The sequence below is a fragment of the Mustela putorius genome, unplaced genomic scaffold (genome assembly GCF_011764305.1).
Source record: "Mustela putorius furo isolate JIRA1106 unplaced genomic scaffold, ASM1176430v1.1 tig00003850_pilon_pilon_pilon, whole genome shotgun sequence".
NCBI lineage: Eukaryota > Metazoa > Chordata > Mammalia > Carnivora > Mustelidae > Mustela > Mustela putorius.
The window spans coordinates 2,527,448-2,671,626 of record NW_025422002.1 but is presented as its reverse complement, the minus strand read 5'-3'; positions in this window follow the sequence as shown (position 1 = coordinate 2,671,626).

The following is a 144,179-nucleotide window of genomic DNA, read 5'->3' as shown; positions in this document are numbered from 1 at the left end:
ACATTAAATAGATTTGAGGAGGCAAAGAGTGGCAGGAGGGATTTTGGCCTGTTTTGTTCACTGTTGGGATTCATAATACCTAAAATTTTGCCTGACACTGATGATGCCTCAATAAATACTATTGAAAGAATTAATGTATACAAGAGGTAGTTTCATGACAAAGATGTTTGTGAACAATGTGGAATACTGCCTAGAAGGGAAAGAAAATGAGGTCTTTTGTGTTTAGGAGGTCAACACTGATCTCTGAAAGACCAGATTCAGAAGAAATGAGAAAAGGCAGAAATCACACCCTTTGGTAAATCAACCTTTTGGTTCCACTCTCATATTCTGAGCAAAAGATATTCTGTCTTTTCAAACCAGAAGTTTTCTGTCTACAGCATCCAGGATCTGAGATATGCATGACAGTATTATTATTATTATTATTATTATTATTATTTTTAGGAGGCTATTACCCTTGGAGCTTTACACTTTACTGAAAAACAAACACAGACACACACACACACACACACACACACACACACACAAAACCCAACTGTGAATTAATTAAATCCTAGAAACACAATGTCAGTTCAATGTACAAGTCAAAACACCAATTCAGTCCTTGGATAAAGTGGGCTTTGTCCTAAATGCTTAAACATTGATTTTGCCAAGAACAATAAATGAATGGCCACTACGAGTGATATAGAGTTAATTATTTTCAGTTAGTTTCCCAAGCATTAAATTGTGAGTCTCTCGTGTGTGTACGTGTGTGTGTGTGTGTGTGTGTGTGTCTGGAAGGTGATGTTTGTATATGTCACAGCTTTTTGTCTATGTGCCAGATGACTGAGGAATTTCAGACAGCAGTGCAACTAATCTCTTTGAATAGAAGAGAAATTCATGTGGGAAATGTTCAGATCTAGGGGGAGGGTAATTGCATTCTGTTTGAGAGATTTTATGTGTACCACTTAGGAGTGTGCTTTGCTTTTGTTGTTTACTCACACATTTTGGTTAGCATCATTGCATTAAAGTGCAACCTTTGAGGTTCACCAGCGAAAAGTAACAAAAGCTTAGCATTAAGAAAAACATCAATTTACTCTGCAGGTACCAGCAATATATTTACTTCATACCCTAAAATGAATGGTTATGTGATACTTATTTTAAAGCATATTTTATTATAAGACCATAGGATAGATTTTGTTAGATTGGACGCTTCGGCAGTACAAAAGAAATGAAAAATATGTGTAAATTTCACAGATATTCACTTACAGTTAGAAGATGTGTTCGGTAGATGACTTACTGCAATTATGCAACTTTGAAAAGTAGCAGGAAACTGCAGCAGAGGAAAAAAAAGCTCTATATTCAGACCTGTGATTACTTCACTTCTCTCATAACCCACTATGTGTCCACAGGCAAGCCATGTAACCTCTCTCAGTTCAGTTTGTTCATCTGTATCAAAAGCCAATATGGCAGAATCATAGCAATAAGAGTCCTATCAAGTGCGGGTGTTCAGAAAGATAATGGAAATAAAAACTTAGGAAGAAGTTTAGCTTATAGGAAAAAGCTGCTAAATTCAATATAGATTTGTTGAGTCACACAGGTGTTGACTACAGTGGCATCATATTGGGAATGGAGACTATGGAGACTCTAAGGTTTAATATAACACTACAATAATTTATTACTGAGCACACACCACAGTATACACAAGTATTACATTAGTATTTTCATTTACTTTACAATTACTGTGTAAGAAAAGAATGATTATAATCCCAATTTCACTTGTGAGATAACTGACTTTCAGAAATCCTGACTTACTCAAGGTCATGCAGAGAAACTGAATTAGGGTTCAAACCAGGGTTGACTGAGGCAAAGCTACTTACCATTTCCCAAAAGTAAGAGTACATGTGAGAGTGGTCTTTAAGGTAAAAGTACTACCAACATATAAAGTGATATACCTAATCAGAAGATACTGCATATGAAGAGTTAGTACAACATTAATAAGCTCTAAAATTTTACTGCACATTTCCTATGTGCCATGATTGCTCTATAGGCTTCCAATTATTCACTCATTGAATCCTCACAGGAACTTGATTAAATGCAATTTGGCTTTAGATTCAGAACTTCCAAACAGTCACCATGCTGCCTCACCTGTGTGTGAAGATGATGCAAAAGACAGTGAGGGTTTTTGTAATGTCTGAGATTAACTTTAATTTCCAGAATAGGTTTGCATCTTATAAAAGGAAGGACTGGGGCGTGTAGTCACTTTTTCATGGAAGAGAATGTTCTCGTCATAACAAGTTAAGTTCTTTACGTGATTTGTTTTGATCTTACTTTGATTTGACTAACTCTGACTATCAACTGGCATGGGTTTTGTGAAGGGAAAGTGTTGCACATCTCAGAGGAAATGAGCAGAAGCCCTACCTATCATGTAGCCACTTTTCTGGACATGGAAACTGAGGAGCTTAAACTCAAACTGGTAGTGTCCTAATGTCTTAATGCCCACCTTCATGATCTCACTGTGCTTCTCATTCCTTTCCTCAACCCCTCTTCTTTTCTTAATGAATAAAACACAGACCTTCAACTACAAATACCACAATCCTCGGTTTATGAACTGCAGAAAACTTCAGGAACAACCGCATACATTAAAAAAATTATAGGGGCACCTGGGTGGCTCAGTCACTTGAACATCAGACTACTGGTTTCAGCTCAGGTCATGATCTCAGGGTTGTGAGATCAAGCCCTGCATCTGGCTCTGTGCTGAACATACAGCTTGCTTGGGATTCACTCTCCCACCTCCCTCTACCCTTCCCCCAGTTGTGTGCATGTGTCCATCTCTTAAAAAAAAAATTAAAATCAGGTATTTCTTTTATGACCCTAAGGCACAGAACTCACTAAGATTTATTTATTTTTAATCTTCTTTTAAAAGATTTATTTATTTGAGAGAGAGAGACAGCATGAGTAGGATGGGCAGAGGGAGAAGGGGAGAGAATTTCAAGTAGACTCAACATGATGTAGGGCTGGGTATCACAATACTGAGGTCACAACCTGAGTTGAAATCAAGGGCCCAGTGTTTAAAACTGATTGTGTCACCCAGGCTCCCCTTCAATCTGTTTGGTTTTGTTTTGTTTTTAAATAAACTCTGTGTTCAACATGGGGCTTGAACTCATGACCCCAAGATCAAGAGTTGCATGTTCTACCAACTGAGCCAGTTAGACACCCCTAACTTGCAAAGACTCTAAAGTATCTCTTTTGTTTGCATCCCATTCATTCATTTATTCAATTATTCATTAATTCATGTAGTAACATGTCATGCACTAAGCTAGTCACTGGGAATATTAAAATGAACGAATCTCTTCTTTTATAGTTTTCTTTTAGTTCTTATTTCAACATGGTTAGTTTTGATTCTGCTTTCGATTTATTACTTCATTTAAATGCCATTAGCATTTAGTGATTGGCAATTAAATATATTATATTATCACAACATACATATCATTACATATATATGTATATATGTTACCTATATATTCTCTTTTACATCCTTTAGCCACTCTTTGCACTAAGTAGAAAGTGCCACTGGATTCTGTTTTGTTTTTAAGAGAAATTTAGGTCTTTCCTTTATAAATTTCAGCTGTTCTTAAACTGCTCCTACTTTATCTCACTCCTATTTCTTTTTAATTGTCTTCTTAATAGATTAAAATCCAATCGGTTTTTTAACTGGCCATTCCCTCCCCTCTGAGCACAAAGAAGAATTGTGCATTACCCACAGGCTTAATCCTCCTCAGTGGTAAGAGACAATGAGCACATAACATTTATTACACAGAAAAGAAATCAAACATCTCAAAGTATTTTACAACTCCCCAAACTGGAATCTACCCTAAGCTGCCCTGATAAGGTTATAAGATTTTTGTTTGTTTTATTAAACTCATTAGCACCGGAATTTTGAGCAGGTTGAATCAACAGTGGACCCATAATGGGATTTGAGAATTCCTTGTTCTTATTTTATGGGTAGGGAGGGTATTCGGGTCTCTGACAAATCATGTGCCAGCATAGGAGGCACTCAGTAGTGAGCTTTGAGAACCGTTTCCACTTGAATGCCAAGATATTGTAAAATCTGTAACTTCCATGACGATTTTGACGTGGCAGAACTGAGGAGCATGTGCAAAATTTACCATGATTTACAGAGCTTTTAAACCTAATCTTTCGCACACTAATCACTTCACAATCACATTTTCCTTTCCCGAACACAAACTAATCATGGAAGATTTTGCATTTCTGTACTTCTTGCTCTCTTCTCCTTATCCAGCATGTGAAAGAAAAATTGCCTATGATGCACTAATGTACCTGGTGACCCAATTCTGTTCTTCAGGTAGAGATATTGGTGCTTCCTTTAGACAGTCTTTAGATACAATGTTTGCCAAACTAATTTAGAAGTCAACTTGACCTTTAAGACAACTGTCTCCAATAACAATGGGAAAAAAAAATGAAGAGAAAGCTATAAGACTCCTTTAATGTTGGTTTACATGCAATATTAAGAAAAGCAAATGGAACAATTAGAAGAGGTATAGGGCATGATTGTTTTCTTTTCTTTTCTTTTTTAAAGACTTTATTTACTTATTTGACAGAGAGAGAAGAATCACAAGTAGGCAGAGAGGCAGGCAGAGAGAGAAGGAGAAGCAGGCTCCCTGCTGAGCAGAGAGCCCAATGCGGGGCTCGGGGCTTGATCTCAGGCCCCTGAGATCATGACCTGAGCCAAGAGTAGAGGCTTTAACCCACTGAGCCAGCCAGGTGCCCCACATGATTGTTTTCTGAAAAAAGGCTGAATTAAAGAATGTGTTAGCAAAGGCTTAGGAGGTACAGAAATAGCCTATAGACTTAAAAAGTTATTATACATCAATACGTGTGATCTTTTCACAAATCTCAATTGCCTTAGAGATGGAGAGAGCTTAGGGATGAATGAAAAATGGGAATGCAGCCTAAGTGTTGAAGTGTTGAAGGACTTGCTCTTCTCAGAAACCAACCAGGAAGAACCCATGTCTCTGGATTATTGAGTTGGCTGTCTCTTTACCACCTAGATGTTTACAGTTTCATGGTTAAGAATCATATAACTGAATTCTAGTATGTCAAAATTAGCCACTTTGGGTTATTTATAAAGTGATAATAATAATAATGTTTATCTCTTAGATAAACAAATGCCTTTAAAGGGAAAGATACAAGCATTGTTAACCTTAAAATTAATAATAATGGACTTTCTAGTCACACGGGTGTCCATTACATAGGCACTGGAGCTACAGGTATATTAAGACAGCCTAGAAGTAGATGAGAGAAGGGCTCCAAAACCTAGTGGCAACCTAGCACTTGCTGCTAATAAAGGCAGACTTCCTGCTTCATCACATATTGCTTCCTTTCTTGGGACTTATCTGGAGTTCACAGAATGGGTAAAGTGCCCCAGACGGCATTAAATTATTTTCAGTGTTGCTGTTAACATGGGGAAAGTTAGCCACAATTAAGTTAACCCAACTCAGCCCAAGGTGGGGCAGAAATAGTGAACTCTCTGAATTATCTAGAATTGCTAAATTCAGTAGCATGAGCTCTACATTCAAGAGAAAATGTATTTTCCCCCTGGACATGAAGAAATGAATATTTCACTAATGAAAACCAGGGAAATTCTGGCCCTGATTTCAAATACAAATCACAATGTTGGGTTATTATGAAGTTTTGTGTGTAAGTTTTAACTTGTGAAATTCGAGAAAGGTGTACCACCATAATTTGTTCTATTTGCCACAGTATATGAATAAAACACCCATTTTATGAAATAAGCAGGGTGAAAAATAAACCATCCGAAATGTCAAATTATCAAAATGAGTATACAATTTATGAGTTGACTTAGAAATGATTATGATAAATGGGCCATATAAATAAAACATAAGGAGGAAGTAAGGCTTAAGGCATAATAAGAGGAAGGTATCCAATACAGCCTATAACAACAACAGCAAAAAAACCAACCATGCAAGTCAATCTAGCTTATGCAAAATTAATGTGGAAACCATAAAATTAGTCCACTTGACTTACTTTCTGCAAACCTAAAGTCTATTCAAAGCCTTCTCAGTGTTGCTTATTCTTCGCCAATCTAAATGACTACACTGTGTTCTAATCTAGGCAGATTAAGCAAGTTCAAATAAATATAATTTGAGTAAAATATATATTAACTCTAGAGAACTGCAAATTCATGACCATCTATTTTTAAATTCTTTATATTATAAATGATATTCTTTTTTTAAATTTTTTATTTTTTACAAACATATATTTTTATCCCCAGGGGTACAAGTCTGTATTCGTTTGGCTTTTTGTCCTCTATGAGAATATACATTTCCAGATGGATAAAGCTTTAAAAAAACCTTATCTATAAAATTTGCTAACATTAAAATTAGGCTGTATTGGTCAAAATATCTCTTAAAGCATGTTTATTCTTTTGGAACTTCATGTGTAATCAAGACATAAAGACATTATTCAAAATTTCAAGCTTTGATATTTTTCTGACAAATCTTTTAATTAATATTGCTATGTGAATATTTAAACTCCTCTAAAGTAGGGACTCCTTAAGACAAATAAAATTATAAAAAAAAACTTAGATCTAAGTACCATAAGATACTTCTAAGTACCACAGTATGTCACACCACAGACATCTTCTATGGTATAAATTACGATCTTACCATGTTTCTCTGGTACATTTGAATTTTTCACAAAAAATTTGTATGTGCCCACTGTATGTAGAAACTGTATTCCTATGAGAGGGAATAAAAATAGAGCTTATAAATTCTTAATGAGTCATTAAATGTATAAAAATAAAATTTATTAACTTTTAATGAAAAGACTGAGAACGAACTATGCTCTAGTTAGTGTGTTGGATCCTGATAATGGGACAGCATACGGAAGCAGACATTGTCCAGGCCACTACCAAATTTATAGTGGTATAGATGAACATGTATAATATACGTATAAAAGTAAATCACAGCTGTGAAAAGCAGTATGACAGAAAAGTGCAAGGTTCTTTGAAAGCACATAATGGGAAGAAATTGACCTACTTAGATTATAGAAGCCTTCCCTAAGGAAATGATAATTGAACAGAGATGTGAATTAAGAGTTCAAGTGAATTAGGTGAAGGGGGCTGGTGAGTGGTATTTTAAGAGCAGGAACTGAATGTGGAAATGTTCATAGAAGAAGGAAGCAAGGTTAATTAGAATATATGAAAGATTTTCGTGACTGTGTCACAGAGAGGGGGAAAGAGTTCTCTGTGAAGGAAGGTGGGCACCAGGCCATGCAAAGTCAAGAAGGTTATGTTCACTTTGTCCTATGACCACTAAGAATCCCTTTAAAAGTTTTGATAGGGGGTAGCCAGATTTGCTTCTTGATCTGGAACCAGACTGATGATAAACTGAGGTAAACACAAGAGAGGAAGGAGGGAGACAAAAACATGGCTACTATAAGAAAGATTAAAAAAATAATGATATCTTGGCAAAGTAAATGGAAACCACCTAGATTTGTTGGTGGATTAGATATAGGGGTGGGGCAGAAGGAGGTGTCACACATGGCTTCCCATTTTCTAGCTTTCTAATTAATCTAGTTTTCTAATTCCCTCTTTGAGTGAAAACATGTATTCAGTTGATTCAAAAATGCCTGTCAAAGGGAATTAAAATCTTGTTCCTATATCCAGACCTTTATCTTCACTGAAGATTAATCTGCTTTGGGGGCACCTGGTGGCTTAGTAAGTTAAGTATCCAACTCCTGATTTTGGCTCAGGTCCTAATTTCAGGGTTGGGGATCAAGCCCCTTGTCTGGCTCCATGCTCAGCATGGAGTCTGCTTGAGAGTCTCTCTTTCTCTCTCCCTCCTTCCCTCTCCCTACTTGCACTCTCTATTGTTCTCTAAAATAATAAATAAAATCTTTGGGGGAAAAAAAAGATTAATCTGCTTTTTGGACATCCACATCCAAGAGAATAAAACAGAACGACTTTCTTACACCCTACACAAAAATAAACTCAAAATGCATTAAAGATGTAAATGTGAGACCTTAAACCATAAAATTCTTAAAAGAAAAGATAAGCAGTAATATCTACGAGGTAGCTATAGAAACATTTTTCTAGATATGTGTCCTCTGGCAGGGAAATCAAAAGCAAAATTAAACTGTTGGGACTATACCGAAATAAAAAGCTTTTATACAGCAAAGGAAACCAACAAAACAAAAAGACAACCCACCAAATGAGAGACGGTATTTGCAGATGATATATCCAATAAGGGGTTAATATCTAAAATATATAAAGAACTTACACAACTCAACACCAAAAAAACCCCAAATAATTCAATTTAAAAAATAAGCAGAAGGCATGAATAGACATATTTCCAGAGAAGACATGCAGATGATCAACAGACATGTGAAAAGTTGTTCAACATCAATAATCACCAGGGAAATGCAAATCAAAAAGGTATCACCTTACACCTGTCAGAAGGGCTAAAATCATAAACAGGAAATAGCAAGTGTTGGTGGTGATGTGGAGAAAAAGGAACCCTCCTGCACTGCTGGTAGGAATGCAAGCTGATGCAGCCATTGGGGAAAACAATATGGAGGTTCTTCGAAAAAATTAAAAATAGAATTACACACAGAATAAAAAAACAGTAACTTGAAAAGATACACATAACACTATGTTTACTGCAGCATCATTTACAATAGCCAAGAGATGGAAACAACCTAAGTATTCATCTATAGAGGAATGGATAAAGATGATATAGTATGTATGTAGGTATGATGTGTGTGTGTGTGTGTGTGTGTGTGTGTGTGCATGCATATACAGAGATATATACACATACATATACAATGAAATATTACTCTTAAAAAAAAAGAGAATGAAATATTGCCATTTGTAACAAAATGGATGGATCCAGAGGGTATAATGCTAAGAGAAATAAGTCAGTCAGAGAAACACAAACACCATATGATTTTACTCATGTTTGGAATTTAAGAAACAAAATAAATGAACAAAGAAAAAAAAGACACAAATAAAAAAAGAGACGCTTAAATGCAGAGAACAAACATGGGAGGTGGATGGGTGGGAACAGTGAAGTGCGTGAAGGTTATTAGGAGTATACTTAGAGTGATGAACCTTGGGTAATGCACAGAATTGTTGAATCATTATACTGTACACTTGAAACTAACACTGTATATTAATTATACTTCAATTAAAAGAAATGTTTTAAAAAGATTAATCTGCTTTTAACATCTTTCTAATCTTGTATTAAGCTCCAGTTTATAAACTCATTTCCTTTTTTTTTTTTTGGAAACGTGTTCAAAGTTGATCCAAGTTCTCCATTTTGTTCATAAAATTTAAAAAGGAAAACAAGTGATTTTCAAATGTGGTTAGTCTCTTTCCTTAAATTATCAAAGAAAAATAAATGTTCTAGTTAAAAATAATGAAGGTCTCCTCCTTCACATAAAGCAGCACAACCGTTCCTGCCCACATATAGGCAGTAGCCCTCCAATGTTGAATTTCATATAGTTAGGTGGCCCCTGTTGGCAAGGTCCTGTCAAAAATAAATACAATATACAAACTGGGCAGGAAATCTCTTCCTTACTCAGAATGTGGTGTTTCCATAGCTGTCGGGGCCAAACTAACTCTTTTTACAGTACATTCCATGAACATCTTTAGAAAAAATGAAAACTGCCAAAACTTATCAAATCATTGGCAAGTGGCTGGTCATCCAAAACAGCATTTAAATTATAAAACTGTTTATATATTGGTTTTGAATAAATTAATACAAACATATCAGAATGCTGGAAGTAAATTAGCGCTCATTTATAGCAATTGGTAGGATTGCATACATCTCATTGCATTTTGATTTGCTCTCTTGCTCTGTCTTCAACTTTTATTTTCCTGTCTTGATTCTCCTACGAAAATTTAATGTTTATTAATCATGTATATTGTGGGAATTTAAAAAAATCACTGTATAATTTTTAGTTAGAATACTCTGAAGTCCTTAGAGTGAGGCCCTGTAATGTCACTGTGGCACCCCAGTTGGCTACACTATTTGAAATCTAGTTTATCAGAGCAGCATAGAAGCATTTGGGTATAAAACTGAGTTGGTAAACTACACAGGGCCAAATAAAAGCTATCAGATAGAAAATGTGTATTTGAATGTATGCTTCAAAATATAGGAATAGAAGAATAAGTGTTAGAAGATGAGAAACAGACACAAGGGGTTCCATAAAGGAATGGCTCTTGGATTTGTAGCTTCCAGTCAATAACTAGAGGTCAAGTCCTCTACTCCTATATTCCCATTTATAGAATGTATAAAAGAACACGTAGTCTTTTACTCTTAGCCTGCAGCAGAGTTCAAAATAATACAATTTGCATAGGATTAGACAAAAACATAATAAATATACATTTCATTAGTATTGATCCTTCTCTGTAGAGCTGCTATAAGAAAATACCACAAACTATGGAGCTTAAATGACAGAAATTTATTTCTCAGTTCTGGAGACTGGAAGTCCAAGATCAGGATATTGGCAGGGTTGGTTTCTCCTGAGGCCTCTCTCCTTGGCTCACAGATGGGAAATTTCTGTGTGCTCACATGACCTTTCCTTTGTGCATGCCTTCCTGGTGTCTCTTCCTCTTATTATGTAGACACCGGAGATGCTGGGTTTATGGCCCCGTACTTAGGATCTCATTTAAACCTACTGCCTATTTAATAGCTCCATCTCTGAAACAGTCACACTGAGGAAGACCTTCGACATATGAATGGGAGGGGGGCCAAATTCAGTCCATAAATAACACCCTCTTTGCTGTTTATATTCTTCAGCATATACTTTATATTCAGGCAGGCAACCATCACGTAATTTCCCTCACAAACAGAATACAAGAAAATCTCAACACCTATGCATTGCTGAATGATAACAGGAGCACAGCAGAGTCTATTTCTCTTCCTTTGTCTATCTGAAGGAAGAACCAGAGAACTATCCATGGCAGACTTGCAATGGAGATACAGCTGCTCATTTAGTCCTGTTCAGAGCCAGACACACTAGGACACACTATTTCTTTGTATCTTTGAAAAATAAGGCAGGTGTGTTACAATTAAGTGTCTAAAAAAAATGTACCCAGGAAGAATAACACAGTAAGAACTCTGCTGAAACCATGCCAATAAACTGCTCTCCTTTTCCCCATGTTTCAACAGTTGTATATTTGGAGTAGACCAATATGAGATTCTATATTTAGCAACGGTACGCAGAGTACAATGTAATAAACCTAAAATTATTCTTTTTGATGTAGGGTAATTTCAGTAAAGTGGCACATTATAATTATAGACAACCTATAGTGTTGTTGTAGCTTAGAAAATGTTCTTTTTTCCAAAACCATATAATTGTTTAGTTTTTATTTTGGAGAAGGAAAATTACTTTTCCTCTACTTCAACTGAAGAACAGATGAAGGTATTACAAACTAATGAGGGCTTCTTCCAGGTGGTCCCTGTATTTTCACATTTTTATTCAACTTTGGGATCTCCACGTGACTGCACACAGTCTTGGAAACCCTGAAGTCATAAACATCTAGGGCACAAACAGAATGATCTGATAAGAGGGAACCTGGATGCCGATTTTTGTAACTGGTGCTGAGTAGCAAAACCAAATCTGAACAGCCACAGGGGAGGAAGTGATCTTTTGAGTGACTGATTGATTAAACTGCTAACTTTATTCCAGAAGAAGATTCAAGGTGGTTTACAAGGATATGTAAAGCATAACAAAATATAATAAAGACAAAGATGGAAGGGAAAGAGAAAGGGAAAACAAATAAAAGAACAGAAAATGAAATGAGACTAAGGAAATGGGCCTAACATGCTGATCTTTGCACCTGGGAAAGCAAGCGCACTAGGGCTAAGCTTTCTAGCAGCCTAACTTGAAGAAGGAGACACAGTCACACAGTTCGTAGTCTCAGAAAGATAAACCAAACCAATTAATTGCCCATGAGAAGTACAATTATTATTGGTACTAAAATTAAATATTTCTACTGTGGATACTCATAAAGGAGGCAAGGTATGACTTGGCAACATCCTGTTAATAGCTTATGAAACATCTTCATTTTCAGCTAGAATATGTGAAAGGAAGAGCCATTGAAGAGAGAACTGCTTGCTTCTTCAGGGAGCCTTAGATACTATTTTTTAGATGTCTGACCTGGTTTATACCTATTGTCTCACTGTAATTATTAATAGCAGCAAATACACTCTCAAAAATGTCCTGGTTAGGATAACAGATTATAGACTCACTCTCTGTATAAAAATTAAGTGTTTTCTTTTTTAATAAAACATTTATGTGACATCCAAGTTGCATAACCTTTAAAAATTTTTTTTCATAAACATATAATGTATTATTAGCCCTAGGCGTACAGGTCTGTGAATCGCCAGCTTTACACACTTCACAGCACTCACCATAGCACATATCCTCCCTAATTCCACCACCATAATTCCACCACCCTCTCCATCCCCCCCGCAGTTTGTTTTGTGATATTAAGAGCCTCTTATGGTTAGTCTCCCTCCCAATCCCATCTTGTTCCATTTATTCTTTTTCTACCCCTCAAACCCCACATGCTGCATCTCCACTTCCTCATGTCAGAGAGATCATATGATAGTTGTTTTTCTTCAATTGACTTATTTCGCTCAGCATAATACCCTCTAGTTCCATCCATGTCATTCTAAATGACAAGATTTCATTTCTTTTGATGGCTTCATAGTATTCGGGGGGGGGGTGCGTGCACGCATGTGTGCGCGCACGCACATATATATCGCACCTTCTTTATCCATTCATCTGCTGATGGACATCTAGGTTCTTTCCATAGTTTAGCTATTGTGGACATTGCTGCTATAAACATTCGGGTACATGTGCCCCTTTGGATCACTATGTTTGTATCTTTAGGGTAAATACCCAGTAGTGCAATTGCTGGGTCGTAAGGTAGCTCTATTTTCAACATTTTGAGGAACCTCCGTGCTGTTTTCCAGAGTGTTTGCACCAGCTTGCATTCCACCAACAGTGCAGGAGGGTTCCCCTTTCTCTGCATCCTCGCCAGCATCTGTCATTTCCTGACTTACTAATTTCAGCCATTCTGACTGGTGTGAGGTGGTATCTTATTGTGGTTTTGATTTGTATTTCCCTGATGCCGAGTGATGTGGAGCACTTTTTCATGTGTCTGTTGGCCATCTGGATGTCTTCTTTGCAGAAATGTCTGTGCATGTCTTCTGCCCATTTCTTGATTTGATTACTTGTTCTTTGGGTGTTGAGTTTGCTAAACTCTTTACAGATTTTGGATACTAGGCCTTGATCTGATATGTTGTTTGTTGCATAACTTTTTGATACTCCAAACTCCTCATATCTAATATGAATGATGCAGGGGGTAACCATCATTAATTATTTTTTTTTTCCTCTGGGTGCCTGGGTCAGTTAGGCATACGACTCTTGGTTTCAGTTCAGGTCATGATCTCAATGTCATGGGATCAAGCCCTACATCAGGCTCTACACTCATCAGGGAGACTGCTTGGGATTCTCCTTTACCCTCTGGCCTTCCTCCTGCTCTTTCTCCCTCTAAATAAATAATTGAAGCTTAAAATTTTTTTTTTCTATGTATTACCTTGCTAGAACTGTCCCAATAATGTGACATAGACTAGGGGGCTTATATTACTGAACTTTATTTCCTTTCAATTCTAGAGATTAGAAATCTGACATCAAGGTGTCAGCAGGGTTGGTTTCTTCTGAGGCCCCTCTCCTTGGCTTGAGGCTGACCATCTTCCCCCTGTGCATACACATGGTTTGTGTGTGTGTGTGTGTGTGTGTGTGTCTGTGGTCTACTCTCCTCTTCTCATACAGATACCATTCACATTACCCGTAAAACCTTATAGTATCTTAATCCCCTCTTTAAAGACCCTATCTCAAAACAGAGTCACTTTCTGAGGTACTGGGAATTAGGATTTTAATTTAGGAATTTGGGAGAGAAAACAATTCAGCCAATAATGCTTAACATATATATTTATTTGCTTACTGTTGCTGAAGAATATTTTACATCAGAGTTGAAATGGAAGAAAGCTATCTGCATTGCTTTCCCCATTGTTGTGGGGATAGAACAATTTCTACTAAGAAAGTTTCTACTAAGGTTCTGATTGAAATTAGACAGATGGTAGAATGTGCTCCATCTTTGAAACACTTGGTTCTAGTGTAGTGGGGACAGGTGTGTAGGTTCCCGGTTTAACACCCTTAACTTTTATGTCCTACATATTTCTCCATATATTTTCTGATTTACAATGCACTACTCCACTTCCCAAACACACTTTGCTCATTCATGTCTCTGGGTATTTGTTTCCCTTTGATTTAAAAGTTTTTTCCACTGCTGCAAAAATCCTACATATGCTTTAAATGCACGATTAATAAGCTTCCCTGATTCAATCCTTCGTAATTAGTTGACCTTTCTTCTGCCTTATGCTACAGTTAGCTATGCTTTTATAAAATCCTTACTAGACTGTAATTCCACGGAGATAAAGGTTATGTCTTTTTTATTTGCACACTTCTCTTCTCTGATCCACCACTGTTTCCTAATTTTTCTCCTTAACCCTGGGTATGTATTATAGCATTTAAGGCCTGGCCTCATGACCAATCTATGGTTACTGAATAAATCAAGTGATGAACAACAGATTATTTGCTATCTACACACTACGTTTAGCACTGCTTTACTCCAAGATAAACATTATATTCTCCATGGGCCATAGTGGCTTTTTTCTGTCACTGAAAATTCATGACATTTGCATTTGTGATTTCCTCAACATGAATGCTTTCCTCCTACAATTTCCTAATTTTAATTCAGGTCTCAGTTCAATTGTCACATTTTCAGTAGCCTTTCCCTGATCACTCCAGTTAAAACAGCTTTCCAGTTAAGTCATTAGTTTCCTCTATTTTTTCACAGGATTCATGACTATCTGAATTTATTTATTTATTCAGATTTATTCACTAGAATGTAGACTCAATGAGGACAGGGCATTATCTTTTCATTAATCTCTCTCCATTATCTAAAACAGCATATTGTAGGTGCCTGAAAAATGATGAATGAATGAGAAAAGTTTATATTTCATGTTACGTACCTCAGAGAAGATAATATATATCCTCTATCTTTATTTCATTTGATGAAAAACATGTTATCAAAGTAACAATGGTAAATATTTTGTTTAATTAATGAAGACAAGGTTCATTCAAGCAAAATAAAAACTGATAATACTCTCATGAATATGCAACCAATACTCTGAAAAAATACTCTACAGATATGGAATAACTGTCTACTAATAATAAGTCTATATACTAATACTCATAATAATTAGTATATATACTGATTTAGTATATATACTAATACTAACAATAACTGTCTACTACTAATACTGTGTAAGGGTATGTGTATGTGATTAAAAAATACTTATGCACCAAAAGCACAAGCAACAAAAGGAAAAATAAAATGGACTTCATCAAAATTTGAAACTTTCATGCATCAAAGGACATTATCAATAAAGTAAAACAAAACCTGTGGAATGGAAAAAAATATTTGCAACTATATATCTGATAAGGGTCTAATTTCTAGAATATATCACAAACTGTTACAACTCAACAACAAAAAGACAACTCTATTAAAAAATAGGCAAAAGACTTGAACAGACATTTTTCAAAAAAGATAAACAAGTGGCCGGCAAGCACATGAAAAGATGGTCAATATTTTTAGTCCTCAAGGAAATGCAAATCAAAACCACAATGATGTACCATTCCACATTTACTAGGGTGGTAATAATAATAGATAATAGATAATAACAAGTATTGGCAAGATGTTAACAAACTGTAAGGGAAGGTGGGAAGGTAAAATGTTTCAGTCACTGTGGAAAACAGTTCGGTATTTCCTCAAAAAGTTAAATATTAAATTATCATATGACCTTAAAATTCTATTCTTAAGCATATGCTCAAAATAACTGAAAAATCTATTCAAACAAATACATGTACATGATGCTTTTAATAGCATTTTTCCTAATTATAAAAAAGCCATGGAAACTGCCCAAATGCCATTTATGGATGAGCCTCAAAAACATTATGGTAAGTGACAGAAACCAGACACTATAGGTCATATATCATATGATGCCATTTCTATGAGATATCCAGAATAGACCAATCAAAAAAGATATGGGGCAACTGGGTGGCTCAGTCACTTAAGCATTCGACTTTTGATTTTTATACAGGTCATGGTCACAGTGTTGCAAGACTGAGCCCCACGTCGGGCTCCATGCTGTCTGTGAAACCTGCTTGAGAGTCTTTCTTTCTCTCTCTCTCCTGCCCCCTACCCTTGCTTACATGCTTGCTCTCAAAGGAGGGAAGGAAGGAAGGAACGAATGAACCAATGAATGAACGAATGGTGGGAAAGGGAAAGAAAGGATGGACGAACACAGTTTGGTGGTTGCTCAGGGCTGGAGGAAGAAGGGATGGGGAGAATCTCTGCAATGAATAAAGGGTTTTACTTTGGAGTGATAAAAATGTTTTACAGCTAGACAGAGGTGTCACTTGCACAACAGATATACTCAATGGTACTGAATTGTTAACTTTAGTCTATATGTTATGTGAATTTCACCTCAATAAATTATTTTTAAAACTTATGGCTCTGATTCTTTTGGAGAGCAATATTTAATTTCCTTGACACAGACATCAGGTATGTTTTCTGTGTAGGATACAAACTTTGTAATATATAAATAATCATGTAAAAATACAGTTTACTTATACCTATAACACCACTAGTACAAGCTTAGTTGTATTTAGAGAATGAGAATGTTCTTTTCTTTTTAGGCTGAAAGATTTCTTATATTACAAAGAGATTTGTCTATTTAATTTCTTATCTCAACCTCCAGTAACCACAGCATTCCCTTTTGGACAATATTCAAAACTCATAATAGGCACATTAGGATATTCAATATGATTTTCTTGATCAGTAAGTATTCAAATGAGGCATTTACAATTAATTATTGAATCCTTCTTACTAGGTATTCTTTGGATCATTAAAGAAGCAATCCCATTAGCTGTACCAAGGTGTCCCCATGGAGACCCCAAAGGAACTAGTACATACTGAGACTGGATGTCACACTAAGCTAAAATAGCCCTGGAGGCCAATTCAGCTTTGAATTGATGGGCTTTGACCACATCAGCCCTTTGACCCAAATTGCCCCTGAATGTGAAAATAGGTGAAGATGGTGAACGGCTGAGTCATTTCTCAGTCTGTAATCTCCATAAGGAGACAGCTACAATAAACCCCACATATTCTACATAAAATATTCCTATTATGGGTTGAAGGGTTCAACTGTCTCCTCCTCAAATTCATACACTGAAGTCCTAACTCCCAGTACTTCATAATGTGACCTGGTTTAGATATATTCTTTGCAGAGGTAACAATTAAGAGGTCATTAGGGTGCATCCCAGTCTAATATGACTGACGTCTTCATTAAAGGGAAAATTCGGACAGAGATAGAGGAAAGATGATGTGAAAAGACACTGATAAAAGATGGCCACATATGAGTCAGGGAAAGAGGCCTGGAGCAGATCCTTCCCTCAATACTGAGAAGGAATCAACCTTGACGGCACATTGATTTTGGACTTCGAGGCTCAATTTTTGTTGTTTAAACTACCCAGTCATTCGTACTTTGTTACAGCAGCCCTAGCAAACTAGTACAATTCATAACCCCTTTTTCCCCTTTCTCACTTGCCCATTTTCTTAGGACTAGGAAAAAAAAAAAACAAAAAAACAAAACAACTTAAAAAACTTTTAAAGTTTTTTTTTTTCCAGGAACTTTATTTTCCATCAACTTTACTTCTATTTTCTATTTAAGAGTCTGTGGAAATACAGTTTAAGACCATTCAGCAGTTGTTCCTACCCATTCAGTGGTCTGAGCAGCGGGAGCTGCAGACCAGTCCTCGGTAGGGAACTGCCGAATGGGAGGCATCAATGGTACCTGCACATCTTCAGACAGATTGAGTAGCAATAAACTCAGAAGCTAGCATGGTTCATTCAGCTTGCAATCTTTAGTCATGGCTTTTCAGCCGTAGCCTGCTGTTCCTTTTCAATCTCCTCAGAAACTCTATAAAAGCAAAGATCAGGCATGACCACCCACGGGTATTCACCACAGATGGTGCCACACATGCGCAGAATGTCAACACCCTCCACATTAGACTTGCTAACTGAGAGCTCTTGTTGTGGTACCAGATGGCAATGTCCACATGGCACACAGCAATGGTAGGCAGGTTAATATAAGTTGTCTCTATTAAAGGCTGTAGTTAGCCCATGGATCAGCACCTGGGAGTTGGGGTTCCCAGAAGGCTGCCTGGGTTTGGTTACTGAAGTTTCCAGGAGTGAAGTAGCCAACAATAGGAGGGTCTTTAGTGGAAGCAACAAACTTTAGCTTTGGTCACTGACCAGTATTCCTGGGTGATATTATACTGACATCAGCCAAGTTTTTTATGGCTTAATAGCATGAGTTGCTAGCAGACGCTTCTCCCAGGTTCTCTTAAGATTTATGAGGTAGATGCCTCACCTTTCCTTTTGTAGATCTACTGTTCCATCAATACTGTTCCACCAAGTCAATATTGGTGCCAAGGTTCCTGCTATAAGGAATTTGAGGACATCCCCCTCCATCATTTGCCTGATATCAAAGGCTCTGAACACTGTGGAATTTCCCTTTAAGTTATGATGGGAACGCAGAACAACGCCATATGGACCCCTCTCTGGGTAGAGTTCCAAGTTTTTTTTTTCCCTAAAAGTGGCATATATTACTTTTAAAAATCAAAATAAAATAAATAATGTTATATAAAAAACTAGTGCAATGTTTAATTCTAGGAATGGGGGACAAAATAACAATTACTGATTTAAATATATTAGTTTTTATATCAGATAATGATATTTGCTTAATACTCATTTATCACTAAAATATTTTCTACCGTGTTAAGAGTGTATAGTCTGTTAAATATTACATCGTTCCGCACTAACATTTTGATGTGATTTTTTAAATGAGTATCCAGTTACCATGGCAATAAATGACATAGGAATGCATAGATTAAATTGGAATGGAATCAAACACCAGATAAATTCAGAATGCATGCAACACCTTCATTTCAGACAAGTATTTTTTCTATCCCCACCATCTTCGTAAATGGTAGTCAATCCAAACAATCTGTCTTTTAAAAATATGATCCTAAAATACGCATTTCTGGTGATTGGAGTCCAACACAGTCACTGCAAAAAGTTATGGTCAGATTTTACATTTATCACTTAATCATAGTTTTTCTGACAAGAGTTACCAGAATTCTGTGGCCAAGGACAATTAATCCTTTGTCTTTTCTGATAAAAAACAAGTGATATCTGAGTAATTATATTCTGAATTAATGAATATTTAATGTAATTAGAAGTCATATTTTCTCAATAATTGAATATATAATATTTATATATATACATATATATGCATACACATAAATTTTTCTTGGGAAGAAAGAAATAAGACAGCTTTGAGCTAAAACAGAAAAATTTCCTTTTTTATTCTTGCAACATGAAGCATTTTTGTTACCCATGTAGGTAGCAAAAGGCTTGGGAAAGCTGATGAACTTACGAGTTTCCTTAAACATATGGATAAGAATTGATCTCTATTTTATTTGTAACTATTTTGTAACAATTACACATTTTTCATTTATCAAGTGCTGTTGAAAATCTTTTGAAGGGACTCTGGACTTAAAGGTTGACTACTCTATAGGTTTTTTCCCACTCTACTAACAAAAGGTTGCAAGATACTGTTGAAAGTTCATGATGGTTTCCTCCTCAAGCAAATAATGTCTCCAGAGAATAGTTGAGATACTCCAGTGTTTTGACTGGGTCATCTCCTAGTCATCTTTTAGCCACAAGCCATAGGGATACTGGCAAACATTTTTTTAGTATATAAAAAAAGTAATAATCTTTACAGGAATGTCTATACATGACTAAACCTATAGGGTCTTAAGCACAAAGAGATTGTGAACATAGGTCCCCTGGTTTAATAGCAGGGAATCAAATGCATTAGGAAGTCCAGCAGGAAGGGGCAGATAAGAAAAATTCTTTGTTCCTTTAGATATATAGTAATACTTTAGATAAAACCCAAGTACATTTTAGAGTGTGTCCACATCTAACTTAGATGAAAATAAAATATAGAGTTAATATTGAAAAGAAAAAGCAGGAAAGCATTTAAAAATTTCGTTCTCACTAAGCCTAATATTTGTAGTTCAAAAATAATTTTCAAGTCATTTTAAGGACTCTCGAGTTTTGAAATCCCATTCACATAGAAGAAAAACTGTCAGAAGTCTCCTAAAATAGTCACATGAAGCACCCAATGTTTCTAAAGACAGAAAAACATAACATTTATTATGACCATCAGAATTTATGAGCTATATGAAATAAGCTATGTGGATAAATGGGTGGGTTCATGTGTCATGGTATCTTTTTTTTCAGTCATTTGAATTATAAAACTAATACATGCTATCCCATACCCTTGATGTAATCACTTGCTGTGATTACGCTTGATGTAATTATGTCTAATTACTACACATGTAATCATGTGTAGCCTTTTATATTATTATTTACTTAAACATACACAATTATTTATTTTTACAAACAATATTATACTTCATATATGTGGGAATAAATGAAAACCAACCAAATGAGAAAAAGAAAACAATATTTATTTAGAATTTGCTATAAAATATGTTTAGTATTTGACTGCTAATGTTATCGGTAAGGCTTCCAGTCAACAATAGGCCATTTAAAAAAATGAAACAAAAATCAAAAGGCTATTAGCAGTTATGTTTCTGGGGAGTCAAAAGTTATATGGGAATTTTCAACTACATACGAGGCAGTGCCACAATCCCTGCTCAACTGTATATATATGTAGTCTATCCATTGTCTGTCTGTTCACTGTCTTTCATAGACTACTCTACAACTTGATAGTTTCAGGTAAAGGTACATCACTGTCAGATCTGAGAGTCAACACATGTATTTTTTCCTCTTTTTTTTTTTTTGGAAGAGATGCGTAATATACCATAGTAAAATAGACCAAAATTTGTAGTCAACTGTTCTGAAGGACATCCAGATGGCTTTCAGTGTTTTGCTATTCCAAAAAATGCTGTAATAAATGTCCTTAACTAAGCATCTTAACTTAATGGTATCATTAACAATATTGGTCAAATTCCCAGAATTTAAATTACTGAGTTAAAGGTTATGTTTATTTGAAATTTTAATACATACAAATGCATCATTTTAAGAGCTTTTAACAAAGTCCCTAAAACGGTCATGACTGTTAAAAGCTGAGACCCCTGATCCCCTAGCTCTTGATCTCTAGACATTAATAGATGTAAAATGATAGATTTTCATTTCCGGGTTGCAAAGTAAGCACACCTGGCAAGTCCACAGCACCCTATTCCTGAAAGTCACACTCATAAAAAAATAAATGGAACAAGAGAATTATGAACAATCACAGACAGGTAGAAATTGAAGAGGGAAATTGCAGCCCAAAAGATCAAGAGATATCGCCTATTTCTGAAGGAATTTTATGGTTGTAGGGTTATATGAAAAAATAGAAGGAAGCCCAGGGACAATGTCCTAGGTCACTGGAGCAACCTGACAGTTGAACCTCTGTCAAATGCTTCTTAGGACAGGCAGTGAAGATTCAAGTATCTGTTTTCAAGATGAAGCAATGAGTGAGTTTACATCAGAGACTCGGGGCAGTATCTTCTTAGCTGGCAGGGGATGCCAGAGAGGAATGAGGAGCACTACAGATTACTAGCTGTTCAGTCAGTGTCTAGTTCTGTATTTTGTCCATTATCACTGATAAGTGGCAAAAGTAAATACCATGGTTGGAATTGGTGAGTTGTGTGAAGAATAAGTAATATAGTCTAATAGGAAAACTCAGCTTCTAAGATGAATACACAATTTCTTCTCAAGGCTTGTGGGAAGTCAACGCCATTAAAGAGAAAGAACAAACACTGGGACAAACTTACACATATGGAAACAAAATAAGAGAACAAGGCTTTGAAAAATTAAAAGTAATGTTTTTAAAGGAGATTGCATTTTATTGAGTAATAAGATTAGATGAATACAAGGGAGAACCAATAAGAGCTATAAAATTAAAAACTAACTAGGGACACCTGGGTGGTTCAGTCAGTTGAGTTTACAATTCTTATTAAATTTCAGCTCAGGTAATGATGTCGGGTTATGAGATCAAGCCCTGTGTCAGCTCTGTGCTAGGTGTGGAGACCACTTAAAATTGTCTCTCCCTCTCTCTCTATCCCTATCCACTCCCGATTTAAAAGAAGAAATAAACAAAAAGAAACTTCTGGAACAGGCTAATGCATAAAGTGGACACGGCTGTAAATGAGAAACGTGAAAAATAGAGAAAATAGAAAAAAACTTAGAAATCATGAAAGAAAATTTCAGAGATTTGGACAATAGGTCTAGAAGTTCCAGAAAAAAGATCATCTAAATGGAACTTTAGAAAAATGACTTGAAAGGAAAGTAGGCAGTATTTAAAGAGATAAAAAGGAAATTCTTCTATAAGGAAAGAAAGATATGAGAGACAAAAGAGCACACTCAGTAACGAGGCGGGCTTACAAAACCAAAGCAAAGAAAAACAAACAAAAAAACCCCAAATCCAAACCAACTGGTCCCAAATATATATGTATACATCTGAAATTTCAGAACATTGAGGTTAGAAGGAAAATCCTAATAATCTCTAGAGAAGGTAGATGGTAAAAACAAGGACTACAGCTTACCATAAATTTATACAGCGTGTTCGTTGGGAGACTGGCCCCATAATGTGCTATTTAGGATGACATATTTATAAGTCACCCTGAAAGGTCTCTGGTCTGCATCTTTATCTCATGGTCTCTCTGTTCTAAACCATTAGGTTCCATCTCTCTGGCAACCTTCACTTTCACTTATTCTTTTTTAAAATTACTTTTATTAACATATAATGTGTTACTTGCCCCAGGAGTACAGGTATTTTCACTTATTCTTAAGCTTCAGTTGGTCTGTTCTGTCCTTTGACTCAGTACCCTATTTTCTACCTTATCTCCTTTCAAAAAATTTCTTCATGCAAAGGCTTACTGTTCACTACTATTACTTTTCGGTGTAGGCCTTAGAGGAACGATGCCCATGGCAGCCCCTATAGCCATCACTTAATTCATAAACATTTAGATTGTTTCCAAAAAAAAATTTTTTTTTTTACAAACAATTCTACAGTGTGCATCAGTGAACACTGAGTGTTATTTTAGAGTAGATGAGCAGTAGCAATGTTGGATCACAGGACCTGCAGGTTTGAGGTTTGAGATTGAGATTCTCCTATAGGATTAGTGTACAGATTGACTTTCTCATTCACAATTAAACAGAGTACCTTCTTAAACACTGGTTATCAACAGTTTAAATACATGTCAATTGATTGGATGAAAAATGAAATCTCTTTGTCAATCTCCATTCACCGTTTTATCAAAGTTTCTTGTGTCCTTATGATTTTTCACAAGATTAAACCTAAAATCACTGAAGCATGCAGTCTTACATCTGTAAGTACCTTGAAACCTGAAAGCCACAAATTATTTTCATAGGTATATATGGAAGTAAATTAAGTTTTCTTAATGAAGTTTTCCATCAAGAATCTCTCAGCCATGGCTAAATGAGGGAGTGTTCTTCCCAAATTGAGTAACATCTTGGATAGTTACCCAGAAAAAAACAAAAACAAAAACCCATTTAAATCACAGAGCCAATTTTAAACACAATTGAGGCCAATTCAAATGTCTGGTCCATGAGTTTCAGAAGTAGTGGGCCACATTCAAGTTCTGTTCCAAAATCAACCATTCCAGATTATATTTGTATTATGTTTGCATTGCTGACATTTTATTTGTTTCTTCTTTCGTTCCTGTTTCTCATTTCTTTCTTTTTAAAAAAAAAATTCATTTATTTGACAGAGAGAGATCACAAATAGGCAGAGAGGCAGGCAGAGAGAGAGAGGAGGAAGCAGGCTCCCGACTGAGCAGAGAGCCCAATGCAGGACTCGATCCAGGACCCAGAGATCATGACCCGAGCCGAAGACAGTGGCTTAACCCACTGAGCCACCCAGGTGCCCCTGTTTCTCATTTCTTTCAAGTGTGTTTTTTGAACAATTTTTAGGATTCTATCTTGATTGATTTATAGCAATTTTCAGCATATTGCTTTGTGGAATTTATTTTTTACTGGTTGTTCTGGATATTAAAATATGGTCTGTTGGTATCTTCATTTAGCCACTTTAAGTTGACTATTAAAAATTCCTTTTAGGACAGTTTACTCTCCCAATATTATATGTAATATTATAATATACATATATGATTATATACAAGTGATTTTTTCCAACTATTTCTTCAGTATATTGAATGACATAACAGATATTTTTGTTTCTACTGTGAAATAAAACTCAAGAGATTCATGAGGATAGTGTATTAAATGTACTCTATTTTATCATTTCATTGTTCTTTTCTTTCTGAACTTCTATGCCTTCTGTTATCATTTCTTTTATGTTGGAGAACTTTCTTTAGACATTCTTTAAAGGTAGGTCTGCTTCCAACAAATTTTCTATTTCCCTTCATCTGAGAATGTCTTTATTATTCATTCATTCCTGATAGACAGTTGCTTCTAGATACAGAATTTACATCTGACAGTTCTTTTCTTTCTGCTCATGAAAAATGTTATGCTCATTTCTCCTATCCTCCATAGTTCCAGATGAAAAATTGACTGTCATTTGATTTGATATCCCTTTTGGCTTCTTTAAAATTTTCATTGTCTTTACTTTTCAGAAGTTTAATTATGATGTGTCTTGGAATGGATTCTTTTGTGTCTAACCTATTCAGATGTGCTAACCTTTTGAATCTGTAAGCTTAGGTATTCCATGGAATTTGGGAAGTTTTTAGTCATATTTTTCCAAATACCTTTACAGCCCCAAGATCGTTCACTCTTTGTTTAGGGAGGGAGGGGCATTCATCTGCTCTATTATTTAGGCTGAGTAAATTCCTCTACTCTGATCTCAAGTTGCTTGGTTTCATCCTCCTTTAACTTCACATTACTATAGTGTCTATACAGTGAGCTTTCTATTTCACTCATATTTTTCAGTTCTATAATTCCCATTTTGTTGTTTTTAATCATGTCTAGAGACACTCCTAAAATTTTCTATTTTTCTTCACTTGTGTTGGGAATTTTTAATAAGTTGTTAAAAACATGGATCTTTAAAGTTTATGTCAGATGGTTTCAACATCTGAGTCATCTCAGCACTGGCATCAGGTGAGAGTCTCTTCCCACTCAAGCTATGCTTTTCCTGGTTCCTGGTATAATAAGTGATTTTTGGTTGTGTTTTGGACATTCTTGATACTATGTTAAAAAACCCTGGATCCTATTTACATCAGGAAGTCTCTGTTTAGGTTCAACATGCAGGTTATTGACTACTTTACTGAGCTGTATCCCAAAGAGAATTCAGTCTTCTGATCTCTTGCTTCCTTCCTCTGTTTGAATTCCCACTGAATTCTGTTGTAGTCACCTTGGGAATGGAAGGTGTTTCCATGGGCCACAGGGTGAGGAAGGCTGGACTCAAAATAGAGAGAGCACTTTGCCTGGCCTATTCTTTTAGCTATCTAGTTCCAGTGGGTTCCCTTTTCTGTAACTGCTGGTGCCTCTGTGGCAGGGAAGTGAGGCATCCCCTTTCCCAATCCTCTCTGCCCAGAGAAAGGATTTCTTCTTTCTTTTTCTTCCTCCTTCTTTCTTCTTCTTCTTCTTTTTTTTTTTTTTTTTTTGTTTTATTTTCTATGCCCATTAGCAGTTTCAGTTCAGCCCTCTCCAATGCCCACTCTAAGATATATGATATATGAGAAGCAAATCTAGGAAATTATCTGTGGTGTTTCTTCTAGTCTTGAGGTTCCTTGCCAGGGCAACTTTTTTTTCCATGCTTTCAGTCCTTTTATGACTGTCTATAAAATTATTTCTAGAGTACTTAGCTGTATTTTAGAGAGGAGGAACAGGAAAAATTCAATCTTTTTTTAAAAGATTTTAATTTTTTATTTGACAGAGAGACACTGTGAGAGAAGGAACACAAGCAGGAGGAGTGGGAGAGGGAGAAGCAGGCTTCTTTTGCTGAGCAGAGAGCACAATGTGGGGCTGGATTCCAGGACTCTTGTGATCATGATCTGAGCTAAAGGCAAATGCTTAACCGACTGAGTCACCCAGGTGTCCCAATCTATGACATCTTAATTTCTGAAATACTTCTTACAATTTGTAATACATTCTCCTATCTTCTTAGCTGTTTTTAACCAAAGCTCTATGGGGTTTGCTCTTGGGAAGGTGTAACTCTCTTCATGAAGTAAAATTCAAAAGGGCCAGATCTACTGTAAATATACCTGACTTCTAGGGAGCAAACTGTTAAGGAATAAGTTTTTACTATAAAATGAAACAACCCCAAACTTAAGAGCTTAAAAAAAAAAAATCTAGCTAGCTCATGAGTATGTGGGTGAATTGGGCCATTCTGAAGTACGGCACCTTGGCTGTCTTCTACTGCACCTGCTAATGTGTCTCTGGTCATTCTTTATGTTTAGAATGGCTCCCCTCACGTATCTTATAGGTGTTGGTTGTTTGCTGGAATGATGGAAATTATAAGGTCACATACCTTCTTTCGCCAGGCTAGCTCTTCTTTCTTTCATGGAAGTGGAAGGATTCCAAGCAGAACAGGAAAAGGTAGGCATCAGGGAAAAGTACTTTTTAAGTCTCTGTTTGCTTCATGCTTGATACTGCCCCACTGGTCAAAGCAAGTCACGAGACCAAGCTCAAAGTCGGTGTAGAAGCTTATTCCTAAATGGTGCAGATGTAGGGAAAGGAAGAATGTATGGCTACCAAATAATCTACCACAACCAAGATCTGACCTGTATCCAGCCACAAGTTAGTTCCTATTTGCATTACTTTTACAATTTATAATGCCTATCATGTCTATTATCTGTTTCTCATAAATATCTCATGCTTGCTATGTGGAAGGCATAACTGTTCTCCTTGATATAAAATTCAATGTTTACAGCTAGCCCAAATATAACTAACATGTTGACAGCTGAACAAACAAAAGAACAAAGATTTGATATACACTATATTAGGGCATCTTCCAGGTTCTACAAAATGTTAAGTATAATGTAAGACCTGATGTTTTTATTCTTTTTTTTTAAATGGATTTTATTTATTTATTTGACAGACAGAGATCACAAGTAGGCAGAGAGGCAGGCGGGGTGGGGGGAAGCAGGCTCCCTGCCGAGCAGAGAACCCAACGTGGTGCTCAATGCAGGGCTCGATCCCAGGACCATGACCTGAGCAGAAAGCAGAGGCTTTAACCCACTGAGCCACCCAGGTGCCCTTGATGTTTTTCTTCTTTCTTATCTCTTTCAAGCTATAATGGGATCTGCTTAGTTCTTTTATTGTAGGGTTTGTTGAAAAATTCCATGTCTATCTTAATCACATTTTCCATGAGTTTATAAATGAGAAATATATCCTCTGTGCAGATGGAAATAATTCTTACCTGCAGTCTATTCTTATATGTGGCTCTTAAATTTACTGATCCTATTTATTGTGAGATGCAAAACCACTGAAACTATCATTATGTCCTCTTTGAGGGGAAGTTATCACTATACGCTTAAATGTTTTGACTTATTATAGTTTATGTGGAAGTTTGGAGAACACTGTCTTTTGCTTTGGTATTGCTATTATTATCTGTATTTTATTCTATTAAAAATACTCTTTTTAATGTTTTCTGTCTTTGGAATCATTGATCCAATAATCTCAATTCAAATAGGTTACTTCTAGCTCTTCTCCAGAGTTAAAACTAATTACTCAACATCCACTGTTTCACAAAAATTATTTAGATTCCTTCTTAAATATAAGAAGTATGTGCAGTAATGGAGGCATATAGCCTGTTTCTGAGCTCTCTGCAATATGATTGTGAGTTCTTTTTACAGCTTATCTGCATCAGCTTGTAACGACTTCAGAAGAGCTGAGTATCATCTGCAAACTTGCATATTCCATTTTGCACATACTCTTTTAGATCAATTATTATGTGAAAAGCTGAACTACTTTATTAAAATATGAAACAAGTCTAGACACAGCATATAGTCCCAGGGCAAACAATTCTCTACCCACAAAATTAATAAACTATCCCTTTTCTCTGTTTGTTTTTGTTTTTGTTTTTCCTATTGCATAGGTGTGTATCCATGAAAATGCCTCCCTTCTAACATTTAGTGTCAGGGTGGAGGGAAAGAGTGTTTTGCAAAGGTGTAAGAGAGTTTAATACATTACCAAGGGCTTACAAAACTCGGTCTTTGACAGCTATCTCTTTCCTTGGTCTATACATTTATTTCTCCTATTGGAGAACCCAAGTGAGGAAGGATTTATACTATTTATCCTTAGAGTAACAATTTGACATGTTTTCTCCCCACCCCCTTCCTATGTAGGTTATGCTTCTTTAAGTGTGCAATGAACCACTCTATCTTATATATTGCACCAATCAGTTAGGCATGCAAGTGAGTTACCGGTCTGAAATTCTAAATCTTTCCACGGTGCTTCTTTATAGGAGGTGTCAAAACAAAAGCAAATTCAAAATAAATAAAACCACCACTCTCATTTATAATGTTAGTGCTTAGGACAAGAAACAATAGGCACAAATACACCAGTACATTCTAATATACTCTTTCTCAGACATTAGTGATAGTGACACCACCACTGTCAAACTAGCCATACCTCATTGGCTAAATGAAACATAAGAGGAAAGAAACTTCCTCTTGCAATGATTACCTCCTTTCTCAGGAATCTTTGTTTATGCCAGTGGTCTTCACCTGGAAGAGAATGTGCCACAGCTGGGACATTCTGGCAGAAGTAGGAGACATTTTTGGTTTTCACAACTTTCATGTGGTGGTTGCTACTGTTACCTAACTGATCAGAGTCAGAGTCTCTAGACATCCCACACTGCACAGTCAGCCCCTTACAAAGTATCTGGCCCAAAATGTCAATATTGCCAGGAATGAGAAACACTGGTTTTATACTATCTTCTTTCACATATGTTCACTCCTTTGATTGGTAACCTCTATCTAGTGTTGCTAAATGTTCACCATGATCACAAAGCCTGATGTTTCGATAAGCATTCTGTTGTGCATATGATTTCACAACATATACAGAACACATTTTTATAACATATCCATATGAAATATAGGATTTGATTTTATCTTAATTTTGATCTGATTATTGTACCTAAACAAGCACTGTCTTATAGTATACTATCTTTGGACAACTCCCACTGACTCCTGGTTTCCCCTAAAGCTAAAACATTGCTCATCACACCTAATCGAATTGCAACACTTTTTAGTAGTCTACAGTCAGGATAAATCTGATTCTGAAATTGTCCCTCTGAACATTTAGTGTTTCCTGGTGTGCATCACACTTGGAATCCACATTCCCTTCTTGAGCTACATAATACAGTAGAGAGACAAATCCAACCAGAATAGCACAGTTTCAAAGCAAATAATTATTTCCAAGAAAATCTGACTAAAGGTAAAATAATTGAGACACAGAAATGATCAGATGTCCCTAGGTCCACTGTTTTAATTCATTTAGACTAAATTTAATTTCTTTCAAGCTAAAGGATATGAGGAAATGCTAATTTGCATGGGTGCTTTAGCAGTAATATTCATTAAGACTATTATAGTTCATTGCAATGTCAAAAGATACTTTTTTTTTTCTTTTACAAGCTGATACGTATTAATGAGAAACTTACTGACCCTCCTTTATCCTGTGTGTGACCCATGGAAGAAAAAAATCATTAGGATAAAATCAGCAATTTCACAGTTCTTGTTCTCTGTCAAACAACTATACACTGACAGATTCTTCAAGTTTGATTCATTAGGCGAATTTTTCGTATGTAAGGCTAATATGCTATGACTTTTAGCTCTTAGTAAATTTAATCACAGTACCATTATGTGTGCTTTAATTTCACTTTACAAGAGGCATATGTGCTTCAAAATATAGTGCCACATGAGCATAGAATCAGAAAATTTTAGTGATTGAGATCATTTAGTATCAACCTCGTCATTTTACAGAGTAGAAACTGAGGCATATAATGAATGCCAGATGGCAAATTAATGAATCAGACTGTGAATTGTCAGTTTTTAGCTTACTGTTAAATTCTCTTTGTGCTTCCATTTTGCTCCTGTTGTATGATTTCAATATTAAATTCAAGCTTGATTTTATAACACGATTATTCTTTTCTTACCAAGAACTTTCAAATAACCATTTCACATTACAAATTATAGACGGTAACTAAATATTCTCACTAGTAATAATTTAAGTGAAAGATTTTATTTAAATGATGGACTATTTTATACAATTCATTTTTCGTAGTATCAAAATACTACGAATCAAGAATAATTGTAGTCTTTTACTTTTAGAACAGGTCTTTTATCTACTATCTTGTTAAGTAAAGGAGTAATGAACATATCATAGATTTTCTTTAAAAATTTCTAATACCTATTTTCACAACTTTGGGCAAGTCACTAAACCTCATTTTTCTTAATATGAAATAATAAAAACATTTGGTTGGTCATGAACTTCACAGGTAGTATTAATAAAATAAGGTAAAGTAAATGAGACCACCTTTATAAACTACAAACATCAGATTTATAGAAGTTAATATCATCATATTACTAAAAATTTTTTTTCTCAGATCCAAAACTCAATGTGGTCATGGCTCTATTATTCTATTTCTTTTTCCATTTCTTAGTTTTGTTATTTGGACAACTATAACTAATATACCCTGACAGATATGAATACATGAAAAAGTTGATTGCAGTTGATTAAAGCTTACACATGGTTAAAAAAATAGACTATTTTTAGAGTATTTTTAGGTTCACAGAAAAGTTGAGGATGTACCAGGAGTTTTCATATCCCCTCATCCCCACACAGGCACAGGGTGTCCTACTGTCAACATTCCACAACAGAATGGTACATTTATTATAATTAATGAACCTTTGTTGATATGTCAATATCATTCAAAGTCCATAATTAACATTAGGGTTCACTCTTGATGTGCAATCTATGGATTTTGATAAATATGTATCAACATGTACCCATCATTAAAGTATTGTATAAAAATAGTTTCACTGTCCAAAAATCCTCTGTGCTTCCTTGTTCCTAACCCCTGACAACCACTGATCTCAACCCATCTCCAACATTTTGGCTCTATTATATAGTTGGAATGCTACATTATGTAGCCCTTTTATACTGCCTTCTTTCACTTAGTAATTTGCATTTAAGGTTCCTCTTTGTCTTTTAATGTCTTGATGGTTCATCTCTTTTTTATCATTGACTAATATTTTATTGTCTGAATGTACACATATCATAGTTTATTTATCCATTCCCTCACTGAAGGACACATTGGTTGCATACAATTTTTGGCAATTATGAATAAAGCTGCAATAAACATACATATGTATAGTTTTTGTGTACCTAAGTTTTCAGTAGTTTTAAATAAATAATCAAGCAGTAGGACTGCCAGATTGTATAGTAAGAATACACCTAGTTTTATTAAAAAAAAAAAAAAGATGCCAAACTGTTTTCCAAAGTAGCTACACCATTTTGCATGGTATGATTTCCTAGAAGCAGTGATTTCGTGTTACTGCACATCGTCATGCGCATCCATGTTGTCAGTATCTGGATTTTGAACATTCTATAGATGTGTAGTGATATTGTGGTTTAATTTGCAATTCCCTGATGACATATGATATGGAGTATCACACGCTTATTTGTCATGTGCATATCCACTTTGGTAAAGTATCTGTTAAGGTCCCTGTGCCATGTTTTAATCGGATTGTTTGTCTTATTGTTGAGGTTTAAGAATCCTTGTATTTTGATTAGCAGTACTTTACCAGATTGTCTTTTGCAAATATTTTCTCTCAATGTACAGCTTATCTTTTTATTCTGTTGTCATTGTCTTCCACAGAGCAGCTTTTAGTTTTAATGAAGTCTAGCTTATTAGTTTAGTGATGAGAGAGACAGCCTTGCCTTGTAGCTGAAATTACTGGGAAAATATGAGTTTCTCATCATTTAGTATTATGTTAGCTGTAGGTATTTTTGTAAATATTCCTTACCAAGTTGAAGAAGTTTCCCTCAATTCCTACTTCACTGAGCATTTTTATGATGAACGAGTGTTGGATTTTATCAAACGCTTTTCTGCATCTATTTGAGATGATTATGTGATTATTCTCCTTTAGTCTATTACTATGATGAATTACATTTATTATCAAAGGCTCATCTATATAATTTCAAAGGTTGAACCAAACTTACAAACCTGGGATAAATCTCAATTGCCTGTAGTGAATGATTGCCTTTCTACTTTGTTGGACTTGCTTTTCTAATATTTTCTTGAAGATTTCTGCATATATGTTCAATACTGGTCTGTAGTTAGTGTTTCTTGTAATGTCGTTGTCCACTTTGGGTATCAGAGTAATACTGGACTCAAAGAATGATTAAGAAGTATTCTCTCTGCTTCCATCTTCTGGAAAAGATTCTAGAAAAATAGTATATTTCTTAAATATTTGGTTGAATTTACCAATGAACTCATCTGGGCCTGGCACTTTGTTTTAGATGTCATTAATTACTGATTCAACTTGTTTAACAGTTACAGGCCTATTCATGTTGTCTATTTCTTCTTGTGTAAGTTTTAGCAGTTTGTATGTTGCAAGGAATTGGTCCACCTCATCCAAATTATCAGATCTGTGGACACAGAGATGTTCATAGTATTCCTCTATTATATATTTTCCATCAAATCTTTAGGAAGGTCATCTCTTTCATTTCTGATACTAGTAATTTGTTTTTTCTCCATTTTGCTTAGTTACCCTGGTTAGAGAGTTACCGATTTTGCTGATCTTTCCAAAGACCCAGCTTTTGGTTTTATTAATTTTCTCTGTTGATTTCCTATTTTCAATTTCATTGATTTCTGCTTTAATTTTTATTTCTTTTCTTCTGCTCACTTCAGATTTCACTTGCTATTCTTTTTCTAATTCCTTAAAACAGAAGCTTAGATTATTGATTTTAGAGTTTTCTTTTTCTCTAATACATGCATTTGGTGCTTGAAATTTGTGTATCCCACAGATTTTATAATTTATATTTTCATTTTTATTTAGTTCAAAATATTTTAAAAATTTTCTCTAGAGATTATTTCTTTGATGCAATATTTAACTTCCAAAGACTTTGGAATTTTTGAAATTTTGGTTTATAGTTTAATTCCATTGTGATCGAAGAGTGCATATTGCATGATTTTCATTCTTTTAAATTTGTTGGTTTTTTTTCTGGGCCAGAATGTTGTTTATCTTGACATATGTTCTCTGTGAGGTTGAGGAAAATGTGTACTCTGCTGGTGTTGGATGAAGTCATTTATAGACAGATGTCCATTTTAACCAGTTGATTGATGGTATTGTTAAATTCAACTATGTCTTTACTGATTTTCTGCCTACTAGATCTATTAATTTCTGACAGGGAGCTGTTGAAGTTTCCAACTATAATAGTGGATGCATCTATTTCTCCTTGCAGTTCTGTAAGTTTTTACTTCACATAATTTGGTACTCTGTTGTTAGGTGCATAGGCATTAACAATTCTTATGCTTTCTTTAAGAAATGATCCATTTATCACCATGTAATGTTCGTTCTTTCTTTCCTTTTTTCTTTATTATATTTAAAAGTCCTTTTATTATTCTTTTTTATCAAATGGTCCCAGGGATAGTGAACGAGGGAGGAGAGGGAAAGTAAGTATTTAGCCCCACCCCACCCACCCACCATTTTCCCTCTTATATACTTATAAAATATACAAAAGCCTGGGTGGCCTGGGGGAGAAGGGAAACTCACTCAGCAGGGTTGGGGGGACCAAGGGTTCTTGTCCCCTCAGGAACTAGGCTCCTCTACCTGTCAGGGAAGACCCCTTTCAAGATGCTTGCTCTGTCTACTCCAAAGGCTTCAGCATCCAGCACAGGGCATCTTGTGTGGAGGAGTGTTGGTAGAGGCTGATGTGCTGGGTACAGAAGACTCCACTTAAGGAGAAGGTAGGGCCTTGAGACAAGAATTGAGGTAAGACAAAGACCTTCCAGCTGGGGGAGTATGTGATGACCCAGGTCCTCCTGCTCAGTTTATGATAATCCTGGAATGGCTTTAGTCCCACTGGGTGCAGGTATGCTTGCCTCCAGCTAGGAGGAAGGGTCTAGCAGGTCAAAGTAGCACCCAAGTAGCAGGAGCAGGTGAAGGCCACACAGCCAGGCTGGGGACTACAGAGCTGGGCCCGCAGGTAACAAAGAAAGGGGTGGTGGGACAGGAGGTATTGCTGGTAGCAGGAAGCCAAAGTTTACCACAGGCAGCTGTGAATCCACCATCAGTAGAAGCACCTGCTATATATAATGCCTTTTATTATCCTTGGCAATTTTCCTTGCTCTGAAGTTTTCTCTGTCTAAAATTAATATAGGCACTCAAAGTTTCTTTTGGCTAATAAATGTTAGCATAGTATAGTTTTCTCCATTCCCATATATTTTTATATTTAAAGTGGGTTTCTTATAGACAATGCATTTTGAGTCCTTTTGTTTAATCCACTCCAAAAATCTCAGTCTTTGAGTTGGTGTATTTAGACTTGAATTAAGTCTAAATCCACCACTTGGATTAATCCAAGATAAACTTGGATTAATATCTCATATTGTTTTCTGTTTTCTTTTTGTTGTCTGTTGTATTTTTGTCTTTACTCTTTTCCTGCTTTTTGTGATTTTAACTGATCATTTTATATGATTTCATTTTCTCACCTTTCTCTCAATTTTACTTCTTTTTAGATTTTTTTTTAAATTTATGTGTCAGAGAGAGAGAGAGGACAAGCAGGGGGAGTGGCAGGCAGAGGATGAAGCAGGCTCCCCATTACTGCTGTTATCATGAACAAACTCTGATCTGTTAGCTCAATTAAGAATAATGAAAAGAGAGGGAGGGGAAGATGGCAACAGAGTAGAGTGATCCTAGCCTAACCTCATTCCATGAATACAACTAGATAACTATCAAATCATTCTAAATATCCCAGAAATCAATTGAGAATTGGCAGAAAAAAACTCCACACATCATGGTACAGAAGAGGCTACAATGAAGAAGGTAGGATATTCAGAGACACAGCTTGGGAGAGAAACAAATCATTGCTGCTGTGGTGGGAAAGGAGCTAGGGTTATGGAGAAGGAAAAGACACAGGCTAGCACACAGGGGAGTACACGGGGAAAAGAAATCTTCATAGCAATTGACTTGGAAAGTGTGACAGCCTGAATTTGTGAGTTCTTATAACCAGCAAAGCTTAAAAAAACAGGAGTTTTAAAGGTCAGCGTACTTGGCTCTGAGAGGACTTGGAGGACATTAGGGCCACTCCTGGAGAAAAGTCAGGGCAAAGAGCCTACAGACATACAGTAGAGAAACAGCAATATGAAGAGTACGTGAGGCACATAGTGGGGAGATTATTTGCTCATCTCAGAGTGTATCCCAGAGACGTGTCATTCACAAAGAGATGTCTCCAGAAACAAAGGAACTGGCTGGCACCATTTCCCTTCCCTGTCTCTCAGCATAAGAGCAGGGCCACCTGCAGGAACCAGCACAGCACAGACATTTACAAACCAACCTGCTTACCCAAGCCCTGTCCCTGCCATGCCCCATCCCTTCTACCCGTGTGCTTCAGAAAAGCTGCATTTTCCAGTCAAGTCTGCTTTAGTCCCAGTGCAATACGTCCTCTCCACCAAAAGACTGGCTCCAACCCCTGCCAACTTCATGTCTCCTGACCTGGGAGTTTTGTGAGGTTTTGGTTCTGGTGGCAGCAATGAAAAGGTCTCATTTCACAAGCAGAAGAGAATATATTTAGTTAAAATGAGCCACATTCAGGCCAGGGACTAAACACTGCCCATAACAGGCTAAGAGAGTCTCTGCAGATGACTGGCCTGAAGGATAAAGTGGCCAGGACACAAGATGCACGTGCAACACACATTGAAGACATTCCTGGAAGCATCAGACCATGAAGAACAGGGGATGTCATACTGCATAGCACTACAGGACCTCTTATTCATCAAGCCACTACCCACAAGAACAGGAGACATAGCTGACTTTTCTAACACAGAGAAAAAAGGCATAGAGACCTAGACAAAATGAGAAGAGAGAGGAATATTTCCAAATGGAAGAACAGGACGAGGCCATAGCTGGAGATCTAAGAAAAACAGATATAAGTAAAATGCCTGATGGAGAATTGAAAGTGATGATTGTAATACTCCCCGCTGGACTTGAGAAAAGAGTGGAGGACATCAGTGAAACCATTAACATAGAGAAAAGGAATAACATAGCAGAGATAAAGGGCGTAATTAATGAAATGAGAAATAAACTTGATGGGATGAACAGCAGGCTGGAAGAAGTAGAGGAATGTATTTATGACCTAGAAGACAGAGTAATGGAAAGTAATCAAGTTGAACAAAAAAGAAAAAAGAATTATGCAAAATGAGAACAGATTTAGGTAACTCAGTTACTCTATCAAATGTAGCAACATCTGTATTATATGAGTCCCAGAAGAAGAAAGAGAAGAGGGGGCAGAGAATTTAGTTGAAGAAATAATAGCCAAAGACTTCTCTAATCTGGGTAAGCAAGCAGACATCCAGATGCAGGAGACACAGAAAAACCCCAACCAAATCAACAAAAGAAGATAGACAGCAAGATGTACTATAATTAAATTTACAAAATATAGTGATAAAAATATTAAAAGCAGCAAGACAAAGATAGTTACATACAAAGGAAATCCCATAAGGCTATCAGTGGACTTTTCAGCAGAAACTTTCTAAGCCAGATAGGAGTGACATGATATATTCAAAGTGCCGAATGTGAAAAATCTCAACCAAGAATATGCTACTCAGCAAGGTGATCATTCAGAACAGAAAGAGAGAAAAAGTGTCTCTCAGACAAATAAAAACTCAAGGAGTTCGTAACAACTGATCAGCCCTGTAAGAAATATTAAAGTAGATGCTTTTGAGTAGAAAAGAAAGACCAAAGTAACTGTAAAAGGTAGGAAAAACAAAAGCAGTAAAAATGAATATTCCTGTAAAAAATAAGTCAAAGAATTCACAAAATAAAAGCATGCAAAATTTGACCATATATTCTTAAAACATGGAAAGGAGAGGAGTAAAGAATGGGTTCAAACTTAAACAACCATCAACTTAATATAGACTGCTACATGCAGAAAACATATACAAACCTAATGGTAATCACAAATCAAAAACCACTAATAAATATGCAAAAAAAGAGAAATCCAAATATATCAATAAGGAAAATGATGAAAGTAAGAAAGACAACAAAGGATCAGAGAAAACCTTCAGAAACAATCACAAAACAAGTAAAAAAAAGACAATAAATACATAACTATCAATAATTACTTTAAAGAGAATAAAAACAAGAAACAGACCCTTAACTGCAGAGAAGAAAGTCTTCATTACCAGAGGAGAGGTGGGTGGAGAGAGAAGTGAAATAGGTAATGGGATTAAGAAGTGCACTCGTCATGATAAGCACCGAGTGATTAAAATAAAACCTTGAAATAAAGAAATAAATACATAAATAAAGGAAGAAAAAGAGTTTTTATTTTATATGTGCTCATTTTTTCTCTAGTGCTCTTTATATAGATCCAAATTTTTTACCTATATCATTTTCCTTCCCTCTGAAGCACTTCTTTTAACATTTCTTTTTCTTTTGTTTTAAAGATGTTATTTATTTATTTGATATACATTTGACAGACAGAGATCACAAGTAGGCAGAGAGGCAGGCAGAAAAAGAGTGAGAGGAAGGGAAGCAGGCTCTCTACTGAGCAGAGAGCCCAATGTGGGGCTCGATCCCAGGACCCTGGGATCATGACCTGAGCCAAAGGCAGAGGCTTTAACCCACTGAACCACCCAGGCGCTCCTCTTTTAACATTTCTTGCAAGGCAGGTCTACCTGCAGTAAATTCCCTCAATTTTTGCTTATCTGAGAAATCTACTTCTCTTTGACTTTTGAAGGATAATTTTAGATACACAGTTCTAGATTGGTCATTTCTTTTAACATCTCAATGCTAAATGCTTTACATCACTTTCTTTCTTGCATGGTTTCTAAGAAGTTACATTTTATTTTTTTTTTAAGAGTTTATTTATTTATTTGACAGAAATCACAAGTAGGCAGAGAGACAGGCAGAGAGGGGGAAGCAGGCTCCCTGCCAAGCAGAGAGCCCAATCCGGGGCTCATTCCCAGGACCCTGGGACCACGACCTGAGCCAAAGGCAGAGGCTTTAACCCACTGAGCCACCCAGGTGCCGATTTTTATTTTCGCTCCTTCATAGGCAATCAAATTTCTCTGACTTCTCCTAAGATTTTTTTTCTCAATCTTCAATCTCTGCAGGTTTACGATTGATGAATTTGAATAATTTCAGCAAGCTCTGGTACACAGAGGCTGTCACTATTTAGAAGCTGACCCTGGGATGGTTAGAGCAGATGACAGTGGCCCAGATTGTGAGAACCAATAAAGAAGGAGGTTGGGATATGGCCTCTAAATTGGTTGGTTTCCATGTGAAAAGCAGTGTTTACAGATGAATTATTTACTATTTCTAGGAGTTAGTTAATCCTGAGAGAGGCAATCCCTCCAGAGGTTGCAAGGCCAGAGATGTCAAAGCATCAGAAATACAGAAAATATGTACCACATCTTCTTTATCCATTCATCTGTTGAAGAGTATCTCGGCTCCTTACACAATGGACTATTACTTGGCCATCAGAAACAATGACTACCCACCATTTGCATTGGCATGGGTGGAACTGGAGGGGATTATGTTAAGTGAAGTAAGTCAAACAGAGAAAGACAAATATCATACAGTTTCACTTATATGTGGGACATAAGCAACAGCATGGAGGACCATAGGGGAAGGGAGGGAAATTCAAAGGGAGAGAAATCAGAGAGGGAGATGAACTATGAGAAACTATGGACCCCAAGAAAAAATCTGGGGGGTTCAGAGAGGAGAAGGACAGGGGGAGGGTGTAACAGGGTGATGGGTATTGAGGAGGGCACGTGCTGTGATGAGCACTGGGTATCATACTTAACTAATGAATCACTGAACACTGCATCAAGGACTAATTATGTACTGAACAGTGGTTAACTGAACATAAAAAGAATATAATTTTTTTTGTTTTTTTTAAAGAAAAAGAAATACAGAAAATAGACATGGTTACTATACCTCTTTTGGTCTTCATTTTTTTCTAATTAAATAATTGTAAGGGTTTTTTTTTTTTATTATTATTGTTCCATTTACTCCTCCCCCTCAATGATTTAGAAACTACACGTTCTATGTCTACTCCTTGGTGGTTACCTTGACCACATTCATCATACTTCTTAATAAAAATCTAAACCAAACACCTTAATTACCTCCTGAACTTACACAGGATTCTGAGTTTTACCTTTGTGTTGATGCTTGTCTAACTTTTGTTCTCCTGATAGCTTGCACTGTTAATTTGTTATATACCTTTGCTGAATGTCAACCTTGCTGTTTGCTTGCTAATTGACTAATCTCCATTTCTAGTTTCAGCTTTGCCTAAGATACAGTGAGCCCTGATATAAATTAGAGACTCTTTATAAAGGATTCAACTTTTTTGCAGGAGGAAGATCTTCCTCAGTAACTAAGACACTTTACTGTTGATGTCCAACCTGTTATAACTTACAAATCTCTCCTGGCTAAAAAAAGCAAGCATCACTACAGTGAGTTATTTCTTAATCCAGAAAATCAACAATTTCTGACAAACGGCTCTGTCAAGAGCATAGAAGTGGCAGTGATGAGACTCTACGGCATACTTCCAGTAGCACAGTCAAGAAGGAGCTCAAGACTTCAAATATTGACCATTTTCCCACTTTCCCCTACCTCTTTCCCCCTCACTTTCTGCTTTGGGATAATCACGACTTTCTGCCATTCTTCTCAACTATGTCAGTCACAGATAGAAGCCTTAGCACTCCCACATTTTTCTTATCTCTTTTCCCATAATCTCAATGCTGCTTTGTGCATCCCACTTTCTGACCACATCTTCCACCCATTCCTCACTTCTGGAACCTTAAGATCAATCATGAGCAAAATCTCCTGTATCTCCAATGCCTTTCAGAACATTTGCTTTTTTCCTCCCTTCTTCAAAGTGAGCCTGGCTACCTATGCCCCCAGGGTCCTGCTTCTCATGAGCCTGATCAAGTAGTGTCTTCTTTTTTTCTTTCTATACTCTTTATTCTTGAGCCTAAAAGTAGAATGGATGTGCTTCTTTTCTCACTGATTTTCCTTCTTTCCTCCCTAAACTCTCCAAATTTGAATATAAACCATGAATTTTCCATAAGGACCTCCAGCACCCACCCACACAACGGCATCTGTACTTGCTGTTCTTTCTGCCCACTTATTCACATGACTTGGTCCCTCATTTCCTTCAGGTCTTTGATCAAATGCCATCTTTCCAGGAAGGCCTTTCTAGGTTAAACTTGACAGTCCCTTTCCCTTTCTCCTGAGTTTACTTTCCTTATTAACATTTACTACCATCCAATATATTATAAAATAGATTTTATATATTTATTTATTTTCTCTGTCAACTGACTAGAATATACCCTTCGAAAGGGTAGAAATGTTTGATGTTTCAAGAAAATCCCCTGAATTCCCAGTAGCTAGCATAGTGACTGGAGCATAGAAGGTACTCAATACAGATATTCAAATGTATGACTGAATGAAAAGCAGAGTGTTGTTTATCTAGATGTCACTAGGGGCAAAGACTTGAATTTTAGGGAGTCATTTACTTCTTTTCCTTGAATTATGTCATTACTAGCTTAAATTCAAGTCTTTTTATGTTGTTGGGTTTCTATATCAGAGATCTATTTGTTTCTTTTTATTTTTAATGTCTAGATCCAAATCACCCTGTTAATACTACCTCTTTACTGCCTCAATTTAATTTTCCCAGCAAACCTCAAAGAAAAAAAAATAATTCCCACAATTCTCTTCCTTCTAAAGAAAGAAAGACCACAAGGCAAACCTCCCTCCTAATTTCCAGGTTTGTGACAGTCTAAGAACCTATACTCAAGACGTAACAGTGATAAGAATAGAACATAAGTGTTTTATTTTTGCTCTTGAGAAACTGAGCAGAACTAGTCAGGATGAATTGCTTCTAAGTGCAAATGAGTTTTGACAAAAATTAATTGTACTATTAACATTTTAAAATCCAATATTTATATTAAATTTGACTCTTCAATAAGGTTCTGCAGTCTGGTACATGTTAAACAAATCCCACATTTTAAAAGATATAATGAAAATAATTTGCACAAGATTGTTGTTAGAAAGATAATTATATTTCAACATACTCAAAGCAAATGCAGAACCTGTTTTTAGATACATTTCCTTTTCTCTTTGCCCATTCTGTGAACAACCCCAGTAGTACAGGAGATCTGAACATTATTTCTTCTAGCACAAATATTTTGGGTCAGACGAAGTATACATTTATGTATTTCTATTGTTCAACACTGAATGGTTTGGAAACCTATTAGTGGAACAAAATAGTTTCATATATTGGAGAGAAAATATCTGAGACATGACATTCAATGCTGGGAACCATAATTTAAGAGAAACACTGTCAAAATAGGATATGTCCTTTAGTATAGCATATGGTTAGATGAACAGCTTCTACTATATTCAGAATGACCTGACTCAAGCTGTACTTCCAATTTTTGCTCTATTTGCAATTTGGGGTTTAGTGATACAAACCCTCTCAGTCTCAGAAAACTTAAATTCATAAAATGTAGACAAAAAAGAGAACCTAATTTATCTGGTTGTTGTAATAATTAAATGACAAAATATATGTAAATGAGTAAATGTAAACACAACCTGGCACATTGCTTGGTAAATGTTACTCATTATTATTATTTTCTGGACAGGAAGTACATGAAAAACTACACTATAAAGTGATTAAAATAATTATATGCTTGAAGAATCAGGGGAAGCACGATAGTGGTCTTCACACATTCCAAAGGCTGTCTTGTAAGAGATGAATTATACTTATTCTGTGTGGTTCCACAGGGTACAATAAACAGTACTGCATAAAATTTAATTGGAAGAAATTTGGAACCTAACATCTGGAACTGCCTTAAGTAGAAAAATGACTAGGTGTCCATGCCCAATCCCTGTCACCTGTGAATACATCGCGTTATATGGGTAGAAATTTAGGTTGTGTATTCAATTAAGATTGCTAATCAGTTGACCCTGCAATGGGGCAGATATCCTGGATTTTCCAGAGGGTCTGGATGTAATGGTCACATTCTCTAAGTGTGGAAGAGGATGGTAGAAGGATCAGTGTGAGAATTATGTCATGTGACACAGACCTGACCACTACTTCTGAGCTGGAAGGGATCACAAGCCAAGCAATACAGGTGGCTTCCAAAGTTCAACCAACACTTTGATATAAACCCAGTGATAACCAACACAGAGTATCAGACTTCCAGAACTATAGGATAATAAACCTGTGTTATTTTAAGCCATCAAGTTTGTGTTAATTTGTTAAAGCAGCTACAGAGAACTAACAAAAAGAGAACATACTAAAAACATGAACTATACAAAATAGAAGATAATGATTCCCCTAAAACTGGATGTTCAGAGACTGGATATTATTTTGGGAAAGAAGTGCTCTAAAAAAGGATCTACACGTGGTATAGAGAGTTTGAATTTGGGAAGCTGAATTTTGTTTAACATCAGTACTGTAAGAAAACCATAGTAATTTTTTTTTAAAGATTTTATTTATTTATTTGACAGAGAGAGTTCACAAGTAGACAGAGAGGCAGGCAGAGAGAGAGAGAGGGAAGCAGGCTCTCTGCTGAGCAGAGAGCCCGATGCGGACTTCGATCCCAGGACCTGAGATCATGACCTGAGCCGAAGGCAGCGGCTTAACCCACTGAGCCACCCAGGCGCCCCCATAGTGATTTTTGATATATGGATTCAGCTGTTATGTTTTCTTAGTAAATCAAATGAAGCAATTACTATTGATATGCAATGTGTCCTAGACAAAAAAGTATTCACTCGGAATGTCTTCCAAACTGGTATCTGTCCTCAACCTTCTAAATGGGGTTAAATGCATCACTGTCAAGATGGAGAACTTATTTTTCAGTGACAGGTTAAAATGCCCCTACCCTCTTATTTTCTTCTACTACCTTGAATTTTCAGTCTGTCTCTTATGCAACAATATAAATCATAAAAGTGCTTGTCTATTTGACTCTACCCCCATGTGTTCCCTGAATAGTTTTATCTCACCTTTCTCCTGACCACTACTTAATTGTACTATTAACATTTTAAAATCTAATATTTATATTAAATTTGACTCTTCAATAAGTTTTATCTCATCTTTCTCCTTTACCAAGCTCTTTTCTCCAAGTGATAGATGTCATACCTATTTCTTCAAAGGGGAAGCAGATAAGTTGTGACTTGGTGTGGAAGTATCTAACCTAGTTAACAGCAACACTTTCTATATTCATTGTCATGAGACAGATATATCAAGTTAAAACTAAGTACATTTGGGTGCCTGGGTGGCTCAGTTGGTTGAGTGACTGCCTTCGGCTCAGGTCATGATCCCAGAGTCCCGGGATTGAGTCCCACATCGAGCTCCCAGTTCAAGGAGTCAGAGAGAGTCAGCTTCTTGCTTCTCCCTCTGACCTTCTCCCCTTTCATGCTCTCTCTCACTGTCTCTCTCTCAAATAAATAAAATCTTAAAAAAACAAAACAAAACAAAACAAAGTACATTTTGCTGATGAGCAGATTTTTGGTTCACTGAAGAAATGAAAAAAAAATACTATACTCAATATGGCAAAGGTAATCAAAACTGGTATGTACATTTGCTAAAGAAAAAGATGAAAGATTGTGAAGTTTGAAAAAAAAAAAGTCAGCAAAATCAATTCCTCTGTTTGTTGTTAGTTAAAAAGAGAGTAATGACATTTGAAAACCAACCAGGAGATTATAAACAGTCTAGCATTTTTATTTATTTTGTTGGATGACAGATAAAAGTATTAAATTAGCATCTTTAATTTTCATATATTATGTGTGCTTGTGGTCCAATCTGTCATGAAAATTATACTCCTTATCCTACTATTTACAACATGGTGGTGGCAGAGGAACAGGCTTCTGGTACCCAGTGAGGTGGTTTGCCTTTGGCTGAACACACTGGCTGCTCTGTGACAGTCTTTCATGTGGCTCTCCTTTCCCTGAAACTAGGCAGTTTGGCAGCATTCAGCCCAACCTCATAATCTGTCATCTCCCCATGTATTTTTAGTTAGATTATTCCATCAAGTGGCTCTGAGTGGCTAGAAAATCTATGATTAATACTGGAGCCTAAAATGGCAACACTGAAGAACTCTACAATGTCCTGCAAAAAACACCCCTACTTCTTTCTCCTCCTCCTTCAACTACTGTTACTACTGGCAGGTACTACCACCACCACCACCACTACTACTACGACTACAACTGGCAGCTACCACTGATCAAGAATTTAAGAAGCACAAGCACTTTATGAAGTGCTTTAAATATCCCATTTAGGTTCTGCAAAACATGATAGATTCCCCATTTTACAGATGAGGAAGTGGAGATGCAGAGAATTTTGATAACTTGCCTCCAACCATATACATACCTAGCTATATGGACCAGCTGACTCCAAAGCACAGTAACTAAAAGTTTTATCTGTTTCTCTGTACCTTTAACTATGTGTCCACTGTTAACACCTACTTTTTTTCAATAAATTATTTCTCCAGAACAAAATGAGGTATTTCTGAGAAAGGTTTAGAAGACGGTAATATAATCAATAATATGATGGATTAATTCTATTCTTTATTGAATGTACTCTCATACTTCCTCTTCCTACATTTTTCTCCTTTCTTAGGAGAAATGTATGCACATACACAAAGACTTCCATAACTGATAACCAAGAGAAGCATCTGTTTTAGACCAGATTTTACACTCAAAGGTCTAGAGCAATAGATACAGGATAATGATATAGTTAAGAAAAAAAAAAAAGCAATTCAAGACTCAAGAAAAGAGGAAAATATCACTGGAGGGTTTTATTTCCAACTCTTTCTATTCTTTTCTATCACATCACCACTAAACAATTTTCCCTAAAATGGAGAGAGTGTCAGCCAGTCCACACTCTCAACCTAGTCATACCTCCCATCTTTCTTGTTCTACTTAACATTCACTACCAAACCCATGTCTCAGGACCCTAATATAAGTGCAATCTCTGGTAAATTGCTCCCAGTAACTTTCTTTTATACTTTTCAACATGAGGTAGAACAGAGAGGTCTCTTCTCTTTAACTTCAGCATCTTTTATTTGATCACTTCCAAGTGGATCTTTTTTCTTTCTCAGATAGATAGAGCATATCAGCAGACCTCAGCTTCATAGAATTATTAAAACATTAACATTGGAATATGGTCGCATTAACAGTCCTCTAGTAGTTCACTAGGATAAACTGACTTCTGAGTTGCATTATCCCATTATTTATAGAGGCATTACTGAAAGCCTAAACCACTTGGCAAAGAGAATTATAATTTCAAGGAGAGCAGAGGTGACTGGGTTACTGACTAGATGGATGTTCTTACATACCTCTTAACATATTCTAGAGCATATTGTGCATAGACTATCACTTCTGTTTTCCCATATAATCTTGCTCCCTGCTTCAATGGTCCTCAAGTCAAAGACATTTACACCACAAATTTGTCATTTTTATTCCAGAATTTGGCTACATCTCTCTTTTTGTATTTTGATCTTGTTCCCATTTCTTTTGCTCCCTTGTTATCATTTAGAACAGCTTATATTCTGTCTTGCAGAATTGAACACAAAGAGGATATGCTTGTCAATATGACTGGCTAGAAAATCTATGATTAAAAGTATGTTACTCACTGCCATGGAAAATCAAAGTGAGAACAATGCTTACTGACCACTTTTGAAAACAATTTCTTGCTCATTGCTTTCTGTGATCTTTCTTAAAAACAAAGCTGTAAAATGCCACATTTCATAGAGATGGCAACACACAATGCAATTCGTACTTATGCTAAAGGATCCCATTACTTATTTTTCTTTCAAATTAGTTTCTAAGAGTTTCAACCTGAAGGAGTGCTAACACTGGTAATTATTTTAGGATGTGTTGGTATTTTACAGATCAAAACCTCCATATTCTTGGGTATCAATGCTGTTCATTTTCCCAAAGATAATGGTTGGAACACATAAGCCACAAAATCAATAACATGAATGATTATTTGCCAGTGAAATCAATAAATATAACTCCTAATAAATGTGTCCATCATGAAGAAAAAACAATGGATTTGAATGAATATTAGATTCATGCTGACATAGCAGAGTGACCTCTAAAAGCCCCTCAGCTTGTTTACCAGAAGACAGATTTGGTTCTAGACATATGGTGTCTCAAACTAATACAACAAACTTAGGCACACAGAAACAAAATAGGTTCAAACATAAATAGGTCTCTTAGGGGTCCAAGGTTTGTCACAGAGCCTATGAAAAGCCTGTAACTCTTACTTCCTACCTACCCCAACAAAACATTGACATACTGACATTAGAGTGTATTATTCATCTTAAAGTGATGAGAGATACTAAATGTCACTGGGTTTAATCCTCTGATTCTTTGTTTTTCCTATTGTGATTTTTGCCAAGTATTGTAAAATACTTCCAGAGTTGGGAACTTAGTATCTTTCCAGGCACTCCAAAACAGAAAAAGACAGCAGAACTGGATTAAACAGTATAGGAGTTCAAAGGTAGAGTGGTTCTGTAAGTGCCCCCAAGAATTACTTCACAAAGAAATCATCACAGTTTAAGATAGAAGGGAATTATTTGTGAGCTACAGTTTAAAATGGTATCTATAAAAATTGTTGACATTTATGATCATATTTTAGGGAACAAAGCATTAGTGTTCTAGGAGATTTTGCCATTTCTATCAGCTCCTCACTTGTTGATGGAATAAAAATGAAGCCTAATAATGTACTTTAAAAATCCAAACCAGGGCTCATCATTGCAAAGCATCTGCTTGGTTAAGTAAGGTGAATGAAAGAGACATTATGTTTATGAATGAGCAAAATGGCATTAGACCTTTCAGATTGGGATCAAGAGGGTAAGAAAAAACAAGGTAAAAAATGTTCTTTTTAAGTGTACTGTCATGATCTAGGTTGAACTATCAACATTTTAGCCCTGATGCTGTTGGCATCAAAAGCTACTTGACGCATAATGAGGACAGTTGGATTGACCTACTGAGGAGGCAATGCAATATAAACCAGAGGCAAATCAGAACCTCAGCTCAACTTGGCGAGTAGCCTACTTCTCCAACTACTCATATCGTTTCCCAAGAAGTGCTCCGAGGACACTGATGATAGGGGTTAGATTTAGGAATCTCAGCAGCCTGAAGATGAGTGCTTCTTAGGCCAGGTCACCAGAATTATATCTGTATGAATCCAAAGGGCAGATAGCCAATCTACCTTTAGAGAAGTAAATTTCAGTTTAATACTTATATAATATAAGTACTATCTTTCTAATTAATGAAGCCATCAAAAGAATGAGTGGGCTTAGATATGAATCTGTGGTTTCTGGGTATGTTAAAAAATAATTGCATGACCACTGTTACTGAAGAGTTAGCATGATTTTTAGGTGCTCTCTGATGGGCCTTTCCATCTCTGTAACTCTAGTCACTCACTCACTCATTCATTCATTCATTCTTTTTTTAAGATTTTTAAAAATTTATTTATTTGACAGAGATCAATCACAAAGAGAGAGATGAGGAAGCAGGCTCCCTGCTGAGCAGAAAGCCCGATGTGGGGCTCAATCCCAGGACCCTGGGATCATGACCTGAGCCAAAGGCAGAGGTTTAACCCACTGAGCCACCTAGACGCCCCTCATTCATTCATTCTTGTAACAAAACCTGATTCCCTGATGTTGCCCCCAAATGACCTCCTTTCTGTTTTTATTGTATCATTAATGCGAAGTAAGTAGATATTGTGAAAATCTGAAAGAATTAAGAAAGTAGAATGTAAGTAAGCATCCAATTTCATTTTTCAATGTACAGAATCTTAGAACAACCTATCTATTCACTGATTAGCAAAAAAAATAATTTTTTTTACTAATTCTTAGTTTTCATATAGATAATACATTATGCTGATTAGCAATGTTTCACAAAATTTATTCATAGGTTTGTCACAGCTTGTTCCCTCACTTCATACAAGGCCCTTTTCAAATGTTATCATATTGGAAAGCTTTCTTTTGCTTCCCTATGAAAAATGGCATTCTCACTCAATCACTCTCTCTACTCTAATCCTGCTTTATTTTTATTGACAAAATATATCACCTCATGATACTGTTGTTTATTTTCTGTCTCTATCCACTAGATTGTAAATTCCCTGAGAATAAGGATCCAGACTGTTTTGTTCACTCTTATCTTTCTATTGCTTTGACAATATCTGGCACATAGTTGATGCTAAAAAAACATATGTTAAATGATTGAGCAAATAAATGGATGAATGAAAAAGTGAAAGTAACTGCCTGAATTAATAAATTACTTTGCATGAGTGAGTTTTGACTGTAAACAGGTACTACTTACATATCATAAAGTAGTCAATATAAAATGAAGCTATTTTTAGTTTACATTTGAATGCTAATTTACACTAACAGAAGTAAACCAAAAATGACTAAGGGAATAAAAATATGTATTTTTAAGAATTTTAAGCCCCCATCATTAGAATCTCATTTTTTTCATGTCTTAGAAGTGTAAATGAAACTAACTTGGAAGACAAACGTTAAAAAAAACTGTCTAAATTTCCAGGCACTCCAGTGAAATTGAAAGTTCCAGCTCAAGTCACATAAGACCCAGATTAAATTTAATGAGAGAGAGAGAGAGACTTTTGTAAGTAATTTCTACAATGCTTAATTCTCAAAGGCATTCCATTTCTCTATATGAATTCATGCTACATGACCGCTGCAGAGGATAGAGATGCTGAGGAAAAGACATTGTTCTGATGCATTGCTATGCATTGGGGATTTTGTAATATATCAAAATATGTGTGCCCATTGACATTTTTAAATAACTGTGATCTATATTATATTTTCCTGATGCTTGGCCCATCATGGTTTATAGTTCCATATGAGTATTTAATGTTGAATACTAATTTTCAAAAAAAATTATTGTTCTCTATATAGATGACAAATATTTTTGCTAGTTATGATCTATCCAGCTATTTATTTTAGGTACTGCACTATGAAAACCAAATGTGGCCAATGGAGTTTTCTGATTATTGTCTTTATCAATTCAACAATGCAGCTTACTTAGAAAGTAGCTAATATGCATTATTGTGAATACAGAAAAATAAACTTGCCTATGCACCTCAGCAAATTGCATGCATACAGGAATAGGTTCCCAAACAATTTTAGAAGGGATTTGGTGGTAATTTGCTAGAAAATTAAATATACATCTGTAAGTCCCAAAACATTTCATTTTTTGAAGTGGCAATATAGCCCAACCTTTGGTACTATACAAGAAAAATATTATTTTTCTAATTAAATTCAAGTTTGAAAAATAGTATTTGCAAGTAGAAATAATATTTAGGTAGTTCTTGTTTTCTTATTATGAACGAAGGGCAGCATGGTATAGTAGAAATAGCACTGGGTGACAGGAGTTTTGGATTGAAAGAATATTTCAGCCAGTATTTATCTGTATAACCCTGAGCCAGTTGTTAATGGGAACTATACATGGTTCTACCTAGGTCTGAAATGCTACATAAATATCAATTCTTAGTATCAATTATTGTGCTTAGAAAAATATAATGTAGAATTTTTGTCCCTGAAGCCTCTAAGTACTCACTATAATGATGCAAGAAATTAGAAGAGTCAACTTTACCAAAATTGCAGGAAGTTGAGCCAATACATTAAGTTAATGTTAGAGCTTCAAGGATCCTGGAGATCATCATAACTGACCTCTTTATTTTAGATACTAGGAAACTGTTCTGAAGAGGTGAAGTGGCAGAAATTCATACAGCTAAGCAGTAAGACATCACTAACAGATAAAAAACCTAGAATATGTCAAACAACAAAATTCTCAATCCTTTTTTTACCTTCCCCCTCCTTTTCCCTCAATCTTTCTCTTTTTTTTTTTAGACATTTCCATTCTCTTGCTGATCATTAGATGACTTTGTTTCTCTGCTTTTACTAAGTAAAGACACATGCACAGTGGTAAATTTAGAAATCCAGAGAATCAACAGAAAGTTCTCCAAAACATTATCATTCAGAAAGATTTGATCATTTTCTATAAGGTGCCTCTTTCATTATAGATAATTAGGACTGTCCTTTTTCAGTCATAAAATTGACATTTCAAAATGTAAAAGCAAAAATGCAAAGAACTGTTATCATGGCAAAAATATTCAAGCCTTGCTTTTCTGACTATAGAAAAACTTTCAACAGTATAGCACTGTGAGACTCCTTAGATAAAGACCAAACCTGCCTTTCCATTGTTATTCCATTAATTGAAAACTGGACGGTAGCATTACTACAGCATTTATTTTTGGGTTTGTCCAGTTCATATCAGTTGGCTTGAGCAACTAGACACAGGAAAGAACTAAAAGCTGTCTGCTCATTTTAGTTTCCCTAAAATTGCTATATGAAATACGCTAGTGTCTATGAACTTGGAAAAGGTTGAAGTAGAATATGTGAGGCATCTTATTGGTCACTGAATCAACAAAAGTGCTTTAATTTTTTCTTTCTTTTTAAATTCCTTTTGGGGTAGGGAGAGATCATATTAGGGAAAAAACTGTTCTTCACTTGTTTGGTACCACATGGATACCAGCTGTATGGTATTGTTCAAATATCCTATCCAATTCCAAGTAAACTCTTGTGTCAAATGCAAACATGAAGAAATCTGAATATTAATAAGGATCTATTTCTTCCATAAATAACAATAGATAGGAAATGAGCAATTGGATAGGGCTGTGTGCATTCAGATAAGCTCCTCATTAAAACCAAATTTACCAATGGTAGTGTTGTCAGTTAAGATACCATGACACATACACAATGAAATGATATATAATTTAAACTGTTCTCACTTTACAAAATAGACAATTGAACAACTGTAATTGATTCATGTATTGCAATTTTCATTCCATTAGTCAGAATATATATCCAAAATTGGGACTGTCAATCAGAGAAAATGAAGCCATGTTTTGTATTTTATATTAATTGGAGAAGGAAAAATCATTCTTTGTATTTAGATTCAATGGGGTTATACACATTTTAGGTAATACAACAGTAAATATACATGTTCCTTCTAGTCATAGAATTAGTTTCAGCACCTTGGTAAATATACGAAAATAGGTTAATATATAGCCTGTGAAATAATCATACTGGTTTTCACTTCATTTGAATTCACTTTGTTGATTATATTTTTTTCAATACTATCATTTTTTTGACTCCTGTATTTACTTTTGTATTTTTGAGGACTTCCTTTTTATTCAGAGTCTATAAAACTATTCTGAATTACTAACCCAAGAAGGTCATCTCATATTTCTGGGGATCAATGGACTGAAGGGTTTTGATAATGAAATCTGGGACAAAACACACATACACAGATGTAAATATTTATGTTACTGAATTCAAAGATAGGAGTTCACCATATTAACCTTCTCCAAAAAATACTCCTTTCTGGGTATTTTTAATTCTTGAACTTGCTTATGACATTTTACATGTTTTCTATGTATTTAATTTCAGATTATTCCAATAGTCAGCTTCACATATACCCTAAATATGCCAGATGGTAAGTAATATACTTACATTTCAAATATTAGTGTGCATAGGTCCAGATAGTTTAAAAAAAAACAATGAAAAAGCATAAGTTTCAGGGAGGTATCAAGGTTAACTGATGATATGATGAGTCTTAATTATCATAAAATACATCTCATTTCCTAACCTTCATATTTTTGTTTTCCCTGTTATTTTTTAACTTAAATAAAAATGTGGAATTTTTCCACATTATTATCTATGAATCTGAGAAGTATACTTGACTTACTCAAGGTCCAGTTTTTATTAGCTGAACCATATTTAATTGCCCAAGTTTGGCCATTTTTGACCCATAAAAATGGTAATTTTATATAGTTCAACCAATTAACATCATAAAACAAGATAGAGGGCAACAGGGTGGGTGAGACATGTAATAATACTTGAAGAGCACACAGATTGAGAGCCTTGTATATAAACTGAAGTTCCAGATTTAGCATATACTTGTTCTGCCCACTAACTCTCTGAGCTTTAGAATTCTCAAAAGAAAAATGAGAAGATCCATTTTCTTCATGGTTCTTCACAATCAAACATGATAAAAAAATTCAAAGCATTGTGAACTTAATGACTTCAATCACACATTGTTAATCACACTATGGACAGACACAAGACTTTAACACACCTGATTGTTTCACATTTCACTCCATATTAGTAGTACCTGCAGTCCTTCCTCGTGTAGCTGTGGTTACTTTTTGTCCCACAGAATCTTAGAGATGAAGAGATCACTCTGTTTTTCAGAATTAAAGAAAGAAGAGAAACTATTATTATTATGCCTAGCGCAATGGAAGACATATCAGAAATGCAGTATGCAAACTCACCTCAGTAAAAAAATTTACTCAGATTATCTCAGCTACATAATCTCCTATGGCCTTCCCAATCTCTTGACCTGTCCAGTTACAACTGAAACCACTGGTCAAGAAAGGCAAAGGACAATCTTCCTATCCCTCTTCCCTAGTCCTTGACTCTGCTGAGAACTTATTTCTTCCAGCAAACCAATCATCTTGTCACCAGTTCTCAGTTCACCCATTCATTCTATTGATTCATTCCTTAAATGTTTCTTGAATTTATAGTATGTGGGATGCAATCTGCTGAATACTGGGGATACAACGACAAGCTAAGGGACAAAGTCTTTTCCCTGAAACATAATGATCCAGACATGAATCAAATAATCATAAAAATATTTAATTACAGTTTAGCTAAACTGATTCAATGGAAAAGTATAAGGTATTGATAATATTGATGACAGGGTCCTCAAACTGGGTATGTGTTTGAAAGAAAGGTGGGGAGGTGGTGGAACCATCAGATTATGGTAAGTATATAAAAATTTAGCCAAGTACAGTTTACCCAAAAAAGCTACATCCATGTCCTAATTTCTAGTACTTATAAATATGACCTTACTTAGGTGCAGGGTCTTTATAGATGTAATTACATTAAACATCTTCAGATGAGGGGCAACTGGGTGGCTCAGTTAGTTCAGCCTCAACTCCTGATTTTGTCTCAGGTCATGATCTCATGGTCATGGGATGGAGCCCCATGTTGGGCTCTGTGCTCAGCATGGAGTCTGCTTATCCCTCTCCCTCTGCTCCTTCCCCCAAGTCCCTCTTTCTCTCTCTCTCAAATAAGTAAATAAAATATTTTATAAAAAGTCTTGAGATGAGGAGATCATCTGGATTACCTGGGTGGACCCTAAATCCAAGGACAAGTGTCCTCATAAGAGAAATACAGAGGGAGATCTGAGACAGAAGAAGAGAGGACACAGACCGAAGATGTAGAAACAAAGTCACCATAGAGGCAGAGATTGGAGTGAGATTGAATGCCAGGCCATTGACAGGAAGCTTTAAGAGACAAAGAATAAATTCTCTCCAAATGGTCACAGAGGAAACATGGTTCTGCTTTCACTGGCAGCTTAACACTTCCAGTACCCTGATTCATGAGGCAATGTATTTCTATTGTTATAAGCCACCAATTTTATGATTGTTTGTTGTGGCAGCCCAGGAAACTAATACAACCTCCTCTCCTAATATCATAGTTTTAAATTCTTACATCCATAAGGGATAATATTTCCTCCCAAGTCAGAATTTCTAATCACAGAATTCCAACTTATACTCAAAATAGTCATGAAAACGTCAGAAATGAGTGTGTGTGTGTGTGTGTGTGTGTGTGTGTAATCTAGTGAAAGGTAAATGTATATAGGTATTCTAAATACAGTATATATACAGATAATACCCTTGAGGGAATGAGAGATAACCAACCAACTGCTATGGGACTGAGGGACTGAGGGAATGCCTCCTCTGCAGGCACCAAGTCTGGAGGGAACATTAAGACACTTTTTGTGACAAGAACTACAGTGTGCACGAGGCTGCCTTGAATGTGATTTGTAGATGGTTGCTGTATCATGGGGGGGGAAAAAAACTAGGAAAACATGTCATTGTTTGTATAAGCCACAGACCTATACAAAAATGATTGTAGAGTGATTAGCAGAATAAAACACAATACATGTCTTTGATGTTCTCTGTAATCTAAGAACCTTGATTCTATGTCATTTAAGATTTAAGTTAGGAAAATATGCATAGCATCTGAGAAAACAAGAGTGAATATTTGGGGGCACAATGTAGATCAGTGGTTTGCAAACTATATTACATAAAGAAAAGCCTGGAGATTTCATTTGTGCGGGAGAGGGGAGGGTGGCAGAGGTTGGGTGATGGACAAGAGTGAATAAGCAGAGCAGCCTACAGACTCTATCTCCTCCTGCTTTATTCACAGCACTTCTACGGTTTTCTCTTTTACATATATTGGCTTCTGTCTTATATTTCTTTTGTGCCATAGGACTCCATCTTCATACTACATCTGAAGGAAAAAAAAAAAAAAACCACAACCCTAGTCTGGATATATTTGCTTGGCTCTAAGTGTTCATCTGCTAAAGCAAAAACTGAATGGCATGGAGCTGAGCCATCTTTCCAATTCTGAGTTTTAAATCATTGTGAAATGAGGAGAGTTCAAACCATATGTTTTCTTTTATGAAATAAGTAGTAGAGGGAAACGTTTTTTTCACTTGGTTAGTTTATTTCTCTACTTCCTGTCAAGATTGAGAACGATTGGTAGATACAGTACACTATAATTTCTGGTTAAAGATGCTCTTGACTTTGAGACAATGTTGTTTAGCTTTCTTGCATCTTACAAAAAGGTTTTCATCAAATTTTGAAATCAGGGTGATATTAACTTTTGACCACAAAAATGGAGGCTAGCCCTAGCAGAAACAAAGGCATGTTTTGTTTACTGTCATTGGTATGTCACTGTGGACATCTTGAGAGCTCTCTTTCCCCCCAAATAAAAGCTCCATTCTTCCTCTTCTAAACAAATTCTCCCTCCTCCAGTATTTCAGGATTATAAGAGAGCCAAAATTAGATTCCCAAAGTGGACATTTAGTTTTTAACATCCTAATTGTTTGAAGGTACATCGGACAATGACCTAATTTTATGTGAGTCTGAAGAGACATTTCCTGCCCAGGCCATGCCTTATGAAATTTCCTACAGATGGCTATATTTCTTGATCAAATAAAAATTTTTGTGAGCTATATCATTCCTTTTGTTGCATATTAAGTAAAACGTGCTAGTTCAAGGGAGATGCCCCTCCACCTTCATTGCTTTCACACTCCTATGGGTCCGGATTAAAAAAAAAAAAAAAATCTACCCAGGTTTTTCTACATAATGTTATTTCAGTATTTCAACTGATAGTGCCATCAATACATCAGGCTGTGTGGCAGTTTCTGACCGAGACTATATCATATTAATCAATCAACTTGTAAAGACATTCAAAGTAAATCCCCCCTTGACAGTCATGAAGTTAAGAGAGAAGGCCAGAGGAAGGAAGCAGCACTTCAAATAACACAAATCAAATGGGTTTAGAAAAAAACACTTTTAGAGGTCACTAGGAAAGGAATGTTACCTGACAGTTCTCTGATTTGGTCAATATTTTGAAAACTACATTTCCTCTTGGGCCAAATTTAGCATAATGTGCCTAGGCTACTGTACACTGAAAATATAATAAGTTAGGTTGGAAAAGGAACCTCTGTTGGCAGTATTTTCTTATGAGATTGAAGCTCCAGAGTGCTGCCTAGTCACTTACTAATTCTGGATAATACTTGAGATTATAAATTATTTAGTAAGAAAACAGATGCATAAACTTGCCATTTGAAGATTTGAGGTTGTGAACAACAGCAACTTAAAAAGAAGAATATTAAGACTTATTTGCTTACTCCTGCTTCATCATGTTAAATAAATTCATTTGGCCTACTCTAAGGCAACTCCACTAGGGAAAACTTTAATTAGAAAGAGTAAAACACCGTCTAATGATCAGAGAACAAACACCTATCAGCATGGAGTTTACTGAGAAGCCCATTTTTCTTACTTAGATGAACAGAGCAATCTTTTACCAACAAGAAAGAAGAAATGAAAGTTCATTTTGCTTGCAATTTTCAACAAAGGAACACTGAGTAATCAAAAAAATAATGCTGACTGAAGCTTTGGAATGGTGATGGGGGGTATGCTCTTTTTTTTTTTTTTTAATATTTTATTTATTTGACAGAGAGCTAGAGAGAGAGTACAAGTAAGCAGAGCGGCAGGAAGAGGGGGAGAGAGAGAAGCAGGCTCTCCGCTGAGCAGGGAGCCCAATGTGGGGCCCGATCCCAGGACTTCATAACCAGAGCTGAAGGCAGCCGTTTAACCAACTGAGCCACCCGGGCGCCCCGGGTGTATGCGCTTTAAAATTTTTTTTTTTTTAAACTTCGGATACTCTGAAATTCATGGTAAACTATAACCATCATCTCTGCAATATCTTCCCCATTATTTTGGAAAATTATAATCTCTTCACCCATCCTCCTCATCCACACACAAGTGGGCACTATAAAGTACTTAGTACATTAGACCAGTAAGTTTCCTTAAACACCATAGTAGTTTAATGTAGTTCTTATGCAGATTTAGCTCACACAGAGAGCACTGACCTAACATTTTTTATTTTTTCTCCATTAAACCCCATCTATTTATTCATTTAGCTATGTATAACTCTCACTATTTCTATTGCATTATATTCCACTGAAAGAACCCACTGTATTTATTTTTTTAATCACCTTTGTGGGACATCTAAGCTGCTTTCAATTCTGTTTGTATAAAACAGTGCTGAGAAGAGCATCCTGTATTTGCCACCATATGGTTCTATGCATGAGTTTTCCTTCGGGCTGTCAGGTTGTGGGGTGGGGAGTAAAACCAGCAGTGATATTGGATTAATGCACACTTAATTTCATTAAATCTGATGGATTGCTCTCCAGAAAGTCTGTGCCAGTTTACATCTCGCCAGCAGAGCCGCAAATGGTTCCATTTTTCACCCATCACCAGAAGCCAAAATTCTCTTACTTTCTAATTTTTGTCAATATGATGGTATAAAAATGTGTCACTCAATTATTTTAATAACCATTTTTTCTAATTACTAAAACCATGGACTCTCTTCATGCATACATTCCCTTTTATTAAATTACATTTTTATTCCTTTTTCTTTATTGTTTAATGTCTCTTGTTGTTATTGTTGGTGATTTCAAAGCACGGTTGATATATTCCACATAGTAATACCTTGTTTTATTTTAGATAGTGAAAATATATTCTTCCAGAGTGTTAATTTTGTCCATGATGTCCTGTGTAGAAAAGAAATCCATAATTTTGATCTGACCTAATCCATAAATACTTCACTTCACCATTTATTATTTTGCTCATTCTTCAAGGTTATCAGTCTTACTTATTTATGTGAGCAATCATCTGATTTATAAAAAGATACAACAAAATTAAGAATCATACAAAATATCTATTTCAAAACAACATCAAAACTAAGTGTATCTGACCATCCTCAGATCATAACAGGACAAATGGGTAAGTGGAATAATTCATGCTATCCCATATTGAACTGGCAACAGAACAAGCTAGTAAGGGCAGGAGAACTCTATCTTTTAAGAATTAGAACAGAGGGGCTCCAGAATCATCTGATACCTGCTCAATGTTGTACCTCTGGTTAGAAATGTACATGATGAGAACTCCAAGGATCTTCCAGATCCTTCCTTTAAGGTCTTGGTGGCAATGATAACACTTGTGCTGAGTTACCCTCTGTACTAAGCAGTCATCTGCATATGTTCCTGTGTGTGTTCACGAGAGCTATTCAAATCTTGGATCCTTGACAATCCTTAGAGCCACACGATATTTCTGCTGTAATTTCTCAGCTTCAGCCATTATGCAGTCAGTCCTACAAAGGATACCCTTGGCATACAAATGTCATCACTGACTGTACTAACTCAGGTTTGTTTAATGAAAAAGTTGATAAAATTACCTGGATGTGGTCAGGTGGGCTCAGCTCTGTGTTATACGGGAAGAATAAGCAGGATAAGGATGTTGGGGGATGTCTCTTTCCTTGAGTGTACTGAGATTTTTCTTTTCTTTCTTTCTAGATTTTAAGAGATAAGTGACACCATAAGACAAAACAACATTAGAATAATTGGGATTCCAGAAGAAGAAGAAAGAGAGAGGGGAGCAGAAGGTATACTGGAGAGAATTATTGGGGAGAATTTCCCCAATATGGCAAAGGGAACAAGCATCAAAATTCAGGAGGTTCAGAGAACGCCCCCCAAAATCAATAAGAATAGGCCCATACCCCGTCACCTAATAGTAAAATTTACAAGTCTCAGTGACAAAGAGAAAATCCTGAAAGCAGCCCAGGAAAAGAAGTCTGTAACATACAATGGTAAAAATATTAGATTGGCAGCTGACTTATCCACAGAGACCTGGCAGGCCAGAAAGAGCTGGCATGATATTTTCAGAGCACTAAACCAGAAAAACATGCAGCCAAGAATACTATATCCAGCTAGGCTATCATTGAAAATAGAAGGAGAGATTAAAAGCTTCCAGGACAAACAAAAACTGAAAGAATTTGCAAACACCAAACCAGCTCTACAGGAAATTTTGAAAGGGGTCCCCTAAGCAAAGAGAGAGCCTACAAGTGGCAGATCAGAAAGGAACAGAGACCATATACAGTAACAGTCACCTTACAGGCAATACAATGGCACTAAATACATATCTCTCAATAGTTACCCTGAATGTTAATGGGCTAAATGCCCCTGTCAAAAGACACAGGGTATCAGAATGGATAAAAAAACAAAACCCATCTATATGTTGCCTCCAAGAAACTCATTTTAAGCCTGAAGACACCTCCAGATTTAAACGAAGACACCTCCAGATTTAAAGTGAGGGGGTGGAAAAGAATTCACCATGCTAATGGACATCAGAAGAAAGCAGGAGTGGCAATCCTTATATCAGATCAATTAGATTTTAAGCCAAAAACTATAATAAGAGATGAGGAAGGACACTATATCATACTCAAAGGGTCTGTCCAACAAGAAGATTTAACAATTTTAAATATCTATGCCCCCAACGTGGGAGCAGCCAACTATATAAACCAATTAATAACAAAATCAAAGAAACACATCAACAATAATACAATAATAGTAGGGGACTTTAACACTCCCCTCACTGAAATGGACAGATCATCCAAGCAAAAGATCAGCAAGGAAATAAAGGCCTTAAACGACACACTGGACCAGATGGACATTACAGATATATTCAGAACATTTCATCCCAAAGCAACAGAATACACATTCTTCTCTAGTGCACATGGAACATTCTCCAGAATAGATCACATCCTCGGTCTTAAATCAGGACTCAACCGGTATCAAAAGATTGGGATCATTCCCTGCATATTTTCAGACCACAATGCTCTAAAGCTAGAACTCAACCACAAAAGGAAGTTTGAAAAGAATCCAAATACATGGAGACTAAACAGCATCCTTCTAAAGAATGAATGGGTCAACTGGGAAATTAAAGAAGAATTGAAAAAAATCATGGAAACAAATGATAATGATAATACAACGGTTCAAAATCTGTGGGACACAACAAAGGCAGTCCTGAGAGGAAAATATATAGCGGTACAAGCCTTTCTCAAGAAACAAGAAAGGTCTCAGGTACACAACCTAACCCTACACCTAAAGGAGCTGGAGAAAGAACAAGAAAGAAACCCTAAGCCCAGCAGGAGAAGAGAAATCATAAAGATCAGAGCAGAAATCAATGAAATAGAAACCAAAAAAAACAATAGAACAAATCAACGAAACTAGGAGCTGGTTCTTTGAAAGAATTAATAAAATTGATAAACCCCTGGCCTGACTTATCAAAAAGAAAAGAGAAAGGACCCAAATAAATAAAATCATGAATGAAAGAGGAGAGATCACAACTAACACCAAAGAAATATAAACTATTATAAGAACATACTATGAGCAACTCTACGGCAATAAATTTGACAATCTGGAAGAAATGGATGTAATCTTTCTTTCTCTGTAAGCCTCTGATGTCAGAGACTAAGCATTTACTCTGTGGCCACATTCCTTCTTGCTTTCTTTTGATTCCCCCTGTTCATGCCACACTCTCATTTCTTAGTCCTTCTTCTTTAAAACAACTTTTTCATTTGGCTTCCGGGACTTGACTTCATTTAGACTCATTTTAACCATGTCTCTGGCTAATCTTCAGACTCCTTCCTTTATGCTTCATTTTTATTTCTATCTCTCAGCATTCCCTACAGCTCCATTCTCAGTCTTTTTATTTTTTTCCTAACTCTACTCATTGCACAGGAAATTGCATCCATTCTCAATATCTGCGATTAACATACATGCCCATGAGTCTCAAATTCTGTCTCTAACCAAGACCCTTCCTCTAACTCCATCTAAGTACATGGTACATCTAAGTAAGTCCTCAGTGCATCAAAAATCAGACAGATTTCTACTGGAGAAGCAGAACCAGGAGGACATACACTGCAGCAGTCAGTTGGCTTGTGGGATGGTGGGCCCTGATTAAGAAAGTGAGAAATCCGTAGGGCAGTCTGTCAGGAACGGCAGGCTGGAGCTCTCAGACAAGGGCTCAAGTAATTATCCACAGGAGCCAATGACTTCTATCACAGGAAAAAAGTTAAGGTGAGAAAATAAATGTTTGTTCCACAAATTAATTGATGTCTTTTATTCCCTTCCTATGGATTTTTTTTCTTTTTTTTTTAAAGATTTTATTTATTTATTTGACAGACAGATATCAAAAGTAGGCAGAGAGGCAGTCAGAGAGAGAGGAGGAAGCAGTCTCCCCACTGAGCAGAGAGCCCAATGCAGGGCTCGATCCCAGGACCCTGGGATCATGACCTGAGTCAAAGGCAGAGGCTTTATCCCTCTGAGCCACCCAGGAGCCCCTGCTATGGATTTTCTTAACTGGGGAAAGAAACTAACTTACCTGTGCAATATTTGCTCTGCACTATATAAATTAAATGTTTTAATTAATATGAAAAGTAGTATCTACTATATATCAAGCACTTACTATGTGCCCAGTACTGTTCCAAGAACTTTAGGTATTATCACTGTCAAGTCTGTGACAGCACTGTGAAGCATATTATCATGATTACCAGTTTTCACTTAAAAAAGCTGAGGCATGGAGAGATAAGCATCTTGCCTAAATTCACAGTTTATAAGTGACAGAGTCTGTATTTAAACCCAGGCACTCTGAGTTTAGTGCTTGTACTAAAATTTATTTACAGTGGGAAGGAACTACAATCTTTGTTTACAGGGATAAAGAAGCTAAGATAATGACACAATAATGACAGTGGGGGAAGTTTAAAACAATCCAGAGCTTCCAATATAGTTACAGGTTGCAAAGGTACACACATTTACCCCTTAAAAACGTGTGAAATTTGCTAAGACAGACATAATTATGCAAATTTTTTGTGGAAATAACTGGTAACAAAAATGACCAAATAAGCATTGATGGGATATATAAATTGCTTGAAACATCTTAGAAAGAATGCTTTTACACACTTGAATATCTTCAGTATTAAAACTAGGGAACCAATAGGTCACACCCAGCCTTTTGCCTAGAGTTTTTTAAATAAATTTTTTAATTGGAACATAGCTACTATTACGTGTTTACATATTGTCATATTGCCTGTGGCTGCTGTCATAGTAGGAGACAAGGTTAAGTAGCTGTAGTAGAGACCATCTGACCTATAAAACTGACAATAACTTTCATTTAGCCCTTTATAGAAAATGTTCGCGGACCAATACATGGAAGAAAGCCCTTAGAAATTATTATTGCAACAATATTGTAAATTATTATTGTAACAACTATTCTGCTTTCTTTCTTGTCCCAGTATCCAGCTGGCTTTGGGGTGAAGACAGAATTTGGTCATGGGGTCATGAGAGCAAAAACATCCCCCTCAAAATACAAGCAGTCATGCCTTCTTACAGGTGCTTATGTTTAGGTAACAAATCTACTCAAAATCATTTAACACAAATTGAAAGGCAAACTTTGAGCTTTTAGAGCCCTCTGGGAATCATCTGTTTGATTCATTAGCTGTTAAACAGATGTCCTCACATTAGAATTTCAGGGTCCATAAAATGTGATAAGATCTGGGGATGCATCTAAAACAGAGACCATTAAAGACCAGCTCTCTTCATGTGAGTTTCTGTTAGCTCTTCTCCCCACCCCCTGACCCCTACTTTGTCTCTTTCTTTGCTTGTTTTTGCTCCCCAGGTACTCACTGGTAAAAGTCCCATCAATTTTCTTACTGTTAACCTGCAAAAATTAACACTTCCAGATTCATGTATTTTATGGTTCAGAAACATTTAAAATACACAAATTTCAGATTATTAAAAACAGAATTTCTTGCAAGGTATAATAGGAGGTTATTTAGAGAAAGTCTCTATTTACCTCGTAGTTTCAACATAAGATAGTATAAAATATTATAAAAGTAAATTGGTTCTTGTTGATTTATATTCTTGTTATATGGTAAATACTTCATCAAGAAGTATTGTATAGTATGATTTCATAAATGAAGGGAATTAATGGATATTAAATTATTTATCTGTTTTAAAATATTTTTGTAGTTTAAAAAGCAAAAAAAAATGTCCTCTTCCCCATTGGCATCAGATTTATCCCTTTATTTATCTTATTGCTTTATTTATCTTTATTTGAAACATCTATGGGAAGTCTATATATGAATATACAGTAACTAAACTGGAAATTTCTTCATTCATCAAACATTTTTTCAAAAATTTCAAAGTTATAAACTTTCTGCAAGTGACTGAGGATACAAAAATGGTTCCAAATTTAAATAATATTATCATTAAAAACAGTAATATTTATACCAATAATTATAGGGGCAGCAGTCAAAATATAGGGGCAGCAGTCAAAATTATGTTCAGAGAACTACTTCTGGATTTAAATTTTTTCATTCTTAAAAGGACTGAGAAGTAAAGAATTCAGTAAGAAGAAAAACAGTAAGGGACATCTGTGTGACTCAGTTGGTTAAAGGTCTCCCTTAAGCTCAGGTGATGATCCAGGGGTCCTAGGATCCAGCCAGGCTCCTTGCTCAGCAGGGAGCCTATTTCTCCCTCTGCCGGCCACTCCCCCTGCTTGGGCAGTCTGACAAATAAATAAATAAAATCTTAAAAAAAAAATACAGGGAAATAAAACAAAATTAAAATAAAGAAGAAAACAGGGGTGCCTGGGTGGCTCAGTAGGTTGATCATCTGGCTCTTTTCTACATAGCTTTACCTTATCTAGAATGTCATACACTTAGAAACCTACAGTATCTGGCCTTTTCATATTGGCTTCTTTCACTCACAAATACGCATTGAGGACTCCTTCATGGCCTTTCATGCCTTACAGCTCATTTTTTTAGGTCTGAATATTCCATTGTCTAGATGTACAATATTTTATTTATCCATTCACATACTAAAAGGACTCTTGGCTGCTTCCAAATTCTGGCAATTATAAGGAAAGCTTCTATAAATATCTGAGGGCAGAATTTACTTAAACATAAATTTTCAATTTATTTGGATAAATAACAAAGAGTACAACTGTACAATTTTTTTTTTTAACTTGACAGTAATAGGGTTACGGGCATTAAGGGCACATGATATAATGAGCACTAGGTATTATTTAAAATTGATGAATCACTGAACTCTAACTCTGAAATTAATAACCTATATGTTAATTGATTAAAAAATAAATTAAGTGTATGAATGGTTATCTTAAAAAAAGAAATTTAACTATAAAAAGTTTTTGATGAGGCTTGTTTTCGCTAGTTTACTTAAATGCCAGCACTCTATTATATTATACCCAGCCATCTTACATTTATGTTGCTTACTCTGGGCATTTGAAATTTAACTACAGTAACTTAATGGAGTATTACGTATTTTATGGCAAGAGAGAGGCACTATTCATCTACGAAAAAAGAATATATATAAATTATCCTTATTCTAATTCACTTCCGATTTTAGGAAACTAGTCTGAGGATCCCCAGGGGAAAAAAACCTCTGACTTTCATTAGGTATCTTCAAAAGATTGCAGAATCCTTTTCTCCAGAGCTCTTTAATGGTGAAATCGATTCATTTTCTGGTTTTAGAACACCTGGTTTGGCCTGAGTGTTGCAGAAAACAGAAATTTTCTGCCTATTTCATGGGTTTGTGAGGAATATATAAACTAAATAAAACCTTCACATGCTACACAGATATTGAAGGAAGTTCTGAGTGTCCTTTCATTTTATACTCTACTAAAAGAACTGAGAAACAGTCCTAACTTCTGAGACAGTCAAGGTCCATTTTGTCAAAGGGCATTCCTTCAGGTGATAGTATGGATTAGACTGATAAATTATAAGGACGCTGCATGGGGATATTGCTTTGGAGTCAATCCAGTCCTGGAGAGTCCATACTACTCTGAAAGAGAAAGCCTGACTGGGGAGGTACTTGTTCATTGCTAAGAATTTGTGGTTGTGGTGGTCTATTTTATGCCTGCAGTATCTGTTGACTGGGAGTATAAGGTGTAAAGAAACTGGTAACATGGCTTGTTTAGATAGCACCAAGAGGAAGACAGGGAAGAAAGAGATGTGTAAATCTGGCTTTGCCTCTAGGTGGAAATGTAGCTCCTTGTTGAAGAAAGAGTGACACTTTCTAAGTAACAATTATCTGCACAGCTATGTGTCTTAATGACTAAATTGCGTATGAAAGTGGCATACAGATCTATCAGCAAGTATATGCATAGTTAATTATGTCTGAAATAATAAATGTATGATTTTTCACAGGATAAGGTAAACAGCCAATTAAAATAAGATATGATATACACTTTCTCTACTCATTAGTCAAAGCATAAAACATTTTAACATTGCCTAAATAATTTACTTGTTAAAATAAAGGGAAATGCTTAAAACATTAATAGGGTACTTTACAATCTTGAAGTCAATAAGTTATTATATGATGGTTATGTAAATAATTCACCACTGCATTCAGCAGAAGAGGGACGAAGGCTATTCTGCACAGTGCAAATACTTCAAATTTGCCATAGATTTCTCCACTGGGTCAAGCTAGCTTCAGTGGCTTCTCACAGATGAAGCCTGGAGACAGTTTTCTGCTATTATTCTACTTAAATTTCCCTCTATGGAAATATTACTAACTGTGAACTTTTACTTATTGCTACTATGATCCGAGCACTATACAGGTGCTATGAAAAGAGGCAAATAAATACTGAGTGATCATACTTAGCTTCTTGAGCAAAAATAAAATAGAGTTTAGCAAAACAAAACAACAAAAAAAGCTTATATGTGTATCAGATAAAATTCACTTTTAATATTCAAATCTCAATAGACTTCATGATTTAGGATGCAAGAGAAATCTTATGTTTCTAGAATAATTTGACCTAATATAATTCACAAAACAGATTATGTGTCCCAAATGTATGAAATGAGATAAAAAAGGCAAAGGACCACCTTCAGTTGGATTCACTTCAAATACAGATGTGGATAAAATCTGAAGTGAGGGGAGGATGGCAATCCATTCCAGGGGGAAGGAATGTATGAAGTAGTCCAAGTGTAGACACTATCAGAGAGGAAAGCTTGGAATTCTGCTCTCTGAAAGGAATAGTTCTGATAAACATCCCTGCTTCTGACTAGCTTATAGAGAATGAAACAGATTGCTAAAATAAGAAGCAGCACTGGCTTATACAACAAATGTGTGACCATTGCCATTTTATTCTGATACTTCCAATTAAAGGGAGTAACCTAGGGATCACCACGTTATATAGAATTACCATGTATGTTCTTTGATGGCACTAGAATAATATAGGAATCTATGTATTAAAAAAAAAATCAGTGGTGTAATTGGCTTACCAATGCATCCACCTTCTTATCATCCCTGGACTCTGATACATATCTGACAAGTACATTTGCTCTAAGAAATTCATCACTGTTCTTCTAACAGTTTATAATAGTTGATTGGTCACAAAAGCAAAAATGAAGTATACCACTAACTCATTTCTCATCACTAATGGATTATATAATGGGGTCCAACTGCATCTAATCTCTTCACCTAAGTGTGTTTGCTTGAAGATGCAGACGGAGAATTAGAAGCTGATACTAGAAAATGCTTCCTTTCATCTGGGAAGCCCTTCTCTATCTACAGATAAGCATTATCAGAATTTCTGGAGACAAACCATTCATCATTTTCTCCCACCATACATAAAAATGCAAAGAATATTCACCATGCACATAAAACCAGAGATACACACATGGGATTTCCAAGTGAACGCATACACACCCCCACCACATTCCTTTTGTGGCATATGCTCAAGAGATGGCTATTAATTCAACAAAACACACAGTTCTTAGATATGATGAGCACTGCAAAAATAAATGGCTGATTTTAAAAAACTGAAACACAATAAAAAACATCTATAACTGAAACTTTACAGAGCAACATTTTAATCTTTCTTCCTTATAGACATTTAAATAATGTAGAGTACCAGAAAAAAACTGCCAAATCTATCGCTACATTTCACTGTACGTTTCACAAGTTTATAAAGCACCATAATATTGCAAAGAGTTCATTATTTCAACACATTCATGGTGATTGTTAGCTTTTTTTTTTCCTTCTCATTTTGTTTTTAATTTGACAAACAAAAGACAGAGTTCCACAGGTGATTTGAGTATTGTTTGTTTGGATTCCAGGCAAATGATAATTTATTAGATTACTCTAAAGTTTATACATTTATTAAAAACTACCAAATTAGTGTATCTTTTTAATGACAACTTCAAAGCAGTAAACCCTCACAATAACATGATTATCACAGCTTTTCCAATGCTGAATAGCTGTTTCCTTGCTTTTATAAATGTGTTTTATCTGTATTAAAAATGTTTGAATGCACTGTTTTTACGATTACTGCATTTGTCCTGAAAATACGAAACACCTAAAAACGTCATTAAAATACTTAAAATATGTCCCTGAAAGGTGGGCTTGAGGTACATTAGCCACTTAAAGCTTAGAATTTTCAATTGCTTTTGCCTTTCTGAGCACCATAACTTTATTTTCAATATACACTGCCTATTATTTTCTTAGTACCAGAGAGAAGATTCCTCAAATTAATACTACAGCGATTGGGGGCACAACTGATTTGGAAAGTAATTTTTTTTCTATTTCCTATATCTTTTCAGGCACACAACATTAAAACAACATCCTATTAAAAAGCTTCATAAAGTCATAATAGGCAAGACAATCTCAAAGTCAAGTGTGTCAACTAATAAACCTACAGAGCCATTAAATCTACACTCTTTACCAGCCATTCAGTTTATTCCCTACCAAAATAAAAACTTGTCCAAATAAGAAAAGCAATTTTAGATTCAAACATTAGATGAACACATATTCTGACTGGGATGGAAATGGAGATTTTTATTTTTCTAGATGCTACACAGCATGGGCCCGAGTAGGGACATGGGACAGATCAGGGTGGAGAGGAAGAACAATGGTGACAGAGTTGCATCATATGGTAGAGACACTGTGCCCTCCCACACAATACTCACCATCCACATGCAGCAAAATTAAACCAACTGAATATAAACTAAGTGAAATTAAACTAATTAAAGAATTAACTAATTAAAATAAAACCTTTATTAGCTCAGTCACTTTAATGATATTTCAGTTGTTTAACAGACACACATGGCTACTGGCTATTGAAGTGGATAGCATAGAAGAGAGCACATGGATCACTGCAGAAAGTCCTTTAACTCAGCCCTGGGTAGAATAAAACAGTCATGAATTAGTGTCTCAATTTAATATAGCTGAAGTTTCAAATAACCTGGGCAGCCTGACTCTTCTTAGTTTTAGGAATATGCAAAGTTTGCAATCTTTATTTTAACATGGATTCATTTTTTAATACTTTTTACTATATATATAGAAAGAAAATGGAGTATCCATGGTCAATCTAAACGATTTTTACAAACTGAAACCGAACCCCTCCTCCCCACGGTAGCCAGCACCTGGAAAAAGAAACAGAATTCCTTACTGGCATCCCAGAACTAGTCCCTCCCCTCACCCCCTTATCAATACCTCCTTTCCAGTCATTATACCAATACCAATTATTTTACTTATTTTATATAAAAGGGGTCATATATTATCTAGTCTTCCGTGTTTGGTTTTTTTTTGTAAAAGATTATGTTTCCAGGGTTCATTTATATTATTGTGTGATTCTGTAAATGGTCAGTTTTCATTGCTGTATAGCAGGAACCAGCAATACACATACACACACATACACACGAGACAGCAAATATTTTCAGATTTGTGGGCCACATGGTCTCTTTCACAGCTATTTAACTCTGCCATTGTGGAGTCAAAACAACCATAGTCAATGTGTGAATGAATGGATGTAGTAGCTGTGTTCCAATAAAACTTTATCTACAAAAACAGGCAGTGGGTTTTACTTGGTCCATGAGCTGTAGTTTTCTATGTGACTAAATCACAGTCTATTCATTCTACTGTTGATGGCCATCTGGAAAATTTCTAGTTTGGGTTATTATTAGTGGTCTGGGAACATTTTACTACCTATTTTTGGTGAATATTTGTAATTTTCTTCTTATGATTCCTCTACCTGGCATGTTCCCCACTCACTGTTCAGGTATTTAGCTCTTAGCACATACTCTAAATCTCACCCTATTATGGGTCAGATTGTGTCTCCCCACTTCCCTGAAGTATGTTGATGTTCTAACCTCCAGTAGCTATGAATGTGACCCTACTCGAAAACTGGATCTTTCTGGAGGGACGGTCATGTTAAGATCAGGTTATTAGGGCGGGCCCTATGACTGAGTCTTTATAAAAAATGGGAAATTTGAGGGGCACCTGGGTGGCTCAGTGGTTAAGCCTCTGCCTTTGGCTCAGGTCATGATCTCAGGGTCCTGGGATCAAGCCCTGCATCAGGCTTTCTGCTCAGCAGGGAGCCTGCTTCTCCCTCTCTCTCTCTCTGCCTGCCTCTCTGACTACTTGTGATCTCTGTAAAATAAATAAATAAAATCTTTTTTAAAAATGGGAAATTTGAGATATGCTTAGAGGGAAGACAATATGAAGATACAGGAACAATAAGCCAAGGAATGCCTGAGGCTACCAGAAGCTAGGTGAGAGGTATGGAATAGGTTTCCCCTCACAATCCTGAAAAGAAACTAACCCTCTGACACCTTGATCTTGGACTTCCAGCCTCCAGAACCATGAGAAAACAAATTCTCATCTGTGACTCTATGTCACTCATTTGTGTTTTTATGCAACTCTACAAAATTAATACACCGTGGAAGAGAGGCCTCCCCTGACTACCTATATACGGGAGCATTCTCCCCATTACTTCACTTGGTCTTGCTTGTTTTACTCATTACCCACTTCTCTTTATTTTTTATTTTCCCTGCTAGAATTAATTTTTTTAAGATTTCATTTACTTATTTGAGAGAGAGAGAGAACACGAGATGGAAGAAGGTTCTAACCTTCTAAGAGGGAGAAGCAGACTCCCTGCCGAGCTGGGAGCCCGATGGGACTTGATCCCAGGACTCCAGGATCATGACCTAAGCTAAAGGCAGTCGCCCAACCAACTGAGCCATCCAGGAACCCCCCTGCTAGAATTAATTTCTATGAATGCAAAGATCTCTACTGACTTTTGGACAACTCACAGCTTTCCTTGCTTAGTATACACCTAGGTGATCAATAAATATTTGAATGTGCAGGGTGACTAGTGTTGCAATTTTTAATTGATACTTTAGAATTGAAAGTAGCTGGAATAGTAAAGTCCACGAGCACAAGTGAGTTAACTACGGAAGAATTAATAGTTTTACAAGATCCAGACTGAGTGACATCAATATGAGATTACGAAGAATTTTAAGGAGTGGAAAAACAGAATTCAGTCTCTGAAATTAGTACATATTGAGCTATGATGAACCAATTATACTGGGCACTGTCATATTTTACTGCCCTGCTATATCCTATCTTATTTAACTTCCATAGTCAGTTTCTTCATATAAACAGTGAGGAAAGTAGTAATGCCTACCCGTTAGGATTACTGCACAAAATAAATAACAAAATGCCTACAATTTACTCTGCACACAGTCCAGTACAGAAAGTGTGCAATAAATGTGAACTTACAGAATTTGCAATGTATTTAATAGAAGAAGAACTAAACACCGACAATGCCCAAGGGCCCACCACTTGCAAGTGGCAGAATTAAGTACTGAATTCAGGATTATCTGGCCTCACTGATCATTCTGCATTCCTATTTATATGCTCTTTCTGGACATTTTTACAAGCTATTGGTTTGATTAGTATTCCTTTTGCGAGAGTAGAAGTCTTTTTTAGTTTTTAAGAGGAAGCGAAACTGGCTGCTTGGAAAAACTGCGTCGGTTATTTTGAGATGTGGTCACAACAGGAGGCCTTGAGGCTTGTGTGTCAAACTCAAATTGTCCTCCCCAACACTTGAAACAACTATAGAAGTTTAAGAGCAGTGCCATGCCAATTTAAACCTAGTTCAGTAATGACAACATCATAGAGCTCTTCCTGATTCTCTGATTTTACATTCTCAGAGACTTTCTACTTGGAGAGATTTAAAAGTGTACACTCTAAGGATGCAAATTTAGAGATTTGAAATCTTAATAGAAAGACTCAAACATGATTTTCAGCATTGCCAGCAATGGTCTAGCCCACAGAACAGTTTTCATTATGACAGAGGTCAGCCAGCAGGGGTAAATCATGGTCGTGATGAGTGGTCATACAGCCTTCAGAGATGAACACACGTTGGAATCACAATCTGGTTGGATTATTTTTAAAAGATAGTGTCTCTATCTTTTGCATTTAATATAGTATTACATTTCCCTGGTACTGCCAGGGAACAACTATGTTTCAGGATTGTAGAAAATCAACCTTTTCCTTATTTCTTTTTTTTTTAAAAGATTTTATTTATTTATTTGACAGAGAGAGATCAAAAGTAGATGGAGAGGCAGGCAGAGAGAGAGAGATAGAGGGAAGCAGGCTGCCCGCTGAGCAGAGAGCCCGATGCGGGACTCGAACCCAGGACCCTGAGATCATGACCTGAGCCGAAGGCAGCGGCTTAACCCACTGAGCCACCCAGGCGCCCCAACCTTTTCCTTATTAATACTGGCCAAAACTAGGGGCACCTGGGTGGTTCAGGTGGTTAAAGCGTTTGCCTTAGGTCATGACCCCAGGGTCCTGGGATGAGCCCTGCTCCTGCTGCTCCAGCTCCCAGCTCCCTGCTCAGCAGGGAGTCTGCTTCTCCCTCTGACCCACCCACCTAACACACATCCCTTGGGTGCATAGTCACACACGCACTCTCTCTCTGCTATTTCTCTCTCAAATAATGAGAATCCATTAAAAAAGTACTTGCTAAAACTTAATTATAGAGAAAATAAAACCCTAATTTTAAAGTAGTGGTAATACTCTACCCATATACCTAAAAACATAGCTGTGTCTTTAAACATACATCTACAAACGAAACACTGCTGCAAAAAATTTCCTATATTTAATGAGATTTTTGCTTTCTGAGAAGAAGCATATGTTGATAAATTGATATCCCAATACTCAAACCTTCTATAACTTAAGGACACTCACTGTGAGGAAGGAGGTCCAGAATCATCTACTAGGAGTTGTTAATGGTCTCCAGTTTCAGACAGACCAGGGATCTGGAAAAACAATTTCATGAATGTGTACCAGTATCAGGTAGACAATGAATCAGAGGTCATCTTCCATAAAGTATAGGTAATGCTAAGTGAAATACTAACAGCATCTTCAAAGGCAAGAATATGTCTCACATCAACTCAAGGTTCTAACCTCATGCTATTCTGAGATTTTAACCCTAAATAATGGTCCAGTCTTTCCTTGTCATTATCAGACAAAAACATCACAGAAGATTTTAGTTTTGCAGTATTTATTAACCAATGTTTGACTGCATCAAGTAGAAATGAAGTCATTTTATGAATACAAACTTTGTCCTGTTGAAGAAATGTATGTATACATGAGAAGTGTGTGTGTGTGTATGTGTGGAGAGAGAGAGAGAGAGAACAACTGGCATGGGACAAATGTGTAAAAAATATGCAATTATGTATCTACAACTGAATACCTAGCCCTTAATAAAACGAAACTACATAAAATCTTTGTGTTTTAACTTCTGAGCTGCTCCTGGCTGTCTGATTCAGTGCTCTCTATTCAGGGACATGTCTGCTTCCTTTGGGACATTTTCTGCCTGCCGATGACAAGGATGCTGTTCCAAAATGAAATTTGGAGCCCAATTTTAAATTGAATCTCACCCTCCAGAGTAAACAATAGATGGAAGCTGCCTATTAAATCATCAACGTTTAATTAAATCCTTTGCAGCTGTACGATCCCCATACTCAACAAGGTGATAAATGCATTGTATTTTAATTTAGTTATTTTTTGTACTAAGCCCAATGCAAGAGAGAGAGAGAGAGAGAATGTATGATATTTACTAAGTTACCAAGAATGGATTCACTACAACTTCTTGATCAAAGCACAGTGAAGTGTTTTAAAACATTGGAGCCAGCAATTCGGAGTCAAATCTTGACTCTGGGGCCTACTAAACTCTATGACTTTGGACAAATCAAATGACCTTTCTTAGCCTCAGTTTCTTAGATTAAATCACTGGTTCTAATTCTCCCTCCAATTCCCCCTGTATTCACAGTACTGTTGTGGCCCAGTTGTGGATGCAGGGTATCACTCCTGCCCTTGACTTTGAGCTTCGCCATGTAACTTGTTCTAGCCAAAGACATGTAGGTAGAGGTCAATGTGCCACTTCTGAATGTCAGTCTGAAGATGCCCTGTGTGTTTCTCCTTACTCTCTTGCATTCTGTGACCACACAAGAGAAAAATCTCATCCTAGGCAGCTACTTCTCTTTGATCCTGAGTTCCATGATCAACAGGTGAAGAGTAGAACTGTCCCTACCCCATCTAACCTAGATGAACTGCCCCAGCTGACTTGCAAGCTCATGAAAAACACGTATTTTATGCCACTGAGATACTGTGTTATACAGCATTACTGATGAAATGAGGATTAAGATGGCTTCTCAGTCATAGAGTTTTGGAAAAATTAAAAAGAGCACCAGTTCATTTAAGGAACAATAAATGCCTACTATTCACAAGACCCATTGGTACAAGGTTGGGGGATTAGAGAGATAAGGTCCCTGCCATCAGGAAGACTGCATTCTAGATGTAATATGTATATTTGATTTTTTATAACATGGTATTCCTAACATGTATGCATAATATGGTAGGCACAATAACAGATACTAAGATAATAACTATATAAAAAATGTATTACTAATTAATGTTAGTAATTCTGTTCCATGTTGATGTAATGGAGAATGACAAACCTAAAATGGAAACCATAATACATCATGAAAATAGAATGCCTAACAACTACCTTATTGGACAAAAATTTTCAATAAGCAATTTGTTCAAAAATGGATAATAAGTAAAAAAAAAACTGCAACATAAGACAACATATAGGTCTTGAAATTAGCAATGTTATTCTACGGGTTTTTTTTAAAGATTTTATTTATTTATTTAACAGAGAGAGAGAAAGTGCACAAACAGGGGCAGAGGTAGTGGTAGAGGGGGAGGGAAAGGGAGGCCTGATGCAGGGCTTGATCCCAGAGCTTGATCCCAGGACGGGGAGATATGACCTGAGTCAAAGGCAGACTTTTAACCCTTTAACCGGCTAAGCCACCCAGGTGTTCCATTGTTCTCTACAGGTTTTCGAAGCTTGAGAAACTTAGAGGAAGTAAGTTTGATTTACTGATGTCACATAGTATGATGGCTAGTTTTACTGTATCAACTTCACTGGCCACAAGTATTTGGTTCATCATTATTCTGGGTGTTTCTGTGGAGGATGTTCCTGATGAGATTAATATTTGAATCAGTAAGCTGAGTAAAGCAGATTGTCCTCCACACTGTGAGTGGTCTCTAACCTGTTCAAGGCTTGAACAGAACAAAAAGGTAGGGTCAGGAAGAATTCCTTTTCTCTGCCTTACTACAACATAGCTGGGACACTGATCTCTTCCAGTCTCTGAACTCGGGACTAGCACTAGACCTTACATAACTGGCTCTCCTTGCTTGCTGACTGCAGATTGTGGACCTTCTCAGCTTCCATAACTGCATGAGCCAATTTCTATACCCTTAAATTTTTATATCCTTATCATAAATATCCTTTCTCTCTTTATATATACATGTGTGTATATATACATGTGTGTATATACATTTGTTTATATACATGTGTGTATATATGCATATGTATATACACGTGTGTACATGTGTATATACACATATGTGTATGTGTGTGTGCATACATGTATGTGGGTAGGTGTGTGTGTACACAAACACACACACACCTTACTGATTTTCTCTAGACAACCCGTACTAACATGCCCCAACTACAGAAGCTGCTCCTTTTTCTTTGACATTCTGTCAAACCACATTTAAACACTGCAGATCCATAAATAAATATTCCAAAACAAACCAAAATAACCACAAAGGATATCTCAAATGAAAGAGATGTCACATATTTATTTCCTTTACGGTTTGAAATTATGATAGTGTATGCATACAAAGAGATAACCTATTTCTGTAATGATGAAATAATAATTTTGAAGTTGACACCAGAAAATCTTTGAATGTTATAGTTGAAAAGAAAATGAGAGAATTACTCATTCATCATTTTACAAGAGAAAATTCCCCTGGGGGAAGCACAAATTTGCCAAGGTCATAGACAATGTCAAACTTGAGATAATAGTACTAGTAAGACATATCATCTACTGAGTACTTATGTATCTCCCACTGTGATTTACAATCATTACTGCATTTGATAATCACTGAACAAGTAACTTATGTGTTATGATTATCTTCATTTTTTAAATGATGAAATAGCTTAGAAATGTTAAGGAACATTGTGTGTGGCCCACAGAAGTGGTCAAATCAGTCATAAGCCATTTGACTTTAGAGCAGGTCTTCTCAATCTTTAATGTACATACAAATCCTTAAGGATTTTGTTAAAATGCCTGAAATTCACCTCAAAGAGTCTGACAGAATTGGTATGGGGCAGACTACTATAGTATTAGCATTTAAAAAAAAATCTCTCCCAGATGATTCAAATGTGCAGCCTTGGTTGCAACTCCTACTTGGAGCCTGTATGGCTAAGTTCTTTTTATCACTCCTGTACCCTTTAGAAAAAGCATTCAGAATTAGGCCATTACAAATTACAAAGTACACAATCTCCTTGTCCTTAATATTGGATTTGACTTTTAGCAGGGAGGGGACACTAGAAAACAGGAAAGTCATTAAAAACGTGTCATTATTAGGATGGAAAAGGAAGTGATTTGGGAAAGTAGATGTTAATATAATAATGTTATAAGCCAAAATAGTATCAATAATATCAATAATAACAACAATGTTCAATTGTTTTAGACAGAATTTTAAACTTACTACAGCAGCAGACTGGCGTAGCCTTTCCAATTAATTTCCTCCCTAAAACAGAATTAAACATTCAACACCTTTGCCATGTGAATTTTCAGAACATCCACCAGAGTAGGCAAAGAATATGTCCTGCTTCCTACTAATGTTGGCTTTGCAGGCTGCTAAGGCTTCCAGCGTACTTGTAGCATTCACATAGGCCCTTTGCACTTGGGCCATCAATTCTGAGATTCCGCCGCCGGGTACTGACTGGCACCAGAATGAGAGACAGATTGACCAGATCTGAACTCAATCCCCACCCCATCCAACTCCTGCAGAATCCCAGCTGATCCACAGAACTGTGAGTGAGAAATAAATGCTTACTCTTATAAACCACTATATGCTGGAGTGCTAGAGTTTGTTGTTTAGTATTATTTGGAAAAACAAAACAAAACCTAATACGATATTTAAATAGAAACGTTCTGTGTTATACAATGATTTTTTTTTTTTTTTAACTGACAGAGAGACAGCGAGAGAGGCAACAGAAGTAGGGGGAGTGGGAGAGGCAGAAGCAGGCTTCCCGCTGAGCAGGGAGCCCAATAACGGGCTCGATTCCAAAACCCTGGGATCATGACCTGAGCTGAAGGCAAATGTTTAAGGAGTGAGCTACCCAGTCGCCCCTGATTATTCTGTTCACTGACTAGTATGAAACACTCCATATCTTCTTAATGATTCTGAAATTCCTGAATGAGTTCTAGTGGAAGGCAAGGATCTTCCTACTATGGAAATAAAAAAGGCCAGTTGGGATATGGGCATGTGACCAGGCTCAGCACTCAATCATATTCAATTTGTAGTTTAAATCTCAATATAAAGAAAGAAAGCAACAGAGGCTGTAGCAAATCCCATTTCTGGGGGAAAGGCAAGATATAAGTGGTGCCACTAAATTCTGTTGATGGAAATGGCAAACTATGGAGCTCCATATTCAAAGGTGGTGGTAACACAGTGCCCTCACTAGACTGCTTCTGGGACACTTTTGGCTAGCCTTGGACTGCCTCTCCTCCATTTTTTTTCCTGTAGTTTTCCCTGCCTCATTTCAAGACCCTCCTTTGTCTCCTCTGAGATGCCAATCAATCTTCCAATAAACACGACGACTTCCGCTTATACCAAGCAGGGCAGTATTTCTCATTTGCAACTAAAATGTCTTCATGTCCTATTTTCCTTTGTTCATTTAATTCTCAAATATTTATCCAATACCGTCTATGTATCAGGCACTGTACTAGGCTCTAGAAATAAAACAGTGTGAGGCTCAACCGCTCTCAAAGGATACATACAAACCGCATACATTTGATTCTTGTTATTCATCATAATGATGTTTTATCAAGTCACCACAAACACTAGTAGTAAGTGAACACTGAACCTATATTAAACCTAGGGTTTAATACAGGGTTAGGTTCTAATGAGCCTCTGACCACAACATTTTTAACAAATGATCAATTTATAACCTTGTTTTATGTGTTTCTGTTTAAATATACCTTATTATTAAACTTCATTGAATAAATATTATTTATTCAATGAAATTGAATCGTGGACAATGGCACCATAACTCGTGCTTGAATACAGCTTATCTAACACCTACATTTTCTCTGTGAAGCACAACACAGCATTCCTGTGCTTAGTGATACTAGATAGCACTTCAGCCCTACACTCAAGGGCCATTTTAAACAGGGAAATCGCCAAGAAAAATCACAAAAATGTGAAAAATAGGCACTAAATATATTCTGAGAGGGACACATGTTTACAGTTCATATAGAACTGAAATAAGAAATGATAGTAGTATCTCATTCTCCCTCAGCTGGGAACGTGCATATTGGGTGACTCAGATTTTTCACCCATCGGTGCATATCTGTAAATGATCGTGAAAGCCCAGTGAGCACTGACTTGGGGATTAAAATAAACTTTAGCATATAGATGAAATCACACACATGAAATATGTTAATAATGAAGACTGACTATATACAGATTAGATAAAGAGACAGAGATATAGGTATATAAACATACATGCAGGTGTGTGTGTATAAATATTAAATCATACAGGGGTTGGGTAGCTGACCCTATGCACAGTCACAAATCCACATATAACTTTTGACTCCCCCAAAACTTAACTACTAATAGCCTACTGTTGACTGGAAGCACATTTTATTAACACATATTTTGCATGTTATATGTATCATATACTGTGTTCTTGCAATAAAGTCAGCTACAGAAAATGTTAAGAAAATCATAAAAAAGAGAAAAAATATTTATAGCACTATACTGTATTCATCCAAAAAACTGCATAGTTCAAACCCATGTTATTCAAAGGTCAACTGTAATTTCAATGTATGATGTGTTTTTAGTAAAGAAATGTGAGATGTAAGATATATGAGAATTTCAGAGAATGGGAGGACAGTAAGGAAGGAGAGCCCTATGTACTGCAAGCAGAATAAGGCAGACTTAAGACATCTTATTTGAAGTACCCTTTGGAGATGAATAAGAGGTAGGCTTTCCAGACAACGAAAAGCTTCTGCAAAATCCCAGATATAAGACATCACAAACCACTGTGGGAATGACAGACTATGGAAAAGGAAAAGGTAATGTTGACTGAATAGGAGAGAAAGGTAAATTGGGCTCTGAAAATATATTTTAAGTCACACTAATGAGTACAATGTATACAGGAGAGCATTCTCAGATTTGAGCTTTGGAAAAATAACTTCCATGATTATGTGATAGCTGAATCAACAGAGAATGAAGTGGGAATTCCAGATAGGAGGAACTTATAAAAACAAGAGGTATGAAGCTGAACTAAGACTGGGAGAATGGAAGTAGGTTTCAAATCCACAGGATTTGAGGACAAATTAAGTAAAGTGGGAAGAAGAGCCAATTAGGAGCTAATCAGATTTGGTTTTTACCTTTAGAATTTTTAACAGAGGGACACTGGGTGGCTCAGCTGGTTAAGAGTGTCTTCAGCTCAGATCATGATCTGGGGATGGAGCCCCACCCGCCCCACATCTGGCTCTCTGCTCAGCTCTCTATAGCTTTCTCTGTCTCAAAAAAATAAAGTCTTTAAAAAAAATAAAATCTTTAACAGAGCCTGGGTATAAAATAGGCAATTCTTCAGTAAAAACCATGAGCCTGGTTTTGTACATGCCCAGATGTAAATAACAATGAGACAGCCAAGTAAAGTATTTCAATCACTAGTGAAAGTAAAAATATTGCTCAGCATAATTTTTAATCCCTTGGTCCATGGTTCCTGTATTATCTGAAATAGGAACAACGAAAAGATACTTAATATGACATTTTCACAATAAATTTGTATATATAAAAAATTTCCCATAGTTTGTCATAACTATGAAATCAACTTTTCAATGTAAAAAATATTTTTGTTCTATTAAACACAATAGCATATGTATGTGTCAGTATATGGAAAAACAGCAAGGATGGGTATATTTGAAAAATAGTAATTTATATGCTTATGTATATAAGACTTACTGTTTTTCCAGTTCACAGAAAAACATGAACTTTACTGATTTCTAGATTACAGCTGCCCAAATACCAAAAGTATGTATGTGGGGGTGACCTAAGAATGATGTGATACCAAAAAAAATCCATTTTTTTTTAAAGGTTTTATTCATCTATTTGAGAGGGAGAGACAGGCATAATGACAGAGCACAAGCGGGGAGGAGAAGAAGAAGCAGGCTCAATCCCAAGACACTGAGATCATGACCTAAGCAGAAGGCAGATGCTTAACTGACTGAGTCTCCCAGATGCCCCTCCACCACAAATCTATTGATCACATAATATCAACGGTTTCAAGTAAGTATCCAATAGGAATGCCCAGTGGGTAGTCTTAGGTACACACTTCTTTTTATTTTGTAGATTTACAGGAAAAGTAAGCACAATTATAGCCTAATTAAAATTATGTGAGCAACACACTCATTAGGTATATCATGAGCTGCACTATGTCTTGCAGGTCTTTCAAATTAATTAATTAATTATGCCTTTGCTATCTAATGGCTTCCCTCAGCCTACCATTTTTATGTTAAATAACAACTTACACATAAGAAAGCACAAATAAATTAAGTATCAATGCCAACAAGTAGACAGACAAGCATCATCACATAAACTCAATGGCTCTCAGAAATAATGAATTCTAGAATACAGTATCTCTCACAAATCCAAATGGCTTCAGCCACTTACAAGGAATGTGTCCTATCAATGCTTACTGGCATGCAAAAATGGAAACCTGGAATATTCAAACCATCAGATGATCAATCCCAAAGCCACCTAGTGAGGTCATTCCTGGGGCCTCTGTGATTAAAGGATGGAGTAGGAGTTAAACTCCGATACAGTCATTGCTGCATTTTCTCATTCAATTATTCACTCAGCAAGTATTTATCAAGTGTGGTTGTATTTGTTTATGTTCCTGGAACTGCTCTAGGAGCTTAGGATGTATCAGGTTTTGCTCCTTGGAAGACCTTACATTGTACTGAAGAGGCAGAAATTATAAAATAAACATAATATTAAGTAAATTATCTGTTAGAAGATGATAAATACCATGGGGGGAAAAGAAAGAGCAGAGCAGAATAAGAGGATTAGGAGTGCTGGAATACAGACTGCAAATATTCAACAGGGTGGTAACTGTAAGCTCCTTTGAGAACAAAATGCTTGAGCCAAGATAAAAAGGAGAGAGGGAGTGAGTCAAGCCAGTATCTGGAAAAAAGAACTTTCTGGAAAAGAGGAGCTGGAGCTAATGACACAAGGCATTCAGCCCATTCCTAAGCATTCAAGAACAATACCGAAGTCAGTATGACTACAGAAAAGTGAAAGAATAGAACAGAACAGGAGGAGCTTAGAAAAGTATCTGGGGTCCTGATCAAATAGGGTTTATAGACCCCTGAAAGACACTTTGTAGATCTGGACTTTGACACTGAATGAAATAATGAGCTGCTGATGGGTTTGGAGCAGAGGGTCAGGATACATCCTTGAGAAAGGAAACACTGGCGGCTGGGCTGAAAATGGACTGTGGAAGAACAAGGATAAAGTAGGGAAACCTGAGGTGATTACAATAAACTTTACTGACTTTAAACAAGGTTCCCACCATTAAAGCATAAAATAATTACATTCTGCCAAATGATTTAAAAAGAAAGAAAAGCCTCTATACAACTATCAATGCTGAAGAAGACCCTGCCCCTCTTCTAAATTCAGGGGAGACTCCACACATAAATGAATAAAGGGCACAGAGGATGTTGTGGCTTCAGGGAGGAGTTAAGTGGAGAATGATTATAAAATCAGCCAACTTTAAGGTTTCAAATGTTTTTTCCCTCAGTTCTGTCAAAATATAACTGACATTCTACTCATTTAAGGCCCACATAATTATTTCATATATGTATATATGTAAAATGATTACCACAGTAAGTCTTGTTAACATCCATCACCACATAGACACAATTTTTTTCTTGTAATGAAAACTTTTAAGAACTACTCACTCAGCAACTTTCAAAAGTATAATACAAACTGTGAATGATAGTCACTATGCTATACATTCTATCTCCAGAACATATTTATCTTTTTACCAGAGGTTTGTACCTTTTGACCAGTTTCACTCATTTTTCCCAACCCCAACATCTGGTAATAACCACCAATCTGTTTGCTGTTTCTGGGATTAGGTTTATATTTTGCTTTTTTTTGTTTTCCTTTAGATTCCACATATAAGTGAGATCATATAGTGTCTGCCTTTCTCTGTCTGACTTAGCCCACTCAGCATAATGCCCTCAGTCAATGTCTATCCACATTGTTAAAAATGGCAGGATTTCCTTCTCTTTTATGGTGGTCTTCATCAAGAATTAGGTGTTGAAGCATTTAAGGTTTAAGTGTCTTTTTTTTTTTTTTTTAAGATTTTGTTTATTTATTTGTCAGAGAGAGCGAGCGAGCGCACAAGCAGGGAGCGGGAGGCAGAGGGAGAAGCAGCTTCCCTGCTGAGCAAGGAGCTGAATGTGGGACTCCATCTCAGGGATCATGACCTGAGCCAAAGGCAGAAGCTTAACCAACTGAGCCACCCAGGAGTCCCAAGGTTTAAGTTTCTTATACAAGCTGTACCAGAAATATTACCAGTAGGGCATGCTACACCTGTTCCTAGGTTATTTTGGTTAACACATGGTATTTGTTTGCCTTGTGGTTTCTTCATCAGTAAGGAAGGCAACTTCCTAAGTGAACTGTAGTAGGTACTACAAGCAAACTGGGCACTGGTCTAAGCTCTACTCTGTAGGACCCTGGTGTGTTTTGTTTTGTTTGTTTTTTAAAGTTTAGTGAGCACTTGAGTTCCTTAACACAGAACAGCATTATAAAACTCCACAGTTTTCATCACTCAAAATGACCCCAGGAGGAGTTGGAAATTGGATGTACTTTTTAATTCTCTTTAGAGTCCAAATGTAAATCCTTTCTTCTAGCCTCTGAACTGGAGTTAATGATCTCAAAAAGAAGTACTTCTCCCTCGGCTCCTTTCATTTTTTTTTTTTCCTTTTTTTCCCCAGCTCCTCTTTTGTGTCTGCATTCAGAGAAAGAATTCAAAAAGCCCCCTTTAAACCACCTCACCCATACATACTTAGCTGATACACAGTAGGAAGTGATGCTCAAGGGACCCATCCATTACCTTTAGTGCTTGGCTATGATTTTTTTCTTCATCGAGTCTCTTCCCATCTTCAGCCTTGTATTTACTAGGGTGATCATCAACACATGGCTAATTTCAGGGAAGAGTCAACCTGGTATATGTATCACACAATTAAATCCTTCTTTGGAGGACTATGGCCTGGCATATAATATACACACAGAGCTTTTACCTCTTGTAGTGGTGATTTCTATTGCATTTTATGCCTCCATATAATTGTCCCAGAAGAAAAGGACTAAATGAAACATGTGTGAAGTCCTTTGAGCTAACATTTAATGAAGAGCTTTGAAATTCCCAGGTGTAAAGCACCATAAAAGTTTTAAGCGTTATTATCTTCCTAATAAATGACTTTTCCATTTTCTCTCCCTTGTGACATTGTTATTGCTCATTTCCCTCTTCTTTTGAATTTAATTTTTAAATGAACAAGAATGTCTATTATAAACTTATTTTTTTAAATGAGAGGAACACTCGAGTAAACTGCTTATATTAATCAATTGCATTTTAGAAAAAATACATAATGTTGTTTGTCTCTCTCTCTCTCTCTTCCTTCCTCACTCTCTTATAGCACTAAATTTTCTTTTCAAATTTATGCTAGGTTATTGACAATTATATTAATAGAAACCTTCTCTCAGAGAGTTCAAAGATAGGTTTATCTTGAGTGTAGGACCATAAACTAGTCAAATACTGTTTATATAATGCTCAACACTTTATAAAGTCAAATAGAAACAGCAATTAAAAACAGCACATAGATAAATGTGTTGGAAAGCGAAGAGAATAGATTCAGAATGATTTCATTTTCCTTAAAAATAGTTGAAACTATTGTAAGAAACCTATTGGACATTAAGTCTTTGTCTTGATTTCTAACACAAATAATGAGTCAGATATATTTTGTATAATGCAAAATCATGGATACTGTACATAAAATATTACATGTACTATTACATGTAAAATATGTACTATATGTAAAACATTACCATTTCTAATAAAAGTTTTGTTTAAAATATATTTATCAAATATGAGACAGATGGAAACATTTCAATAAATACTTAAAGATGTTTTATATTATTACACGTATACGTTTTTTCTAGTCAAGTTTGCTTTTCTAGAAAGCACTGTTAACAGACTAATAATCCTACAAAACAACAGATAATTAAGAAGCTTGATTAAGAAACTCTTCTTGAGAGGGTAGTACGTTGATTAGAAAGAAGAGTCTAGACAAAGAACTTCATGAGCAGAATAAGGTCTATTTTCCATTCTGAAACCATGCCATACATTGTGGGTAATTTTTTTCTTAAATGTTTTCTCATCAGCTAGCCATGGTTGAAAAGATCTACTCAGAGATCAAACAGACTTCTTGACTTTTCCCCTGGAAGCTTCCTCATTTTATGGCTGATTCCACATTCTTTTCCATGTTCTAGAAACAAATTTTGATCTCAACTGAATTTTTCATAGTTCTTTATGTTCTCCATGTTGGCTCTTGCCTATTCGGACTTTTTTTTTCCTCCAGAATTACTAAGTAATCCACTAAAACACACACACACACACACACACACAACTAATGGCCAAGACCTATGTATACTTTTGTAACACAATAATTTCCTGCCCGTTCTATGCATATGCTACATGTTCCTGTCCATGTTATGTTGTACCTAAATTCCCATATGTAAAAGGCCCCATCGAAAGCTTGCAGTCACTTCTTATTTCATCTCAGACTGATCTTCTTGCCAGCAGCCTTGACATTTTCCAGATATTTAATCTCTCCTTGCCACTTACAGACTTTCTTTTCTCTGTCTGATTTTGTTATTAGTCCTTGTGCCATATGATCCCATTCTGAGATATTTAAACACTTCTGCCTAAAGATTCTGTTGGAGGCAGGGGAATAAAGTACGGAGATGAAGAGAGTCTATAGAATAGTGGCTTAGAGCTTCAACTTTTGAATAAAAGTGTGTCTGAAGCTTGGCTCTAACATCACTAGCTGTTTGATTGTGGGCTGGTTGTTTGATGCCTCTATGACTCAATTTCTTCAACTAAGAGTCAAACAGAGAAAATAATATTTGTCTCGTATTTTTTGGATGACAGGATGAGGTGTTAATTGTAAAATTGTAAAATTCTTGGCACACTAGAGTTACTCAGTATTGGTATTACTATCATTAGCAATGGTAGTAGTAGGTACCATAATTACCTTCCAAAATGAATTTCTTGATTTCTCCAAGGAATATATATTCCAAAATTGTCTAACAACATTTACAAAGCTCCCTTTGATTGAGATGATGGGCATGGATTCTCCTCATGGTCATTATGAATATTTATCAACTTTCAAATAAGTGGATTTTCTCCATTATTTATTTCTATCTATATTTCCATAGTGCCATCTGCTCTAGAAACACAGGTTTAAAATAATGTTGGAAATAGTTACCATATATTAAATAAAAATGGAAACTTACTCAAACCAACTTTTTTTTTTTTTTTTTTTTTTTACTTTGGAGTAACATATTTCATTTTCTGAACATTCTGAACTAAGATGTTTGATTTTGCCAAAACCCCTCCCCATTTCCAACATTTGCTATCAAGGCTTCCTATCTTATAACTGATTGCACACACTTACTTTTCAAGAACAGATATCTTACCCCATAATCCAATAAAGTCTGACCTGTTCAGCTTTACAGAAGTTCCAAAGACTAGAATTTTCCCCTATTCCTTCACTGATAGGATAAAGAAGAAAGTAAGAACAAGTTTTCTGTTTCCCATCTAGAGTCCAGATAGTCTCATTCTTTGGAGGTAAAACTGCCATACAGTCAATAGAATGTGGAGATGAGAGAAGTTTAAGGCAGACCTTGCTCTTGGTCTTTATTTTAGCTAACAAGAATTATAGCATAGGAATAAATCCACCGTCAGTATTACTGAATTAAAAAGCTAGAAAACCCAGTGTTATCACTCTTACCTGGACTGTGATAAAGCTTTAGAAGCATCTTTCAGTAGAGGTCTGAGGAACAGTTAAAATGCTAAGCAACACGGGGTGCTTGGGTGACTCAGTCAGTTAAGCTTCTGACTCTTGATTTCAGCTTAGACCATGATCTCAGGGTTATGAGAGCCAGCTGCACATTAAGCTCCATGCTGGGTGTGGAACCTTCTTAAGATTCTCTCTCTCCAGGGTGCCTGGGTGGCTCAGTGGGTTAAAGCCTCTGCCTTCAGCTCAGGTCACGATCCCAGTGTTCTGGGATCAAGCCCCACAATGGGCTCTCTGCTCGGCAGGGAGCCTGCTTCTTTCTCTCTCTGCCTGCTTCTTCTGCCTACTTGTGATCTCTGTCAAATAAATAAATAAAATCTTAAAAAAAAAAAAAAGACTCTCTCTCTCTCTGCCCCTCTCTTTTTTCCTCTCATCCTCTCAAAAAAAAAAAAAAAAAAAAGCTAGGCAGTAGTAGGTATAGTCAGTTGCAAAGCCTTTCATTGTATTTTAATACATTTTGAAAGTTTTAAAATAGAATTTTATAGAATTTCAAGTGGAAATTAAATAAACCAAAGCATCCGTGGTTCCAAAAGATAAGAACTGTGTATGTTTCCCCTGCTCATTTTAGAAAGATGTCAAGAATAAGAGGCCCTTAATAAGCAATATTTGATGATTATCATCGAAAAACCATTGAGTATAAACCAAAGCAAAGTGACAGGTCTTACAAGAAAGACCCTGCAATCATGGGTGGAAGATTAACTGTATAGCTGCAAAGGATTAAGTTAATTCTTCAAGATCAACAATAGTGTAATGCAGATATTAACAGGCAGAAGAAAGCTATGCATGGACTTGACCTCTATGGCTATACCGAACAGAACATTCTATGAAATGTTTGGTATTATTTTGAAATAAGGTAATAGCATATATGATGCCCTCACTAAAAGTGCATTTTAAGCCAAAGCGACTTATTTTTCACATCTTCTAATGATAAGATTTGGAATATTTTATTGAGAAATAATGATTGCAGTTTAGTGGAGTGACTGAGGGTACAAGACTCAGTATATGTAAAGCATTCAGCATACTGGCTGCTAATGTGAAGATTTTAATGTGGCAGGGACCTCTCCAACTTAGCCTATGACACTTGGAACATGAGATGAGCCAGGATTTTTCACAACATCCATAAGTAACTTCCTCCTTCTAAAAACTGAACTTTTATGAGGTCAAGGTTACACACCATGTGTACCAACATCTCCTTCTGTGTTTGTGTAATTCCTGATAATGAACTATGATATTCTTTACCTCTGAATTGGGACTTGATCTTGAACTTAGTCTCCGGTTTGCATTCAGGGAGCCACTATTAATCAAAAGCTTGAAGGTAGCATCCAAAATTAAAAGTTTTCTATCTCTTGGCTAAATAAATGGAAATGAGGAACATTTACAAAGAAATGTATGTTTAAGCATGTAATAGACTTCATTCCAAAAGTACACTAAATGCATGAATGTATGATTCTGACTTTTATTACAGACTTAACCATCACTGGAAACTCCAAATACACATAAGCTTTATTTTTAAAAAAGAAAGAGAAGGATCCTATAATTTTGACAAAACTGATGCTTCCTTTCCTTTTAGCTCCACTGTAACTGAATAAATTAACATGTCACATGCATACATCTTCTGAACATATTTCAAAGCAAATGATATGCATTTTATACCTGCTTAAATAATTTGACTAAAATCCCTCCATAAAAAGTTATTATTAGTTTTTCAAAATGCACAATCCCTTGGGGTGCCCGAGTGTCTCAGTTGGTTAAGCAACTGCCTTCAGCTCAGGTCATGATCCCAGGGTCCTGAGATGGAGCCTGGCATTGGGTTCCCTGCTCAGCAGAAAGCCTGCTTCTCCCTCTTCTTCTGCTGTCCCCCCTGCTTGTACACACACACACACACACACACACACACTCTCTCTCTCTCTCTCTCTCTGTTAAATAAATAAATAAATAAAATCTTTTAAAAAAATGCACAATCCCTTGGTAAATAACAATTCTTAAAATTGGCTAAAAAGTGACAAAACTATTACAGCTATAGAATTAAAAAACAGAAAACATGAATCAAGCCAACAGTGCCAATGTTAGATGAAAATGACAACACAACAAGGTGTGCCCTCCATGATAAGTGTGATACACAACTTAAACGATGTGGAAAAAAGTAATAATTATAAAGAATAATGAACACAACAAAAGTATGGCCCCCAAATATCAAAAGGTTCAGTCAGGTTTGCACTACTGATGCTTGGGCAATTTACAGAGTAATTAGGGGATTAACACAATATAAAAGATTAAAAGCAGTATTATATTCTTCACTTGAAAAAAAATCAAGTGAATCATCTGGCTCCCAGATGTCTATTTTGGAATTGCTGACCTCATATGATTGGGGAATGTTCAATAACATGACCTAACCTTTGCTGAAATATACATAACATTCTAAGATAACAATAAAAACTTTAACTGGATGAAATTACTAATAAAAATAACAAAATCCTTTTAAACATTGATCCCTCTTTATAAGAGTTCTGATCAATGATTAAATGGACCACTTTATCTAGTTCCCTGAAGACTACTCAACCAGGAAACTCTAACCTTTTCTAGAAGGACAAGTGCAGCAAAAAGCAACTCAAAGGAACATTACATTCTCTTTCTACCGCTTATAAGCAGTTTGATATTGGGTGGCTTACTTAACCGTTCTCAGGGTTACATCTGCTTTCCTGATATGTAAAATGTACACTTTTACCTTGTAAGGACTAAATGGCTTATTTTATGCCACATGACCTGCATAAAGTAGTTCAGCAAATGCTGGTTTCATAATCATCCTGCCATCATTTAGAGATAAGATTAAACTTATTTCTTGCTAGAAGTAGGTCATGTCAGCCCCATAGCTTCTTTGTGCATTATATCCTTCAGTATCCTCTAGCTCAGATCAAAGATCCAGAGCTGAAAACTACAGGGAGGTAGGTGTCAACTCACTCGAAGGAAGAAACCTGTAGTTGTGTCATCCTAAAATCAATGAGCTTTGGTTTGTAGTGATTTTCCAAGAATGAAGCAGAGGCTTCAAGACTTTTTGTGGGGATCTTATTGAGGGCTGTTGCTGTAAATCAATTCCTAAGACATCCCAACATGTTAATTCTTTAAATTAGTTACCCACTTCCTTCCCCAATCACTACTGTATTACTTTTCTATTGTCACATAAGAAATGATCATAAATTTAGTGGCTTAAAACAAAACAGATTTATTATCACACAGTTTCCATAGATCAGAAGTCCAGCTTGGTTTAAGGGAGCTCCCTGCTTGGGGTCTGATAAGGCTAAAATCAAGGCATCATCTGACTGGGCTTTAATCTGGAGGCTCTGTGGAAGAATTCACTTTCCAGCTCATTCAGACAGTCAGCAGGATTCAGTTCCCAGGGGTTTTAAGACCAAAGACACTGTTTGCTGGGTCTTGGCCTGGGGTTGCTTTCACCTTCTAGAAACCGCCAGCATTTCTCACTTGTCCCCTTCCATCTTCAAAGCCAACAATGGTGTGTCAAATCCTTCTGGTGCTTCTGATCTCTCTGATCTCCTCTGAAAAAACTCTCTGCTTCTAAAGGGCACAACTGCCTCAGTCCGGGCCATTCAGAGAATATGTATGTATTAAGATCCATGGGCTTAAGATTTTAATGAGATATTTAAAGACCCTTCATAACAACAATTACATTAGTGCTTGAACAGCCAGGAGTGGGAGTCTTGGAAGGCCATCTCTAGAATTTTGGATCAACCTGGATCAAGTGTTTGTCTATTGTCCCATTATAAGGCAATGCCACCAACCACACATAGTAACTATTTACATTTTATAGACGTTTACCTGTACCTCATACCTTTCTTTAGCACTTGTCCCTTTTCGTAATTATGCTTTTGGTTTTTGCGTTTAAGTTACTGAATACCCATTGGACTGGACAATTCTTTTTGTCTCAGCCTTGTATCTGCAACACCTAGTATCCTGATTAGGCTATGACAGGTGTGTGGCACACGTGTATTAAAAGAGAGAAGAAAGAAAGAGTGTTTCTGTTACTATACCTGGATAGAAAAGTCCTTCATTTTGGCTTGACGACTTTAGTGAAGCAGGAGAGGGCAAAGCTGGCGTCCGGCCGGTGGAGGAAGGGGGTGGGGAGAAAGTCAAGATGGCCCCTGGGGTGGAGGCGGAGGAGGAGGAAGAGGAGGAAACCCGGCAACCACCAGCTTTATGTAGCAGGGCGGCGGGAGAGTGCTAAAATGGCTCCTCACAGCTTCGGTCCCTGGAGAGTTATCTCTTGCCCCTTCAGGCCTACACTTTAAATTAACAAATAAGCCTTTTCACATGGAGTCTGGGTGCTTTTACAAGGCGGCTCCTGTGCGGGGCGCCTGAGGGACTGAGCCTGTGCGGGAGGCGAAGCTTCTATAGGAGGCAAAGCCCTGTGGGTTTTCAAACCTAGACGATTTAGGGCTCGTTCCTCACACGCACTTTTTAAAAACCCGGGGGCCTGCGTGGAGTGCAAGTCCCCCGCTCCTCAGAGAGAAGTTCCGGGTTTTGGGCTGCCATCTGTGCGCCCCCGCCCAGGGGTGGGGGTGGGGCTCATTGCTGGGGTCTCGGCCTGGCCTTTCCCACCTGCTTCCAAGAGGTTTCCTTACCGCTCTCCAGGGTTTTTTCAGAGGAAATAGTTACATATGTCACTGTAGATTCTGTGTCTGTGCGAAGAGGCGGGTTCAGAGCCTCTTGTATCACCATCTTGAACCTGAATCCTTCCCTATTTTTAGCAATGAAAATATTTCAGTGACCTACGAAGTTATGACAGGTGAGTTCTGTTTGCATTCTGTTAAAAATGCTTCTCAAATGGAAACGGGATAAACAAGAAACAAGATTTTCCATTAACTTCTCACCTAGCGTCAAGACACATGGTTATCACAACAGATTCACCCATTTAAATCTCTTCTTAGGCTGGACAAATCTTCTGGCTGGAAAAATCATATCACTTTGTAACAGACCACAAAACAATAACCTACTCAATGACTTCTCCAGTTTATTTTGAAGCAACTAATAAAGTATCTGTCATAATCTGTTCTCTCTTGATCTTTATGTTTTCCCTTGCACTATTCTCCACCCCGAATTTGCTATTTGTATTTGTACTAAGTTGAATAGCATCTTCCCAAAATTCGTGTCTACCTGGAACCTCGGAATGTAATCTTATTTGAAAGTTTAGTATTTGCAGGTGAACTTGGTTAAGATGAGGTAATACTGGATTAGGGTGGGCCCCAAATCCAATATTACTGGTGTCCTTATAAGGAAGCCTTGTGTAGACACAACAGGGGAAGAAGGCTGTGTGACTCCGGAGACAGAGGCTGGAGTTATGCTGCCCCAGGTGAAGTATTACCAAGGATTCCTGCAAATCACCTGAAATTAGGAAGAAGCGAGGAAGGATTTTTCTATACAGCCTTCAGAGAGAACATGGCCTTGCTGACACAGTGAGTTTGGACTTCTAGCTTCCAGAACTATGAGAGAATAAATGTACATTGTTTTAAGTCGCCAAGTTGTGTTACTTCGTTACAAGAACCCTAGGAAAGTAACACAAAAAGATAGTGTGTCTCCAAAAAAAAAAAAAAAATGTGTCTCTTCAAGAGTTAGGTTCTAGGGATCCTGGGTGGCTCATTTGTCCACTGTCTGCCTTCAGCCCAGATGATGATCTCTGGGTGCTGAGATTTGCTCCCTGCTCAGCGGGAAGTCTGCTTCTCCCTCTCCCACTCCCCCTGCTTGTGTTCCCTCTCTCCTCGTCTATTTCTCTCTCTCTCTCTGTGTCAAACAAATAAAATCTTAAAAAAAAAAAAAAAAGAGTTAAGTTTTCTTTCAATTCAAGGGTTTTACCCAGCCTCTTTCCTTAGTCTCTGGTGCTTATATGGGAATGCTTTGTGATATCTTGTGGTTATTCATCTTGTATGATAGTTGGCATTAATCTTTCAGGGGCAGTAAAAACATCAATCACCACCCTGTAGACATACCTGGCTTCACTCCTGAGATATTGTCCCCATGTTTCTGCTGAGAAGTTTCTTGATCTCTGCATTACTAGGCTGAAAGGAGATACAGGATAACTTTTCTGGTACTACATTTGAAAACTCTAGCCAAGCATGTCCTGGGGGAGAGAACAGGTAGTACTGAACATAGACATATAATACATATACTATGCAATTCCAGAATATGGTTGGTTGTCCAGCTCAGTGGGATCAAGGACATTTCTGTGAATCACCTTTATTAGTACAAGTGAGTTTCTGAGAAACCAATGAGGTATCTTTCCTGCTTACTCCTTGGTTTATTGTCCCAAGTGGCAAATAAATACTGACCTAGTATAATCTACCAGGAAAGGCCATGTGCAGTTTTAGAGTTGACTTCCAATATCTGGAATATTTTCTAGTTTCCCCTGCCTTCTGGCTGACCTGTATTCAGTCAAGTGTGGACATAGTCATTTCTTCCTGGAGAAAGTTGTTCCTGACATCCTGAGACTGAGTGAGCTACTTTCCTTGCTTTCATGCTCTCATGCCTCTCTAGCATAAATACATTTCCTGTAGTAGCAGTTTTAATTATTTATTTAATTCCCTTCTCTTCTACCAGACTGTAAGCACCCTTCTTATTGTCGATAATAATGGTAGAAAAATAGTAAGCACTGAATACAACCAACTGAAAGGAGAAATGAAGAATGAACTGGACTGAGGTTCAGAATAATGGAAGAATGACTTTGGCTTTCTGTAAATAGGTCTATGTGCTATTTTTCACACTACATCTAATAAAAACTAGAGAACTCATTTCTTACATATAGTGCAATAGCTGACTCTTTTTTGACAGTAGCTTCTTCAGATATCTATCCATAAAATGGCAATAACACTCCACATCCACTAGGATTACTATTATAAAAACAACAGCAATGAAAAAAAAAATAAAAACAAAGAAACAAAAGCCCTTAATGGAAAATAACAAGGATCGACAAGAAAGTGGGGAAACTGAAAAATTTATGCCTTATTGGTAGGAATATAAAATGTAAAAAATGGTATGGTGTTTCCTCAAAAAATTAAAAATAAAATTACCATGTGACTTAGCAACTCCACTTCTGGGTATATACTCAAAATAATTGAAAGCAGGGACTTGAACAGGTATTTGTATACCCAAGTTCACAGCAGCATTATTCACAATAGCTGAAGGGTGGAAGCTACCCAACTGTCCATTGACAGATTAGTGGATAAAGAAAATGTGCTGTATACATGCAAAAGAATATTAGTCAGCAATAAAGAGGATAGAAATTTTGACATATTCTACAATACAGATGAAACTTGAGGACATTATGCTAAATAAAATCAGATACTCTCAAAAGGGCAAGTATTGTATGATTCCATTTATATGAAGTATCTAGGGCAGTCAGATCCATAAGGGCAGAAATTACAATGGTGGTTGCATGGGTAAGAGGGAAGGGGAAATGAGAATAACTTAAACAATCACTTATAAATGATAAATAAATATCTTATAAATAATAATGGGAGGGGAAATAAATAAATAAATAATACTGGGAATAGGGTTTTAGTTTGGGAAAATGAAAAAGCTCTGAAGTTGGATGCCAGTGACGATTGTACAACAATGTGATCGTACTTAATGCCACTGAACTGTTCACTTAAAAATGGTTTAAAATGGTAAATTTCATCTTATGTATATTTTACTGTCTCGCTCTCCCTGCCCCAGAGATGACTCAACACACACACAGGTCAATGCACAAGCTCTTGCACAAGCTCTTGCTTATTCCCTGGTCGATCTTTCTCCTTCCCCTGCGGCAAAGTTCCCTTGCCTTATATAGGGCATAACAGCCAATCACAGAGGTGTTCACGTGAACAGGAGGTATACAGCCAATCACAGAGGTGTTCACGTGAACAGGAGGTATACAGTCAATCACAGAGGTGTTCACGTGAACAGGAGGTATCTGGGGCTCGTAGGCAGTGGTGGCATACGGTGCTCATGTGACGAGCACGAGGTCACGTGTGGGCAGGGCGGATGTTTTTTAGGCTGTCCGTACTGCTCAGGCGCCATCTTAGGGGCGCGACCGGTGCCATTTTGGGGGCGTGACCCTGACATTTCATCACCATTAAAGAATTTTTTAAAAATCACTGAATAATGATGATGAAAAGAATGTCACCAAAATTTTATGTCTCTCCATTGATTCTGCTGTTTGAAGAAAGGTACCTGCAGTTATCTCCCTAGCACCTAATGTGGCTGGATTCTCCGCCAAACAACTTAATCAGTGATGATGAAATGATCAATTTATTAATAAAATGTATCCAACACACGGAGATGTTTCAAACTCCTCTTTGACGATGTTATTTTACAAATACACGTTTCAGAAATTGTTGTGGAAGGAAACGAAAGGAAAGCAGACCAGGAAGAGTCACAGTGTTTCTACGTCAATCCTCTCTGTATGATCTTGCATATTCATATATTCACTAAGTGATCCCCTCGTTGTCGGTAATGTCTTAGCACTGACACCCTATCATTAGATCGTTCAAGAAAAAAAGCTTAATAAACTGAAATTTGAAGTTTAAGTTTCTCAATTTTCCACATGAAATAATTTCCCAAGTTATTTAGGTATAAGCCAAGACAGACGAGGGAATTATTTGAAATAAATATTGAGAGAGAGAATTCATTTAAATGGAGTTAATCCTCCCAGAAATGGATAGCAACAGGATATTTAATCACTGCATATCCAGTTAAATCACATTCAGAAACTGCTAGAAATGGAGCCTAGACAACTTCCTTAATTTAGAAGACGGTGTAATGCTTAAGACTTTAATCCCCTTATGATAGATATTGGACTTAGGACTTTGGCACAGTTTTCATGATAAAACTCTTACTCTTATTAAGATATCTAATACATGAGTTAGTACAAGTCATTTATAAATCAACTATATTGACTACAGTGATCCTTTAGCCTTATCTTCTTGAGAAAACATGAATATTGACAGTTTTTATATGTGACATGATTTTTTTTGTTTATTTATTATTTGGAAGTCTGTTTTTTAAGACCGACTTCACATTTTTAAAATATAAGAGTGAGCCTCTTATACAAAAGTGGAGGTGCCTAGAGTCTGCAGTTTCTGTGTATTTGTTTTGAATACTAAATAAAACAAAAAGAAAAAAAAAAGAGCATATCATGGGCAGTCAGACTACTACAGAGAGACCATATGGCTTGGGCTCCTTTACTAAATGGAATGGGAATAGTAAATGTTGATCTGATATATGTCATGTAAAAGTTACAAAGCATTCTCCATCAAAAGCTGAGAATTAAATTAAAATCATATATCTTATCCCTATTCCAGTAGGTAATATAACCTCAGTAGTGAAATAAAGTCCATGAACAGATTTCTAATTAAATCCCTCATTGTATGAAAATAAAAATCATAGAAATAATACAATTTATTATATGATTTGTCATCAAAAATGCGGTAGTAAAGCTTATATACACTTGCATGACTTAATAAATCTTTACCCCAAAGTAAACAACTTATAGAATTAAAACTCCTCTGTGAAAAAAGTACAGTAATTTATTGCATCATGTAATACCCACATAAGCTGAATAAAAATTACCTTTAAATATCTATAGTCTCTAATGTATTTTGGGAAAGAAAAAAAAAACATTTCTAAAGATGAAGTTGGCAAATATAACTGTAAATATATTTTACTGCTTGGGAGTATATTTTTAGAGAATCCTACAGCTTGAGAATATGCATATTGGATTATTTAACTAAATAAAAACAGAATTTGCCATGGCACTTCACAGAGTCCTAGAAGTAGTAACCTTTGCATTTGGCTATTGCAGTCTTCAAGAGCACAGGAATATGAGTTGTTTTTCAGTTTCATTTTACAAAACTTTAGATACATGAGTATATTTATAAAGAGTAACTATTTTCTTGGATCCAGGATTAATGAAAAGCCATTTTTACCTAGTAATTTATTTTCAAAACAAAAGTAGTTTTATTGTTTTTGTTTTATTATGAACTATAACAACTCAGAGAAAGATAAAAGGAAAAAATGACAATCATATATACTCCACAATATATATATATTTTGTAGTTTTTCCAGGGTTAACAGAGTGGAGTCCTAACTTTTCAGAGTCAAGTTGCACCTCTACATAGACCACACTTGGAATTTAGTATTTTCTCCATATTTTCCCCTCTCCCTTCTCTCTTTAACATCTCAGTTCCCACTTCCTGCATCAGTATTTTTCAATAAAATAAACTTGAATTACCATTATTTTATTTCTAAGTCTGACCCTCTACCTTCTTCTTTTAAAAATTTATTTATTTTTAGAGGAAAAAAACATGCATGCATGCATGCAGAGTGGGATGGGGGGACAGCAGATGGAGAGGGAGAGAGGAACTCAGGTGGACTCCCCACTGAGCATGGAGCCCTTGGGTGTTGCTCAGTCTCAGCACCCTGAGATCATGACCTGAGCAGAAACCAAGAGTGAGATGCTCAACCGAGTCACCCAGGTGCTCCTACCATTCACTGTGGGATTGTTGTCGTATCTTTTACTCCTGTATCTGTTATAAGCCTCACTTACAGAATTATTTTTACACGAAAGCCTTAAAAATATTAATTCGAACTTTAATTTCAAATTTTAATTTCTTTAAGATAACTTCAGAAAGAAAATATAATCTTTTTTTTTAAAGAATTTATTTATTTATTTGACAGAGATCACAAGTAGTCAGAGAGGCAGGCAGAGAGAGAGAGAGAGAGAGAGAGAGAGAGAGGAGGAAGCAGGCTCCCCACTGAGCAGAGAGCCCGATGTGGGACTCGATCCCAGGACCCTGGAACCACGACCCGAGCTGAAGGCAGAGGCTTTAACCCACTGAGCCACCCAGGCACCCCAGAAAATATAATCTTTTATGTTGACCAATTGATTTACTTTTCTGATCTTCACTATTCCTTGTTTTTGTATTGTCTCTGGCTACTTTCCAACTACAAGGACAGATTTAAGTACTTGCAACAGACACTGTATGGTGTATAGAGTCTAAAATATTTACTGGACATTTTGCAGAAAAGTTTTCTGGCCATTACTCCAGAGCACAGTACTTTATCCAAAAGACAAGGATTTTGCTATTTTAGCTGGATGTGAGAGGTGTGAAGGAGATATGAGTAAAACTGTTTTAACTCTGGAATGGTACTGGTTTTTCTCTAGTAATTCTATTCTGCTCTCAAACACAGAGCAGCAATTCCCCAGTAAGCCTCTGGTAGTCTTATCCCACCTGCACAGGTGCCTGGCCCTCAACCACAGACTTCAGAGGACCTGCACAAAGACATCTGGAAATTTTTCTCCACACAGATCCTTCCTCCAAAGATGTCTCACTCCACAAAGTCCAATTCTCTTGCAGCCCTGATCTCTGGCTCCGCAAGGTACTATGTCCTGTTCACTGTCCCTCTTTGCACCCTGATTGTGAGATCTAGCCAAAATTGAGCACTAGAAGATCAAAGAACTCACCCTGAGAGTTTCCCTTTGCTCAAAAATTGCAGTTTAGCATTCTTACTGCCTTACAGTTACCTCATACATTCTGTCCAATTTTGAACTTATTTGTAATGAAGGGAATATTGTGGTACCGATTCATCTATAATAGCCAGAAGAAAAAAATCCCCTTGATAGGCATCTACTTTATATTTTTTCTATCAATTTACTCATGTAAATACTTCAGGGACATGTTAATATACTTCCATTAATTCCTTAAGGTAAATGCTGAAAGTGTAACTGATGGGGCCAAATTCTTTTTCTCTTAAAGCTCATCTACAATAGTTCTAAATTTTGGAGGATTTCATCAATTAATCTTCTAACCTGCCTATTAAAAATTTTATTTTTGATATATTTGGAAATTTAATGCCTCTCACTTCCTTCTCTCCTTCTCTTACTCTTCTCTCTCTCTCTTTCTATCTCTTGTTATTTCATGAGTACAATACCTTCCTTTCTGAGTATTTAACATTATAGTTTCTTCTTTTTCTTTTTCTGTTTTTTTGTTCTTTGTTTTTTAAGATTTCCTTTCATCCTTACAGAGTTTTGCTAGTATTTTTTTCTATTTCTTCACATCACATTCTTACATGTTAAAGACTATTCTCGAATTTCTGGTGATCTTCAGTTGTTCTTTCATGTTTAATCATGAGCCACTTGAAACCTAACTGGAAGTTCCATGCATATAGGGCAGCTGGCATTTACACTCTGGAGGGTTTCTCTACTGTGTGATCTAAAAAACCAACTTTATTTTTCCTTTAGGAGACCCTTGAAAGTCTATCCATAGGTCTTCCCCCTCCCCTAACCCCTGGAGTACTTCATCTTCTCCAGAGAGCAGTTCTTCAATATGCTTCTTGACAGATAAAGAGAGTAAGTGGGTGTGTATAAGCCTGAGAAACCTACTTTCTGAGAGCCTGCTAATGAGGTAGAAGAGGCTCCTATGTTCAGTATCAAAATTTTTGACTAATACTACAGTATATAGTTCACTGCCTCATTCTCTACCCCCCTTGGATCCTGATACCCTCAGTTCATAGCTCTTTGCCTTAATTTCTCCAGAAAATCAACCTCCATTTCTATGGGAAATTGATATGTATAGGTGGAAGAAGTGGATATCTCTGGTTATGTCTCCATATACACATTTCCATCTAATTCAGCATGTTGAATTTGAAAACCCTCATGCCTTTTTCTCCTGGCATTCTCTGTGGTATTTGAGATAGTTGGCCACCATTTTGGTTGCAGTCTCAACCTTTCCTCTGGGACAGCTGATCATTCCAAGGCTTGTGTCTTTTGGAGCTTTTCTAAGGTTAACAACCTCCACAGAAAGAACTTAAATTTAGTTTATTCCTCATTGTTAAGTCATTTCCATCTTGCAAAAAAAATGTTTTTATATTAATACTGTTATATATTAATCTTTGCTCTTATGCATTTATACATTTTAAAAAGTACTTTTCTACCTTTTTTGTGGAGTTTTAGAAAGGAATAAAGAATAAACAGATCTTTAAAAAAGACATATAAAATAGGTTCCTTCATTGAGTCCTCATAAAAGTCAAAGGAAGATAGTATTTTGATTATTATTTCTAATCTACTGTTGACAAAACTGAGGCTTAGTGAAGTTCAGTACTTTCCAAAGTCCATCCTTTCATAATGTGTAGAGCCAAGATTCAATGTCAAGAAATCTGACTCTGCAGAAACTTTAGCTAAAATACTGCCAACTAACTTGAGCTACCACTCAGTTTTCTTATTTGTAAGCTGTTTGGCTTCGTCTCTAAGGTTTCACTCAGGTCTAAAAGTAACACACAGGAGGGACAACTATGTCACATACCTCACCAGTTGTAAGAAGTCAGCTTGAAGGATTTTGTATCTAATGTCCAAAGATAATGCAGAAGAAAAATGAAGGATGAACCCAAGTTAGATGTGAAATGCAGTACAATGTTTTTTAACACTTTATTTGGTTATGTCACATGTCCTTTGGAAAAGTAATAGGATCAAAGAAAAAAGAAAATATATTTCAGCTTGCATAGCAGGGAACAAAAGGAACCACCCACTTTACATTTGGTCCAATGACATTTTAAAGGTTACCCTCCACCTGCAGTTTTCCCCATCTTTAATATTTAAAAGTCTTTCAGATGTACACATAATTGGCTTTTTTTCTTGGTCAGGATCTGTTTACTACAGAATATTACATCAATATATTCTTGCCTTATTGGGAAAATAATTGGTTACCAAACAGTGGCAATGTATAGTTGGTTCCTTTTCACACTGGCTATTTCAGAGGTATTAAAAAAATATTGTCACTAATATGCACATTTTATTTTTATATGAAATGTTGATGTTGTACATCAGTGTGTGAAAATTATGAAAGTGACAATAATTCAGGTAAAAGAACTTCTGTTTCTGAAGGAAAACCTTTAGGGAAATTAGAGAAAATATTTGATAGTATGTAAAAAATGAAATCAATGAAGTTTTCTTCCTTCTCTTGGTATTTAGATTTTAAATAACATATTATTTTATATTAAGATATACATATATATATAGATACTGATATGTATTAAGACATATATATATATAATCCTATTGGACATGAATTAATAATTATTTCTAATTTGTTAGCAGTTATAATTTGTACACATATCTTTTCTTGAGGACAACTGGGATTTCCCTAATGGAAACAAAACTATTGTATAGTTTGTAATCAGTACAAATACTGATTTAACTTATTACAAATAGTTGTAATCAGTAATGGAAGGATATTTTTTCTTTAAGAATTAAAAATAAGCCATGGAATTGAAACATGGAAAAATTCTATATGCAATTTATAATAGAAAATTAAAATGGCTGATTTTTAAAAATTTATTTTGAGGACTGCATGGAAAGGGATGCATTTAGTGAGATCACTCTGTACTTCCATATCTGGGGCCAACTGAGAGATAGGACACAGGAAACAGAAAAAAAGGACACCACCATTAGCTTTCTTAGCTGGAGATGCACAACCAAATTCACATTCTATTACTCTCTCTCTCAATCAAATAGGTGGATGCCAAATACAGACAGCTCTAGAAAACTTCCAGCTTCCCTTATAAGAGCAGGACCTGACCTAATGAGCTTATTGTATATCTGAGAAGAGACCAGAATATATCCACTCTACCAATATGCAGATTTCCAAGGAAGAAACCTACGAGTAGGAAGGAACCCACCCATCTCATTTGTCTTCTCTTGTCCCATAAGATATAATAGAGAAATGCAGTGAAGGGCCAAGCCAGTTCTATTACTCTTGCTAGTGACCCCCTATATGGTGTCAGGAGCCCATGGAAAAGGAAGCTAGCCTCCAAAATAATGCTACAAAAGGGGCATTTCTTATCTAAATAGCAATATTTTTGGATTAGAGAGTACCAAGCTTTATGCCACTTGGAACCTCAAAATCAACTATAATTAATTTACATCAATGAAGGATATAGAAATTTCCAGGACTTCACAGACACAAAATGGAAAATCTCTCCCAGAATTTGGAGTACCATCATCCAGGAAATAAATGGATTGATTCGTCATAGTAATAGCTTTTATGGTCTTTGATGAATTTGCCATCAGCTTAGGTATGGCTATGGGCCATTGCCAGAAAACAATGACCACAAGTCATTAGGGGAAATAAGCCTTCATCATGTAATATCTAAAAATGCCACTCATTTAGATTGATGCCTCAGAATAAATTTGTAAAATCAATAGATGCTGAATAGCAAATGGGAAAAAGTAATTATGCTATCTTATATTCCATTTACATATTCCCTTTCCTTTACAAACTATATGAAGTTTGGAAATAATGCAAGAAGTAATAGTGAAAGCTGAAGTCATTCAAGAATGTGAGGTTTAAGATGAGTAAACATCGCTACTGAAAAAAATAGTAATGTGATTTATTATGCTATATATAATTATATGCTATATATATTATATGTAATAAAATATACTATCTAAATAGTTTGCTAAAGATTTACAAAAATAATCTGAGTAACATGTATTGGGTACTTATATTTTGTCAGGGAGCATGCAGTGAACTATATAATGTATATATAATGCCTATGACATAGTTACCATTATGATCTTTGTTTTATGGATGTTTGTTTAAAAATGAAGTTTAATGGTGCCTGGTTGGCTCAGTTTGTTAAGCATCTCCATTCTGCTCAGGTCATGATTCTGTGGTCCTGGGGTGGAGTCCTTATTGGAGCTCCATGCTCAGCAGGGAGTCCGTTTCTCCTTTTCCCTCTGCCCCTCCCCCTGCTTGGGGGCACGCTCTCTCTCTCTCTCTCTCTCTCTCTCTTTCTCTCTCAAATAAGTAAATAAAAGTCTTTAGGAAATGATTAAAATGAAGTTTAGAAAAGTCATTCAAATCTCATGACTAGCAAGTGACTAGAATCACAATAAAGAACAAAGCTGGGGCACCTGGGTGGCTCAGTGGGTTAAAGCCTCTGCCTTCGGCTCAGGTCATGATCCCAGGGTCCTGAGATCGAGCCCCACATTGGGCTCTCCGCTCAGTGGGGAGCCTGCTTCCTCCTCTCTCTCTCTCTGCCTGCCTCTCTGCCTACTTGTGATCTCTGTTAAATAAATAAAAATAAAATCTTAAAAAAAAGAAGAAGAAGAAGAAGAAGAAAGCTATTTAATACAATGACCAAAAAGCATGATGGGTCACTGTTACATAAAATATATTAAGATTGAAAACCCATAGATTAAAAAAAAAAAAATGTATGATTCCAGAAAGCTTATACTAGATAAGTATCTCATGAATGGCAAGGAACTTTTTAAAATACTTACTCCATGTATTTTCTCAATAGAAGTACATCCTTCATTCTTGTGATTAAATATTTGTAAATCAAGAAGAGAAACAAAAAAGATCTGTTTGTATCAAATGCCTGGATGAAAAGTGAAAAATATTACAGTTGAATAAGTTGATTTTTCCATTTATTAACTGTTCACAGACTGATTACATTTTTTTTTCTTTTTTTCTCCCCTTTTAATTGGCTATGCAGGCATATATTGGATTACTCAGTGTCCCTGGGTATGATTTCTGGCATGACCACTTACTTGCTACTGGCCTTGGAGCTAATTATGATCACTTCTTAGGAGTTATTTTTCCCATCTTCATGATAAAAGGATTTTATGACTCCTCTAAAATGTCAGTGGCTTAATCCCCAGAACCTAAGTTAGGCAAAGTGGAATAAGGTTGCAAATGGAATTAATATTTAATCTACTGACCATGGGACAGAGACACTGTCATGGATTTGCTGTGCAGACCCAATGCAATCACAGGGTCCCTTAAAGAGCTGTACAAAGATATGATTGTGGAGAACCAAAGAGATAGCAGCTTGAGAAGTACCTAGTCTGTTGTTACTGGCTTTGAAGCTGGAGGAGAGGGCCATATGTCAAGGAATACAGTCAAACTCTAGAAGCCAGGAAGGGCAAAGGGCAAAGAAATGGACTCTTCTCTAGATCCTCTAAAAAGAAATACAGCTCTGTTGACACCTTAATTTTAGCCCAGTGAGGACTCATTCCAGACTTCTGGCCATCAGAATCATAGATAAATTTGTGCTGTTTTAAGCCACTAAGTTTGTGGCAACTTGTTAGGGCAACAACAGGGAACTGATACATCAACTAACTCAGGATATTAAGAGTATGGTTGTCGTGGGGATTAAACGGCATGATATGTGTGAAGTGATTATTTCAATGCCTGGCACAGGGCAAGAAGTCAGTAAATGGTATCTGCTATTAACATAATTATTTTTTATAAATATTAATACATTATTATTATAATACTCATAAAAGCAGTCAAAAGATATGTAGACTGAACTATATTCTGCTAAAAACAGTAAGAATGTTTGGACACACTTGTATGTGATATTCCAGAGAATGATTGAAAACCTTAATATTTATGGTAGGCAGGATATAAACTGTGATAAGTATTAACATTTAGAGAAAACAGAAACCACAGGAGAGTCCCAGTATTTTTTTTATCCTACTGAGCACTTTAATGAATATATTTAAATACTTGGAATAAATCTGTGTTTATTTCAACAAAATTTGATAGCATCAAAAATCCTAAGGGTGTAAGATACTCAGAATTTCCATTTTTATGAATAGCCTCACTTTACAGACAACTGAATGTATCTAATCTCCATAGGTTGAATTTTGATAGGAATCATTTTAGGTAGAGCCTTTTCCCCCTTGTCCCATAGATGAACAAAATCAATTTTAACAAAGAATTTTATTCCAACTGACTTCCTCTGTCCACAGTTCAAGAGTGATTATTCCATGATACAAATGAGGTTTTAAATTGTTCTGAAGTAAAACATCTTTAATGATATTTATCATATTTATTTCCACAAAAATAGTGCTAAGATACTCAGATTCCATGTTTTACTATAATCCTTAGCTTTTCACTTCTGTTTTCTTTGATGCATAAGTCAATATTTTAAACTTAAAGCAGATTTATTTTCTCTTTCAGAATCAGGGAAGAGTTTTGAGTACTAAGCTTATATTTTAAATTTCTTTAGTGACACTCCTCCTTAGAAACATATTTTTATGGCACTGGTACTAGGTAATAAATTCTCTATAGCTCTTCTTCACTCAAAGCATTACTCTGAACAGCAAATGAACTGATGTAACATAAGTAACATAGATAATGTGTTGCATAGGATAGCAATTTAATGGTCAGAGACTTACTGGCTACTCTGTAGGAGTTTTCTTTAATCGGTCCTTCCACAGGGAACAGTAAAAACTCAGAGATTTCCCTTGGGTTAAATTAATACAACATTTATTTCCTCATGTACACAAAATAAATATTTTTCTTACATAAATATATTTTCCTTGGTAATATGGAGCTAAAACAAAGATAAGTAAGGAGCAGTGAGCAACTCCGTAAGTTTTGCCAAAAAGAAGGCAGGATAAGAGACAGGATGAATGTGCACACTTTACACTGGAAACACTGTGAAAAACAATTATAGAGTTAGGATACTGTTTGGTAGGTAAGGAGAAACTTCAATTTACAATAATTCTCACAAGTGTTGTGTTTGGGCCCATTTTCACATACTCTAATGCGAGTCATTCGCAATTAGTAAAAGATACAAAACAACAGTTTTGGTGGTGGTTTGTAGACTTTTTAAAAAATATTTTATTTATTTATTTGAGAGAGAGGGAGAGTGAGAGGGAGAAGCAGACTCCCCAGTGAGCAGAAAGCCCGACTCAGGATTTGAACCCAGGGCCCCAAGATTATGACCTAAGCCAAAGGCAAACACTTAACTGACTGAGCTACCCAGGTACCCCAGTTTTTAGACTATTCTTGGTAGCCTCTCAGCAATATAAGTTTTGAAAATAACTGTTAACTGACATGCTCTTTTGTTAACCCACAAGGACACACATTCTTAAATATGTCAGTAGCCTTATCTTGGGGTGAGGTGGCTTTCCTTAATAATGTCATATTTTCTTTACACTCCATCCTGTCTTATAATCTGCTCAATCATGTTCTCTGTTCTACTTAAATATAAACATTTAAACATCCTCTTCTTGATTCAGAGGTGTATCATTTTATTCTATTTGTGTTAAATAATATTTGCAATTTTTTTCTTTTTTTATTATATATTTTTTCTTCATAGTTTTAGCTTTCTGTTTGTCTGTTTTTATCTTTCAGTGTTTGCAGTATTCCTCAAGCATCTGGCAATTCTTCATTGTCTGCTCATATTTGATATGAGGCATATACATGTTCTTTGGAAACTCTGTAGAGAATTTAGACTTGCCCCATTTGGGCAACTATATAGGATGGTCTGGCTGAATCATTTTGTTGGGGAGCTCTAAAGGTATATCATCTTGGGTTACTCTTTGGGTTAGTCAGGTGTCCACAAGCGCAATCTTCCAGTCTCCTGCCTAATTGACAGCATTTCAGAAATGGAGGGTGGTGTGATTCTAAGCATAGTGTAGACTTACTTTTTGAGACCTCCAGTATTTTGTCTGGGCACAGAAGTAGGCAAATTCCTTAGTGGTTTTTGAGGATTTGTGGTGCAAAGGAGGTTGTCTTCCTATCCCCACAACTAGCTTGACATCCATTTTCCTTTCTACCTGTGCTTCCCACATTACACTTTTCTACTTCCTCCCTCCCTCCCTCCCTCCTTATCTCTCTCTCATCCATTATCCCCTTTCCTGTTTTCTTTGTTCTTGATTCTATTCCTTATGACATAGTGACAACGGAGGTTACAGAGGTTACACACATGCACACATGCATTTTCAGTCACTTTTAGTGCATTTTTAAAATTTCTTATGCTGTAATTTTCATCTCCCTTATTTATTTATTATGACTGGAAACTTATGCCTCTTAATCCCCTTCACCTATTTCACCTATCTTCCACCCCCCTCCTCTCTGGTAACTACTGCTTTGTTTTCTGTATTTATGAGTCTGTTTCCATTTTTTTTTTCTATTTATTTTGTTTTTTTGGACTCCACACATGAGTGAAATCATATAATATTTGCCTTCCTTTAACTTCTTTCACTTTGCATAATACCCTGTAGGTCTGTGTTGTTGCAAATAACAAGATCTCATTCTTTTTTTTTTTAATGGCTGAGTAATATTTTACATATAATTCATATATATAGTATGTTCAATATTTTATGTTTTTATATTCTATTATATATCATATATAGTATATCCAGTGTTATTATAGATACACATTTTTCATTTACATATATGTGCATACATACACATACAAACCACAAACTCTTTACCCATTCATCTATCAATGGAAACTTGGGTTGCTTCTATATCTTGGCTATTACAAATAATGCTGCAATGAGCATAGGGGTGCATATATTTTTTCAAATTAGTGTTTTCATTTTGTTTGAATAAATAACCAGGAAAATTACTGGATTGTATATATTTCTACTTTTAAGTTTTTGAGGAATTTCCATACAGTTTTCCACAGTGGTTGCACCAATTTACATTCCCACCAACAGTTAACAACGGTTCCCTTTTTTTCCACATCCTCACCAATACTTGCTATTTCTTGTCTTTTCTTTTTTTAAGATTTTATTTATTTATTTGACAGACAGAGATCACAAATAGGCAGAGAGGCAGGCAGAGAGAGAGGGAGAAGCAGACTCCCCGCTGAGCAGAGAGCCCGATGTGGGGCTTGATCCCAGAACCCTGGGATCATGACCTGAGCCAAAGGCAGAGGCTTTAACCCACTGAGCCACCCAGGTGCCCCCTATTTCTTGTCTTTTTAATACTATTCATTCTGACTGGTACGAGTTGATCACTTTAGTGCATTTTAACGGAGGGAATAGAAATAAAACTGTCTTTCAAATCCCTTTTTAAAAGAATGGTGGGTCTCTTAAAGGTTTTTTGTTTTGTTTTGTTTTTTTAAGATTTGTTTGTTTGTTTGAGAGAGAGAGTGAGAGAGAGCAAGCGAGTGCTTGAGCCAGGCCAGGGGAGGAGGGCAGAAGGAGAAACTTCAGCAGACTCTGCACTAAGGGCAGAGCCTGATGCGGGGCTTGATGATGAGCTGGATCTCAAAGCCCTGAGACCATGACCTGAGCTGAAATCAAGAGTCAGCCCCTTAAATGACTAAGTGACCCAGGTGCTTCTAAGGTTTTTAAATTAGGTATTGATCTTATAGGTAGTGTAAGAATGTGACTTTCCTCATGGGAAAGGCTGCTGCCTAGGGGTTCTGCATTCTCATGGATACCTATTTCCATTTATATACTGAAAACACAATTGTGTCCTTTCCTCTCACTGCAAGGTGCAAGGCCTTAATACCCAGGCTTACATAGGAAGATCATAAGGAATGGGCACAGTGCCATCCATCAGATTCAATTTCCTTTGCTATGCAAGGACCCCTTCTTCTCTGGAAACTAGATATTTCATATTATGGTGTTTGAATTTAAATTTATATTTACTTATTTTGAAAGACATATACTTTATCAAATGTCTGTTTCTAATGGGAGTGGAGGCTTTTCATGTCAAATCAATTCTCCATCTTGACTGCAGTCCTCTTGTTATATTTTAAAGATCGCAATTTATAATGCCACTTCAATTATTAGGCATACAATAAATTAGAAATGAGGCAAGTTTGCCACATGAGAATAGATGGCATTTACATTTATATTTTCAGCTTACATGGATATGTTTATGTTGCTACTGGTAGCAAACAGGATCACTGCACTGCTAACTCACTATGAAGTTTAGTCAGCTAGATCTTACCACTGTGCTAATAACATTTATGCCATTCCCTGCCTTGTGTCTTGGGTTGTCTGTTTTCATCCCAGATAATCTTTCCAATCAGTATTTTTAAGCATCTTTACCTTTGTATCTCTAATAAGTGCTTTCATCATTAGTTTCTGGATTACCTCCAAAATTTCTACAGTTCCATTCATCAGCTGCCAAAACTAGGGTAAGACACATGGGTATACACAGACTAGAATGACAAAAGAGGATAGAAAGAGGGATTATCACATCCTTGCTTTTCCCCAGTAGTCTTTTGAAAATTTTTTGTTTTTATTGTTAGATTTAAATGTTCAACCAACCAAGTTTGTACCTTTCCTTGTGACTGGTTTTGGTGTTTCACAATTATATTTGCACGGGGGCTTGTCTGTTAGAATTCTTTTACTGTTGTTACTGGGAAAAGAAAGACATTTAGACAGCTTGATACAGGATTGACCCACGGCCTCATCTATGCTCCTGGTTCACCCCAGTTCCATTTCTTAGGAGAAAGTACAAGTACATGAAAAGGGGAGCATAAATGGGAAGTGAAGAACGAGGGATGGCTGGACAATTAACTGTTGTTCAGCAAAAAGTGACAATAAGTGCCTTGTTTCTTGGGTTAATAAAAAAAGATAACCAGGTCATGAATTATACTACATTGGTTCCAGTTAGCTCAGGAAATTATACTCAGTATCTGAAGCAGAGGGGAGAAATGTGCATTTTACATCATATTGAAGTTTAAAAAAATAAATAATAGAGTATTTTCCTTATTTAAAATTATGTTTTAAAAAGATTACATGTACAGTCTGAAAAAATAGTAATATAATTATTTCTAGTTTATAATGTAATTATAACAGTATAGTATATATAATTACACACCATTTTTTCAATGACTCTAGGATACCAGCACATAGAGGATGCACCATTATTTTACATTTATCTGTGCTGGATGTTAAGCTATTGTGTCTTCAGACCCATCCTTTGATGTTCTGCTGTGCTGTTGATGCTGGGACTCTGAGACCAGGCTCTCCTTTGCCAGCTGGCTCACTTTCACATCTTCCTTTAAGAGTTGCTGGAGGGAGAGTGTACATCTCAGGCAGAAGAAGGGACTAGCTCCTTCTTCTGTGTTTTCTTTTCCTCTCACTGTCTTTGAATCTCTTGTCACATAAATGCGTTGAAAATATTTTCTCTCAGTCCATGATTTGCCTTATTTCTTTGCCTACTTTCTATTTCAATATTTTCATTTTGATGAAGTCTGATTTATCAACTTTTCTTCTACTCTTTGTCCCAGCCCAGAGATATTTGCCTTTCCCATGGTCAAAAGAGATTCTTCTGCTTTCTTTGAGAAGCAGTATTTCTAGCTTTTATATCTGCAACTATGATCAAACTCAAAACAATACCTGTGTCTAGAATTGGATAGGAGTTGAAACTCTTTTTTCTTTTTTTAAATCCTATGAATATTCACTTGTTCCAGAATCATTTGTTAATAGAAGTTGCCTTTCCCACTGAATTGTCTTGTCATCTTTGTGGACAATGATCAACATGTATGAGAATTTCCGGAGTATTAATTCTCTTCCAGTTATCTGTTTTTCTCTGTATATACCAATACTACTGTTGCAGTCAGGGTGGTTAACATCCCCACATATGTTCTTTTTATTGTTCTTCATCTTTTCTTCTTCCTTCTCTTCCTCCTTCTTCCTTGATTCTTTTGTGTATTCTAGATCTGCTGCCCAATATGGTAGCCACTTGTTCCATATGGCTTTGAGCACTTGACATGTAGCTAGTCTTAAATGAGTGGCTATGTAAGTATAAAATGCACACTCATTTCAAAACACAGTTTGAAAACAAGAATGTAAAACTTCTCATTAATTATTTTTAATACTGATAACATATTGAAATGGTATTTTGATTATATCAGGTTGAATGAAATATATTATCAAAATTTTAGTTTATTTTTTACTTTTTTTAGTATTTTATTTATTTATTTGACAGAGAGAGAGAGAGAGACAATGAGAAAGGGAACACAAGCAGGTTGAAAGGGAGGGGGAGAAACAGGCTCACATTGAGCAGGGAATCCGATGTGAGGCTTGATCCCAGGACCCTGGGATCATGACCTGAGCCAAAGGCAGCTGCTTAATGACCAAGTCACACAGGTGACCCTATTTTTTTACTTTTTTAATATGACTACTAGAAAAGAAAAAGTTATATGTAGCTTATAATACATTTATTTCTATTAGATATTTGCCATTCCTAGATCCTTCTGAATTTCCATAATAGATTTTTTAAAGATTTTATTTATTTATTTATTTATCAGAGAGAGAGAGAGAGCACAAACAGGGAAAGTGGGGGGTAGAGGGAGAAGCAGGCTCTCCACTGAGCAAGGAACCCAATGTGGGACTTGTTCTTAGGACCCTGGGATCATGACCTGAGCTGAAGACACATGCTTACTCACTAGCCACCCAGGTATCCTATCCATAGAGATTTTAACACTAACGTTTTTGTTTTGTTTTGTTTTGTTTCCAAAACATCCTAAGTTTTGATAGGAATTGCAGTGCATCTTTCTGTTCATTGAAGAGGAATGAGTGTCTTAACAATATTGATTCCTTCAGTCAGTATTAGACCTCTGCATTTGTTAAGGTCTTCTTCAATTCTACCAATTATTTGCAGTTTTCACTGTAGGGATCTATTATTTTTTTTTTTTTCCCTTGGATAAAGTGATAAGCATTTTTTTTTTTAACATAACATGGAGATTAGACTCATGATCCCCAGAACAAGAGTCACATGCTTTTCCCACTGAGCCAGCCAGGCACCCCAGAATGACAGGCATTTAATGTAAGTCAGTACTTTGTGAATAGTGTCATCTTTAAACCTTTTAAATTTTTCTATACTTATTTCTAGGCAAGCAATTTATTTTGGTATACTAACCTTTATCCTATAACTTGAATAAATTTACTTATTAGTTTCATTTGAGATTTCTTTAGATTATGAACACAGTAATGTTTTCATTAACTAAAGGCATTTTTTTACTTTCTCTTTTATATTCTTAATGCTTTTTTTCCTCTTATAATATGTAAATGCTAGAACACAGTATAGCAATTTTAGGACAAAATCATTCAACCTGTCTCCACTAAATATCATGTTAGCTGTAGATATTTTTGAGACGGCCTTTATCAGGTTGATGAAAGACCATTTTAATACTAGTTTTCTGAGAGTGTCTAGAAGTTATGAAATGATGCTCCTTTATTTTTTTTTGAAATTGGTAATTTGTGTTCACTCTCTACTTTCCTCATCCTTCTTGCTATGCTTTTATAATTTGTTTTTTTTCCAGAGAATGAATGTTATAACTTCACTTCTATTCACTTTTTCTCTTCTACTTCATTAATTTTTGTTCTTAATATCTCTTTTCACATTTTATAGCTTCCATCCCTCTGATTAAATTTTCCACCTTCATACACAAATCAACCATTCTATCTACTATATCCTTTACTGTATTTATCATACTTAGTTTGATGTTCATATGTGATAATTCCAACTTCTATGCCATTTCTTAGTATATTTCAATAGATTATTTCTATTTTAACCATGCGTTACGTATTTTCTTACTTTTTTACATGTCATATAATTTTTATTGTCTGCTAGATATTTTGTATAAAAAAACATGGAGACTGAATAAATCATATCTGTCCCAACAAAATGGCAATGACTTCTTTTCTCAGGATGCCAGTATGGGGGACTATAATCTATGCTGTAGGGAGAACTTGGTCTGTTCTTTGTTGCAGTTTTAATTATTTTCACTTCACCACTTCCTTTAAATATTCTGAGATGAGAAGAATAAGTTTACCTTCAGTGGAGTTTGCTATCTGAGCATTGATAAAACTCCAGAATTTCTTTATGTTTGCAGTTGAGCTGACACCTTCCTGAACTATGGGATCTATCTCTGTTATTTCCAGCTAGATTCCAGATTTTGGATCATTGGGGATTTCTTTTTTGCTCTTCAGGCCTTCTGCCACATTTTTGTGCCTTTGGAGATTTCTTACTACCCTGCTATCCTGCCCCAGCCTTTGACAAGTTTTCAAAGTAAATACTGCAGTATTTCCAGTAAAGATCCAGAGAATCATGAAGGAAATTTTCCCAGCTATTATGCTCTGACCTCAGTCTTTGTAGGGTGACTGTGGTGCACAAAATGAAAGCCTAGACTGACCTGCAGAAGGTCCAGGACTTATGCAGAATAAAGGGATATCTCTTTCCTCTGCTCTGCTGCCCTTAACCTATCATAGTTTGCTGTATATCTGGTTTTTTGCTTTGTTTTGTTTTTTGTTTGTTTTGTTTTTGTTTTTGCTCTTATATTCCTTAAAGTCCAGTTTGCTATGACATTTCTCTCCAGCCCTGGCCAACTACCCCTGGGTTCATCCTTAAGATCACTGGGTAGAACGGGCAGGGTGTAGACATTTTCTCAATGGTCAGTCTCCTCGGGACACTTCCTTCATACCAGACACATGTTGCTGTAAAAATGAATTTGTTAAAAGATTGGCTGCTTTCTTAATTTCCCTCTTTTACTCACCTTCAGTCTGAGATGACTATCTCATTTTTCACCACTCTGGCAGGGATTAAAAAAAGCCATGGGTTTCTTCTTGGCACTTTTGCCATTTTCTAGAATTGGACTTACTTAAACTTCTTTAAATCTTACTTTCAGTTAGGTTTTTTAAATAAAAAACTATGATTATGTATTTCATATGGCTTGTTGTTATTGCTATAGTAGAGGTTGGTCACTTGTCATTTTCTGCTTTCTAATCAGAAGGAGAAGCAGTCTAAGATGATTTACTCTAAAATTACATTTTTCGTTTAAGTTTTTCTTATTTCACCTAATTTACTCTTTGCTCTTTGTAATCTCAACCTCTTTCTAACTAAATGCTTCCTATATCTATTTCAAAGAGGCAATTATAAAGATATGACTTTTATAAAAAATTTTAAATAAAAATATTAATGTTCATTTATCCTTTAGGCTCTATAGAAGGAAATTTACCTGAATCACTTATTTAAATCCTAATGATAATTATGAAGTATTCATTTTTATTCTTGCCAGTCAAAGCTGTGAACTGAGGCATAAAAGCATTAAGTAAGGGGCGCTTAGGTCGCTTAGTCAGTTAAGCATCCAACTCTGATCTCAGGGTCCTGAGTTCAAGCCTTTATTTGAAAACAAAACAAAACAGAGGCACCTGGGTGGCTCAGTCCATTGAGTGTCCTACTCTTGATTTTTGTTCAGGTCATGATGTCAGGGTCCTGGGATCGCCTCACATGGGGCTCTGCACTCAGCAGGGAGTCTGCTTGAGAATTTCTTTCCTTCCCTCTGCCCCTCCCCTGCTCATACACACACACACACACACTCTCTCTCTCTCTCTCTCTCTCTAAATAAATAAATAAATAAATCTTTAAAAAAACAAAACGTTAAGTAACATGGTTAACATCATATTATTGAATTTGAATACAGTATAACTAGGATTCTAACAGAGGTCTGTCCAATTCTGAATCTTGTGTCCTTAAACAAATTACTATTGTCAATTACTCTTCTTTCTTTTGAGTTCCTATTCAGAGGTCTCTTAGAATATATGAATCTTTAGAATGCCCCTCTATTTTCTTTCTTGTTTTTACTAAAATGACATGTTAATTTTACTATCACTATTGTTCTTTGTTGTGATAGTTATGATGGTATAATTATGATGTTTAAAAAGGTTTTTTGTTTTTTTGGACGATCAGTCAACTATGCATGGAATAATGTAAAAGGGAGGGAGTAAGGCAAGGCCCGCCACTCAGGGGGCCATACTAGGGCTATATGGGAGGAGTGCCTAGGGAGTGGAAGCTACAAGCATGTGGGGAGATGAGAGAGAGAAACACTGTGGGTAAGTGCCTTTATTGGGAGTCAGGGTGTAGTACATAAGCAAAAGGCATGAGGTGATCTGACTGGTATGCTTGAATGCTACTAGGTCACAGTTAGGAGGACAAAGAGTTTGACCTTGTGGCAGGGATTCACCTTATCACATATGTACACTTGGTTGCATGGGGGTTGGTCACAGATTATTTAGGAAAATATAAAATTTACAATATGTTTATTAAATATAAAATATAAAATATAAAATTTACAATATGTTTATTCACAGTCTAATGCAGAAAAATCCAGCCAAATTCTGTGTTTGCCCAAGATGGTAAGGGTAAATTTGCTTCACTCTCACAAATTTAGTTTGAATCCCTTTTTCAGAGACTAAGGTCCTTAGCTCTTAGTCCAATTGTGTTCTGATGGCTTTTCTCCCATATTCTCTGCCTCACTGTCTGTAGCTCTCTACAGATAGAGCACTGAAAATACTAATATTATGGCTCTTCTGTCTTCACTCCTGCATACATGGTTTTATACCTTGTGGGAATTGTACCTTGCCAGTCAGATTTGCCTTTTTCCCAACATAGGTTTTTGGGGCTTTGTTTTGTTTTTTAGGTATAGCAATCTCTAACCACATGCAGAAAGAAAACTGGCTTTCCTCAAAAACCAGTGCCCACTCACCAGGGTGAAATGTCGATATATTTTAGTTGATAACAGATGTACTGTTTTTTTAATGGCCATTGGTTAGTGGGTGTGATCAGATAATAGATTAGCTTTCAGATAACAACAACTCAGGTAAGATAACAACTGTAATGTTGAATTAAGCTCTAAAAACTCTAAAGAAGTGGAAAATTTCCCATAATATTAGATAATTATCATGTGTTTTGTGTGGATTTAAACTTTCCTATTTTTCTATATCATTATAAATATGTTAACAAAAGGTACAAAAAGGCTGAATTCATAATGGCTAACCAGATGTTGTTTTAAGCCAAAAGCTTTGAATCAGTAAGGTCAGACTATTTTTCTAAGAAAGTCTGAGAGCTCATTGAGGACTACTGAATGAGGGATTTTGGCAATTCACATTAGCGATGTACCCTATATTGGAATAACAAATCTTTAGAAAAAAATTCTGAACACTTAAAAAAATACACTTCTAAAAACTCATAGCTTATATCTAGAAGTCAATAGTTCAATTCTCATTTTTATTTAGTTATACTTTTCCTCATTCCAGAAATAAAATATGAGGCAACTTACAAAATATTTACAAATTCAGTGGACTTGAAAAAAAATTGGTGAATAATTATTACATAGTAAAAATAGCATAAAACAAGGAATATGTTTGCACAGAAACTCACTTTATAATATCTCTAATGTTGTTATTGATAAGCTTTGAATATAATCTGTTGTGTCAGTCATAATGTCTTTATAACAAATATAAGCCATTATCTCAGGAGAAAATTAGCTTTTCTTGCAACTGGAGAAATGAAACAATTCTCATGGACCTTCATAGAGAAGACCATGCATGATGTAGTGAACATCATTACAGGGATGCCTGGATGGCTCAGTTGGTTGAGCATTGCATTCAGGTCAAGATTCCAGGGTCCTGGGATCAAGCCCCACAGGGTTCTCTGCTCAGCAGGGAGTCTGCTTCTTCCTCTCCCTCCGACCCTCCTCCTGCTTGTGCATGCCTGTGAGCTCTCTCTCTCTCTCTCTCTCAAATAAATAAAATCTTTAAAAAAATCATTATATATTATCCTTCACTGCAGAAAAATGTCCAATATCAAACCTGTTTAAATAAAAGCAGTTCTCAAGAAATAGAAACCACAGTGCGTGCAGATTTCCCTCTTTATAAAGATATCTCTAATGTGGGGATGACATTTAACATATAAAGTAACTTCTAGAGGGCAGATCCTGTTAGGCTCTTTTATTTCTCATGTTCAAGTTTGGGATTAGAGTTGTGAGATTAAGTTTACAATCTCTGGCAAAAAACACAGATTGCACATATTTTATCTTGACAAATAAGGGCATCTCCATAAATTTTGACTCTCAATACTGAGAAGGGAGAGGGCTAAGCAGAAATACTCCATAATGGAAACATGATATTCTGACAGTTTTCTTAGGGTGTGATTTATTTTTCCTCAAAATAGTTCTAGGTAACTTAGAAATTTATTTCTTTGTAATTACTTAGAATTATTAATAAAGTGACAAGCAAAATGACCTGGGAACAAAGCAGCCAACAACACCTCTCACAATTGTACCCTGAAATAAAAAGCCTCACAAATATTTTTGCAGGTTTTTAGAGCCACCTAAAATGATGTTAACTTTTTTCCAATTTTTAAAATTTAAATACTACATTTACTAAAGCAATTCTTTATTTGTGTTCTAGCTATAACTGGCTCCTGCATGATTTAGAGAGCCCTGAATCTTTAGAAACAGACCCATACATAAAATGTGCATTATTAATGTCTTTCTATCTCTTCCTAAAATTCATATTGATTATGCCATATATTGTAGAGAATCATTGATCACTTAACTTATCAATTCTTTATGCAAAGTGATGAAGTCCAGTCTATAAATCTATGGCAGTAAATTTGTTAGTCCCATTTTTCTCCCAGGAACTTTGCAGCATTCAAGTTAATGAAGAACTTGATTGTGCCCATTTCCAAACACAATACCATTTACTGACAGCCAGGAATTGATAGGGTGTGTGTCCCTTTAAATCTTAGGATTGCCTGGGGTTGAACGATTTAGGCCTCAGCAGAGTGCACTTTAATTAGCCCTGAGGAAATCACAGTGGGGATGAAACAAGTTGGCTTGTTATTTTTCTGTTTGTACTAACGGCAAATAAAAGCATGTAATTGGATTTTTTAAAAGCACTGTCAGTCCTCTAGAGTATGCCCTGTTTACAGTTATGAGAGCCTTATCTAATTCGAGTGTCACACCTCCCTAAAAAGGGCCTTTTTTTTTAAAGCTGGAAAGGTGTTGCACCAGGAAGACTCTGTTTAAATTGTGTCCCTGCTGTTCAGACCTCCACTTTAAACATTTAAAAGGAGGGCCTGTCATAGTATTCAGTATCCAAGATGCTGTCTGTCAGAGCTGGGCTGTCTAGCCCTGGTTTACCAAGGTGTTTCCCTCTTGAAGCTTCAGTAGCAGAGAAGGGGAAATCAATGATTGATAAAAGTTAGAGGGGTCTGTTTGGAGGGTAAGCAATTTAGATGCTTCTCTATGCTTCAGACAAGTTAAGAAAACTCTCTAGCATCCTCTTGGGCACATAGCTAGTATTGTTTTCTTTCCCAGGATGTCAGTCTTAACTGGAGAAGATTGAAGAACATATATCACATAGTGAAAAACATCTTAAATAGTTAGATTAAGGTGGCACCTAGGTGGGTCAGTCGGTTGAACTTCTGACTCTTGGTTTCCACTCAGGTCATGATCTCAGGGTCATGAGATCGAGCTCACTGTCTGGCCCTGTGCTCATCATGGAGTCTGCTTAAGATTTTTTTCCCCCGCTCCCTCTGCCCCTACCCCTGCTTGCTTTCATTCTCTCTCAAATAAATAAATAAATAAATAAAATCTGAAAAAAAAAAAATACTTCGACTAAAAAATCATTCAAATTAGAAAAGGGTCAGTATTTCCCCCCATTTTTTATTTCTCACTACTAATTTACAAACACAAATTATAGGTATATTTGAAACTCTAAATTTCTTGGAACAAAACATCTAGGGCTAATAATTCTGTGAGACAATTTTGTTTGGATTTTCTCTCTTAAGTGAAAAATAAGATTTTCTTGAAAAGAAATTGTTTGAATTTAATGATGGGGAGAGACCTGGGTGGAATTATTATTTTTTTTTTATGTGAAAAGAAGAAATAAAAGGCCAAGAAAACTACAGACAAGTATCCCTTAAAAATAAACATGCAAAAATCCTTAACATACTATTAGGAATCAAGATTCAGCATTGTGTAGAAAAGAAAACATTATATGATACCCAATAGGATTTACCCTAGCACTGCAAAGTGGGTTTAGTGTTTGAAAAATCAATCAGTATAAAACAGTATATTTATAGAATAAAAGATAAAACCATATGACCATCTCAATAAACATAGACTAATTATATGACAGAATTCAATGTCCATTCATGATTGAAATCTTCAATAAACTAGAGGCAGAAGAAATGTTCACAACTAGATAAAGGCTAATATTGTTAGAGTAAGTAGTTAGTTTCTAACAGGATGCCTGGAGGCCAGCAAAACAACGAAGAGGAAGTCATGGCAAAAAATGAGAAAGTCAGAGGCTTGTCCTGGCAGCACTCCACAACAAAAACACACAAGCCTGGGTCAAACCGGAGAGACCCACCATGGTTGACAAAGTGCGTCAAAGTTCACATTATTCCTTCACTATACTACATCAACATACTAAAATCTCCTCCTTAAGGGTGCCATGACAAAAAACCCCTGACCAAATAAGGAAGAAAAAGCAGTTAACCCTGCTTCCAGGAAATCCTTGAAGCCTCAAATAATGAATATTCCACCCTTCATTAACACTGTCCATAAGAGAGAGAAAGCCAAACCCCACAAGGCATAGCTCTCTCTCGAGCTCACCCACACTCACATCTTGAGAGTATACTTTCACTTTAATAAACTTTGCTGCTTGTATCTCTCATCAGCTGAGTTGTGTCTGTCTTTGAATTTTCTCCTGACAAAACCAAGAGCCTTCAGGGATACTTTTGGATGGGCCAGGTGGAGGCCTCAAGGCCCAAGGTCTCCCCAGTCCACTTGGCAGAAATATTATACTTTACCAGTGAGAGAATAAGATTAGGAATAAGAAAAATATGTCTATCCCTAGCACTTTTATACAACATTGTACTGGCTGACTTAGTATCTAAGGAAAAAAGCAGAGGATGAATGTCACAAGCAGACAGATCGGAAAGGAAGATGTAAAATTTTTTCAAAGACGAAATGATTGAGTGTGAACAAAAGAAACCTACACAAGAAGTCATTAAAACTAATAAGCAAATTTAGAAAAGTTTCAGGATACATGATCAATATATAAATATCTACATTTTATATATTAGCAATACATAATTTAGGAAATTAAATTTGAAGAGAAATGCAATTTATAATAGCACCAAAAATATGAACTACTTAGGTATAAATTCAATAACATATATAGGACCTGTACACTGGAAAGGATAAATGTTGCTGAGAGAAATGAAAAGAAACTTACAAACAAATGGAGAGACAAACTATAATCACAGATGGGAAGGTGTAATATTGTTAAAATATCAGTTGTACCCAAATTGATCTGTATTTTCAGTACCATATTGTATCAGATCGTACTTAAAAAAAAAAAAAAAGAAAAGAAACTGAGAAGCTACTTTTAAAATTAATGAAGAATGCAAAGGATCTATAGTAACTTAATTTAAAAAAAAAAGAATGAAATATGAAATCATGACTTGATATCAACATTCTCTATTATGCTATAAAAATCCAGATATAAATGTGGGACATGAAGATTAAGGGAAAAGAACAGCGTCCAAAGGGAACAGAATAGTATCCAAACCAAGACCACACATATATTTTCAACTGATTTCCTAAAAAGGAGTCATAATTCAATGGAGGAAAGGACTGATTTTTCAACAAATGGATCTGGGAGAACTGGATATTGACATAGAAAAAATGAACTTCAATACTTTTCTCATGAAATGAACAAAAATGAACTCAAAATGCTTTATAGTTCCAAATGTAATACTGTAACTCTATAACTTCTAGAAAATCATAAGGAACATTTGTGACTTTAGGTTAAGCAAAGTTTTCTTAGATTGGACATAAAACAGAAAAAAACAAAGATAAATTGATAAATTGCACATCCTCAGAATAACTACTGCTCTTTAAAGGCACCATAAAGAAAGCAATAAAGCAAACAAACATATTTATATGTGTGTATATTTGTCTTAAATGTATTGATTCCCTAATATATAAATAATCCTTAAACTCAATAAAAAGACATTGTCCCCACTAAAATTGGCAAAAAATTTGAACAAATATTTTAAAGGAAGACACATATTTGACCAATAAGCACATGAAGCAATGCTTAATATTGTTACTTATCAAGGAAATGCATACTAAAACCACAATGAGGTATTACCACATACTCATAAAAATAACTAAAATTAAAGACAGTACAAGAGTTGGTGAGAATATGGAATAACTAGAATACTTATACATTGCTGTAGGTGATGTATAATAGTAAACTCACTTTGAAAGAAGTTTTGCAAAAGTTAAATATATACAACTTAATATACACACCAACAAATATGCTCCCTGGTATTTCTTAAAGAGAAATGAAAAAAACATTTATCTACATAGAAGATATATATAGACTATTCGTAGTGGCTTAATTATAATGCCCCTAAAATGGAAAATAACCCACTGGGCCAAACAAAAGTGAACAGATAAATTATGGTGTAAATATAGATTTGAATACTAGTTAGGTATTATTTTTTTTTTAAAAAGGAAGAAAACACTGGAGTACACAATGACACAGATGAATCTCAAAAGCATGCTGAACAAAATAATCTAACCCCCAAAGGAATACAGGCCTATTATATGTTCTGTTACTGCAGTAAAAAAGGAGCCATAAAATTATTATTAACATGATAAGGAAAGCATTGCCAGTGGGGCACTGGCATTGCTGAGAAGCTCAGTGTTAGACGTCCTTTAGGCCATGGTTAACTACAGGATATACTAGTACTAAAACAAGTTACCTAGTAGTTATTGGGCTGATAGAAACTCACACCACTAGTTTCCAGGTGGAAGTAAGATGGATACAATTATCTTAGTGAATGGCAAGATCAGACAGAGCCAGAGTGAGAGTGACTGCTAGGGGACCTGACAAATAAAGAGCTCCAGAGTAGATTAATGAACTATGGTGTTCTTAGGGTGTCACCTTAGGCATAACATGACATAATCAAAGGCTCAGGTTAACTATCCTAGTAAATGTTTCCAATCCTGACTCATTTCTCAGACTAAGAACCCACAGATTGAAGAAGAGGTCAAGCTCTTAGAGGAGGGACCATTCAACACCACAGAAACACTAATGGTTTTCCCCGTACCCTCCCCAAACAAATCACAGCCATTTGTTGAAGAAATACACACACTGAAGAAAAAGGAACATCCTGGCATTTTCTTAGATGGGAAATCCAAGTTGACACTGATACTCTGGGATCAAACTTGTCACCATAACCTCATGTTAGAGTAGTGGTAAATGATGATCATGTAATGAATTGAGTTTTGATTCAGATCCAGTTTAGTTTTGGATCCATGAACCTAATTAGTGATCTTTTCTCCAGTATCCAGTATAATTGAAATAGACATACTTCATAGTTGGAAAAACCTTCATATTGGTTCTTTGGCCTCTAGGGTCTATGATGTAGGAGCTATGATGATGATGAAGGTTATGTGTTAACTTCAAAAAATGCCCACCTTCAAGACTGTGAGTTAAAAACAATACCACATTTCAGGGGAATGTCACAAATGGATGCTATTCTTAAGCACTTAAAGGAGTGAGGCATGATGGCTCTCATCACTTCCTTATTTAACTCAGCTGTGTGGACCTCCTTCACAAAAGGAAGTTGTATACTGAAAGATGACAGTAAGCTTAAACAAGTAGGCCCCAACTATAGCTTCTCTTCCAGAGGTGATATTCTTATTAGAGCAGAGTAATACAGCCTCAGGTACATGGCATCTGGTCAATAACCTGGCAAAGGTGCTCTTTTCTATACTATCATAAAGAAGGATAAGAAACAATCTGCACACAAATAAAACCAGCAACAATATATTTTAAGTTCTTGGACCTTAAGGGCCTGCTCTCTCTTGTAATATAGTCCATAGGGATTTGTTCCACAGAAGAGCATGTCACTGAAATTTTATCAGTGGCATCCTATCACTTTGTCCAGTGAGCAGAAGTAGGAAATGTGTTGCAGGTCTCAGAAAGACACATGTTCTCCAGGTAGTAGGAGATAAAAGCTAAAAGATTCAAGGTTCCAATGGTTACATCCAAAATGGGGGTATGCGCAATGTCAGAGAGCACAAAAAATTGCGTGAGTGGATTATCAAGAACACCACATCATTTTTTACTAGTGTATTGATGCCTTTCCCTCAGTGCATCCCCATACTCTCATGGGAGGTTCCTTTGTCAAGTGGATGGAGGAGGAACAAGGTGAAATTTGGCTCATGGATGAGTTAGCCCACTATGTGAGTGCAGCCAAAACTGGGCTGATGCTGCAGTTTGGTTCCGGCTGGCAGGAAGATAGCAGTGAGAGAAATGCTCCAAGCCAACTGAGCTCTGGACTGGTTGCTCATTAGATTCTGGTCAACCATTTTATGTGGAAAAAGAAGTAGTGTAAGGTAAGAATATATATAGATTCATGGACAGTGGTAAGTACCTCACCTGTTTAGAACTTGGAATGAGAAAGATCAAAAGAAGAAAGGATAGGAAAAAACCCATGAATGGATTTATGGAGTAAGCAGAAACTATAAAAGTCATTTTATCCCAATTTAATACCCATTCAAAACAACACATTATGTAAGAGACAGTGAACAATCAAAGAGACAGATGACTCTGCCAATGACCTTGTCAGCCTCTGTCATAGACCATTCCAGTTTTGGTACAATGGGCTCCTAAAAGAGCTGGTCATGGTAGCCAAGCAGTCATTCTTGGATATATGGATCCAGCATCATGAGCTTCCTCACAATACAGCTGATTTAGCTACTCCTGAGGCTGAATATCTAATCTGCCAACAACAGAGACTGTTTATGAGGGAATTCCACTAGGAACCCATCTCTAAAGGAGACTAACAAACCCTCTGGTGGCAAATTGATTACATTAAAATTGTCTATACTGGGGTGACTAGATGGCTCAGTTGGTTAAGTGTCTGACTCTTGATTTTGGCTAAGGTCAAGATCTCAGGAAGATGTGATGGACACCCAAGTTGGACTCCATGCTCAGTAGGCATGCTCAGAAGAGAATCTGCTTGAGATTCTCTATATCCCTCTCCCTCTGCTCTTCCCCCTGCTCATGCTCTCTGTCTTCCTCTCTAAAATAAATAAATAAACCTTAAAATAAATAAGTAAGCAAGTAAGTAAGTAAATAAATAAACAAATATATCCTGAAGGGATATCAATTCATTCTGACTGAGACTGACATATTTTGAAGGTGAGTTTGCCTTTCTTGGCTACAGGAATGGGAGCAACACTACTGTCTGAGAACTTACAAAGCATTTGATCCATGAACATGGGATCTTGCACAACATTTTCTCAGACCATTAGGTCCATTTTACAGCAAAGAAGCTGTGGCAGTGGGGTACATAAACATGGAGGTCCATGGACCCTATCCCCATGTAGCCACTATGCAGGATATGTGAGTCTGAGAACCCATGGGGGATATAGAAGCACTTTCTTCTTCACAGCTTTAGGTTCTGGGGCTCTTCAGGTCCTCATTCTTCTATAACAGATAAGTTTAGAATTCTACTTAGGTTTAGGCTTTGTCTGCCATCTCTTCATTTTAGGCTTCTCATGCCAAGAGATCAGCAGGGAAAGAAAGCCATCACCCCACTGGCAGGGATATTTGACTCTAATCACCAAAAGGATATAGGGTTGCTATAACCCATTGGGGGACAAGGAAGAGAAAGTTTGGTGCTTAAGTGATCCCCTGGTTATCTCTTGGCATGCGGTTGACTGAGTTTAATGGTCAATGGACAAGGGCAACGGCCACAACCTGAGAAGTAACCATGGTAACCACGGTCTCATATCTCTTGGTGAGGAGGTTGTGCATGACACCACTAAGTAAGACACCTTGAACAGCATTAGCAGAGTATGAGGCAAACAGAGAATGAGAAATAGAGGAGGAAGATGAGGAGTACCATCTGCAACCTTAGAAGAGCCACAGCAGTGAGAGCTGTAATTCACCCCACTTACTTTCCTCTGGTATGTTTCCACAGGAAAGGAGAAACATCTCCCAAGGAGAGTGTATTTATTCTAAGAAGTAAATTAATCCTAGTAGCACAAAGGGTAGATTGCAGTGGATGCCATGGTGTGCTGACCAGATCCCTACTGAGAACTGAGGCACTCATTTGCCCAACTACCAAGAGTACTGACTCGTGATGGCTCACAGATGTGTTACTAGGCAAGCAATACCCTCATCCAGAAGAAACTGCTGACAAAAGTTATGCCCTCCTTCCAGGGTTAGTCTACATCTAGTATCTACCTAGGATGGGGATACAAAGACCTGATATGCTTGCTTAAATTTAGAATAACTCTAAAAGACCATTCTAATTCCAGATCTTCTTGTGGGATTACCCGAAACCTCTGTTGTCAATGAATTTCTGTTCAACTTGTCCCTCTGCCTGACCCTGCTTCCCTCATTTACTTACATATGTTGTTGCTGAGGCCCGTGCACAAATCTCTATCTTAGCATCTATTTTTAGGGACCTGACCAAAGAAATACAGCACATTGGAGATAGTGCTTCCCAAACTCCTGCCATTAAGTGGACTAGTTTAGGGCAATAAAGATGAGATTGAATAAAGTGTCATTTCCCGGATGAAGCAACAAAGCCTAAGTTTGAGTTTCTGGTCTTTGGAGAGTTTGGCTCCATTTTTGTCCTTGATACCATAAGGTCTACGTGGGTCTATATGATATAATTGCCTTCGCTTTACATTTACTTAATTTGATTTCTTTGTGACCGAAAGTGATGACTGCCTGTTGTTCGGAGGCTTAACTTAATACCAAGAGATAATTTGTACTGGGGAAGGAATTAGAATGTTTATTTTCTTAGCCTTGTTTTTTCTCAGATCATTAATGGAGCAGATTGCCTTTTGGTCAGAGACCAGCAGTTTGCTATTGACCAGACCCTTAAAATCAACCTCCTCCTGCCAGGAGTTTCTTGTGGGCCTGAACTAGACTGTCCAGTATAAATAATGAGAACACTTAGCTCCATTTAAGTTTGGTTCTGCTTCAACCAAAGTTACTACACGAACTTAATGCCTTCCTTTATTCTACTACACAGGGGTCACCACTGTGAGATTTATTTGATTTTGCAGTCTGGCTAATTAATTTGTTCATTCTGTGCCCTCAGCATCAGCACTAGTTTTTGGAGCAGTGCTACCAAAGCAATTGATTAATTTACATGGTACAATGCAACTAGAATAATCATTACCCTATAGAATTGTTATTGTTTGAATTCTAAAGAGAGAGAAGATGTTTCCCCACTGAGATAAAAAGTTTCTATTGCAGATTTCGGGGGGGGGGAGAAAATAAAAGTGTATAAACACTTTTTTTGAATAGCAGAGCTTTCTGGAATTTTTAATTAATATTCTATTTCACTAACCATTCTGGACAAATAACTTCAAGTTGCAAGTATCAGAAACCCACTTAAAGCTGTCTTAAAATGAAGACATGGAAGAATCTTCTAGAAATTTACGGAGGACATCAAGTATATATCTCTTCATTGGAAAAAGGAACCAGGACTACATATTTCTATTTTGCAATACTCAAAACTGCTTATCTCTTTTATATGCCATTCATACCTCCTGATTTCATTTTTATATCTACACAAATTGCTTCTTGCTCTCCCTCATCTAGTTGGATATAGTCCACTATGGCTTCCCAAAAAATGGCAGCCTAAACCGCTTAATCTCCCATGTCATTAGATCAGTTAGCCATGTAGGTAAGTATCTCAGATGAATCTGACTGACTTAATTCAGATCAGGTGAATACCACAGTCCCATTGGTTACAGGTGACCAGGGAGATGGAGCTGTGGATTTCAATTGGTAATGTGAGTCCACTCCTTCAGTCATGCCCAAAATATGTCTTTAATACTGATCTAGAATTTGTCAAAATTTTCTGGGCCCCAGCTGAAAAAAAAAAAATGCTTTTATAATAGAGTTTATAGCTAATTTTAATAACAGTTATTAATTAAACTTATGGTGCCAAGTGAGAGCCTATGGTGTAGAATTCATTTAGACTAAGGAATTATATCCACTTTTAAGCAGATCAGGCTAACAAAATCAGCTGATGTACAATAAGTGACAAATGTTTTTTGTTTTTTGTTTTTTTTTTAAAAGACAAGCTGTCACAATGGCAGCCATTAGCTGCACACAGATGCACTGAGCTTTGGTTTTTGCAGCAAATACATGCGCAAAAATAAATAATCTAGCAAATCTTTTTTTCCTATTCTAAATAAATCCGTATCTTGTAACATAAACACTGACAAAAAGAAATTCAAAATATGATTCAGTTAGAAAGTTTATTATTTTTTGCCCATTAGAACATTATTAGCACAATACATAGTTGAGGTGTGAAAGCCTTTCTAGAATTTTTCATGCTTTGAACTATTGAGGTAATAAACATTAAGTGCCAAAGCTGAAGGAAATCAACACTTCCCGTAGATGGTATTAGTAGTTGTATATGGTCATCCTAATCTTGGTCTGTCCCATCTTTACCAGTCAGTAACATTTGTCCATTGCATTTATACTTACTAATTTTATGTTTATGAATCTTATCTTGCCTAATAAGTACAAAAGCAGTGAAAGCTTTGAAGCTGCTGATAAGCTAAGGTTTATGATTATAATAAAACAGAAAAGTAGAAAATGCAACCAAATCTAATGCCATCAAGATCCACACAACTTTTATGAAATTTAACTTTTCATAGATATGCATATGTCTGAAACTTATATAGTATCTTAATGGGCATAGGAATAACACATACCCACACACTTGGGGAACCTATATGTTCATAGAGGAATTTCTATTTGTGTTTGATGTATGCATCTCTCTGAATGTACTAAAATGCTAAATCTGAGAAAAAGAGTTCTTTTCTTTCTACAGAATTGTTTTGCCATCTCCCTTAATTCCTCAATTTATATACTTTTACAAAAATGCATTAAATACAGATGTTAAATCAAGTAGAAACATGAAATTATTATACTTATAGACAAAAATATGCTTCCATTATCTAGCCATTAACAGTAAAAGCTATTTCTGCATAATATTATTAAGATGATTGCTAGATAATTTCCTAACTTGATTTATGTTATACAGCAAACTAAATCAATATTTTTCAACCAGTGGAATATGAGAAATATTAAGATGTTTGTTGTATATATAAATACTATAGAGAATGGAGAAGACTGAAAAGCATAGAATGAAAACTGTATTTCCCCAAATATAATATTGTATGTCAATTATACTTGAACAAAAAAAGAAAATGTATTTTAACCTAGATGGGCCACTGTGTGCAGCCATCCAAATGCACCTGTGTGGGCGTGTGGGCGTGTGGGTGGCTCAGGGGGTTAAGCCTCTGCCTTTAGCTCAGGTCATGATCTTAGGGTCCTGGGATAGAGGCCTGCATTGGGCTCTCTGCTCATTGGGGAGCCTGCTTCCCCTCTCTGTATCTGTCTACCTACTTGTGACCTCTCTCTCTGTCAAATAAATAAATAAAATCTTTAAAAAAAAAAAAAAGATAAATGCACCTGTGGGCCTTCAGGTTTGAAAGACTGCTTTGGCTGGAGGGTTTTGATACATGTTTCAAGTGGGGTTTTTTTTTTTTTTTTTAAAGATTTTATTTATTTATTTGACAGACAGAGATCACAAGTAGGCAGAGAGGCAGAGAGAGAGAGAGGAGGAAGCAGGCTCCCCGCTGAGCAGAGAGCCCGATGCGGGACTCGATCCCAGGACCCTGGGATCATGACCTGAGCCGAAGGCAGTGGCTTAACCCACTGAGCCACCCAGCCGCCCTCAAGTGGGGTTTTATATGATGTTTAGAATTCAGGAATATATGGTGACTACATGTTTAACATCTGAGGAACTGCCAAATTCTTTCCAAATTGGTTGCACTATTTTACATTTTCACTACCAGTGCATTGGAATTCCAATTTCTTTACATCTTCATCAACCCTCATTATTTTCCATCTTTTTTATTATAATTGTCACAGTGAAGTAAAATCTCTGTTGTTTTGATTTACATTTCTCTAATGACATAATATTCGTAATCTTTTCATGTATTTGTTTATATTCCTTCTTTGAAGAAATGCCTATTCAAATTCCCTATTTTAAAATTCAAAATATTGCTATTCATTGTAGAATTGGAAGAGTTCTTTTTCTTTTTTTTTAGAGATTTTATTTATTTGACATTAGAGATCACAAGTAGGCAGAGAGGCAGGCAGAGAGAGAGAGAGAGAGAGAGAGAGAGAGGAGGAAGCAGGCTCCCTGCTGAGCAGAGCCTGACCTGGGCCTTGATCCCAGGACACTGGGATCATGACTAGAGCTGAAGGCAGAGCTTTTAACCCACTGAGCCACCCAGGCACCCCAGAAGAGTTCTTTATATATTTGGGATATATGTTCTTTATCAGAGATATAATTTGCAAGTATTTTCTTCCAATCTGTGGGTTTTCTTTTCATTTTTTTTGTTGGTGTCCTTTGTAAAACAAAAAAGTTTTTAATTTTTATGTAGTCAATTTATCTATTTTTTATTTGTCATGTGTACTTTTGTTGTCCTGCTGACAAGGCACTGATTAATCCAAGGTCATAAATATTTATGCCTAATTTTTTAAGTGTTTTTATGCTTTTAGCTCTAATATTTAATTCTTTGATCCAATTTCAAGTTATTTCTGTATATGGTAGAAGATAAACACCCAACATCATTTTTTTCATGTTGTCCTAGCATCATTTGCTGAAAAGTTTATTTTCTCCCTTTTGGATGATCTTGGCACCCATGTTGAAAATCAATTGACTACAGATATGTGGATTTATTTCTGTATTTTCAATTCTATTCCATTGGTTTATTTACCTGTCCTGGTGCCAGTACCACACTATCTTGATTAATATTGCATTGTAGTTAGTTTTGAAATTAGAGAATTGGCGTCTTTCCATTTTGTTCTTAGTTTTCAAGATTGTAATGGTTACTCTGGGCCCCTGGCAATTCTATAACTTATACTCAGTTTGTTAGTTTCTGTAAGGAAGTCAGCTGGGATTCTCATGGGAATGACACTGAATCTGTAGATCCATTTGGGGAGTATTAACATCTTAACAATGTTGAGTCTTCTCATTCATGAACATGGGATGCATTTCCAATTACTTAGATCTTTAATTTCTTTCAACAATGTTTTGTAGTTTTCAGAGCACAAGTTTTGAACTTGTTTTGGGAAATTTATTTCTAAGCATCTTGTTCTTTTTAAAAACTCTTGTGAAGAGAATTTGTTTAATTTCACTGTGAGATTTCTTATTGCTAGTTTACAATTACAATTGATTTTTGCATATTGATCTTGAATCCTACAACCTTGCAATATTCATTTATTAGTTCTAAGTGTTTGTATGTGTATTCCTAGGGCTTCCCTATATGCAAAATTATGTTATCTGATAATAGAAATAGTTTTTCTTTGTTCTTCAATCTGGATGTATCTTATTTTTATTCATTGTCCTATGAGAGTAGTTAGAACTTCTAGTCCTATCCAGAATAACAATGGTGAGAGCATACACCCTTGCCTTGACCTCAGTCTAAGGAGTAAACATTCAATCTTTCATCATTAAGTATATTTTCGGCTGGTGTTTGTGATGACCTTTATTATATTAAGGAAGTTCCCCTCTATTCTTATTTTGTTGAGTGTTGTTGTCATAGGGGCAGGTACGTGGGGTCACTTTGTACTATTTCTTAAAATTACATATTAATGTATAACTATCTTCAAAGATTTTCAGTTAATAAAGTAATTATTTTAAGTAATGTCAAATGTCTCCTCCCTATACATTTTCTCTTATGAACATTACTATGGATTATACTTAATCATAAGAATGTCTTTGCTCTCTTAAAGATCAACATGGACTGTTCACATTAAATATTTATGCCATGTTTCTCCAACTCTTGTCTAAATTTGGCTCAAACTTTTCTAGGAGTATTGATTATTAATTAAAAGGCATTTTCTCTTCCAATGAACCCTAACTCTTAAGAAGGCTTGGATAAGATACTTTGACTGAGAACCAAGTAGAAATCCAGTATTTTTCTTCCCTCAAAATTTATTGCAGTTCCCATGGTTATGAGTTTATGAATCATCTTTCTCTTTCTGATGGCCCTCCCTCCTTGCCAGGGAAAAAGAAACTCATATAAGACTAATGGTTCTGACTTCACAATCACTGGCTTTAGGCTCCTTATTTTTATAGCCTTCTCTATTCTGATTTTCCAGGTGCTTTTACAGTCTCCATTATATTTTAAAATGAGTTTCCATTACACTTCTCTCTGTGTTATGATGAGACAAGAGGCAGCCCAGAGCAAATGAGGCTGGGCCCCAGAGTCTAAGAGCTCTTTTAATTCACTCAGCTGATCAATTTAAATCCACTCCACCCTAGAGCACTTGAACTTCCAGGTCAGCTGGATAGCTTCAAGATAACTCCCAGTACCAGCTACAAGATTTCTAATTTTACCCCCAACAACACGGATACCTGAGGTCCTGAGAACAACTAATAGAATCTCGAGAAATAGGACATAATCTTTCTTTTTCCTCATAACTCTACTCTGGTATTTTTTACACTATTATATGTTTATACACTAAAAATCTTGCAAATAGATATGGACTCTCTAATTATCTTATGTCTGAGGATATCTTTATTACCTTTGTCCATGTCCAGCTGCAACAGATTAGAGTATATGAACATTTAAAACTACATATATATCAGTTATGGTCAATGCAAAAGCTAAACCACTTACAAATAGAGGAAATACAGATTCCCATCGATATTCTCTTTAAATAAGTAAGGAAATTATGAGCTGAATTATTGCCTAATTTTGTGAAAAATACATACAGCCATGGCATGGTCCTTTTTATGAGGGCCCATAACTCCATAACTCTAGTGGAGAATGCATTTTTAATCAGGAACCCTGGCCTCCACATCAGCCATTTTAAGTCATCTTCCATATAACGTTAGGAAATAGGAGTTACCTGCATTTTATAATTGAAGTAACTGAGGTTAAGAGTTATTATATAAATAACCAAAACAGGTAATCAATGTCAAGGTGGCAATTTGAACATAAGCCCTGCAGATTTCAATGTGCATACTCTTTCCATTACATCTCACTGACAGCCTATGAATCACTACCAAATGTGAAAGTAGTTGAACTGAAATAGCTGAAAAGACAATGGGAAAATGTTGAAAACTCATAAACATGAGTTTAGTTAAGAAACATTTTATCTAATTTTTAAACTCATTCAATTTGAATGTTTTAAAACGTGTTGCAAAAAAAGTACAAAGGACTGAAAGAAGATATTCAAGGGATGACTATTTATTATAACTATGATAAGTCATTGGGAAAAGGTTCTCTTTAGAAAATAGTGCTGTAATAATTAGATAACAATATCCAAAAAATAAAATTAACCTTGGCCCTTACATGTACCCATATATTAAAACTAATTTGAAATGCCTCATAGATCTAAACATAAGAGATAAAATAACAAAACACCTAGAAGAAAACAAAGGAGAAGATTTCTGTGATCTTTTGGTTAGGCAGCGATTTCTTAGGACACAAAAGCCACAACCCCAGTAGAAAATTTGATAAATTGGACTATATCAAAGTTAAAACCCTGTGGGTGATTTCTATTATATATAAGTCATACTTCAATAAATCTGAATTAAAAAAGAAACATTTACTCTGAAGGTACAATGTAAGCTTATAGGCAGTGGGTAAACAAAGAACACAATAAAATCCTTCCTCTTAAAGAATTCATAATTTAATGATATCATCTAGACAAATAAAAATAGCTACACAAGTGTGTATTCAGTGTTATACTAGAGGTGTATCATTGGAACCTGGAGAAACACACTGTCTATTTTGCCTTATGAGAGTATGTAGTATCTCCCCTTTTATAGATAAGGAAATTGAAGTGCAGAAATGTTAGATAACATGTCCAAGGCTTCACATGAAATCATACAGGTACTTAAAAGTAAAAATAGGAAAATGTTGTATCTGAGTGGATACTTGTATCTTAGTCATGACAAAAATTTTAGAGGCTATAAAAATTACTGACAAAATTGAATATAAAAATAAAAAATATATCCATATGACAAAACATTAGGTAAGAAGCTAATAGACAATTGAGAATTGGGGAAAATAGTTTTGTAAAAAATCATAAGCATAGAGACAACTAATTTTCTTAATCCATAAGGAATATGTACCTATCAAGAAGAAAACATTCAATAAAAACAGGTAAAGGATATGAACCTCGTTCTTAGAAAAGGAAATGTAAATTGGTCTTAAATATACAGAGGAACTAAACCGCAGTAAAAATAAAAAATAAAGCAGGATGTTGCTTTTAACTGATTAGCTCTGTCAAGTTAAAAAACTTAATACACTATATTGGTGTGGTGCAGTGCAACATGGACAGTAGGCATTGATGGTGAAAGTTGAAAAGGGTAAATCTAATGGAAAGCAATTTGCAAAGTTTGTTAATACTTATAACATACTCTGTATAAGTAATGACTTGTAAAATTTAGTTTATATTCTATCATGCAAAAAAGTATGTATGTACTAAAGTGCTTTATATGCTCCTTGTAATCATAAACTACAATAAGAAAAATAAGACAGTAAAATAAAAGTCAGGCACAGGCAATCAAACAAGCAAAATTATCAACATCTAGCCTTTAAAAAAAAAAGGTATTTTAAATCTAAAGCAGAAAACAGAAAATCACCTAGAAGGGAAAAATTAGTCTGGCTTCTCATTGTGCCACAGCCTCATGACACATCCAAAGAAAGGACAATGTCTACCAAATAGTGACATAAGAATGCTTTAACTGTGAATATTTTAATTGGCTAAAATGTTATTCAGAGATAAAGATTATAGACAGAAACTTGGAAACTTAAAAAAAAAAACTCAGGAAATTGAGTTCTAAGAGAACTTCCTGGGAAAAAAAGGGGGAAAAAAAAAGGAAAGGAAAGAAAAGGAAAAGAAAAAAGGAAAGAAAAGAAGAAAGAAAAAGACAACAAATTCAGTAAATTCAATCCTGTGGAACCAAAACTCAGCATGAAAGACAACATGGCAAGCTGACTTCCAGTTAACATTGCAGATAAAATCCTTAGAATGTGCAGTTAGAGTGCAGGGAAATAGGAAAAAGTACGATAGTGTTCATATTTTTTTTAATCTTGGAGACAAGTGATGACAGACACATGACAAATTAGGAAACAAAAGAATTTCTTCATCCATTACAATGGAATATTAAGCAAAATATTCTAGGATTTTAAGCATTACCAGTTTTGTTGATGGTTATTGTCACCTTTACAATGATTTTTAAGTTTCTAAACATTTGGTTTTCAAATGTAAAGGTAGTTAAAATTCTCTGTCTTAAATGTAACTGACTTCCTTCTTTTTAGGTCTAGTCCTAAAGTATAATCAGGGGCATCATTTCAGAGGCACATATCAGTAAGTATCAATATTAACAAATAAAAATAATTATAAGGGGGTTGGGGTAATGGGCATTAAGGAGGGCACTGATGTAATTAGCACTGGGTATTATAGGCAACTGATGTATCACTGAACTCTACCTCTGAAACTAACAGTATAATTGAATTTAAATGAAATAAAATTTAAAACATAATTATAAAAAGGCCACATTCTTCATAAAATTATGTTTATATTTAGACATATAATATATAAAAATAGAAAATATTACATCTGTAATATGTAATCTCTATATAGGTTATATAAAAATATAACATTTAATTATACATATAAATTATAGTAAAATAATTATAAATTCTACACATAAATATATCAAGTCACACACATACATATATGTAAAACAGGACTTTCTCACTTAAAAATAAAAAGTAAACCAGTATGTATGTTATATGTGTATGTGTGTGTGTGAAATATATAAATTAAGAGTGCAACACAACACGCTTAATATAGCTTAATAGATATTAGACAAAAGCATGAACTCTGAGGTAAAAATATTAATGGTTCTAGCTCTGGTTTCTCCAAAACTTCCTTCACCTGTGACCTGTCAGATTATGTAAACTCTATAAGCCTCAGTTACTCTATCTGTAAAATTAGGTTACTAATAACATCTATATCATAGTGCTAGTACTGGAATTACCTTACTCATATAGTGCCATGCACGATAAAGTAAATGCTTAAAACATACTGCAGTTGTTAAGAGATAACGCATGCTAATACCATTAGAACACAAATTTTTGGAAGGAAGGCCAGAGGAGAGACTTTCCCTGCTGCCAAGGTGAATGGAAGATACATGTAATTTGACAAAGCTTGCAAATGATCCTTATATCCTCTTCCGTCCTCTCACTTGTGAATAACTTGTATAAATAGTTCTTCGCTGGAGAGTAGATGGAGGCTACGATTTTGTAATACTTCTCATTAGAGGGAATTTTTGTTGTTGTTTATCTATTCACCATTCTTTGGTTTACATTATCTCAGCATAGCAATAAAATATAAGTGACATGATATAGTATTTGTTCATAAAATTACTTTTAGCTATTGAATTGTATTTAAAAAAAATTGTTTTTCCCAAATAATTTTTCCTCTTTTTCATTCAATTCCAGTTCTTAAAAAATTTCTAATTAACTATTTCCCCCATCCCTTGTTTTTTGGGCCACCTTATTAATCTTTTGGATTCATCTCAATGAAGTATTTATTCATAATGTTTTCTGGTCTATACTTGGTATTTCAAAAGCTGGCATTTTCCTTGCTTGTTTCTGGACACTAATATTTAATCATATAATCACAGGAATTGGAGATGTTTGAGACCTAACAATTCGGTCTCCATCTGCCTGCCAAACCTGCTGCTGTTTTCCCTATCATTTGGCATTGATTTTTTTTTTTCTTACAAAACTGGTGATTTATCCACCAACATAGTTTTAAATGTCGTATTTTTGCACATATATCAGGAATATCTACTACTCAAAGTTTTATGTACTTTCCATGGCCATTTTTTTAGATGATTGCATCTCTGAGAGTAAGGGGGTACTTGGGAGAAGATATATGTACAGAATGCCCAAATCACCAGCCATTGTGGTTGGTTTAGTACACCTGTTATTTCAATGAGCAAAATATATATCAAACAAATGGCTGGGACAAAGATAAATAGTCTATTCAGTCAAAATTTAGATCCACCTCCAAGTATCACTATCATCACTGCATTATTTTTTAACAATAAAATACTTTCTCAACATTTAAAAATGCATTACAGATTTTATGGTCTTCTACTTCTAAAGAATAAGTTCTTCCATTTTAAAGCTTCTATCACATTCTAGAGAGACATGGTTCAGGTGGAAGGTTTATTAAATTTCAGATGCATAGTGGTAAATGGATTTCAAACATCAAAACCAATAAATATTACATTCATCTCCAAATATTTTCCTGCCTGAGACTCACATATTCCTGCCTCGAGCTTTCATTGCACTTCTTAGGCTTCAGTCCACTAAGCAATATCACTGCAAGAATATTTACCTCAAAATATTGGCTTTATGAGATTATTCTGATAGTAGAATGTGATTTATATATGACCCCTTCTTGTAACCCTTAAGTATTCATTGGTAGAGAACATTCTATATCAAAATGATATGAATTGACAGACAGAAACCTAATCCAGTCATCCTCTGCTCTCACGTTTTGTCCAGGACTTTGAACAAAGGGTTAAAATACCTTCTTTTCTTCCACACAAATCACGAGGGTCCCCATTTGAAAGACAGATGATGACAAATCAATACTAAACCCATATTAGCCAGCCATTTGCTGTTCCTGTTAGTTATATATACACACACACAGACAGACACTACACTTCCCTGAAACTTCACCTTAACTTCATTCATTCTCCTGCATTATTTGTGCACCAGTCTATTTCCCACCCCGACTTGACTGTAAGCTACTTGGAGGGTAAGATAGCTTTTAATTGAGTGTCCCCTGTGTTGTGCACACTACATGTGCTTTATACCCTCTAAATGAAAACACATTAAATAAAATAAAAACCCAACATTGGCTCTTAGTGAGTTGTAAGGAATTACAAGATATCTTATAGATCTTGTGTATACCAGATGGCTAAGTGGTGAGGGAAACTACCTGTAATTACAAAAGATTAATCAGTCTTGGGAAATTTTGTGTACCTCTAAGTTAGACAAGGTAAGACTTGCAGCTGATTGTACAAAGCTGTTGGCAGAGACAACTAAATTGACAAGCTTTTCACTAGTTTTCCCCTCAAACTCCATCCAACCATAGAATCCCAAACACATGTTCTTCCAACTGGCATACCACAGCATCTCTCTTCTCTCTCTTCCTTTGAGGGACACTATCACAATCCTATAATAGAAAGATACACTCAACTTATATAACGGAAATTTTAAAAACTTGCCCAGGGCTTTAAAATCAGCACGTAGGGGCGCCTGGGTGGCTGAGTCAGTTGACTGTCTGCCTTCTGCTAAGGTCATGATCTCAGCATCCTTCAATTGAGCCCCAAGTTCCCTCGGTAGGGGAGGGTCCCTGCTCAGTCAGGAGTCTGCTTCTCCCTCTCTTTCTGCCTGCCACCCCCCCTGCTTGTACTGTCTCTCACCCTTTGTCTGCCAAATAAATAAATAATATCTTTAAAAAAAAAGAATGAATGAATGAATAAATAAATAAAATCAGCACATAGGGGGTGCCCGGCCCTCGTGGGTCAATCGGAGAACCATCTGCTTTTGGCTCAGGGTCATGATCTCTCAGTCCTGGGATTGAGCCTAATCAGGCTCCACACTCAGCAGGGAACATGCTTCTCCCTCTTTCTGTGTGTGTGCTCTTTCTTTCTCTCTCTCAAATAAATAAAATCTTTAAAAATAAAATAAAATAAAATAATAACTTGCATAATATCTTCATTCCAACTCTTGGTAACTTATCATTCCATGAGAAAGTCCGTTAACCTCTCTGTTCCTCATTTTTCTCGTCTACAAAATAATAATTGGCTATGCTTACCTGCTAGGATACTATAAACATAAAATAATAAATACAATTTTTTTATCACAATGCCTAGTATACAGTCACTGTACAATAACTGACAGCTAAAATTATTAATGTCAACATAAGATTTACTAAGTCTTGAAAAATATTATCATATTTTCTGATTACTTCTTACCCTCCAAATAATTGTTTGACTGGGGCATGTTAGGGACATCAAAAAAAAATACATATATTTACTTTAGAAAGCAAAAAAACATTGCTTGTTGAAAGACACAATCCAGTGTTATCCCTTAAAATGTTGTGAACTAGCAGTGAAAAATCACTTGCAGAATAAATAAGCAGAGCAATCACCAAGCAAGATTTGCCATCTTGTTAATTATTTCATCCAGGATGACATCAGCACCTTTCAGTAGTCTTTGGACAAATTCTAGAGAATCAACAAAGGAATTTTATTAAGTACTTACAATTTCAAAAAACGAAGAGTTTTAGGAATCCTCTAAAAAAGCTCAATAAAAAAAAAGACTGTAGGGTATACATGTTACCCTATTTTGAATGTTTTTAACCTTAAAATAATTTTAATGGCCCTAATTATAACCAGGGTACTGTGTATTTAATAGATTTCCTAAGAAACTGAAATATAGGATATAACACTGTTTCCTAAAGTAATACTCTAGAATACTTTTGACATTAAGAGATATGTCTTTCTTGAGGGTCAACAAAAAATTAAATAGTATGTGTAAGCCTTTATTCTGGACATCAAGAACAAATACAGGGAGAAATAGCAAACATTGCAGACAAAAGTATGGCTTATTTTAGGTCAGCAAAATCCACAGATATAGGAGTGGGCAAGAAATGTGCAAAGTTATATGTTGGAATTATAGAAAATGTGTTAATTCTTTGAATCCTTTTTAGAAATATTTTTCTGCCCCCAATCTGTCCAAAGTTATAATGTAGTTGTCATCAATACATACTTCATTTCTTCTGTAGGGACCAGTGAAACATCTGATCTAAATTTAGTATTGTCTTTTTTGTGCCTGAAAACTTTCCAAAAAGTACAATTACAATAGTACATAGAGTAGAGTGGTTTTATCACCTTATATATTTCCAGGCTTTCTGTTTCATTAAAGAGAAATAATTTTCTTTTCACTTTTGGATAATTCTAAACATTTGTTTCAGTTTTGTGTTCTTTCTGTAAAGGTTTGCTGTTGTTGTTGTTTGAGGAAAAAGAGGCTCTTACAAGCATGGAATAGAGAGATGCATGGAGACATATATATTTATGTATTCTGATCTATAAGCATATGTAAAGAGTATAAGCATTTGTTAATATCTGATATTTGTTACACTGAGCATTAGTGACTACAAGTATCTCATTATAGTTTGTCAACCCTAATACCCACAACATACAATCAATTCATTAATAAATGTCATATAACATTTCTGTCTGCTAGAAAAATACCTGGCCTATTATGAGTCAACTGCTATTCCTGGTACTGAGGGCACACCAGTGGTAAAATAGATACCTCGCTCTTATCTCATGGATCTGTAGTCTGGTCAAAAGAGAGAAGTCAGTGGATAAGTTACCAAGTAAAGACAACAAACTTCCTTAGAAGTATGATCGAGAATATATTTCAGGCTCATCTGATTAAGAGTGACAAAGGAGTGCTAACTTTAGATGGATGAATACTTAGATAAATGTAAACACATATGAACATATGTACATGTGTATTTTTAGAAAACAAAATATACTGCACATATTGTTCCACACTTAAATTTTTCTGTTTTTGAAAATTTTCATAGTTTATAATCTTTCCAATATTCACTGCGATCAGCATTTTTCTCTTGCTGTCTCATGTTGTCATGAACCTGCACACACTTTGTTTGTTCACATGTGTAAACTTCCTCTCTGTAGTACTTTATAAGAAATGGAATTGCAGGGTCAAAAAGAATGCACACTTAAAATTTAATAAATAGTAATACCAATTTAGATCTCTTAACACGTGCTCACTTCGGCAGCACATATACTAAAATTAGAACCATTTCCCTGTATCTCTGGCAGAATATACCAAACTTTTAATCTTTGCTCATTTGGTAGGTTAAAAAAATGGACTTAGCCTCTCTTTTGCTGTTTTAATGAACATTTTTATGACTATTAGTGATGTTAAACATCATTTTCTTTGCTTTAAGGACCATTTTTGCCACATCTTCTGGGACACTTTGAGTTATCTGTTCAAATCTTTTACCCATTACTCTTGTATTTTTTATGCATTTTTTACTTTTATGTGTGGGCTTACATGTATATACATACAGTCTGAATACACACTAATTATATACGAATAAACACTCTACATACATACATATGTCCTTGTGTGATTATGTATCTTTATATTCACATTGATATCTATAGGAATATATAACCACACATGAATATAACAATTTGTATATATATAGTGCAAATATCTTCTCTACTCTTGCCCATAACATGGTTTAATGTTTTACTATAGAATGATTTAAATATCATATAGTTATATTCATTAGTTAAATCTGTATGGCATTAGTGTTATTTGTGTTTCTGTCTTATTCCAATTGTAATGTAAATAATAATGACACATTTTCTTCGAATATAGTCACACTTCTGTTTCTTACATACGGAAATTTATATAGTTGAATTTATTTTTGTGAGTTATGGAAGGGAAGGATTTAATTTCTTTTTCTTTCTGTTGATAGACAGTTTACAAAGCACTGTTTATTATCAGCGTGTCTTTCTCCCACCAGTTCAAAATACCACCTTTTCATGCACTAGATTCTCACAGGTCTGTCTCTGGACTATCGACTCTTTCTTTATTTCCATGCCAATGTTATATTACCGTAATTACTCAATTTTTATAAGTTCTGAAATACGGTAAGCAAATCTCTCTCTTCCTATCCTATTGATTTTTTCAAATGTTCTCTTGGTAATGCTGGCATATTTCCCTTTTAAATGAAGTTTAGAAGGAGGATTTTGAGTTTCATGAGTAACACTAATAGGACTTTTTATTACATTGCAGTGTATTTACAGGTTAATTTGGAGGAGTATTCTTATCTTTACAATATTGAGTCATCCCATTCAGAATATGGCTTAGCTCACCTTTTATTCAAATCTTCTTTTATGTGCTTCAGTAAAATTTTATCGTTTTCTTCATATAGGGATTATACTTATTTTTATTAGGGTTATCTTTATGCATTTTATAGTTTTGTGGCTATTGTGAAGCAGATCTTATCATCTATTATATGTACTATCATTGCTAGCATACAGGAAAGCTATAGAAAATTGCATCTCTGTCATATGCTGAATATAATGGCATTTTTTCTTCCTTCTTTTGAATATTTATACAATTTATTTCTCTTTATTTCTTCCAATACTTATACATTTTATTTTTTATTTCTTGGCTTGGTGGATTGACTAGGGGCCCTGGTACAAATGTTAACTAACAATATGATAGTAAATTTTCTTTTCTTGTCACTGATTTTAATGGGAATGCTTCCAATATTTTGCCAGTACATGTAATACTTGCTTTATAGACACCTGATAATAAAAATTTTTAAAGCAAGGAATTTCTTATTTATACCTTGCTAAGAGTTTTACTTGTTAATTTTTAAATAAGAATTTGATGTAACATTTTATAAAACAGCTTTAACCATGGTTTTTCATCCACTGTAATCATTTAATATAGTACATTAACTTGGTTCATTTTTATTGATGAACAAGCCTTGTTATTTCTTGGAAAACATAAACTCGGTGATGATACAGTATGATTTTCAGGCTCTGCTTTATTTGCTAATAGTTTAATTAAGATATTTACATCTGTGTTCATTAGTGAGATTGCCCTATGCTTTTATTTGCTCTGCTGTCCTTGCTCATTTTTTCTACTGGTGGATTTCTTTTCTCTTTCACGTCTGTGACATGAATTTAGGAGAATTACATCTTCCCTATGACATAAGCAGGTTGTAAACCATGGGGATTTTCATCTGTTTTTTAACAGATAAATTATTTTGGATAAATTGTTTAGATCTAACATTATTTGCAGGAGTAGGTGTTACTTTGTTTCTTAATTTTTTAAAATTCCTTTTGATCAATTTGTTTTATTGCTATGATTTTGAGTCATTTCTTATAACATATGTTCTCAAACATTTCATCCAAGTTTACACATTTGTTATAAATAATAGCTTATATTGTTTTGCCACAAAGTTTTGGTTTCCTCTTGTAATTGTGTATGTCTACTTTTTCATATAACTTTTTGCACCTTATTTTCTCTTACCATGAAAGACTTAAGTTATTGTCTATCTTATAAATCATATCAAGTAACAGGTCTTTGGTTTGTTGATATTCTTTACTTAGTTTGTTCATATTCTCCTAGTTACCCACTCATCTCTGTTTAACCTGATTTTATCTTGGAGTACACAATTAAATTTAGCCTTTTTAACTCTGTAGGACTCCAAATTATTATATATTCAATTTTTTTTTTGACATAGCAGGGGGAGCAGGATGAAAAAATGTTCACTTTCAAAGTTTTATGATTTACCTTTTCTGCTCTCATAAGGGTCATTTTCACTCTAAGCTCATCTCTTTCTTCTGGAGTTACTGAACACTCCAGTAAGGAGTCAACACACTTCAACAATGTAATTTTTTCTACCATTTTTCCCTAATTGTGAAGCCTCAATGGGTAAATCATTTGTATCCAATGTACAAAACATGTGACAATTCAAGCAAATATTTTGCAACCATCTACAATTGTCCTTAAAATACCAGCTTTAAAAAGCAGACCTTCAATCATCTTGACAGAGGTAGTTTCGCGTTTTAGATTATTTTCTTTGTCAAACCCCATTCCTTATATCACATTTTTGTAAGGAAACATTCGTTTGCTGAAGTGAGAAAGACCCTACATATGTGGCAGCTTCAGGATTATTATTAAGCCAGGGCTCTACCTCATAAACTCCACAGCTCTCTGGCCCTATAGTCCTCCATCTGTTGCCTTCATCTGCAGCCTGGTCACAATGTGCCTGCATGAGTTCAAGTGTGACATACAGTCATGATCATCCTAGGGGTCCTAGAACAATCATGATTTTGTTGTTCTAGGAATGAGTAGATTGCTGAGACATGGTGGTAGGGATGGAATGTGGGGGTGGTATTTTGGGGAAGGGGGAAAGAGGAGTCTTGCCATTATCATCTGTTGCAAGAATTTAATAAAATCTATTTAAAACCCATCAGACATGAAAAAGGAACTTTATTTTTGCCTTGCATCAGAGGGGTAGCATTATTTATTAATCTCCTTTTATTATTGGTTCCATTTTTCTTTTATAGTTATCTCCATTTAATAATGCTGATCTTAAAAATTGTCAAAGGTAAGGTTTTTTTCCTAAAATGTTTTTGCTTCCTTTACACTGTCCCTTTTGTTTGGAGCTGTACATAGTTATAAAGTTCACAATACCACTGGTGGCCTTCTGTTGTTCAAAGTAGCCATTAATTAACAAACAGTCTGGAACTGTAATTTAAATTCTTTATGTCCTGCTTATTGTTGACAACATCAAGGAACCAATATCCTATTTCTCATTCACCAATTCTTTTTTTTTTTTTAATGTATTTATTTGACAGAGAGAGATCACAAGCAGGCAGGCAGAGAGTGAGAGAGAGAGAGAGAGAGGAGGAAACAGGCTCCCCGCCGAGCAGGGAGCCCAATGCGGGACTTGATCCCAGTACCCCGAGATCACGACTGGAGCCGAAGGCAGAAGCTTTAACCCACTGAGCCACCCAGGTGCCCCTCATTCACCAATTCTTAAGTGATGTCACTGTCCATTCTTGGCAACACCAGAGCAATTGCCAACCAAGCTCTCTAATACATCAAGTAGAAATTAATCGAGTGCACTGACGGGTTTATTATTTGCTTAAATGCCAAACATTTGCAGCTAGTGTATTTAGGCTAGAATATGATCAGTTAGGTGAACATTTTGGCTGTAAAATGATTTAAGAAAACAGTTTTAGGAAAGTCTCCTTCCAGCCTTCTTCAACTTGCAAATTCCTCATTGTTCCAACTCTGAGAGTAAGTGATTCAGCCCCACAAGTTCCACTTCAAAATGCCTTTACCTAGCTCTGAAAGCTTTCACCTAGATTAGTTATGCTTACTATCTAGTCTTCTTTCTCAGGTCCAATGAATTTTGGGGTTTCTGTCTGTGGTCCTAGTTTTTGGCCTTATTCTTATATTTTAGTTTTTCATTTTTATGTCTCTATTTGCCTAACTCTTGCGACTTTTATAACTTTTGTGCAAAGTAGATAACAGAATTCATTTTCCAGATCACCTGCTTAGTTTCTAATCTCTGCACATCCCTTTCTAGGCTCACAACTTCACCTTGTGCCTTGGCTGCAGGATACCTCTCTCCTGTCAGGCTTATTCTGTGCATGATACTACCAGAGTCCCACATCCCCGGGTGTGTGTACTTGGGCTCTACAAGGCATCTGCCTCTCTATACCTGGCTGCCTTCCACAGCCCTGTTGGATGGAATTGATCTGAGTTCACTGAGTGGAACTAATGATTTAGAACTTTGACTCTCAACCCTGGCCGTAGGTTAGAATTATAGGGGAGTTTTAAAAAATTAAAATAAAAATATAAATAATAAATAATAAATAATAAATAAATAAGCCTCCCAGTCATGGGCATTTAAAAAAGTCTCTGGATAATTATAACATGCAACCTCTGTTGAGGACCATTGCTTCAGAGTGAAAAATGAAACAGGCAGTCAGGGAGCACATTTGGATTCCCTCTGTTTAAAGGGGTAGGAACACAACCCTTTGAGAACCTTCTCCTCTTTCTCTCACTGTCTATTCCCCCTTTTTTTCCCTCCCCAGATGATACACTGACACTGTTTATAGAAGTCACCTCAAAAAGAAGTAATGGGTGACAGTAACCTGGGAAGGGAAAAAGAAAAGAGGGTCTCTTTTTATTCTCCCCTCAGTCACCTGAAGCCTGAACTATATTAGCATGTCAGCTCTAAAAGGCAAGCTCCTTAACTACAGTATCCTGTGAATAATATCCAAGAAGGAAATTTTAAATCCACCCCTGAATATAAAAGAGCAACGCTAGAGAGAAATAATTTATGAGTGAGACACCAAGGGATACATACCATAATTTATTTTTATATCATGATCTTTGTTCAGACCACTGCAAACTCCTCTTCAGAAAGAGTGCATCAATTATGAGCAAAAAAGAAAAGGGGGAATTTAATACTAGAATATATATCTTTCATACTTACTATATGCTTATGCATACACACTGATAATAGATACTTTGTTGGTTCAAATCATTACAAGCTGTGAACCATGAAGAGAAATGAGCAATAAATAATGGTCCCTGCTTCTTTTAATAAAATGTCCCCATGTCACAGCCTAGGGAATGTCTTGTAATCACAATGAACTCAAATATGCTCTACCCAATTCTTGAAATGTAAATATCATGTAACTTCTCTAAATTAATTTTGGAATGCTTTTAAAGTGCCTTACATATCCATGATCAGAACATTTAGAGGGTGACTATACTACACTACAAGTGAAGTGATTGGACTGCTGGTATATAATTAAATCAAGCCTCCATATATTTATGGAAAAGTCTATTTAGTGTTATTAATAACAGTTAACATTCACTAAGAATTTTCTATTATTAAACACATCCCCAAATATTTTAGACACATTAATTTATTCATAGCTAACAATAACTCAATACTACCAACTATAGAAATGAGGAAACTGAACAAAGGGAAGTTAAGTGACTCGCACAAGGTCACCTAGCTAGTAAGATCTGGAACAGGGCTTCTGATCCAGGCAACAAAACTCCAGAGTCCTCACTCTTATCTACTGTGGTATACTGCCTAGGATTGAATGCTGCTATAAAAGTGATCATTGTATTAGGATATTTGGAAAGGATTATTTTTTTAAAGATTCGTATTATTAATTC